Source organism: Myotis yumanensis, unplaced genomic scaffold (genome assembly GCF_028538775.1).
Source record: "Myotis yumanensis isolate MYYU_CA2020_CCGP unplaced genomic scaffold, mMyoYum1.0.hap1 SCAF_3, whole genome shotgun sequence".
Taxonomy (NCBI): Eukaryota; Metazoa; Chordata; class Mammalia; order Chiroptera; family Vespertilionidae; genus Myotis; species Myotis yumanensis.
Genome location: NW_027223754.1, coordinates 211,439,483 through 211,559,395, shown reverse-complemented (window position 1 = coordinate 211,559,395; position 119,913 = coordinate 211,439,483). Strand labels below are relative to the sequence as shown.

At 48.3% G+C, this 119,913-nt stretch overlaps 1 protein-coding gene and 2 pseudogenes across 6 annotated transcripts; 2 read left to right on the top strand and 1 right to left on the bottom strand.

The window, feature by feature from the left end:
* Positions 1-4,914: 4,914 nt before the first annotated feature.
* On the top strand, positions 4,915-119,562 carry PACSIN2 (protein kinase C and casein kinase substrate in neurons 2). 6 transcript variants are annotated; one of them, XM_070411253.1, is made up of 13 exons: positions 4,915-5,022; positions 56,720-56,826; positions 95,532-95,586; positions 96,929-97,048; positions 103,740-103,896; positions 105,868-106,103; positions 107,658-107,813; positions 108,945-109,120; positions 111,016-111,136; positions 113,471-113,592; positions 115,741-115,863; positions 116,298-116,494; positions 117,862-119,562. In XM_070411253.1, the coding sequence occupies exons 4-13, from the start codon at positions 96,989-96,991 to the stop codon at positions 117,972-117,974; spliced, it is 1,461 nt and encodes a 486-aa protein (XP_070267354.1). In that variant the 5' UTR covers positions 4,915-5,022; positions 56,720-56,826; positions 95,532-95,586; positions 96,929-96,988; the 3' UTR covers positions 117,975-119,562. The 6 variants fall into 6 exon arrangements, with proteins under 6 accessions (XP_070267354.1, XP_070267350.1, XP_070267355.1 ...); XM_070411249.1 differs by lacking the exon at positions 95,532-95,586; XM_070411250.1 differs by lacking the exons at positions 4,915-5,022; positions 95,532-95,586 and adding an exon at positions 53,904-54,009.
* LOC139005804 (palmitoyltransferase ZDHHC4 pseudogene) lies at positions 59,161-60,401 on the top strand (annotated as a pseudogene).
* LOC139006544 (keratin, type I cytoskeletal 18 pseudogene) lies at positions 72,331-78,058 on the bottom strand (annotated as a pseudogene).
* Positions 119,563-119,913: the final 351 nt, after the last annotated feature.

Here is a 119,913-nt window from a genome sequence, read left to right as displayed (position 1 = left end):
CTGTTGTCCATGTCCATTGGTTTGGCTTATATACATGTATACAAGTCCTTCGGTTGATCTCTTCCCCTTACCCCCGCCCTCCCCTACTTTCCTTCTGGGGATTGATAGCCTGATCGCTGTTTCTCAGTCTTTGGATCTGTCCCTTCTCATCAGTCTATGTTGTTCTCTATATTCCACAAATGAGTGAGATCATGTGGTATTTATCTTTCTCTGACTGGCTTATTTCACTTAGCATAATGCTCTCCAGTTCCATCCATGCTGTTGCAAAAGGCAAGAGTTCCTTTTTTTTTTTTTTTACCGCAGCATAGTATTCCATTGTGTAGATGTACCACAGTTTTCTAATCCACTCATCTGCTGATGGGCACTTAACAAAAGGTGAAACTGGGTCTGTGTTGCTCGGCCTCTCCTCCTTTCTCCTGACACCAGGACGTGACCGGGACCCAATTCGCTATTTCACCACAGAGGCGGGTGTCCCTGGGGGCCCGACCTCCACGCTGCAGCTTCCACTCCTGCTGTGATGGGGACAATGGCTACACAAAACCCTGGGCTCTGGGTGAGGAGAGGGCCGCGGCCATCTCACCTGGAAGCCCCCCAGCCCCCAGGGAGGCATGGACGCCCCTCCCCCACCCAGGCAGCCCTTGTCCAGGGTTTCCCAGATGGTGACTTACGTCAGTCACAGACACTCACAAGGACAAGGTCCCTCCTGGTCAGCAGGACCTTGGGAAACAGCTGGTCTGGGGTCCAAGTGCAGCCCTTGATGGCTTCCCGCAGCCTTCAATCGTGGTTTCAAAACCTCTTTATCTTTCAGCTGCGGGACACTTTCCATGACATCTTCCACGCAACCAATAGCAGCGTTTTACTGGTGTGTGTTCATGTCATAATGTAAGTATTGGTGCACAACTTCTTTTTTACAAGTTCAAGCTCATTAACATTCCTTTGTTATAAACTGAACAGTAAGAGCAATGTCACTTTTTTGATGACTGTTACAGGCGTTTTTAAAAAAATTAGTTTCAGGCCTGGCCGGTTTGGCTCAGTGGATGGAGCGTCGGCCTACCGACTGAAGGGTCCCAGGTTCGATTCCGGTCAAGGGCATGTACCTTGGTTACGGGCACATCCCCAGTGGGGGGTGTGCAGGAGGCAGCTGATCAATGTTTCTCTCTCATCGATGTTTCTAATTCTCTATCCCTCTCCCTTCCTCTGTGTAAAAAAATCAATAAAATATATTTTTAATAAATAAATAAAGTTAGTTTCAGCATCTATTATTTTGTATCAAGGAAGTCTGGATTCCCAGGACTAGTGGCATATGATAACACATATCTCGTTTTAGGATCACAGGATGACCTTCAATTTATAGGAGCCGAGCCGGGAGCCGATAAAGAGTGAGATGAGACTTAGCATCAGAATGGAGTCGCTGGTGGTGGCTCCCAGGACCTCCTCCTGACTCCAGGGCACAAGGAAAAGGTTCCTAAGGAAGTCTCTATCTTCACAGGGTAGAAAATACTTCACAATGTATCGCATAAAGGCTGGGCATTGGCAGTCTTCATTCAAAGTTTCAAACACTCACTTTAATGTATCACTTGTTCCACTTTGGGACCAATGGCAACACTGTAACACTCACCGGGCTTTCCCGCTTGGTGAAGGTGAGCCGGAGCATCTGTCAGGAGCAGTGCTTGCAGAATGCCCCAGGCGCGAGGGCCCAGGGAGGAACTTGTGGAAGACGGGGTGCTCCCCACGTGGGGTGTCTTGGAGGAGCCCAGTTTGGGAAACGACATGACCGTATGCCCCTGACGTTGGGTGGGAGCAGGCTCCAGGCACACGTGTCCGGCCCAGCGGCCCTGGGTGGGATGAGGCCTGGCTGGCGTGGCACAGTGTGGGGTCGTGTGTGCTGGCTGGTTTTCTGTGAGCGACCTGCGCAGGCCAGAGTGGAGCGAAACAGAACAAAGCGAGAGAGGCCAGGGCAACTGCTTCCGAATCGATGACACATTTGCAAGGAATTCAGGGGAAAGGTTCATTCCGGGTGAATCTAGAGATGTGTGCCTTTGGCCTCCACGGTTAACACTTCGGTGTCTGTGAAGTATCAACGGTGCGCAGCACTTGTTCTTTGGTCTTTGTTCATTTTTAATCACAATTTTTAAAAAATTTACAAAATGTGTATGAGCCCTCGGACGCACGCAACAACCACAGGCTGGGCCTGTGATCTCAAGAATCCGCGTACTTTCCCTAAGCACTAGATTCTGCGATGATTCCCATTTTCCCGTTGAGAGAATTGAGGCCTGAGGGTGAAGCAACTCGCCAGCATTGCACAGCTGCTTGCTGCTCAGCTGCCTCCCCCACCATGTTCCCCCCAACTGCCCCTCAGGTCTGCAGCACTCAGGCCAAGCAGAAGCCTCCCCTCTCCTCGGAGTGTGATTTCTTTCTTGCCTCTGGGCCTTCGCTCTCATGACTTCTATCCACCTGGCGAGGTTAGATTAGATTTCACGGCCTTCAATGTTGTTGCCCTCCTACTGGAGGGTTTCTCCTCCTCTGGGATCCCGCCCTGCCTCGGAGGGTCTTCCCAGGAGCACAAGCAGGACCCGGGTTCATCCCTCCCTGAACCCTCGCCGCCAGCCCCTGCCTTGCACATTGGAATTTATCGAGTGGATGTCTGGAACAAACTTAGATCTTTCCTTCCTTCCTTTCTTTCTCCTTAAAAAAATATTTTTATTGATTTCAGAGAGAAAGGGAGAGGGAAGAATAGATAGAAGTATTAACGATGAGAGAGAATCATTGATCGGCTGCCTCCTGCACACTCCCTACTGGGGATGTGCCCGCAACCAAGGTACATGCCCTTGACCGGAATCGAACCCGGGACCCTTCAGTTCGCAGGGTGACGCTCTATCCACTGTGCCACACCAGCTAGGGCAGATCTTTGTGTTCTTGAAAGGAGCATGCGTAGTACTGTACAAGGATACAGTATTTTACCAGCAGTACAACTATGTCTGCATGTCTTTATTCTTTTGAGGATGTTTTGTTCTCTGTGAAAGTATGCTTTAAGCTGGGCTGCTTGTCCTGGCTGGTGAGTGGGAAATGGCTAATAAAAGACTAACCTGGGCAGCCTGGGTTCCAGACCCAGGTAATGGACACGTTTCCTGGGAAAGAGGGAGCAGGATGACAAAGGGTGGCCTCAGGTTAACTGCCCAGATAATGAGCACTCGCCTGCTGGGCCTGCACTCCCAGAGTGGCCCTCCCCGCTTCCACCTATTGTGCCCCACGGGCTCCTCACCCCAACCCTGTGAGGAGGGCTGTGCCATTATCCCTGTGTCACCGATGGACACAGAGGTGCATCGACTGGGTAGTGACCTCTTGGGCCAGGAGGTCAAGGGCTCCGGAGGTGCCTTGTGATGCTGGGCAGTGCCGGGCTCTGTAGGGACTGCTGGGAGCCTGGCAGTTCCAGGCGTGGGGCGGGGGGGTGGGGGGGGGTGTGTTTGCGTGAGGTGTGGCACATGGAGAAGGTGACGATGCTGAGGAGCCGTGCGTGTGCGGCGAAGAGCAGGAGAACTGAGGCAGGGGTGACGGACATTGTTCAGAAACCTCAGGCAGGACTGGGATCTTCACCAGGCGTGGGGTAGGGGCACGCGGGCCTTGCCCAGATCCCTGGGGGCTGGGAGACTAGTGATGACTGGGCTCGACACTCATGCCCGGAGGTGTTTTGGGTGGCGGCCGGTCCCTGTGGGCTGAGTCCTGGAGAATGGACTTTTTGTCATTGGCTTGCCCTGGCACAGCATGGTGGTACCCGCCCCCCCACTTTCTTTCTCAATTATTATCATAAGCACAATGCAACAGGACAGTTTAGAAAGGGAACGACCACTGTTTCTTGTGGCCTCTCGTCCAGTCCCTGTCCGTAGGCACAGGAGTAGCAGTTTTAGAGTTCCTACCATTCTGTATTTTGTACCCGGCTTTTTCTTTTAACGTTTTTGTTTAGCATTTCCCCATATTTTGCTACACTGTCCTCGTGATTATTTTCAAGGTGGTGATGTGGAACCAGTGCTGCCTGGTATCGCCTGACCTGGGGTTCTAATCCTGGCTCTGTCATTTACTCTCTTCAGTTGGGGCCACTCCCCCCAAAGTTACCTGGTGTCAGGATCCGAAACCCTCCCTTGGGCTTTGTATACCACCTTCTCCCCTCCAGCCACCGCCCCCCCTGCCGCCCCAAGGCTCTACTAAGCTGGTTGAAGTGAGAGTCTGAGGGAGCCCTGGTGACATTGACTTTCTTTTTTTTTTAAGGGGTTCCTTTTAAAAAAATATATATTTCTTTATTGATTTCAGAGAGGAAGGGATAGAAACATCAACGATGAGAGAGAATCATTGATGGGCTGCCTCCTGCACGTCCCCTACTGGGGATCGAAACCACAACCCAGGCATGTGCCCTTGGCCAGAATCGAACCTGGGACCCTTCAGTCCGCAGGCTGACGCTCTATCCACTGAGCCAAACCGGCTAGGACATTGACTTTCAGAAAGACTTCCCTGAACTCCCAGTCAGACGCGGTGTTGCCCTGCTTCGCCCCCCACCCGTGGTGGCCCCCCAAACCCGTAAAACTCGGGCTCCCCCAGCGAGCTGTGCGGACCGCATCCTCGGAGTCCCTGGGCTAGAATGACCCTGGCAACCTTCTCAGCCGCTTAAGTAGCCTGCTCCTTTGATTGACAGGGGAAGCCGCCAAAGGCGCCCAGGGGAGGTCCCTTTTGCGCGCGAGGGGGCGTGCCTTCTCGGCTTGCACCTGGACCAATCATATGCGCCTAAGGGGCTGTGGGGCGGGGCCCGGCGCCCAGCAGCCAATGGGACGAGCACAGCGGGCGCGGAGAAGGCGGTGCGCTCGGCGCTGGCGGCAGAAGTGGCGGCGGCGGGTCGGGGCTGGGCCGGGCAGCGCAGCGGGGCCGAGGGCGGGATCCTGGTCGCAGCCGCAGCCGCAGCCGGAGTCGGAGCCGGAGACGCCGTCGCTGCCGGAGCGGGGTGCGCGGCCGGTCGGGAGGCGAGCGGCGGCCGAGGTGAGGGGCGCGCGCCGGCGGTTGGGGAGGCGCGGGCGGACGCGGGCGCTGGTCGGCGGCCGGGCCCTCGTGCTGTCAGGCCCCGCGCCGCGCGCCGAGGGCAGCCTCTGGGGTCGCTGCCCGCAGCTCCCGGGCCCGCGCCGTCCGCGCGGGAACTTCCTGTCGCGGAGGGAGGGGTGTGTTCAGTGCCGAGCGGGCGCGGACGGGGCGCGGAGAAGACGTCTGTCCGGGGGCCCGAGGAGGGTGGGTGGGCCTGAGGGAGCGGGAGCCGGCGGGGCGCGGGCTGGGGCTGCCGGGAGAGGAGCGCGGGAGCCGAGCCCGCTGCGGCGGGGAGGCTGAGGGCGGAGGGGCCACGCTGTGAGGGAAGCCGGGTCCGGGGGAGGCGCCGCCGGCGGGCGTGGCCGGGAAACGCCTGGCAGGGGCTCGGCTGGTCCGAGGGTGGCCGGCGGGCGGGGCGGAGAGGGCCGGCGGGACACATACGCGGATGCGCGGACTCGGGCGCTGGAGGACCGTCCTCGTTTCCTGCCTCTCACCCCGCCCTCCCTGCCCCTCTCCTGCTCCCGGTGGGGCGGGGGCCGAGCCCTGCCTGGTTCCGGGTCCGAGGGCTGCGCGGGGGGCCGGAGAGCCGGAGCGGGTAGCCGTCCGCGCAGACTGGCACCGCCTCCCGGGCACGCGAGCGCCCTCCCTCCCTCCTCGGGGCTCCGGAGCCCGCCTGGCCCGGGAGGGTCCGGGGCGGGAGAATTTGGGGTTTCTGCCGCTTCCTTCCAGCGGCTCCTGGGGTTCCCGCGCCGCCGATGGTCTTGTACGACGCGGTTGGTCCGGGCGGCGAGCGGCGCGGGCTCCGTGGGACCCACAGGGCCGCGGCGTGGAGGGTGGAGGGAGGGGGGCCTGCAGGTGCGCGCGCCGCCCCTGGCTCCTCTCCTCTCCCCGAGCTGCCCCGCGTTTCTGTGGGGAAGAGGGGGGAGAGGGGGGCTGCTGAGCGTCTCCAGGGCTCCTCGTTACACTGTTTCCCAAGCCCTCCCGGCTGTGCTGAGCGCACCGGGGCCGGCGCGCACCTTCCTCCCCTCCGCCCCGGCTCCTCCTCTGCAGGCAGCGCGACCTGCTGACGTTCCGCTCCAATCCTCCGGGCGGAGGGCTGGGGCCCGGGGCAAGGCGGGCGCCTCGGGGGGCAGCCCCCCCCCCCCCGTTCTTGCCCCAAACGCTCGTGTTCCCCTTGACCACGCGCCTGCCTGCAGCCTCCCTGCAGAGGCACCGACGCGGGTGGCGGCGGGCATGGCAACTTGGGTTTCTCCGCACTCGCGCGGGAAACGCTCCTCCGGGTGCCGTTCACGGGAAGGTTGGCGTTCGGCAGGCTCCTGGGCGAGGCTGTGCTAGCCGAGCTGGGAGGCCGCTGCGGCAGAAACGCACTTTCCCGCGGTGTGTTTTTCTCTGGGCAGTGGTCTGGAAGCTTTAAGAAACTGGCCATTAGGCCGGTGATATTTATTACTCGGGAAAGTAACAGAGTTGATTAGATCTGCACGCTATTCACTTTTTCCGAGAGGAATAAACGCTCATTTGAATGGAAATGGCATTCTCCGCTCATGCTGGTTGGGAACTGGAACTTCATTACTTTTAGTCTCAAATGTATAAGAGGTCATAATATTGAGATAATCTAAGCGTATGCATTTGTAAACAATATCTGGGTTTTGAACACATTCTCCTGCTGGGAAATAAAGTTGGCTTTCCCTAGTCCTGGATGCCAAGTCCAGATGATCTCTGATGGCCCGGCCAGTTTTTGGGTGGGATCTGAGGTTCCTTTGTCCTTAATCTTTTTGTTTCTTTTCTATTCACTTCAAATTCCATCCAGACTGAGTTAAGAAGCAAGATGTTTAGGCTTCCTGCTTCTCATGGGGTCATCTGTAGTTGCAGGATGTTATGGAATATCAACAAGATTGCATAGATTCCTTAATGATAATAGTAATGGCACCTGGTGTTTGGAGATCCTGCTAGCATTCACCAAATGCTCCCTGGCCACCCTCACATGAACTCCCAGCTCACTGGGGCCTGCCTTATCTGCCATCAGATAGTGAGGGTGGCTTTGTGGAGGCTGCCCTGTCGATTATGGGGGTAATGACCACCTTCACATGAGTGATAGTGCTGGTTCAGTTTTTTTCCAATTAGATTGTTTGGAACTGCAGCTGCATACCTGAAGGCAGCAATGCCTTAGCTATGACGTCAGTTTACATTCCACAGGTAGCTACCTTTCTTTCTGGCCTTGGCAGTGATCCTTCACACACCTGAAAGCACCATCAGTGCCCGAAACCTGTCTCCAGATGGGCCCCCGTGGTGGTCCCTGGGATGGCTTTGTAGGAATTTCTTTAGTATTTATTACTGGTACTAAGGAATTCCTTCAGATAATGAGGCTCTGGTGATTGGAGAGAGACTAAAAAGAAGTCGTCTCAAAGTATTCTGTGCAGTGCAGCATTCTTGGCATATGTGTAGTTCCAAAGGTAACTATTTGAAGAGCAGTTGCCATTTGGGAGCATAAGTTTTTTGGTATTTTGATAAAAAACACTTAAGAACAAAAATCTCCTTTAATTATGTAATGACTTGTATTTATTCGCATAATTGCACATTTATGTTTGCTTAATAAAACAGAGAGCACCATGTAGTCTTTTTATTTTGTTTCCTAGAATAAAATCTTTATTTTTTAAAATTGAAAAGTAGCCCAGTCAGTGTGGCTCAGTGGTTGCACACCAGGAGGTCCCAGTTCGATTCCTGGTCAGGGCTCATGTCCAGGTTGTGGTCTCGATCCCCAGGAGGGGGGGTGCAGGAGGTAACTGATCAATGTTCATGTTTCATCAATGTTGCTATCTTTCCCTTTCCCTTCCTCTCTCTAAAATCAATAAAAACATATATATTTTTAAAGAAATTGAGCCCCACTTGGTTTGGCTCAGTGGATAGAGCATTGGCCTGAGGACTGAAGGGTCGCGGGTTTGATTCTGGTCTAAGGCGCACGTATCTCATTTGAGGGCTGGATCCCCAGCCCCAATTGGGGCGCTCACGGGAAGCAAGCAATTGATGTATCTCTCTCACATCGAATGTTTCTTTCTCTCTTCCTCCCTTCCACTCTCTGTAAAAATCAATGGGAAAAATATCCTTGGGTGAGGATTAACAAAAAAATATAATAATTGAAAAGTATTTGACATGCAACATTGTATAAACTTAATGTGTTAAAATTTTCAATATTAAAAATTCATCTGAGTGTTTGTCTCCAGGCACTGAACTAGACAGAATGAGAATATGGAAATGAATAAAGTACAGACTCGACTAGCAAAAACCTCAGAAAGAATCCTTAAGAAGGAAAATGATAGAAACTGTTACAACCTGAAGCTAATATAAAATACTCACTTTGATTGATTGATTGATTAACTAATTATTTATTTTAGAGAGGAAAGGAAGGGAATCGGGGTGGGGAGAAAAACATAAATTTGTAGTTCCACTTATTCTTGTATGTGCCCTGACCAGAGACCAGTGTATTGGGATGATGCTCTAACCAACTGAGCTACCCGGCCCCGATAATCCTATGTAATAAAAGCCTAATATGCTAAGTGTCCAGTCATCCATTCAACCAATCAAAGGGTAATATGCTAATGATATGCTAAGGCTGCGCAACCGCTTGCTATGACATGCGCTGACCACCAGGGGGCAGATGCTCTGACCAGTAGGTTAGCTTGCTGCTGGGGTCTGGTCAGTCGGGACTGGAGATGGGCCGGACATACCATGGAGTCCTTCCATGGTCCCTCCCAGGCTGGCCAACATCCTGTGCCCCTCCCTGGCCCCGATCGTGCACTGGTGGGGTCCCTTGGCCTGGCCTGCACCCTCTCACAATCCAGGACCCTCAGGGGATGTTGGGGAGCCGAGTTTGGCCCGATTCCGCAGGCCAGGCAGAGGGACCCCACTGGTGCAGGAATTTCGTGCACCGGGCCTCTAGTATAAAATAATATTGAATGTCAACCGTAATTGAAAAATAAAATAAACTTTATTATATTTTTAGGTAGAAAGCATGTTTCAACATTATATAATAATATATATTATTGTTATGATGCTTAGAAAGAGCCAGGCCGGTGTCCATCAGTGGTTGAGCTTTGGCCTCTGAACCAGGAGGTCAGGGTTTGATTTCTGGTCAGGGCACATGCCCTGATTGCCACTTGATCCCCAGTAGGGGGAGTGCAGGAGGCAGCCGATAGATGATTTTCTCTCATGATTGATGTTTCTATCTCCCTCTCCCTCTCTGAAATCAATAAAAATATATTGAAAAAATAATGCTTAGAAAGAAAACCAGTGGAAAGATGAATAAAATTATTGTAATTATTTTATTAATCTACATAGGCTTGGGTACTTCTGTATTCTGAAAATTTTCTGTTATAAGATTATTATTTTTTAATGGAAGGAAGAGTAGTATACTCTTTCAATAAATCTAGTAGAACTTCAAAAAAAGAAACTTTGCAGTAACTTTAGAAAGCACCTGTTCAGTGGTTTGTGTAACACTCTGTGGCTACATGAGGTTTATGTGACCGTTTTCCTTCCTAGACCTGTGGAATGGGAGAGTGGGAGGGGCATGGAGGGAGACTGGAAGCCCTGGGCTGGTCCAGCCTTTCCCCCACTAACCCTGAGGCCTAGGAAAGTCACATTCTCTTGGGTCTCAGTTTTCATTTGTAAAATCAGGGGCTTACAGGTTCTTAACTTTTTGACAAACTGATAACAACTATGGACTTTTTCCCAGAAAACACACAGGGGTACAGCTTCAGAGGCCTGGACCCAGAGTAAGAACTGGATCATCTCACCTCTGAGCTCCCCCTCGCCTCTGCTATTCTGTAATCCTGTTGTCCGGGTCGTCTTTGCGCTAATAATAATGCTGACTTGTGTTTATGGAGGACACATTCCAAAGCCTTTTCACCTCTCGTTTTTTTGTCCTTAAAACATTTCTGAGTGGTGTGGGCAGTGAGGGGTATTTCTTTTCGTGATGAAGAAAGGGTACCAGACCTGGCCATCCTTTTGGTAGGGTCACACAGCCATAAGACTGTCGTGGGGGTCAGATCCGGGCTTCTGGTTGCCAGCTTGGGTTTTTTCCATTAGTTTAGTTCCCAGGTAGTTGTCTTTACGAGTTATGTTTGGCAGTGCAAGTATCCCAGAATGTGTCACTTGCAGAGGAAACTATTTGTTCATCTGCTGAAAGACCTGTTTTCTTGTCTGACTTTGGATCACTAAACACCTTTCTGCCTGACCTTCAAGAGGTTACTTATTTTGTTATTTTTTCTTGTCATATTTTCCATAGGGGCACATTTGTAGGACTTGGGTGTTTTGAGCAGACTTGTTTAACCGTTTGAGTCCCAAGCAGCGCAATTGCGCTGCTTGGTATTTCTCGACATAAAATAAAACAAGCGCTGTCACGTTGTTTGGGTCTTTTCGTACTCATTTAGAGAAAGCGCGGTTGCGCTGTTTGGGATTCTTCGACAGTGTTTTTTCAATACCCCCTGGGACTCAAACGAATCGTATGTTTTCTTGACATAAAATCTTAGCAGCGTGATTGCGCTGCTTGGGACTCAAACAGTTAATGTTTGTTTTTATTGTTTAATGTTTATTGATTAAAGAGTACATCAAAATGATTACCTCTCAGTATTGCTTAGCACTTGAGAAACTTGTGAAATAAATGTTAAGTGAAAATTCCAAATATTTGACTTGTTTCATCCAAGTATGTTCTCTCAGAAGAGAGATGTTCCTTGTAGCCTGGAGACCCCTCCTTGGGCTGAGAGCTGCTGGGTGGGCTGAGAGCTGGGTGTGGGTTGTGCCAGTGACCATGATTGTCCAATAGTGGTTTCTTGTGGCCTCTGGCCGATTCTGAATATTTTAAGGACTGATTTTTTTTTAAAGTTTATTGACAGTATAGAGTCTCAGCTACATAAAGAGCTCATGTATACAAAAAAACACTAAACTTTAAAGCCTCACAGATGTTAGATGGTTTATTATTAATGAAAAGAATTATCCATCATAAAGAGGTTTTGAATACTCAGACCTGGAGGTGATAGGATGGTATACAGTAGGTGTCACTCAGATGTTGTGTGTGTGTGTGTCCGTCCTCCTGTCTTGTCAGTTATGTCTGCTACCTGTAAGGAGATGGGCTGACATCATTCACTGTCCAGGCATGGAAAAGGGTCTTTGTTCATTTCTGGTGCATTCCTTAGGCTACCGGAGAGGAGGAGGCAGACATACACAGCCTCACTGACACTGCGCATAAAGCTTGGTGTCATGTGTCAGCTTCCCTAAGCGACTTGCTCACTAGGGAGAGGGATTAGTGGAGGTGTAAGGCAGACAGTGAATCCTGAACATTAAGCCGTAGAAAATCACCAAAAGTAGAAGCCTGATCAGGAAATGAGGCTGTCAGTGAGCAAGGCCCATGGTGAAGTGTAAGCTCCAGGCTGCTGCCGCTGTGCCGGGATCGTGTCCAGGTAACATGCTGTAGCGCCTCCTTCGGTAGCTCTGCTAGTGGTTATGAGCGTTTACTCTTACCAGGAAACTTGCATCCTGTAGGTCAACCAGTTCTCTTCCAGCGGCCTCTGGTCTGTGATTTAAATATTGATAGAGTGGCAGGGTTGTTGGTTGTGAGCTCTGAACGCCTTTAGCGAGGCTGCTTTGTTGAAGTAAGTGCTTTTTTTTTTTCTTTTAAATATATATTTTTATTAATTTTTTACAGAGAGGAAGGGAGAGGGATAGAGAGTTAGAAACATCGATGAGAGAGAAACATCAATCAGCTGCCTCCTGCACACCCCCCACTGGGGATGTGCCCGCAGCCAAGGTACATGCCCTTGACCGGAATCGAACCTGGGACCCTGGAGTCCGCAGGCCAACGCTCTATCCACTGAGCCAAACCGATTAGGGCGAAGTAAATGCTTTTTATTTTAATGTCCCTCTGAGCTGAGAGTGTTTGGAGGGAGTGTATGTGGGTGTAGGGAAGTAGGCGTGTCGGGTCGAAGGGACTATCCTGGTCACTGAGTGTTCAGTGCCCCGGGCATTGGCTGGGATTCTGAGATTAAGGTGACTTTTGCACTCTGCAGAGGCAGCTCAGCCAGGAAGCGGGCCTAGGAGCACTCACATTCATTGGGACAGTGGCAAATAGTAAGTACAAAGTGGAGGGGATTGAAGAAGGCAGTTCTGACTGCCCTCAGACACTGCAGAGAGCTGACTTTGAGGGAGGTGACTGTGGGGTGGTTTTGCCAGTCCACAGGTGCTTTCTTTTGTGTTTTTTTAAAATTTATTTTTAAAATATATTTTTTATTGATTTCAGAGAGGGAGAGAGAGAGAGAGAGAGAGAGAGACAGAGACATCAATGATGCGAGAGAATTATTGATTGGCTCCCTCCTGCACGCTCCCCACTGGGGATCGAGCTCAGGACCGGGGCAACATGCCCTGACCAGGAATCAAACCGTGAGCTCCTGGTTTCATAGGTTGATTCTCATCAGTTGAGCCACACCCTCTGGGCAGTATACAATTTTTAAAGCCCCAACATTGATGTTACGTTATCCAGTTCTACTCAAAGTTCTTCTAAAATGTGTTACTCTCTTCCGCAGCCAAGGCATATTTAGTATATTTGGGCCTTTCCTTGGTGACTCAGGCTCCCAGGGATGCCGGTAGGGTTGTTGGTGTGGGCGAGGCCTGTAGCCCTGCATGGAGTATCCTCCCATCCCAGCACTTACAAGGCCTGCTTCCTCTCTTCTTACCGCCTCAGCGTGCCCGGGATTCAGAGCTGGCTCTGGAAGAGCAGTGATCTTCCAGTTGGTGATTCCTCTTGGTTGGGATGAGGGCCTGAGGGTGGTCCTATTCTCTTTGGGTTTTGAGGGCAGCCTGGCCACATAAAGGCCTTGCTCCCTCTGGGTTGAATGTTACAGGTTATAGGAAGCCTGACCCTGTGATGACGGGATGCTGTGTGACTAGACTTAGTGACTCAGAATTGGAAGGGAGTGTGTGTGATGGTGATGATAACTCATACTTAGGTGATAAAAAATATAGAGTTGAAAAAGCAAATTGTAAAGCTATATGCACACTGATCAGATGTGTAAAATATTAAAATAATATGCAGCAATGAGGTTAAGGTTGTAGAAGTCTAGAAAGTTTCTTATTTTCCAAACTGTACCATTGCCCTTTTACTTTTAGAATGAATATTTAAGTAACAACTTGGCTTTATAATTAAAAAATATATATAAGCAGCTTGGCTGTGTAGGTATTTGCCGTTTACCAAGAACTTTCCATAGCCCTCATTTTGTTTTGAGAGCAGCCCTGTAGCTTTGCTCCCTCTTCATTGTTCAGAGGAGAAAAAGAGGGAGGACTGGAGGATTGGTGGTGGTTTTGCCTGAGGCCGTGGGCCAAGACCCCACACAGGCCTCACCCCAAGTCCAGAGCTCCCAGGGAGCCTGGTTAGGGGGCTTTGCTGGGGCCTGCAGGAGGTCTTCAACATATAGAATAAACTCTGGCTAGTGTTTGAAGTTTCCTGTTCCATTGAATGAAATTTTATTATTATCAAGTGCTGCCCAAACCATTGTTAGTGAACATTTTCATGTTTTAAACTACATTTGTGTTCCATTGTACCCAATTACAATGTCGCCAGCCGAGTGCGCCAAGTCTGTGAGTTGTGGTCTTCAGAGAAACCACAGAGCAGGCTCTGCTCCCCTCTCGGACTTGCAAGCCTGCTATTAGTGGGTTTGGGAGCTGCCTGGCTGCCTTTTAGCATGGGTATGACAATGTTTTAATTAAGGAAGCCATTGTGACCTCTGCACCAGCGAAAGTTTTATTGGCTAAGGAGTCTGGGCAGGTGCCAATGAGGGGGTTGGGCGAGGGTAGGGCAGATCACGGGTGGGGGTCACCATCTGAGACAGCCCTCCGGATTCAGAGGTTTCTGAGGGACCATACAAGAAGCTTTACATTCTGATCATTTAATTCTTGCTCAAGGTAGCATTTCTCCACTGTTCTTATGAGTAAACGGAAGCTCTGAGGGATGGCATGACCTTCACAGGATCACTATCATTTCACTTATCTTGCTGCCTTGAATGGGTGAATTCTGACTGACTCACCTGCAAATATGAACGTAATCTTTAAAAGTTAATCTTTTCCCCACTTCTCAGAAACAGAAACAAGACAAGTTATGTGGTCTTTTGTTTTGTTTAAGATGGGATCTATCCCTGTAACTAACTTGCTTAAGATAATCTGAAAGTTTGCAGTAATTTACACAGTTGGGAGATAAAGGGAAGAAAGGGAGAGGCTTCTAAACAGCCTAGCTGCTGGGCGTGAGTCCAGGTAGTCTCTGCTTGTCCGCCTGTTTACCTGTCCACCCGCTGTGCTGTCCGCCTCCCGACTGGTGAGTGGAAGCAGCGTGCCCGGGATTCAGAGCTGGCTCAGGAGTACTGCTGTCTCACCTCCGCTAGCTGCCTTTGGAAAGGTGTCACATGCTACCAAAATTAATCAAGAGAGTAGACATTACATTTCTGTAGAGCATTGAGTTTGCATTGCACTTTGTAAAATTGTGCAAGGTCTTCACATTTTACTGACATTGTGATATCAAATTAAGATCATTTGTGCAGGTAAATTAGAGCAAATGTTTGTTTTTGTGCTTGTGATAATCTTCATTTTTGTGTCACAGGAATTCCCTTCCTTTCTTATCTTTTAGGTCTCTTAAATGTTGAAGATACAACATAGAAAATAGAGTTTTCTGAATAAAGAGCTCCCTTTGTATTTTTTTTTTTTTATATATTTTATTGATTTTTTACAGAGAGGAAGGGAGAGAGATAGAGAGTCAGAAACATCGATGAGAGAGAAACATCGGTCAGCCGCCTTCTGCACATCTCCTACTGGGGATGTGCCCGCAACCCAGGTACATGCCCTTGACCGGAATCGAACCTGGGACCTTTCGGTCTGCAGGCCGACGCTCTATCCACTGAGCCAAACCGGTTTCAGCCCCTTTGTATTTTATCTTTCACACAGGGAAGCAATAGCTGTCCCATATATTGTTTACTTTGTTCCAGGCTTCAGAAGAGGCAAGACAAGTGCAATGCCTCTGGTGACCTCCAAGGTTACTAGTTTGAACATGCGGGTGCTGCAGGTCGTGAAATCTATGCTTAGTCCAAGGTCATCCAGGTTGGGAACAGGAGAGAGACTTTGAAGCCCGATCTGACCCCATGTGCTCGTCTCTTTTTCACTGATCAATATTGTTACAATTGTGTTACTCAGATTTGCTTAAATATTTTTCATGTTTTTTAAGAAAACATTTTTATTGATTTCAGAGAGGAAGGAAGAGAGAGAAATAGAAACACCAATGATGAGAGAGAATCATGGATTGGCTGCCTCCTGTACTCCCCACACTGAGGATTGAGTCCGCCACCCAGGCATGTGCCCTGACTAGGAATCGAACCGTGACCTCCTGGTTCATAGGTCAACACTCAACCACTGAGCCAACCCAGTCGGGCTATTTTTCATGTTTTTACCATTATATGGTGTGGGGGTGGATGGGTGGGGAGAGATTAACCGGGGAATTTATAGGCATATATGCATAACCCATGGACACAGAGAGTAGTGTGGTGAAGGCCTGGGAGGGGCTGATGTTGGGTGGAGGGGGTCAATGGGATAAAAGGGGGGATATCTATAATACTTTCAACAATAAAGATAAATAAAAAAAAGACTTAATGGTTGCATAATCCTGTTGATGTCATGAGATTAATATATTCCCCTACTGCTGGACATTTTAGGGTGTTTCCACTTTTTTTTGCTATAATAGATGAATTTTCATTTTATAATTTCATTTTTTCATCTGTGTAATAAGTTCCTGGGAATTTTGGGGATAAATTCCCAGAAATAGAAGTGCTGGTTTAAAGGATCTGCACATCTTAGAGGGTTTTAAAAGCCTCCTCTGTTGTTTGCGGGTTTATTTTTCTGGTTGAGGAATTCTTTCCCTTTAAAATACCTTGGACTTTAGAACTTCCAAGTATCTGTGAGATAAGAAACTTTTGTGAGAGTTTCTTACATGAGTCACATCTTCTTCCCAAGTTTCTGCATATCATCTTACTTGAATTGGATGCTTTACTTTTTAAGTAAGAAAGTTTTTCGAAAAGTCTTCCTACTTTATTTATTTATTATGTTTTTATTGATTTCAGAGGTGAAGGGAGAGAGAGAGAGAAACATCAGTGATGATCGAATCGTTGATGGGCTACTTCCTACACCCCCCTTCTGGGGATCGAGCCCGCAACCTGGGCATGTGCCCTGATGGGGAATCAAACTGTGACCTCTTGGTTCATAGGATGACACTCATCCACTGAGCCACACCCAGCTGGGCCTACTTTATTTTTTAAAAAATATTTTATTGATTTTTTACAGAGAGGAAGGGAAAGGGATAGAGAGTTAGAAACACTGATGAGAGAGAAACATCGATCCGCTGCCTCCTACACACCCCCTACTGGGGATATGCCCACAACCAGGGTACATGCCCTTGACTGGAATTGAACCTGGGACCTTTCAGTCCGCAGGCTGATGCTCTATCCACTGAGCCAAACCGGTTAGGGCCCTACTTTATTTTTTAATCACCTGAGCTATGATTCTCCATTCTCAGGATGTAAATGTTTGTGGCTGCCTGCCACCAACAGCTCAGTCACCATATAGTGTGAACCTCAATATCTCTTCTTCACTCCCAGTCTGCGTATTAGGAAAGACTGTGCAGTTTGGTTTCTCCCGTGTCATTCATCAGTTGGGATGGCTGAGGGAGAATCTTGGCATTCTTCTGATTTTGCCTGACTACCATGTAGATACTGCTCTCACGGATGTTCCTAGCTGGGTTCACACAACTAAAGAACATTGGGAGGTTTATAGTGTTGTTTTGTTTGTTTTTTGTTCTGAAGTCACTGTGTCCTTCACCTTGTTCTTTCACTATAGGTTGGCTTACTTATTCACCTTCTACTGTCACTTAGGTATTCACCTTCAGACTGAGTGGAGTCCTGTTTTCCTGGAGGCTCATTTTCCAGGATCTGCAACGGAAAATGTGCTTAGCAGGGACAAGGAAGGGCTCAGGTCAGGAGCAGTGCCCAGGCCTCAGCTCTCACCCTTGGATTCTGTTTCTCTATCAAGCCCCCCCATCCCTTGTTTCCCTTGGGGGCTACTTCCCTTTTAGTTCTCTGGCCTCACCATCACAAAAACTCTCTTTTTTGGTTCCTCTTATACTAACTAGCTAAAAAGGGCTGACTTCACAACAAAACATTAAAGACAGTTTTACAGAAGGTAGAAATAAGAGGAAATAATCACGAACAACACAGAAGCATAATAAGAGTTTTGTTTCCCAGGCACAAGTAGGTTTTTGGTGCCAGCGCCGTAGGGCTAGCCTAACTGCATTGGCTCAGCTGGGTGTTGCCTAGCTTCCTGCTTTTCCTCTCTAGCTGTATTTATTCTGTCAATAAATCCAAATTTTAGAGTAATGCTATGCTCTGTGCTTGGCAGTCTGTTTTTATCACAAGTATGGAAAGTGTACTTTGCCCTGGTTTCCACAGATGCTTCTAAACATGTCTAGGTTGGCTGTTGCCTAGGCAACTGGTAGAGCTGTTGGTTGTGTGTGTGGTGAAGCTTGGACACGGGTTGGACGGAGGCCCCAAGTCGTCCACAGGGCTTCTCAACCAGGCTGGGTGGTAACTACCAACCCCAGAGGCACAGGCTCTTAGCTTCCCTTTGCCCTTTCCACTCCAAGTCCTGGAAAAACTTGAAGTGATTGGATCATTGGAGTGCTACACTATGTCTCCTTTCATGAAAACTGAGTGAAATAGTTGATAGAGAAAATTCCAGGCTATCTTTTGTTAGCTTATCTTTAATGCTGCTTTTATTTTCTTTTTGATTTCTTTCCTTTTTGCTCTCGCAGGTATGGGTCTGAAGTCGGTGATCATCTTCAGAATTGCTATTTTGGACCCATGCTTTTTGGTCTACAAATTCTACCAGAAACTTGCAGGTTCATGAAATTTAGAAATAGTTGAAAATAGCATGCTCTCTTGCTAATAAGTAAAGAGACAGGAAAAAAAAAAACCCCTTCAAATCCGTGCCTTACAAAAATGTAATGTTAGCAGCATGACTGGAGAGGCGGAGCCCCATTCTTAGACTCTGTCTGCCCACTTAGACTCGTGGTGGGCAGGAGGTGGCAAATTGCCGGTATCCACAAGGGCTATGAAGCCCGCTCCCTAGTTCCTTGGTTTGTCCAGGGGACTGGCTTTTGGGGCCCTGAGCTGAGGTCCAGGTTGCTTTCACCTTAGGAGGGCCCTTTTTGGAGCAATGGGACAAGGACAAGGACAAGGACAAGCCTCTGCTGCATTCCTGTACCCTGCACTGCAGGTGTATGCAGCCAGCCAGCTATACGAATAATAGACAAATATGTAAATTGGCCATCCCTCCATGACACCCACAGCCAATCAGGAGTAAGTATGCAAATTATCCCAAAAAAGATGGTGGGCCTGTGGGCAGTGTGCACGCACGCTAGCATTGAGTGGCCGGGGTCCTGGGGACGCCACTGGAGTGGCTGGTCCTGTCAGCCCAGTCTGGGGGTGGCTAAAGTTCCCAGTCCTTTTGGTTTCTGCTGCCCCTGGACGGGAAGTGGAAACCAAGAGCGCGGGGTGCACCAGGAATGCTGGGAATTATAGTTCTGGTGGCAGATGCGTTGCACAATCTCCTATACACTAGAGCAGTGATCAGCAAACTGCGGCTTGGCAAACCACGGCTTGCGAGCCACATGCGGCTCTTTGGCCCATTGAGTGCGGCTCTTCCACAAAATATCGACTTCTCCGCATGGGCCATGAGGTTTCAATCGCACTGTATGTGCATGCCTGTACGTGGTATTTTGTGGAAGAGCCACACTTTTTTGCCGACCACGGCACTAGAGCAAAGTGATCCTGGAGCAAGTTACTGTTACTGGTGGGGGATGGAGGGAAAGCAAAGGTGAGAGACGTAGGTAAAGTCACAGTGTCGAGGAAAAATTAAAAGGAACATAGCCTGCAACTTCTAGGAAATCTCTACCAATGGAGCAAAGAAAAAAAGAGACCTCTATTATTTTGTGAGCACCAAACCAAACTGGGTTGGGGTCTCAGACAATTTGCTCACCTCCTAAGGTGAAAGCAACCTCAGTCCATTTGCAAAGACAGACAGAAACTCCGGGATTGGAGAGGGTGCAGGTCGGGCTGAGGGACCCCCCACCCCCGTGCATGGATTTTGTGCACCGGGCCCCTAGTTATTATATATGGAGCTTGCAGGCAGATTGCCTGGGCTTGAATCCCATCCAGCTCTGGGCAAGTTATTGCATTTCTCTGCACCTAAGTTTCTGTGCCTCTAAGTGGTGATAAGTAGCTGGTTTGGCTCAGTGGATAGAGCATCGGCCTGTGGACCAAAGGGTCCTGGTTTTGATTCCTAGTCAAGGGCACACACCTTGGTCGAAGGCTCCTCCCTGGCCCAGGCCCTGGTGGGGCACATACAGGAGGCTACCAATCGATGTGTTTCTCCCATATTAATATTTCTGTCTTCCCATCTCTCTCCCACTCTCCCTAAAAATCAATGGAAAAATATCCTTGGGTGAGGATTAAAATCGGGATAAAGATAGGATTGTTGTGAGGACTGGTTGAGTGACTGTGTACCCCACACTTGGGGATTGCACCCAGAGAGCCTTATTTAGTGCCGTAGGTGTGCCTCTGAGCCCCCAGCATCCTGCCACATGCCTCTTTGATTCCCACTTTACAGTTGAGAAAAAAGGCTCGCAGAAGCTTAACAGCTCCTCAGTCCCAAAGCTGCCTTCACACTCCCCCTTCAGTGCGTTGGTGGTCTGCCATGGGGACCCTGGCTCTCCAGGACGCTAGGCTGTGATTGCACAGGAGCTGCTCATGCAGGGCTGTGCCATCAGGAGTAGTTTGTAGATCGATATTTTTACTGCCCCTGTACATATGCACATGCATGCCATTTATTTATATGTGGAGGTTTATTGCTGCCCTTTTAACCTTGTCTGGTATTTTGGTGTATGTCCTGCTGTCCAACATCTGCATGCCTCATGGATTAGGGGCATGTTGGGGAGATGGAGTCCCCAGTGTGGCTGGGCTGAGTTGTGAACTGGAAGCAGGTTGGGAGTTCAGAGTCCATGCCAGTTCAAGAAGCAGGAGTGTCTGAAGTGCCCGTGGGAGCAAAGAAGGTGATTACGCCCGAGGGGCCTGGAAGGAGTTCTGCTGGGTGCTTGGTTCTCTGGAAGCATTGGTTCTGGCTCACCTGTCTTCCCTTCATGGTGCAGCGTGATTTTGTTTTGTTTTAATTCGACAAATCCAGTTCCCCCCTTAACCTGGTGCTCTAATTGCAGAGTATATTCCTGAATCCAAACCACAGACCTAAAGGCTGGGCCTGCCTATGGAGAAGTTGGTGATTCCATGGAGGCCAGTCCAAGAAGCTTCTTTTCTGGGAAAGCTCTCCTCTTTGTTAGATTTGGTTCCGTAATTTTTCTGCTTATTCTCCTAACCTTGGTCATTGGTGCTCTGAGACACATGGGTGGAACCCAGCCATGCTTCTTGACCTCTATTTGGGTCTCAGATCTCCTTCAAAATTTCATGAAAATAGATTCTCTTCCTTCCATACTGGACACAATTTTTTTCATGCAATCATTTATTCGACAAACATTTGAATGTTATATGCCAAGCATGTTTCTGGGTAGTGGGATTGTAGCAGGAACACAGTGGACCAAGCCCTAGTGGGAGAGGGAGGTTGTGAACAGAGCATGGTTAGCCAATCCCTATCCCAGCGTGCAGAGAAGGCCAGCCTCGCTGGGCTGGAATGGCCAGCCCTCATCCGCCTGCTTGGGGCTAGGCTCATTGCCAACCTCCCAGTTCCCTTTCAGCTTTTACCTTCTTGAACTGGTTTGTGACTTCATCATTATCATAATGATTTTAAAAAATTTAATATTTACTGAGGCTTATATTGTGCAGCTGCCCTGCTTTTCCTTGCATGATTACACTTACGACAACTTTGTTTTGCAGGTGGAATGCTGGGCATAGAGAGGTTCAGTGACAGGCCTCATAGCTAGGAAGGGTGGTGTGCGCTTTGGGTCGGCATGCCGCCTGGTGTTGAATTCAGCAAGACAGGCCTGAAGACGTCATCAGAAATGCCAACAAAAATGAAGTTGACCATTTTGTCCTGGACCATCTCTGTCCTCAGACTGGTTCCTTTAGCAGTCAGAGATTTAATCTTTACATGACAGTCACACCAAATTGCCTTGCCAAGGATGGAAGCCTGAGTGGAACATGCTTTCAGGCCTGGGTGTGGCAGACATTATAGATACTCTGTGTATTTACTGTTAGCAGAATTGCATAATCCCATCCTCAGTCCAACTAATTGCCTTGTGAATGACATTTGAAATGCACATTATTTAGTACTTGGCTGAGGAGATTTATGTGCACACTGGTTTTCCCACACCAGACAGTTGTTTTCTTGTTCTAATTTTTCAGGCGCTGCCCAGTGGACAGAGTAACTTCCTGAAAAGTTGCTTTTGAAAACTTTGTATCCTCTGTAGAGGGTGGAATGAAATAGCATTTGTGATCTTGACTCAGTCTCTGACAACAGAATCGTTATTCTGACTGGAAGTTTGCAAGCTACCATTCTCCTGGCATCCACTGCTTGTTCCTTCAATATTTATTTACATTTAATAACTGAATAGCTCTGCTTCCAGAATTCTAAGGCTTGCCACAGCTTCCCGAGAAGCACAAACTACACTGTTGGAGTTACTTTGAAACATGACTAAATGCTAGCTCGCATCATGGACATATGGTTGGACTGTGTTCAGCTCAGGGTTAATAAAGATGTTGAGTGCCCAGTCATTCTTCCTGGGACCTTGGTTCTGGAGAAGCCCCAAGGCTGGGAAGGGGAAGTGCTTTTATTATGTGACCAAGAGATGGTTGTTGGAGGTCAGGTCCTGAGACAGGGCGAGGGAGGTATTCTAAATGCAGTTTTCAGTCTGAAGGGGTGAGGCAGGGTTGGGGAAGTCCAGGTTTAAAGTCCAATAAGATGGAGATTGGGAATGGGAGGATGGGGTGGCTGACAAGAGAGAGCCTGTAGGTTTTCTGAGTGTGTGTATGAATGGGGAGCTCTAGTGGCTTCTTTGCCTGTGGCACTATGGCCGGATGGGCCGCATGGGGCTCCTGCCCTGGGCCCTCTTTTAATGCGACTCTCCCCGTGGGGTGAGGATCTGAGAGGCCAAGAGTTGTGCCTATCTGAAGCCTGTGCCTCCACCTCTAGACCCTGCACAGGGACAGGGACCCTGGCATTCCCTGTCCCAGTAACCCCTGGGCCACGTACAAGACCTATGAGCCTCTCTTCCCTGTGGTCCACCTGGGGTTGGACTGAGCCACCTGTGCACACGCCTCAGACTGAGAGGTGGCCAGATGGTGGCTGTGTGCAGGCTATGTGTGTAGCTGGAGCTTGGGTGTGCAGGCTGGGTGTCCCCATGAGTGCACGTGGGGTGCAGGGTACAGCTCTGGAGTCATTGTGTATTTGCTTTCTTGAAATAGCAAAGTCTGTGCTTATTTATTGAGTGTGTTTCTCCCACGCCCTCCCTGCTGCTCATGGTACCCTGACTGCGCCCGATGTCCTTTTCTGTCTGACAGCTGGCCTGTCCCTGCTCAGCTGTTCTCACCACCCACCCAGCCGCTCGGGAGGAGGACCACTGGCATTGAGCCTTTTCCCCGGAGTCTCCGCTTGGGCTTGGCTGCTTGAGGTCTTGGATTTTGTTAGCATCTGGCACCATATCAGAAGGATTCCAGTCTACATCGTGGGCTTTTTAGAGCTCATATTTTATTTCCGCTTTATTCCATGGACTTTAGCCTGGAAGGTTCCCAGTAAACAGTTTTAACGTTGACACATGAAACTTTGCAGCAAAGCACAGGTACCCTGGCTCTGAGGTGAACAGCTCTTCTAGAAACTGGTCAGGTCACTTCTTCAACAGCAAAGCAGCGCTCCAGGCACATTCTTGTGACTGCTTGTCCTTCAGGGGGGAGGGTGTGTGTCTTGGGTCACTGCCACAGTCACAGGGTCCCACAGTACACATGAGCTTCCGGGTGCTGCTGGGGCTGTGGTGCCACCCCTCAGGGGGAACTGCCAGGTCGGAGATGGAGGCTGCAGGGCAACTGAGGACCGGGAGCCTTCAGCGGTGTCCCCAGCCCAGAGGGTCACAAAAGCTGGTCTGAAATGGTATTCTCACCAATGTGAGAAAAATAAGGACAGTGCAATCTTTTATGTGTTAAGGTTAGAAACTGCCTTTTCTTGGGAAGAGTTTTTTTAGTGTAAAACTGTGATCTTTTAGTTTAAAGTGTCCTTATTTTTTAGTATTGGTGATAAGAGCTGGTCTGGTAGTTTTTGTTTTTTTTTTTCCTTCTCCTAATCCTCACCCAAGGACACACCCTTTCGACTTTTCAGAGAGAGAGGGAGAGAGTAAAGTTCATTGCCCCTACCCCTCATTCCCCCATGCCCTGACTGGGGATTGAACCCGCCCCCTTCCCCAGTTCCCAGGTGCCTAGGACCATGCTTCAGTTAATGGAGCCACCCGGCCCAGGGCAAGAGCTGGTAGTTTTTTAAGAGTATTTCTTTCTTGACAAAATAAAAAGTTAGTGGTCATACTTTTCCACCAAAATTTTAAACTTTATTGAGTATAATTAACAATTAGTTGCACGTATTTAAAGTGTACAATTTGATAAGCTTGGTCATATGAATACGCCCGTTAAACCATCACCACAATCAAGATAATGAACATACCCATTATGCCCAAAAGTTTCACCGATTGACTTGAATAGTTCCTTCTGCCTGCTCCTCCTCACTCCAGTCAGCTGCTCTGCTTTTTGTAGATTAATTTATCTTTTCTAGAGTTTTACATAAATTGAATCATACAGTATATGCTATTTTTAGCCTGGCTTTTTCATTCAGCAATATTTTTAGATTCATACATGTTGTAGCATATCCCAGTATTTCATTCTTTTAAATCCAGTGTATGGATATGCCACACTCACATACACACACAGTTTGTTCACTCGTTTGCCTGTTGCTGGATAGTGGGCTGTTTGTAGTTTGGGGCTATTACAAATGAAGCTGTTATGAACATTTGTGTATAGGTTTTTGTACAGACTTATGCTTTCATTTCTCATGGGTAGATACAAGAGTGGAAGGGCTGGATGATATGGTTTTGTTTGTTGAACTAAAGTGCTGTACCCTATTGCATCCCCACCAGCAGGGTGTGAGAGTTCCAGTTCCTCCAGATCCTCACCAATGTTTGGTATAGTCAGTCTTTTTCTTTTTTGCTATTCTGGTAGGTCTGTAGTGGTGTCTCATTATGGTTTTAATTTACATTTCCCTAATGACTAATGATATCGAATGTTTTTTCATGTACTTACTTGTTGTCTGTATATCTTCCTTGATGAACTATCTATTCAAGTCATTTGCCTGTTTAAAAAAATTGCATTGTTTATTTTATCATAGATGCTCCCTGACTTATGATGGGGTTATGTCCCAATAAACCCATTATAAGTCGAAATTATCCCAAGTCAAAAATGCATTTAATACACCTAATCTACTGAACATCGCAGCTTAGCTCAGCCCTCCTTAACCTGCTCAGGACACTCACATTAGCCTCCAGTTGGGCTGATCCTCTAACACAGCAACGTGTTGATCCTTTACCCTCGCGATTTCGTGGCTGCTGGAAGCTGCGCCACTGCCCAGCCTCGCTGGAGAGCATCACTAGCTGCAGAAAAGAGCAAAATGCAAAATTCAAAGTATGATTTCTACTGAATGTCTGTCACCTTCACACCATTGTAAAGTCGAGAAATTGTATGTTGGGGACTGTCTGTACTTAGTTTCGAGATTTCTATATTCTGGATGTAAGTCCTTTATCAAATATGTGATTTGCAAATATTTTCTCGCAGGATATAGCTTGTCTTTTCATTCTGTTAACACTGCTCTTTGAAATGTAAAAAATTTGCTGATCAGTGTGTTCTTCTGTGGTTTGTGCTTTTTTGGTTGGTGTCATAGCTAAAATCTTTGCATAATCCAGTTTAAGGTTTTACATTGAGGTCTGTGATCAATTTTGAATTATTTTTTGTGCATGGTGTAAGGTGTTGATTGAAGTTTATCCCCCCACCCTCTTACCCCCATGTATATACAATTTTTCAGTACTATTTGTTGAAAAGTTCCCCAAATTTTGGGAGACATTTTTGGTTAGTGAAATCCAAAGATCTGGGAATTATGGTTCTAGGCACACATCTCTTCTGCTTCATGACTGTTTACTGTTCTTATCAGCTTAACATAGTCTGACCTTTCTTTATTTCACACTAGAGGCCCGGTGCACGGATTCGTGCACTGGTGGGGTCCCTCAGCCAGGCCTCCACCCTCTTGCAATCTGGGACCCTTCGGGGGATGTTGGACTGCTGGTTTCGGCCCAATTCCCACACCGACTCCCCCAGGGATGTAGTAGTGCGTGAAGCAGCAGGTGGCCAGGGAGGATCCCAATCCCGGGTTGGGCACTGCACCATTCCCGCGTTCATCCTGGCCCCGGTGTGCCTGCTGCTGCCGGCCGCCACTGCAGCTGAGCTCACCAGACAGTGAGCCTGGCTTCTGGCGCCCTTCAGTCAGCTGAGTGGCACTCCCACTGTGGGAGCGCACTGACCACCAGGGGGCAGCTCCTGGTGGTCAGTGCATGTCATAGCGACTGGTCACACGGTTGACCGGTTGGACAGTCGACCAGTTGCTTAGGGTTTTATATATGTAGATGTGTCCCAGTAACCCCTGGGCTACTTACTTGAGCTCCACGGCACAGACCCTTTTCTCAGTAAGCCTCTTGATGGCAGAGGTGCTGTGCTGTCCCTGGCAGCTAATGGCAAAGGGGCTGGGATTTCATGTGGTCTTTCCCTCTTCTCTGGGCCATTAAGGCCTTTCTGCTGGGTGGGTTTGGGCAGTCTCTCATTTCCAGAGGTGACTGAGGAGGCCTGCCAGGTACATAGAGGTGAGGGGACAGTAAGCTTTCTGTGCCTGTGTGGGTGGGGTGTGGCCCAGGCTGGGGACATGGCTGCAGCTAAGGAAGGTGGGAGGGGCTCTTCCCATCTGTGTGGGCTGGCAGCGTGTGACCTGCCCTAGGACTGAGGGAAGGTGGCTCCACTCTGGCCTCCTGGCCCTCTCAGCATAGCTTTGTGGCTATGTGTTTGGGGGATGGGTGTTGTGGGAGCAGCTCTGCCTTTGTACCACTGTGCAGCAGCTTCACAGCAGATGTAAAGTCTCCGTCTGCTTGTGGACTGTGGGCAGTTGGTCTTGACTCATGTGCTGCTGGTACTAGCACCTAAAACAGCGGGGCGATTTCTCTGCTTCAAGCCCTTCACTTGTATAAGCCCTTCAGGCCTCCAGTAACCCTAGAGGGTGGCTGCAGCCCATTTCACAAATGAGGAAACTGAGGCACAGAGAAGGCCAGATGTAAGAAGCCTTTGTTTGGGCCATGCTTTCTATTTTTGAATGTTAGAGGAGGGGTTTGGTTTAACATTTTTTATTAACTTTTATGAACCAAAATAGGAGGAGTGGTTTAGGCAGCTCTCTTCTGAGTCTTCATTTTCTATCAACAGTGAGAGCAGTTGGGCTATTTGACCAGATAAAAATTCTTTAGTGGTCCTCTTGCCATCACAATAAAATCCAGACTTGTGACCTGATCCTAACCAGCCCATATGACAACAGTAGTGATCCATGCTCCAGCACCTACCATGTGGCAGGTACTTCACATACATGCTATCCAACTCCCACTGTAGTGCTGCGAGCTAGCACTGTCATCACCTTTTCACACATAAAACAGACTCAGAGAGGTATTTGTTCAGAGTCAGGGCAGAGCCAGGATTTGAAGTTGAGTCTGTCTTGGTCTTTCCCCTATCCCGTGGACCTGGTAGGTATACCACACCCTTGAGCTCCTTGGCACAGACCCTTTTCTCAGTATCCACTGGGTCTGTGCCAGGCTGAGCCCTGGGCCTCTGCTCACACACAGCTCTGCATTGAGGTGTCGGCGGTGATGTCTAGCCTATGTTCATCTGAATGCTGTGATGTGCACAGCTCCCTTGGTCTGTATGTGGGGTGGAGATGTTGCAAGAAATGTCTTCTCTCATTAACCAAGTATCGAGGGGGAGGTGGACTCCACAGCTGTCAGAGTGGTGTGAGGGGAGAGGGCTGTGGGTACAGCTGGGGATTGGTAGTCTGGGAAGGCTTCATGGAGGAAGTGGAGATGTGTGTATCTCTGGGTGTACAGAATTTACATACAATAACATTCACTTAAGAAGTTTGGTACTCAGGGACTTTATTAGATAGGCATTGGGAATTAACAAAGGTTTTTAAGCAGAAGAGTAAAGTGAGATCAGATCTGGGGTTCAGATAGCTTTTCTGGCATGGGTAGGAAAGGATAGAGGTTAGTTTGTAGAGAGGCAAATGTTTGATGCAATAGCAAATGCCCTTCTTAGGGTCTTTGCATATATGGTTCCCATTTCCTGTACTGTCCTGTGCCTGGCTGGCTACTTCTTATCGTTCGAGTCATAGCACCAACCCTAGCACTCAGTCTGATATTGCTCCCTGCCCCTTGGTGTCCGTTGAATGTCTGAAGTCGTCGAGCTTCCACACGGATCTCAGTGTGTTATCTCCATCCCTCCATTAGACTGTCATCATCATGTAAGTAGGGGTCTGTCTCTCTCCTGTCCTCTCAGAACAGTGTTGGGTCCTGCAAGGCCCTGATGCCCATGTGGTGTGAAAGCACAGCTGAGGTTCAAGGTCCAAGATGCTAAGGGATCGGGCTGGTCTGGTGGTAGCACAGCTGGAAAGGGGAGAAGACTGCCAGGGCCATTCTTTTTAATTTCATTTAATCGGATGAATGCTGCCCTTGATGGATACTTGTGAAGTTTCAGTTGGGTGGCCACTGCTCTTTCCTAAACAGCTGGGGTGTTTGCCAGACTTGCTGACCATTCTGGCTGGGCTGTGGCTTACGAAGGCGGCATAATTTTGCTTAGTTTGGATCCCCTTTGCTTTTCTGATGGGAAAATTCTCTTTTGCTAGCTATCATTTCCTTCTTTCAAGTCTCCCAGTATAGCTCTTGGTATTCCTTTTCATGTCTCTCCCTTGTTTAATGCTTGCTTTTTCTGTATTAATTTTGGAAAAAGAGAAATCAACTTGGAATTGCTTAACCAAGACTATAGAGCAGGGGAGTTGTCAATGTGGAAATTAAAACTTGAGCTGCCTGACTCTGGACATTGGCTTTGGGCCAGACCGCGAGGTCAGGCAAGATGACCTTGATGTGTCCTTTGCACTGGTAGTGTTGGGGGAGAGGACAGGTGGCCAGATCTCTCTCTGGACCCATATGGACGTCAGTCCCGTAGTCAGTGACGGGAGAGCACTGTGAGGATGGGGGTGGGTGGAATCGCCTCAAATGGCAGTAGGGCTGTGGAGTCTGGGGTGAGGATGTGCATTTGCTAAGTGATTTCTGGATGAGGGGGCCCTTATCACATTTCAGGGTCTTTTTAAAACTTGACCTCTAGAATATGCTGCAGAAGCAGAGAAGCAGACACAGGTTGAAGCTAGCTGAAGCTGGATGACAAGGTTTTCTCTTTACCAGGCAGACCCTTCTGAGGGGTTGGCTGATGGCTGGTAGATGGTGTGGAGGGTTGGGGGTACTGGTTAGTAAAAGGTAACCCTGCTGAGCCCTAGAACTGGGTCTGGATGTGGAGGGAAGTGAAGCCAGGGGTATCTGGAGGCTGGGACCACCATGGGGCCTCCTAGTGCTCCCGTCTGCTGGTCCTAGAGCGGGGAGTGTGGAGCCCATCAGGAGAAGCCGGGCAGCGAGCCAGCACCTGGGCGTGAGCACCCCGTCCAGCTGACAGGAGAGGGCCAGCCGACCTTTGGTCACCACACAGAACAAACAAACCGATATATTCACCTCTACGTTTAATTTAGAATAATAATGAAGCATCAGCCCCACTTTTGTTTTTCAGCCACCTCCCTCCCTTGCTTTTTTTGGGCAAGCAGTTGCCTCTTTTGAAGTAGTCACCACTATTTGGCTTGACAACCTGTTCGTTATTAAATTTATGGCATTGTTGGTGTGCCAAGGGGAAGGGACCTGTGACTGTACTGGGGAGGTGCTCAGCCCGGCCCCGGGTTAAGTTAGTCTTGTGACAGTCAGATCGGCCTCGCAGCCTTTGGGTACAGGTGGGGAGGAGTTTAATTTCCGTTTCCTCTGGTTTACTTGGCTCCTTCCCAGATGCTCTGAAGCACCAGGTAAAGGGAGTGATTTTTCCACTGGGAGCCATCTTTGCATCCGGTATAGCTAACCAGCTGTCCTGGGCCAGGCACCGATGGTCACAGTTACCATGCTTTTGTCCCTAGCTGGTGAGTTTTCACCTTAGCTCCAGATTCAGTTTGGAGAGAGGGGAGGTGGGAGCAGAGTTGTGTTAGTTAGGTTCACTTATCAACATCAGCGTACTTTCAGGGATGCCTGGGGCTTTTAGATTACAAATTAAGAATTCTGAATTGGGCACTTTTCTTTCTTTAAATACTAGAGGCCCGGTGCATGAAATTTGTGCACAGGTAGGGTCCCTAGGCCTGGCCGGTGATCAGGGCCGAGTGGGGCCTTCTGGCTGCCAGCCGGGGCCTTCCTTCCCTGGCTGTGGGCAGTGGGCTGCTGGCGGGGGCCTTCCTTCGTTCTGTGCCGCTCCCTGGTGGTCATTGCACGTCATAGCGAGTGATTGAACTCCTGGTCTCTCGGTCAAACTCCTGAGGGGACACTTTGCATATTAGCCATATATATATATATATATATATATTTTTTCATTTATTTAAAAATATTTTTATTGATATTTTTATAGGAAGGGAGGAAGGGAGAGGGAGAGACAGAAACATCAATGATGAGAAAGAATCATTGATCAGCTGCCTCCTACACACCCCACAATGGGATCAAGCCCTCAGTCCAGGCATATGCCCTTGATTGGAATCGAACCTGGGACCCTTCAGTCTGCAGGCTGACACTCTATCCACTGAGCCAAACCAGCTAGGGCCCAGTGATCTCTTGGTTCCTCGGTCCCCACTCAACTACTGAGCCACACCAGCCGAGCATAGATACTATTCTATTTTTGTTTTGTTAATCCTCACCCGAGGATATTTTTCCATTGATTTTTAGGGAGAGTGGAAGAGAGAGGGAAAGACAGAGAGAAATATCGATGTGAGAGAAACACATCGATTGGTTGCCTCCAGCAGGAGCCCTGATCAGGGCCGGGGCCAGGGAGGAGCCTGCAACCAAAGTACGTGCCCTTGACTAGAATCGAACCCGGGACCCTTCCTTCTGCAGGCCGACGCTCTATCCACTGAGCCAAACTGGTCAGGGCAGTACTTTTCTTAATTTGTCCTGGTCTTTATGTAAATTATATAGCTGTTCTGTTTTCATTGATGGCAGGGAAGACTGTTCTAATGCCCCTCTAAGTGCTGAGCCCCATAGCTGTGCATAGCTCACTCAGCTGCGTTTTACCCTAGTTTATTTCCCATGAGGCTGTGCTGTCCCCAGGACTTGACATGACACCTGACCAGTGGTCACTCAGCATTTGTCTCATGGGACTGGGACTGGCCAGCAGTCCGTTAACTAAAGAAGTTGGATAGAGCAAGAATAATTAAAAAATAATACATAGTTTAGGCATTTTATTTTTAACTTAAAAAAATCAATGTATCTCATATGCCAATCTTTTGTTGACCTTTCTTTTTAAACTTTAAATCTGCTTATCAGAATTGTCAGTTGTCTTCTTGCATAAACCACACCTATCATTCATTTATTGTGTCCGATATTTGGTTTTTGCTTGAAGAGGATTGAGAAGTTAGATGCATGAAGCAACCTGAGTTGCTAAATCCTAGATTTTTACACATTTTCACCTTGTCCTTTACACTTGTCTTACCTGTCTTACCCACAGCTATAGTTTAGTTAGGGCTTTTAAAAAATTTAAAAATTTTAGCAAGTTGTAGTTTTTATAGAAACAACTGTGCACTTATTCCACAGGTTTTTATAGTTAAGTATGTGTATGTGTGTATGTATATATCTACATACATGTCTATATATAATTTATAAGTACATACATGTTTATATGTACAATTGGCATAAGCAGGTTTAGGGACAAATACTTAGTACACTGGGATGTGTAGGTCTGCTTGCCACGTGTGCTCACTATGCCAAGGGGCTGGGTCCTTTAGTGAGTCACATAGTGATTCTGCTCTCAGGAAGCGTCCAGCCTGGTGGGGCAGTGTCTGTGTTTCAGTAACTAGAACACAAGTGAAAAAGTGGCAGATGCCTTCAGAGAGAGCATGGACTCCCAGCAGGAGGGGACCAGAGGATTCATGGAGGAGCAGGCATTTGACCTGGGCCATTCATTTCTTTCTGTGTGTAGCGAATATGTTTCTGTAAGTAGAGCTGTAAACAGATGTAAATAACCCTGAGAGCCTTGGGCAGTGGTAAGAACATCTGGCGTGTGTGTGAAGCTTCTGTGTCAGCCTTTCGTAGAGGCACATGCTGTTTCTCCTGACAGCTTGGAATGTCCCTGTTTGTGCTCTGCTGCGGGGGTTAGTCAGAAGGGATGGTGTTCCTTTCAGTCAGGAAACAGTGGGGCAGTCACGGTTCTGTGGTCCTAAGCTAACCTGGGCAGAAAAGCACTTCCTTGGGATAGTGAGTGGGGTGGCTTCACAGACTCGGAGGGAACCTGAATAGGAGCCAGGGGAGGGACAAATGTTGCAAAGGGGTGGGGTGGGGAGGATTCCCCAAAGCCCAGTTGGAATGCTGTTACAAGGAGGAGGAGGAAGAGGGGGAGGAGAGATGGGTACTGGGCAAGGAGCAGCCCTTTCCGATATGCTTCGTAGAGCTCCCCATGAAATGGGGTGATGCATTAACCAGGAGCCAGGATACATCCAGGAGCAAATAGACTTTGTCTCTCCAATGAGTCCACCTGAACTTTAGAAGCTAAACGCAGAGCACATCTTCCATAGGAAATCAGGAAGTACTAGGGTTCATAGGAATTCAAGAAATGTTGCCAAACTGCCTCCTGAAACTTACTGTCCATATGAGCATAGAAGCCTTCCTGTGTTCTGCCCTGTGTGGGTGTGTGAACTCAAGTGAGGGGAAATGGTATCTGAGAGCAAAGAGCCCAGTTTTGCAGTCACTCTGCGGGATAGAGGGTAGACTCTTGGCTCTGCCACCAATTTGATGTGGACCTTGTGTTCTTCTTTTGTTGTGTGTAAACCAAAACTGTTTTAATATTCTTTATTAGATTCTCAAAGTGACAGGTTATTGCATTTGTTACTATATGCTCATGCCAAGTGAAACAAAAAGATGTATACACAGCAAAGTGATAATAAACCTCCCACCCAACAGTCTGAGCTGGTGTAGGTGAGCCTTCCACGACTTTCTCCCGGCTCTCACAAACACCAGCGCATATATATATATTTTTAAATATATTTTATTGATTTTTTACAGAGAGAAAGGGAGAGGGATAGAGAGTTAGAAACATCGATGAGAGAGAAACATCGATCAGCTGCCTCCTGCACACCCCCCACTGGGGATGTGCCCGCAACCAAGGTACATGCCCTTGACCGGAATCGAACCTGGGACCCTTCAGTCCGCAGGCGTCACGACGCTCTATCCACTGAGCCAAACCGGTTAGGGCGCCAGCGCATATTTTAACAGAGGGAAGAACATCCTGTAGGCATCACTTAGCAACTTGCTGTTTTCACTTCCCTTTGGCTTACAATCTCCTGATTTGAAGCACTCTGAGAATAAAGATTTAACAGAGTGCGCTGCCTGTTGTAGGTGTTTACTGTTGAATAAAAGAATGAAAAAAATGAATGAATGCTGTATTGTAGATAGCTCTCCAGGCTAGTAGTTTTGGTTAGTTACCCCAAATCGAATTGCTTAAGTCCTTTTGCGAGTCATGCTTAGATCAGCAGTGTATGAGTACTCCCTTTTCTGGGCATTTCCACCAACACCAGATGTTGTTTCTTTGTTAATGTGTTGGGTAAAATACTATTTCATTGTTATTTTAATTTATATTTTCCTGAGTACCTGTGAGGTTGAGCATCATTTCACATGTTTGCTGGCCATTTGTATTTCTTTTTCTTTGAATTCTATATTCATATTCATTGCCCACCCCCCTTTTTATTGTCCTATTGGGTTGTTTTTCTTTTCATTTTAGGATCTTTTTGTATATTGGGCTATTGCAAATATGCTCTTACCCCCAGTTTTGTTTCTATACTTTGTTTTTTGCTTTGTTTAGGTGTCTTTCTATTAAGTTTAAAGATTTTTATGGAGTCAAAGGTGTCTATCATTTCTTTATAGTGTCTAGGTTTCCGTTTCATCCATGATCTAGAGAAGTCTATACACCAATTTCCTATGTACATGTGTATATGCAGATATGTTTATATAAATACACATAGGGTGTGGCAAAAGTAGGTTTATAATACGAGTACATGAAACAGTTTATTCTTCATTATTATTTATTAATCATTGTATTGTATTATTTTCCATATGAACAACTATAAGCCTACTTTTGCCCCACCCTATATGTGTGTATTTGCAACATTTCTAAATAAGTAATAATTTGAATGGAGTAGTGTATTAAAAGATTAATTCTCAATGACCAGGTGAGGTTTATTCCAGAAGCACAAGGATTGCTTAAGGTAAGGAGTTGGGTTGCCCGGAGGAACCTCTGGCTCAGGGCTTCAAGCACGATGTGTCACAGTCCTGCCATCTGCTAACTCTCTGACTTTGGGCAAATCATTTAATGTCCCTGAGCTTTAATCTCTTCATCTGTAAAGCGAGCAGGGCAAGCATAGCATCATTGTAAAGGGTCCACGTAAGGTTAGAGCAGGACTTGGCTCATAGTAAGTGTTCAATTAGTGTCATGCTAAACCATTCACTCCATGACATTAAAAGAAAACCTGTGCTGATATATATTAATAGATGTTTGAAAGGCATATAATAGAATTCTACAGCGAATCCTAATAAAATTCTCAGTAAAATGGCCACAGTAGTAATTTACATAAATACAGACGTGTTGTCCAGAACCCAGCAACAAGCACATGAAATGGCCATTTCATTAGGCTCCAGGCATGACAGGGAGGCCTGCGCGGAGCACTGTCCCCCCACATCTATGAATCCCCAGATGGTCCAATGGACAGGCTCGTGGGAAAGGAGGCAGAGAAGTAGCTGTGACATTGTCTGTCCAGCCTGAGCTGGCTCTGTTTCTCTTTCGCTGTTGGGAGCATGTGACCACTTTGTTCCTGAGGCCTGCACTTCCATTGGCCTTTCCCTACGTGGGTGAACGGCCTCCTGGCCTCACCCTGCAGAAACCAGGAATGAATTCCTGGGGTTGGGTGGGGAAGAGGATTGTGAAAGTAACCAGCCACCTCAGACTGGCCAGGGGAGCAGTTTCATGGGAGTAGGAGGTGGCCTGGGAACCAAGAGTGACATGAGTGCTGAGGGTCAGCAGCAGGTGGGTTAGCCTGGCAGGTGCCTGGGCTCTGAACATTCTCTGAGAAGAGTTAGCACAGTCATAATTTCTAACCCCCTTTCCTCTTCCACGTGTAGAATACAGGTACCAGCGCTCTCAAGGTGAGAGAGGGAGGGGAGGCCGGAACACTCCCAAACCCGGAGGGCTTCCGGTCAGTTTAGACCTTCGGACTGGCCTGGAAAGCCTTTCTTGGGGGATGGGGGGCCTTGGCATTGGCCTGCTTTTGGCCTGGCATTTGATGAACAAACGTTGCTCTCCTTGTGTCTTTCTTATGGCACTTTTCTTGCCTGCCTCTAGCTTAGAAATGTTTTATGATACCGTAAAATTCATGTTATCAGTGGGTGATGGGTATGTAAGTTTTGAAGCATAATTATACAAGCCTCGAAGCCAGCCTCCTAGCTGGACACCATCGTGTACCACAGGGTAACTCCTGGTGGGCACTTCCTGCCAGGGGTGAGGGGTTCTAGGAAATTTTATTGTTCCCTATTCCCTTGTTTTTTTACAGAATACTTAGTTATGTGTATCTATAACTAATACATTCAGGTCTTGTTTATGAACTTTATAAAAAGAGAATCAGGAAATCTGCAAATTGGGGTTTGCCTCCATTTTCACTGCTGAATAATGTTTCTCTATGTGTATTATATTAGTCAGGGTTCTCCAGGAGGACGGATGTGCGTATATAGAAAGCAGTTTATTTTAAGGAATTGGCTTACGTGACCATGGAGACCAGTAAGCCCTAATCTGCAGCCCGGGAGAGCCAAGGCTGGCAGCTGAGGGATGTGGGAGAGTTGATGGTGCATGTCCGAAGGCTGGTTGGGATTTTTTTCATTGCTGTGCTGTTCAGGGGTTCACTGATTAGATCAGGCCCACCCACATTATGGAGGGCAATCTACTTAACTAATTAAAAAGTTAATCTTATCTGAAAACACCCTCACAGAAACACCCAGAACAATGTTTGACTTAATATCTGGGCATTTGGGGCCCAGTCAAGTTGACACATAAAATTAACCATCCTCTGCATAGGCCAAGATTTATCATGCTCCTGTGGGCAGGTACTGGTTTGCTTCTGTGTGTTGACCATTGGGAGGACTGCAACTCTCAGCCTTCTTTATACCCGTCTCCTGGTGTACTCGTTCCTCTAAGGTTTACACTGGGAGCAGACCTGCTGGCTCCTGGGGTCTTGTGTGGGCACCTGCACAGATGCCACGCCCAAGTGACCATGCCAGTTTGCTCCATCTGCCATGTATGCAGGTTCCTACTCCCCTCCCACACTGGCTGTTGTTATATTTCTTAATTGTACCCATGTACTGGATGTCAGATGTCCCATGCTGCCCTTAATTCATCCATCCTGGTTACAGAGGAGATGAGCATTGTTTCACACGGGTATTAGCAATTCATGGGTTCTCGTTGGCAACATGCCTGATCAGGTCTTTCCGAATTTTTCTCTTGGGTTGTCTGTATTTTTCTTATTGGATTGTATTACTGTTTTTTTAAAAAAATACATTCTGTATACCAGTCAATTTCTTGGTTGTATGAGGTCCAGATACTGTCTCTAAGTTTGTGCATATCTTTTCATTTTCATTATGTTGTCTTTTGCTAAAAACTTTTAAATTTCTTTTTTTTAAATATATTTTTATTGATTTTTTACAGAGAGGAAGGGAGAGAGATAGAGAGTTAGAAACATCGATGAGAGAGAAACATCGATCAGCTGCCTCCTGCACACCTCCTACTGGGGATGTGCCCGCAACCCAGGTACATGCCCTTGACCAGAATCGAACCTGGCAACACTTTTAAATTTCAATGTAGTATAGTTGACTATATTAATGTAGTATAGTTGACTATATTAATCTTTTCTCTTATGATAAGTATTTTTAATGCTTTGTAAAGGAAATCCTCCCCTACCTTCAGGTCATCCTATACAGTAAAAGCCTAATATGCAAATTGTGCCCTAGACTGGGATTTTGACAGGGAGTTCGACCAGGGGGCGGGGCTAGATAGCCAACCGCCCACGGCCCCTCCCCCAGGCTGGCTCCACCCTGGCCGGTGGTGGTGGCAGGCGGCCAGGGGAAGGGAGGCCCCGGCCGGCCAGCCGGCTGCTGGCTGTACATGAATTTCGTGATAGGTGTGGTCTGTTTCTTTTTTTCTAAATCAAAATTTATTTTTTATTGCATGTAAAATATACATATCATAAAATTTATCATTTTAGCCATTTTTAAGTGTATAATTCCGTGGCATTAAATATATTGACATTGTTGTACAGCCACCACCACCATCCATCTCCAGAGCTTTTTCATCTTCCCAACTGCATCTCTGTACCCAGCAAGCAGCAACTCTCTGTTCCTCTTCCTTCCAGCCCTGAGGGTCTGGTTCTGGGTTGCCGATGGTCCACATACCACCAGCAGAGGCAACCCTCCCTTCCTCCGTTCTACCTTTTAATAGCGGTATTTTAGTTTTATGTTCCTTCTGAGTAAATCACAAGAATGAGGACTTTGTCTTAATGGATCTCTGTGTCTCTTAAAAGCACTTCACTTTGTGTGAGTATATGGTGGGAGCTTCATAAATGTTAATAGTTGAGCATTGGCATTGGGTTTGAGAGAGGTAACAAGTTAAACTCAGTTCAGACCTGTGCGTGAGTGATCGGAGAGTCAGCGTATGACGGAAACACCACCTAATAACAGGCACGGTGGGGGCAGTGTATCTCATACAGGCCGCTGGCCAAGTGGACGTGCACCGTTTGGCTCTGGCACAACCTCGGCTGAGTCTCCAGAGCACATATTCTTGCTCTTGATGACTGCCTGGCATTGGTTTGGGTAGAGAAGGAAAGAAAAGAGGTGGGAGGTGCTGGTCGTCTTTATATAGTCCAGGAAACCGAGGCTGGAGGGAAATCAAATTGTGATTCCACAGCTGGTAGGCTGCGAGTTGAAGCTACACTTTTATTCCTGAGACTTGACATTGACACCTGAGCCTTGTGTGTTCAGGGGTGAGGCTGCCATTTCTCTCATGGGTTTTTTCCTTTCTTTTTTCAGCATATGTTTGGCCCCTAGGTGCTAAGCCCTGTCATGGTGCTTTCCAAGGACACAAGTGCAGTGAGGCATGATGGGGCAGCAACTGGAGTCAGGCACAGACCTGCTTCTGTGGCAGCTCAAAGAGGGGAGCAGCCCACTCCGCTGGGTGACTGGGGAAGGGGGCTGTGCCTGACACCGTTGTGGGCTTGCCAAACCTGCTGGAGCACAGGCACGTGGCCCGAGAGCTTGCCCATGAACTTCTCAACTATCAGGTGTGTAAAGTCCAAGGAACGTGACTAGTGTAATAAAACATTTAAAAAATGAATGGAAAAAGCATACGTAGCTTTTCTCAATGTGAAAGTAAAGGATGAAGCCTTAGTGGAGGGCTGCTGGGCAGTGACAGTACTGTACAGATTCCTAGTCAAGTGATTGGGAATGCTGGGGAAGTTTTTTTTTTTTTAAATTAAATCTTTATTGTTCAGATTATTACAGTTGTTCCTCTTTTTTCCCCCCATAGCTCTCCTCCACCCAGTTCCCACCCACCCTCTGCCCTTACCCCTCCCACTGTCCTCATCCATAGGTGTACGATTTTTGTCCATCTCTTCTGCACCCCCACACCCCTTTCCCCCCAAGAATAGTCAGTCCACTCCCTTTCTATGCCCCTGGTTCTATTATATTCACCAGTTTACTCTGTTCATCAGATTTTTTATTCACTTGATTTTTAGATTCACTTGTTGATAGATATGTATTTGCTGTTCATAATTTTTATCTTTACCTTTTTCTTCTTCCTCTTCTTAAAGAATACCTTTCAGCATTTCATATAATACTGGTTTGGTGGTGATGAACTCCTTTAGCTTTTTCTTATCTGTGAAGCTCTTTATCTGACCTTCAATTCTGAATGATAGCTTTGCTGGATAAAGTAATCTTGGTTGTAGGTTCTTGCTATTCATCACTTTGAATATTTCTTGCCACTCCCTTCTGGCCTGCATAGTTTCTGTTGAGAAATCAGCTGATAGTCGTATGGGTACTCCCTTGTAGGTAACCAACTGTCTTTCTCTTGCTGCTTTTAAGGTTTTCTCTTTGTCTTTTGCCCTTGGCATTTTAATTATGATGTGTCTTGGTGTGGTCCTCTTTGGATTCCTTTTGTTTGGGGTTCTCTGTGCATCCTGGACTTGGAAGTCTATTTCTTTCACCAGGTAGGGGAAGTTTTCTGTCATTATTTCTTCAAATAGGTTTTCAATATCTTGCTCTCTCTCTTCTTCTGGAACCCCTATTATTCGGATGTTGGTGCTCTTGAAGTTGTCTCAGAGGCTCCTTACACTATCTTCGTATTTTTGGATTCTTTTTACTTTTTTCTTTTCTGGTTGGGTATTTTTTGCTTCTTCGTATTTCAAATCTTTGACTTGATTCTTGGGATCCTCTTGTCTGCTGTTGGATCTCTGTATATTATTCTTTATTTCAGTCAGTGTATGCTTAATTTCTAGTTGGTCTTTTTTTATATTCTCCAGGGTCTCACTAAATTTATCAGTGGTTTCTAGAAAATTCTTGAAAAACCTTTTAACTGTGGTTTTGAACTCTATATCCAGTCGTTTGCTTTCATCCATTTCTGTCATTTGTGATCTGTTTCTTTGTCTCCGAATTTTTTATGCTTCCCTGTGTTGGTAGAGTGGCTTTGTGTGCTAGGTGTCCTATAGGGCCCAGTGGCTCAGCCTCCCCAGTTACCTGAGGTGGACACTCTTGGTGCACCCCCTTGTGGGCTTTGTGCACAGTCTTGTTGTAGTTAAGCCTTGATTGTTGTAGGTATCACTGGGAGGAATTGACCTCCAGGCCAATTGACTGTGAGAATCAGCTGTGTCTGCAGTGGGAGAACTTCTGTGCTGAAGACACCCTTCTGGGGCAAGACTTGCTTCAGTGGGGCTTTGGTGCTCACTGAGTCTGCCCCCTGAGTGTGTCCCTTATGGATCTGAGGAGTTGTAATCTGGATAGTCCTACTCTGACCACTGGGTACACTGGCTCTTGGATCTAAGGAGGTGCTAATTTAGCCTCTGCCTGAGGCTACCCAGCAGGAGCTACGAAGAGATCTGCAGATTCCCCTTCCTTTTTTGGGGTTTGGAGGTGCCCAGATGAGGCCCAGCTGTGAAGCAATGCAAGTTGCTGTGGGGCCTTGGGCCTTCTCTTGGAAGTTCTGGGTCTGTCTGGCCCAGCTGCAGTTTGTTAGGTAATTTTCAGATTGCAAAGGGCCAGGCCTTTCATATGCAAAAGCCTCTGCCACAGCTTGGGTGGGGCGGGGTCTCAGGGAATCAGCAGGGCGGAGTAAGCAGCTATGGCTGATCCTCAGCTCTGCCCTAAGAGGCCCCGTGTCTCAGTGTCCCGGCAATCGCTGCAAGCACCTCTGAGAGAAAGCCGCCCTCAAGTTCCGAGTTCCACCTGCTGCCAGACAGTCCAGTTTCTCCCCGTATGAGTCTGGGTCCCCAGAGACTTCCCGGAACTGGAGTTCAGAGCAGTCGGGAGTTTGTGACTTCCTCCCGATTCAAAAAGACAGCCGAGTCCTCAGTTGCCAGCCCTTTGGGCGTGCACCTCCGGACCTCTGCACTTTACTTCCGCACCTCCTCTGAATCTCAGTGCTTTTCTCTTTCCTTCTAGTTGTAGAATTTCCACTCAGCCAGTCTTCCTGTAGTTCTGGATGATGTCCGTTTTGTCTTTTAGTTGTATTTTTGAAGTTGTTGCGGGAGGCAGCAATTTCCGGTGTTTACCTATGCTGCCATCTTGGTTTCTCTCGCTGGGGAAGTTTTGAGCTGCATTTTGCAGGACACTCCAATGACTGGCTAAGTAGAAATGAAGAAGCTGCTCAGGAGGGATTGCCTCTTTGATGAGAAGCAAGCATGGCAGATTCTGTCATTTTCAGATTGTTATTCTGGAGAAAAGTGTGATCTTTTTTAGAATGTCTTCTGGCCCTAGACGGTGTACTCTGGATAGAGTGTCGGCCTGCAGACCAAAGGGTCCCGGGTTCGATTCTGGTCAAGGGCCCGTACCTCAGTTGCAGGCTCCTCTTCGGTCCAGACCCTGGTCAGGGCTGGTGCGGGAGGCAACAGTTGATGTGTTTCTCTCACATTGATGTTTCTCTGTGTCTTTCCCTCTGTCTTCCACTCTCTCTAAAAATCAATGGAAAAATATCCTCGGATGAGGATAAGAAAAAAAACAGAATGTCTCCTGTCTTTTAAAAAAGAGATTATTTTTAAAAACATCACTGCTGTGTTTCTCTGTTTGTGTTTCAGTAATTTGTTGCAGGGCATTTTGGGGAATATTTTACACAAAGTCCCCTGTGACTGACATTTAAGTGTAAGATGTGTTTGCTGCGCGCGTAGGCAGATGTCTGGCTGCTCCATGAAGCTGCTTGCTTATGCGTTAACCTCAGCCACAGAGGGCTTCTTGGAGGTGGTTCAGAATGAATGTAATCCCACATGCTGTTCATAATTTGAAAATCCAGGTGTGTACTTTTATTTCTAGAACTGTGTTCTATTTAAAGTGCAGGGGGTACAGCCGGAGAGAAGCACCTTCAAAGCCATTTAAAAGCACGAGTGACTTCTGAGTCACTGTGCGGCCGTAGGCTCTGCAGCTCCGAGCATGGTCCCCAGATCAGAATTCTGTTTCTGCTCCTTCCAGCCTCTCCCTCCCTGCCGAGTGGCCGCAAGGGTGGACTGGGGGAGAGGGCTGCAGAGATGGGGTGCAGGGAGGGTGGGCAGCGGGAGAGCAGCTGGCGCCTGCACACTGTGGTGCGTGCGGAGACCAGGCAGGGACGGCCTCGTGGTTTGGAAGTCGGTTCTCGCTGTCAGCACAGTTCATTCCCACAGTCAGATGCTCTGTGTCCAGTGGTAGCTGCCGTCCACTGCCTGTGTGGGTGTCCTTTACCTTCCAGACAGGTCCACCTTCATTTCAGGTGCTTGCTTTGAGATTTTAAAAATCAAATTATTTCCTTAATCTTTATCTTTCCTGGCTTAATTTTTAAATGAAAACCACATTGTCACTGACTCCTTCTTGTGAAGGATGTCATGAATCCTCAGTAGCCAGTTAAAATTTTTATATTATTATTTCTGTAATAAAGTTTTCTTTTGGGAAAATTTTAGATATGCAGATATATAGAAAAGTTGCAAGGAGTTCCCATATGCCTTTCACCCAGTTTCCTAACGTTAACACCTTGCATAACCACAGCCCATTTGTCAGAATTAAGAAATTAACATTGGTACATTGTTATTAACTAAACTACAGACTTGACTCAGATGTCAGTTGTTCCACTGTTCCAGGATCCAGTCCAGGAGATCACATTGCGTTTAGTCTCACGTCTCCTTAGTCTCCTCAATCTGTGATTGTTTCTCTGTCCTTATTTTTCATGACCTTGACAGTTTTGAAGCATGCTTATTAGTTGGATAATTTGTAGAATGGCCCTCGATTTGTGTTTGCCTGATCCCCCTCCCCCTCCCATATTATTAGACTGGGCTTATGAGTTTTGGGGAAGAATACTGCAGAACTGAAGTGCCCTCCTTATCACATCACATCAGGGAGGACAGTGGCATCAGCATGACTTATCCTGGCTGCTTTAACCTTGCAGTGTTTCCATTCTTTGGCTTTATACATGTTTAAGTGGCTCTGGTCCCCCATAAATCAGCTCGTCCCTTCAAGACATGACCCCTGTTCTGCCTGCTTTGTGCCTGTTCCCACTATGAGGACTTGTGCTGTGGATGTCAGGGTCAAGGTGGACCCACCAGGTCATGGAAAGACATTTTGGTCACGTGATTCTGTGAGCATTTAAGTTTTCACAATCACAGATGGAGCAAGATTGGCCATGTGCTGCTAATTGTTGAAACTTGAGATTATTCTAGTCTCTCTACTTTTTATATGTTTGACATTCCCCATAAAAAATAAAGAGAAAAAACATTTCCAATATACAGATGACTGAATCCCAGATTGTTTTGATTGTGAAGGTGTTATGATGTTGGTTGTTGCCAGGGTTGTTTAGGCTGAATTTGTTTTTTTCCCCTCAAGGCCTCCTTGGGGAAAGAAAACTTACTTCTAAACCAATGTTAAGTGGTATTGCTAGTAACTGTGGAACAATAATATTCCTTAATATCTTTTTTAAAAAAATTCTCACCTGAGGATATGTTTATTGTTTTTGGAGAGAGGAAGGGAGAGGGAGAAAGAGAGAAACATTGATGTGAGAGAAACATTGATCAGTTGCCTCCTGTATGCTCTCCAACTGGGGATCAAACCTGCAACGTAGGTGTGTGCCCTGACCAGGAATCAAACCCATAACCTTTTGGTGTACGCGATGATGCTCTAACCAAGTGAGCCATCCAGCGAGGGCCCTAAACATCTTTCACGGAAAAAATTGTTGGTGTACCATCAATAAAGAATTTCAATTAAAATTAGATTACAAATTAATTGGGATACATTTATAGAATAGGAAGAAAATCTTTACCACTTATTGTCACCCTAATTTGTTGTAAAGAACATCTGAATCTAATGAGTGTGACATGGCCTATTTCTAATCTCGATTTTAACATTACAAACTGTGATTCTGGTCTTTCAGCAAATGTAGCAGAGAAATACTGATATCACGTAAAGATCCTAGTCTACCCTCCTAAGCCCAAGACACGTTCTAAGAGGTGGGGAGTGTAAATTGACTGTAAGTGAGTGTATAGGGGGAATGAGCACAGAGGGACCAAGGGGCCGGTCAACTTGCTTATCTTTGTGTTCCCTCATTAACCTGCAGGCACACTGTCGCGGCGTTATGAGCTGCAAGTGTGTGCCCTGTCATGAAATATAATGAGTGCACTGGGTGGTGTCACATTTTAAGAAGATCTTGTCCCTGGAGGTCAGATGAACTCTCAGGAGTTTATAAATGTCCCCAGCCCTACTCCATGTGTGCAGGTCTGGCTCTTCTTCCCTGTCGCAGGCCTTTGTAACAGCTTTGTGGGTGCATGTTAATTTATGGGTTTGGTGGTCACCGAGTTCTGTGGGTCCTGTGGGCTGTCAGGGGCACTGGGATCTTTGTGTCCTCTCTGGGATGGGGCTGTCTGGCTGTTGACTCCCCTTGCTCAGGGTGGTCACTACAAGGGGCCTGGTTGTGAGCCTGAGGAGTCTCTTCCCTGCCTGGGTGTGGATGGCGCTGGGGTTGGGGCCCCTCATTTGGTTTTGCTCATCAGAGAACTAGGACTTGTGTACTCACCCGAATATCTCCCTCAAACGTGCCTCTGCTGGGATTAACTCCTGTGAGGTGGAGGTTTAAGGAACCTGCTCACTGGAGGAGGTTGCTGGTCTAAGGCCGGCCAGCACCTGCTGCTTTGGGATGTAGCTGGAGGTCTTGACTCTTCCTGGGATTTGTTTCTTTACAGAAATGGTGCATAAAATCTCAGCCTTTAGGGACTAAGTTGTGTGGAGCACCCAGGAATCACGTCCCTTCTCTTTCCCACGCGAATGTTGTATAATTGGTAAAGCCAGCGGCAGGGGTGGAGGAGGAGGAGGCATTGGAAAGGCAGGTCTTGGTTGATAGCCACTTGTTCTAGGGTTTGTCCAGAATGGGGTTTTTACCAAAGCTCTGCAGGCGGTTTTGTGCCCGTGACCTCCCTGTGTGTGGTGGTTTACAGAGGACTTGCGAGTGTTGTGGGCCCCCCTCTGTTGAGCAACGAGCTCTCGGCAGCCCTTCCCCACTGCCTCGGTGTTGTCCGTCCAGGTTTCAGGACTCATTAAGGAATTCCGTTTATTCCTTCAGGGTAAAATTAACTCATGCACTTTGTAAAATACAAATATTCTAAAGGAGAAAATCACTGTCCACACCTTGATGTGCAGTTTTTCAGAGTGTTGTATTGACACACACACAATCGTGATTTTAAAAAACAAATGGGATCATACCGTTTAGACTGCTTTGTACCCTGTCCATCTTTAGCTGGTTTCACATGTGAGAGATACATACCCTTCGTCTGTACAGCACCCTAAGCCGAGTCACCTGTCCTGTTACAAATGCAGTGACCACTGCCGGGCTGAGCGCCTTGCTTGCTCCCTGTGACTCCTGCCAGGTTGCTCATGGCATGTCCACAACAGCACCCTGACCTTCCAAGCAGGAGCCCGAGAGTCGTTCTGGACTTGGCACTCCCTGGTGCTCGGCCCAGTCGGCCTCTGGGCAAGGTCCCCTCACCCTGTTTCCCTTCACAAGGCCTCTGAGCCAGCCCCGTCCTTACCCATAGTTTACTTGTGTGATCATTGTGCGTTCTGACAGTCACTTCCGTTTGGATTGCTGTGGCATTGCTTCACTGATTTTCCAATGTTCATTGATTGCCTGCTGTCTGAGTTTCCTGGGGTTAACCTTACGCTGCTGCCACCTAAATATGTGCCCTCCTGTGTTTCACACCTGCCCTTAGAGAGGCCCCTTGGGCCCTTCTGTGGCTTGAGTTGTGATCAACGTCATTGGGAGCTTCCACTTCTGTCATCAGATGGTCACATGGCTACCATTAAAAACGCACTGTGTGTATATGTTATTTCGCTTAATCTCCACAAGTCCTGAGGTGGCTACTGAGGCTGTCTTCATGTTACGGGATTGCATGTCTTCATGTAGAGCAGTGGTTCTCAACCTTCTGGCCCTGTAAATACAGTTCCTCATGTTGTGACCCACCCATAAAATTATTTTCGTTGCTACTTCATAACTGTAATGTTGCTACTGTGATGAATCGTAATGTAAATATCTGATATGCAGGATGGTCTTAGGCGACCCCTGTGAAAGGGTCGTTTGACCGCCAAAGGGGTCACGACCCACAGGTTGAGAACCGCTGATGTAGAGGAACCGATGCTTAGAAATTTGCTACTGGCCTGCATCTGCTCACTGCTGTCTTGCTCCGCTCCGCCCCACTCAGCTCTGCTTTTCCAGGCAGATGTCTGTGGAAGGTCCGGTAGGGGACCAGGCTGTAGCCGTTACCTGGCTCATGTCCTCACACAGCAGGTTCTCACCCCATGCTGAAGTATGACTGGGATCATTGTATTAAAATATTGCTTAAGTACAGTAGACTTTCATTTAAATGGTAAAGGTAGAAAAAAAGCAAAACATTTGCAAAATGAGATATATAGTTAAGTTTGTAGCTGGTATCCTGTTTTTAATCAACTCCATATGTTGGACCTAGAATGGTTAGAGACCATGTCTTCTAAATTGAATTTATATAACACACAACAGTGTTACAGGATTTAGATTCATTCATTTATTAAACACCTAATGCATTCTTATTACATGGCACATTGAGTATGATATTGACACTTCTGAATATGGGTTCAAATGTTTTTTATTTCTTGACACATAAAGCGTACTTGATTCTTGTTCATCTTCCCATCTCATTTTTCTGGCACTGGCCCAAAATAGAGGAGGAAGGGGAAGATAATGGGGGCATTCTGGAATGCTTGGGATCGCCATTTCATTTATTTCCAAAGTTATACCTCTCCTGGTTTCACAGGGGATTGAAGTTGGTTGCTTGGGACTACAAAGAAAAGCCAGTGGTGGCAGAACTGAGTTTTTCCTTTGCCATCCCCAAAGCAACACCAATAAAGTGCATGTTTAGTTCTGATGAGGCCCTCAGAGATCACCTGAGCCCTCCCATGGCATCACGGTGTGTCTTCTGTCTGAGCGAAGCGCTGTGTGACATGGGCACGCCGCTTCCCCCGAGGTGTAGTCTTTTCATCTGAAAAATATGGGCATACTCTCACCTTGCAGGGTTTTCGTTCTATGTAAAGGCCCTGGCACCTGTGTATAAAATAGTATCTAATTTTATTATCTATTTACAGGGTTTCTAAACACCAGTTCATGATGGTATTTTTACTGTCATACAGCCATACTATCAACAGTAGTTACTCTTTTATAAAGCTAAAGATATTAGTTTGAGACTTTTCATTTATTCTCAGGTTGTATGACTTGTTTTCTGTTGTTAAAATGCCTTCGAAATGAAATAATGGGAGATGGTAGTTGTTTTTTTTTTAATGTCCTTCGTGGGCAAAATAAAGTTGATGGCCTTGTGTTGGGTGCTTCTCCTGCCCTTAATAAAGACACTGGCCAGGAAAGTAGAGAGCTTGCTCTGGTACCCTGCTTGCCCTTCAGGAGGAGGAAGCCACAGCCGGAGAAGGGAGGTGACAGCCAGAAGTACAGAGTGACACCACCTTCTCTGCCTGGTTGAGCCGAGAGCCTAGCTTTCCTGGGAGTTTTCCCACGTCTCTGCTCAGCCCCTCCTTCTACACCCCCTTCAGCGCTCCCTGCCTAGTTCTATTATGTGGCACTTGTCACACTGTGGTCCTGTAGTAGTCTGCCCTGCTAGACTCGAAGCTCCTTAAGGACAAGTGTGGTGAGTTATTTAGCTTGTAACTTCCAGAGCCTAGCACGGTACGTATAAATCAACGAGGGAAAAAATTACTCTAAGTAACCTCCAATAAAACGTTAACATAGCATACATATCTCTACCCTCACCACAAACCTTGTTGAACAATCCTTTTAAAAAACATTTTAAAGAAAATTGATATCAGAGAGGAGGGGAGAGAAAGATAGAAATATCAATGATGAGAGAATCATTGATCGGCCATCTCCCGCACACCTCCCACTCTGAACCCGCAACCCAGGCACGTGCCCCAACTGGGAATGGAACCATGACCTCCTGGTTCATAGGTTGATGCTCAGCCACTGAGCCACACCAGCTGGGCTAACACTCCGTTTTGAATTCAGACCTTCCTTCTGGAATCACTTTTCGTCTTCAGTGTGTGGTCCAAAGAAAGCCCAGGTGTTCCCAGGACTGTGGGGCTGTGTGACGTCTTCACCACCAAGGTATTGTGTCAGAAGTTCAGGTGTTACTTCTCATGATGGGTTTTTATAAAATGCATAAGAAAAATTAACATGTTTTCTATCACATTGGTGCTTTGAAGTTTTTCCCAATTGGTCTTTCTGCTTTAATTAGTCTGGCTTTTTCTTCTTTTTTTTGTTTTCAGCTTTGGGCAAGTGCCAGAGAAGCAAAGAAGCTTATATAAAGGGCTTTACTTTTTTTTACTTTGCCAAAGATAGAACTGGTACTTAGCTCAGCTTGTCCTGGCACCTTCTTTGATAGAGAATGTTAGAAATTTGGCTTGGTTTATTCCTTTTTATGTATATATGTGGGAAGAGTCAAAGCAGGATGGCTCTATTTTTGTCTTGGTTTATGAAAAATATGAAAGGTAACAAATAGGATTTAAACATAGCCACTCCGCTTCCCTCCAAAAAAAAAACTTGACCTCTCATATCAGAATGTTTTTCTATAATCTGTTTATGAATACGGTAGGTTTCTAGAATGTAAGATTTACTTAAGATAAAGAAAAGCTAATATTTATAATTATCATACTAGATTTTACATGTTTACAGACTGTCAGCCGTTGAAACTTATCACTGAAAGCTGCCATTTCTAAGTCGCTGGTGGGTATTATCACACTTTTTTACTTAATAGTAGAGAGAACTGAGTTAATCTGGTTTGCACCTCCTGTGGTCGGCAAACTGCGGCTCCCGAGCCACATTCGGCTCTTTGGCCCCTTGAGTGTGGTTCTTCCTAAGCCTTAGGAGCACCCTAATTAAGTTAATAACAATGTACCTACCTATATAGTTTAAGTTTAAAAAATTTGACTCTCGCCAGAACCGGTTTGGCTCAGTGGATAGATCGTTGGCCTGCGGACTGAAAGGTCCCAGGTTCGATTCCGGTCAAGGGCATGTACCTGGGTTGCGGGCACATCCCCAGTAGGAGGTAGCTGATCGATGTTTCTCTCTCATCGATGTTTCTAACTCTCTATCTCTCTCCCTTCCTCTCTGTAAAAAATCAATAAAATATATTTTAAAAAAATTTGGCTCTCAAAAGAAATTTCAATCGTTGTACTGTTGATATTTGGCTCTGTTGACTAATGAGTTTGCCGACCACTGACCTACACCATTCTGGTTTCTCAGAATCATTTGTGTATGTTGGAGGATCAGGTATTTCAAGAATTGAGACCCAATGAAATGCACTCAGTGCTAACATTACACAGAACTTATTTTAGTGTTTGAAAATAAACTAAAACCCTTTTTAAAGAGGGTTTTTCTCTCTTTCCTCCTCTTTTTCTTTCTTCCTTTCTTTTCTCCTGTCTTCTTCCCCTCCTCTCCCTGTCTCCTCCCTCCCTTTACTCTCCCTTTTCTCTTTATTGAGATAATCATTTACATACAATTGAATGCACCCATTTAGGGGCATTGACAAGCGGACAGGCCTGAGTAGACCTGTCCCAATCAAGGTACAGACCATTTCCATCACTTGAGAAGTTCCTTGTGTCCCTGTGTGGTCAGTCCCCCACCTCACCCAGTTCCTGGCGCCAGGCAAACACGACTCTGTCACTATGGATGAGTGTTGCCTGGTTTAGAATTTCAAATAAACAGAGGTATGCAGTGTGTACTGTTGCTCATCATGGTGTTTCTGTGATTTACCCAGTGGCTTCGATCAGTGCTGAGTAGTTTCCATGTGTGGGAAGCCGTGTGCAGGCGGTTTTTGATGTCCTGTATAGAGAAATGTGGCAGAGAAATCGGGGCTCTGCAGGAGTGTATGCATGGTCTGTTTGTAGTTCTCGCTTCCCCCAGCATCTGAGGGCTGAGAGAGCACATAAACAACCTTTTCCTCAATGCCAGGAGTCCTGCTCCTGCTGGTCCTTGAATAGTTTGGCTTCTCAGAACAACTACATTCTGGTCACCCCATACCATCTTGGTCTTTGTCTTTCTGGCGATGGGCAGGTCAGGTGGAACATTCCAAATGGTGGGAGGCTTTGTGACCAGAGGAGCTCTGCCTGGGAGTTCACATGACTTGTGCCTTCCCTCCGATGGTAAACCACCTGGCTCTCTTTTCAGGGCTTGTGAAGATCAGGGGCATTTGGACCATTGAGCCCATCTAGCATGGGGTGCTGCCAGGTACCCCCACCTCTCACCCCAGCACCTGCCCCCGAGTTGCCTGCTTTTCCCTCGCCTTGGCCCAGCTCAGCTGTTAGCTTTAGCCCTGCAGGGAGGACTGAAGCCCACAGCTGCAATTTGCACTGTTTTATTTACATCCTGGTCAATTACGGTGTGCCCATACCCTCTGTAAGAATCACCCTGTTAGAGGCAGTGGTTACTCAGCTCGGGGGGAAAGGATGGGAGGAGAGAGCAGTGATAGCTAGAGTGTGGGTTTCTCTCTAGGTAGTGAAAATGTCCTAAGATTGGCTGGGGTGATGGTTGCACGTATCTGTGAATATACTAAAAACCATTGCGTTGTACACATTAAATGGCTGAGTTGTGTGGTATGTGAATTATATGTCAGTAAAGCAAGGACAGACCAGTAGAGGAATGGGGGAAAAATCACATCATAGAAATTTTATTTTTCCCCATATGACTTGACCTGTTGCCAGATAGACTAATGTTTCTCACAAGTGTAGTTCCATGGGAGGCATAAGAGTGTGGTAGAAAAAGGATGAGCTTTGAAAGCATCAGGTGGACCTAAGTTAGAATCCCATTCTGCTATGCTGGGTGACTGTGGGCAGGTTCTTAACTTCTCTGTGGTGGTTTCCCTTCTGTAAAACAGGGCTGATAGTACTTATTTTATGGAGTTTTTTTTAAAGAGTTCAGTAGCTTGGCCAGTGTGGCTAAGTGGTTGAGCATCGACCCATGAACCAGGAGGTCACAGTTTGATTTCAGGTCAGGGCATATGCTTGGGTTATGGGCTTGATCCCTGGTAGGGGGTGTGCAGGAGGCAGCCGATCGATGATCTCTTTCATCATTAATGTTTCTATCTCTTTCTCCCTCTCCCTTCCTCTCTCTGAAATCAATCTATAATAATAAAAGCATAATATGCTAATTAGACTGGATGTCCTTCCAGACGAAGCCGGTGGGGGGGCTGAGGCAGAGGCAGCCGAGACAGAGGCGGGGGCCGAGCCCCTTGCACAAATTTTGTGCATCGGGCCTCTAGTAAAAACATACTAAAAAAAAAAAAAAGAGCTCAGTAAAGGCAGCCATTTTTAGCGTGTGACAGTCGTGTAACAGAGGTATCAGAAAGCAAGAGGCTGCCTGGCCAGATGCTGTCCTGATGTTTGTGAGCTATGCCAGGGAAAGACTTCATTTGACCCCCCCACCCCCACCCCCGCTGCTGTGTGCCGTGGCCGAGGTAATGGATGGCACTGGTAGTCTTCAACTAACTTGCTGGACTCTTTCTGAAATGTTTTTGGCCTTAATCCACATGCTTTGAGTATGTCAGTGATAAGCTCTCAGAGAACCAACTGTGTCCCCTCCTTCGTGAAGCCTTCTCTGACCCTGCTTCCCACACGGGGTCACTGCTCCTTCACAGCGTTCCCTCAGCACCTGGCTCTAGCATTGATCAGCTCATGCCAGTTTTACTTATTTACTCCTGTGCCTGCCATGCACTGTGAGCAGCCCAGGGTAGGGACCCTGAGGCCCGAACACTGTGCTTGGCACTAATGTTTGTTGAATGAATGCCCAGCGGTTCCAAGTCTGGTGACAGAAACCAGATTGGAACTGGAAATACCAGTTTAGTCCCTGCACCCTAGAGGTTAGCAGATGGGTTTCCCTAGAGCAGTGTTTCTGTCCCAGCACCTGAGGGAGAGCTGCCCGAGCCTCTGCCACTGTGAGGTGTGGCTGCAGGTACTGGCCACTCTGGAAAGCTGGTCTCATCACTTCATAGCCCCACTGCTATCTGCAGTCTTAATTTAGTTCAAATAAAAATGTTACTAAGACCTGGTTGTGATCCTTCAGGGAAGCCAGGATGGAGAGACAGTGTGCTGTGGTGGTTAGCAGCCGGACTCTGGAGGCTGATTGCTTGGGTTCAAATCCTGGCTCCTCGCCATACTAGCTCTGGGGTACTGGGCAGGTAAAATCACCTCTCCGTACTTCCGTTATCTCGCCTGGAAAATGGAGGAGGTGGCAGTACTTACGCTCATGGGTCATGATTAACCCTAAATAAAGGCAGCATTGTATATATGTTTATTAAGCAGCCTGTGTTTGTTGGATTAAAAAAATGAGAATGAGGGTGTTAGACAAACAGAACGAATACATCTACCTTGCATGGTTGCTATGACCAAGAACCCTAAGTGAGACTCGGGCAAGAAGAGTCTTCTGCCTTGCTGGCTGATAAAAGGAGAGGTGGACAACCAGTTTGCTTTGCCAGAACTCACACGCTTGTTTTTCTTAGTGGAAGAAAATATCATTTTTTTTTTTGGTGCTGCTTAAATTTAGTTAAAGTACTGTGAAATATAACCACTAGATCATTCGTTTTAGAAAGACTGCCCATGTGCTGTGCTCAGGTACACTGAAGTAGTCTCTAGAAACATTGTTTGATCTGAAGCTCAGCCTTTTCCAGCCTTAGTGTCTGTCACAGGACAAAATGACTCTTAGGGCCATTAGACCCCCAGCTCCTGATCCTGTCTGTCCCACAGCAGACCCTCGGGAGATGTGCTGGCCTCTGCAGACCAGAGGGTGCTGCTGGAGTATGGCTGGCCGCCTACTCCTAGGTGCGCCCTCTGTAAGGGAGTCATTGATTTAGCTACAGTGGAATCTGCCTTGGGTCAAATTCTTCGTTGTTTTTTTGGGGAGAGAGAAGGTGAATTATATTCTCATATGTCAGGTAATCAAGCCTTGTATTGATATGGTCTTTGCTTTATTGGTGTTTTTCCATTAAAAATTTTCTAAACACAGATTATAGGAAGATTTTTTTTTTTAAATATATATTTTTTTTTATTGATTTTTTACAGAGAGGAAGGGAGAGGGATAGAGAGTTAGAAACATCGATGAGAGAGAAACATCGACCAGCTGCCTCCTGCACACCTCCTACTGGGGATGTGCCGGCAACCAAGGTACATGCCCTTGACCGGAATCGAACCTGGGACCCTTCAATCCGCAGGCCGATGCTCTATCCACCGAGCCAAACCGGTTTTGGCTATAGGAAGATTTTTAACTGTTCTGTTTAGTGTTATAAGGTCAGACTAGATGGCTGTTTTTTAAATTTTTGAATAAATTTGGGTAGCAAGTATATCCACTTAGCAAAATTTCCCCTTTCCTCTTGCAATATATTCTTTTGTCAATTACATATTTTCTCTTGGTCACAGACTTCTCCTTAGGCCCATGTTGCAAGGAGGGAATGGTCTGATCCTGTTCTGGCCGCCACCATCCCAGGGTGCCACGGGGTGGGGGTGAACATGTATCTTCTAGGAGCGCACTTTGGAGAAATTGAGCCCTTGGAATACTTGTTTCTTGTCTGTTTTTGCAGATGAGTTTCAATATTTGCTCTTTTGAGTAGTGTTTATATTTTTTATATTGTTGCATAATATATATCCATAAAAGTGCACATATTATAAATACCAATACATTTTTACAAACACAGCACACCTATAATAGCTGAAGAGATAGGACACTGCTCTAAAAGTGCCCCCTCTGACCTCTTCCTACCCTATGCTCTCCCACTTTGTCCGATCCTGGCTTCAAGCAGCATAGATTGTGCCTCCTCTTTACTTTTGCTAGAGGGAAGTAAGTATACAGTAGTCTTCTGGGCACATCCATTTGAAAATGAGGAGATATAGGATCTCTTCTTCCTCGCCTAACATTATATTATTATTATTTTATTTTCCCCCCTCTACTTTCAATTCTTTGTAAAACTCTAGGAGGTAAGGAGTTTTTGTGTTTGGCGTTTACTTCTAGGTGATCACGTTTGTGTATTTGAGGGCCCCGGTTCTTGGGAGTCAGTTGTGCGAGCTCCGGGGAGACGGGGTCGGTCCCCTGCCTTTCTGCAGCAGCAAGCCTGCATTTCCCACTAACAAGCTGCTTTGCTTTGGTGTGTGGAGTCAGAGAGGAGTAGGGACAATATAAGATTACCTCATGCAAGTAAGTCCCTGTCACGTTAACTCCTGTGCCGCCTGGCTCCTTAGATACAGAGCAAGTCTTTTTCTCCTCAGTAGAAGAATTCTGAGACTATCACATATGGTATAAGTTAACGTATACACTCCAACTTGATTTGGGGGGGGTAATAGGACTTTTGTTCTCAAACCTCGTGTCTCTCTGATTGTCCATGGAAGACCAATATTCCTATTTGGTCACTGTTTGAAAAGAAAGCTCTTTTGTGATGGTCCCAGAAGGCCCTGGGCTGCAGTCTGAGAAGCTGGTGCTGGAGGACGAATGCAGCAGTGCAGGGACTGGCCTTATCTCAGCTGCAAGGAGTCGGCAGCCAACAGGAAATGATGAAATGGGCTGGGATTCCGCCGGGAGCCGAGGTCAGACATACCAGCAGGGTTGCAAGGAGGCAGGTACCGAAGCTGAGCTGCAAAGTTAGGCAGTGGAAGCCAGCATTTGACAGAGAAACGTGAGTGTGCTATTTAAGGTGGACATTTCCTTTAAGGTAGACCTTTTTGAAAGTAAATTTTCTTTCATTATTTTTTTTCCTGAGTGATTGTTTTCACAGAAATCTTACCTTTTTAGCTCACCTAGTTTTACAGCTTCTAAAGAAATGTTTAGGATGTTAAATATTAACTACGCAGTGTGGAATGTTTTCTGCAGAATGCTTTGAGAAAACGTCAGTGTTTGATTTTCTCGGTGTATAGATTTTGGCCTAAACAAATGAAGGATTGTGCTTTATAATTTTTACTCTGGTTTTAGAACATATGTGCATGCTTCATTTCAATATAGGGGGGATAAATTCGAAACTTTGGCATGTTTTTTAGGCTAGCTTCCATGTTTCTAGCTGTGTTTTTTTCTTACTGGGTAGCTAAATGAGTTACTTGAGGTAACTGTTACCCCCCTACTTTCAGCATTATGGTCATTACATGCTGCCATTTTCTCTCTTAACAGCCTCATCTAATCTACAGCATGTAAGTGGAACTTGTGAGAGAAAACGGATAAATTAGCTTTTCCCGTTGTCTGAAATTGCTGTTTTATGCCAGTCTACTCCCGACTGGACTCCCAGCCAGAATTAGCGTGCGCTGCTGCAGTCCCCTCCGCCTTCCTCCTCAGCCAGCGCTTTCTCAGCAGGACCCTGTGCCCTCGTCCCATCCGACAGCTGTCACTAGACACTTTGCTCTTATTTTTATTAGATAGCAACATGCAAAAGTTCTATTGCTTCAGTAACTGAGCAGCTTTACATACATATCTGTTTCTTATCTTGGAAGTCTTATTCTAGAATTGAAAAATGATGGCTCCCTTCCCTTCCCCTGTATTTATGCAGTACTGTCATTGCAGTAGGGGGGGGGGGGGGGACGGGTCTCTAATCCTGATAACGTGAGTGACCCGTTGCTGAGTGAATGTGTTTATTGGATTACCTATTGCTGTGAACAGTGGAGAGGCAGTCTCCTCTTTCTGTTCTCCAGAAAGTGCCATGCGGTACAGTCTGTGCCCCACAGAGAAGCATATTTTCTTGTGATTTGCATATGTCTAACACTGTTAGAGCCGCATACTTTGTTTTCTAGAACTCCCCCAAATGTATACTATTTCCCTCAGACTTTAATCATGTCCATCAGTTTTGCCCTTGCTCTTGTAATTCTGAACATTTCCTTCAATCCTTTCTTACTTAATTCGATATCTTACTGAATTCTAGATGAACTTTAACTGCTGCATTTATGAAAATAATAAAGAAGTAGTAGAACTTCGAACCAAAGCATGCCTTGCAGGTCCGAGATTTAAGCCAGTAGTAAATATTAGCCTCCCCCCTTTCTTTTTATACATCGGTAGTGTTTTGTTTTCCCAGCCACATACTTCTATTATTTATTTGGTGGCATAATTAAAAAGGTGGGGACATGGTATTTAAAGTTGTGATGGCTCTTGGAGTCGATATATTCAGTCCTTTATTTATTTTTAAACAAAAGAATTAAGACCAAGAGTCAAAATGCCATGTTGACTTGTCCAAGGTCACACAGCTTGGTAGCTGAGATAGTCTAGAACCCAGGTCTCCTGACGCCTGAGTCATTGGCCTTTCCTTTATCTTCTTTATCCACATTATCTCAAGATTAATAGGACTAGGTTAAAAATGGCTCTTTTCTTCTGATGAGTCCATTTTTATTTGTTTCATTTTCAAATACTCAGCTTTTATTTAATAACTAGAAGCCCAATGCACGAAATTTGTGCAAGAGTAGGCCTTCCTTCCCCGGCTCCCGGCACTGGTTTCCCTCTGGCACCCGGGACACGGGCTTCCCTTGCAGCCCCGCTTCATCCAGAAGGTCGTCTGGTCTAATTAGTATATTACGCTTTTATTATTATAGATTTTCTTAAGTGGCATAGGTGTACTTGAATTACCTCAAGCCACAAAGAGCATTGAAATTTCTTCCTCTGAGAGAGATTATGAAATAGTGTTTTTCTTACTTCTCCCCTAGTAAAGTAGGTCTTAACTGGTATTGTTATAAATGAACCTTGCTATATGATTAACTGCTAGATGAGAAATCCAAACTTAATAAAATCACAACTAATAAAAGAAACAGACAAAGGAATTCGATTTTTCTTTGAAAGAGATTTCTCAGGATGTGAAAGGAAAAGCCTGAACTCTGGGAGCATTTCAGCCCCGGTTAGGGAATTCTGGCCACTCTAAGTCTACTCTGGCCACTCTAAGTCTACACCGACCCAGGTTTTCAGACTATAAAACAGTACATTATGATAAAAATAAAGGAGGAGATGATTTAAATTGATAAAAAACGGATCTACCCACCACTTTCCAGAATCAGTTAAAAATAGTCTCTCCTAAAAATCAAATTTGAATCTTTCTGAAAGTCAAGTATGGGAATTAGATGCAAATAGAGGCGTACTGAGAACAGTGGGTGACTGTTCTTAGACCTCAGTGTGGCTCCTTCTGTCTAGTCACCTTAAAATGCCTTGGGGGAGGTTCATGGAAAGCACTTATTCGTATTTTCTGAAGTGTATAGAGTATACATGCCTTGAAGAATTTCTGAAACAAATGTACTGTAGGAAAACAGGCATTTTCTTAAATATTTTAATTATACTTGAAGTTGTGGTCAATAACTTTATACCTATTCGAATGTATAAAACCTGAGACTGAAGGAGGAAACATGAGCACTGTTTTTACGCAATAGGTTGGAGCTGTGTCTTCCCTCCTGGTGTTCTGGTCGTCTGTGCTGTCATTATCCTCGGAGAAGCCGCTTGCATTTGGTGAACCAGAGGACCCATCCGGCTAAGGAAGGTGAGGAGCCCGCTTCAGGGATGGAGAAAGTTCACTGCTCCCCTAATCTAGTCACCTTTGTTCCCCAATCATTCTTATATACAGGGTGTTCCAAAAAATATACACACTTTAAATGATTATAAAGTCAGTGGTTATTAGCATACAGTTCTTTTTCAAAACTTAAAAGAAGCTACAGAAATGAATAATTTTTTTTGTCAATGCCTGTTTTCAAACTTATGACCGTTTTGGTCCAGCCATTGCTGATAACATGAAACAGCGGAATCGCAAACATCAAGAATCATTTCGTTCGGTATTTGTGTGCCCTCAGTTTGTTGATTGTTGCTGGGTTTGTACCTTAAACTTTATCTTTTATGTGTCCCCATTAAAAAAAATGTCTAGTGTCACTTTAGGATAAATTTTATTTGTTCAAAGCTTTAGTCTGGCTTCACCCATTATTTCAAATCAGTTAAACCTGAAAAGGAGTGAAACTTAAATGAATTAACAGCTGTTAAAGTGTGTATACCTTTTTTTGGGGGGGACACCCTATATTTTCAGTACATGTTAAGTATAGAATATTTTAACTGACTTCCTTTACTTAATATATAATTTGCCTTCTTAACATATATGCATAAATATGTATATATAAATATGTCATTAATATATAACTGTCCCAGTCAGTAAGTAGTATTTGATATTCCTCCTTGCCCCTCGCTTCTGCCCACATTAGTGTATACTCTGGTATGCCTGTGAAATTTAAAGATCTGCGGGGTGATGCGGTGCTGACTTGGCTGCAGGACGGGTTGCTGTTGGACCAGAGTTTGTGCTGGTGGTGTCATCGGGGTCTTCCTCACGTCCACTCTGCTCAGGCCTTCTCTCCAGGCCTGTAGGGTGCCGTTAGAACCTCCTCTAGGTTGAAGAAACGCCTCCCAGTATCCCAGGTAGATCCTAGGCCCTAGAGCGGGGTAAAGAGGTCTGAGTGAATTAGTGAGTGAGTTGCATGGTGTCTATCTGTAGAGATTGCTTTTGAAGGCACTACAGTCATGTGTCCCCAGGCTGGTCTAAATGCATTTGCATCTCACAGTTCTGCCTCGATACCAAATGACAGAGTAGCTGTCTATTTAACGTTTCCTTCAGCCCTGGGAATCTGGCCTAAATTTTTTTTCTCATTAGACTGTCATTTGTGAATTATAAGACATGAATCTTGATGTGGTCTCACAAAGCATATTGTTCTATTTCTGGATGACTTAAAGAATCTAACAGGACGTATTCTGAATTTGAAATGTTTGCCAGTGGCCATCACAATAGTACAGGATTTAAAATTTCTTTTTGTTAACGTGAAGACTAAATTTTATATTCAGTCTTGCTTCCCATTGGGATTTGTTCTGCAGCAGAGTCCTTGAGGGAGATCAGGGGAGAATGATTTTGCTGAAAAATGCTTACTTGACATGATGTTGTTGATGTAGTTGACAGGCTAAATGTTGCACTTCCCAGTTTGGAATTGTCTTTGATTCTCAAGTTTCTGACACATATTGCTACTGCTAGTTTAGCAAAATAAATGAAGCACAGGGCAATTTAGGAACAATGAATTGCTCTCGTTATGGTTCTTTTCCATAAAGAAAAGACACATAAAGAAAAAAATAGCACAGGGCACAGTGAACTAATGACGAAATACCTATTGACTTTGTTAATTTACCTCTGAGAATGTTATGTATGAGACCATGAGGCCATGCAGGCAAGCAGCAGGATCACTTTGGGAGGAGAAATCTTTGTGTATTTAATGTTGAACTGTAAGGCATTTCATTTATTCTTTGGTGCATCCAGTAAACTGCTGACGTTGAAGAGTTTGATTTGGGATGGTAGAAGCTGTCATCTTGATGAAAAATCATCGTGTGAGGTTTCTATGAGCTGTCATCATCCCACCACCTGACTGCTCTCACTGATGGACACGCAGGGACACGCAGGCACCTGAGCGAGCTCTGGGCTCGTTTCCATTAGGTCACAGCCTGGAGGGGCAGTCCGCCTGGATGCCGGCTGGCTGGATCCATTGTTCCTTTCTGCATGGGTGCATTCATTCTTTTCATTTAATTTCTAAGCTAAGTGAGTACCATTTGGCATAGGTGTATAATGAGCTACCTCAAGCACGAAGGGCTTTGGAGAGAGATTTTTCTTAAAAATAAAGAGTTCAAGGGTATGCCGTGGAGGCACCAGCATGGCGCAGCTGGTCGCTCCTGGAGCCAGACTCAGCCTCCTGGAGCAGTGAGGACTGCTGCAGCTTTGGGTGTCACCTGTGTGCCAGGCGCATGCCACTGCACAGGAGACATTGTTTGAATTCTCCATAACTGTTGGGAGGGGGAATGCCAGGGCTGTTGCTGAAAATTATCTAAACAAGAGAAAATCCCCAGGATGGATCTGGTTCTCTTGTTCTGCTGGGCTTTGGTGCTGATGGGTGGTGTTATGCTCTACATCTGCTCGAAAACCCATTACCTGAAAGGCCCAATCAGGGAAGACACAGATATTTCCCTATATAATTCCAGAATGCCTTCGGAGAGCCATGCTAAGATTGCTTCATTTCCTCTTTCATACCCGAAACCACACCTTCATTATCCTGCACCTCATCTTGCAAGGAATGGTTTATACTGAATACACGGAAAATATTTGGCTACTGTCAAGAGCTGGACTTCTCTTTGTATTACCTTCTTCTACCCTATCTGCTGCTGATTGTAAACCTGTTTTTTTTCACCCTAAGTTGTGTAACCGACCCTGGTACCATAACAAAAGCAAACAAATGATTGTTTCTTCATGGTTATGAATTCCATGAAGTGATGTTCCCAGAGAACACGAGGTGCTCTGCTTGTGATCTGAGGAGACCAGCGCAATCCAGGCCCTGCAGTGTGCGGCCCAGTGTGTGCACCGTTCTTCCCATCGCTGTGCATCGGGGCCTGGAATGCCAGGTCCTTCCTCATCTGCCTCTTGACGGTGAATGCCTCAGCTGCCACCACGCTCGTTGTGTGCACTGTGTTTCTAGTCTAGTTGGTGGTGGTGTCAGACTTGTACCTGGAGACTTAATCTTGATGATGTTGGATACTTCCAAGTTACCGACACCATCTTTGTCAGTACCTTTCCTGACCTTCCCAAGGATTGTCTTCATTCTGGGTTTTGTTGTTGTACCGAGCTTCCTCCTGGGTGGTTTCCTGTGCTTTGCTCTATACCTGGCCATCACCAACCAGACCGTGAATGAGTGGTACAGAGGTGACCGGGCCTGGTGCTAGCATTGCTCCCATGTGGCCCGGCCCCCATCAGCAGAGCCCCAGGTCTACCAGAACATTCGCTCCTCTGGGCTTTGGGGCAACCTTGGAGAGATCTTTCTACCTGCTGCTGCACATTATGAGAGAAAGAAGAAATGAGAATGGGAAGTCTTACTACCTCTTAAATACAATATACATTTATTTATACAGATGGATACTTACTTTCTAAAAAAAGAAAAAGAAAAAAAAGGAGTTCTGTTTCGTCAGTCTGTGTCAGGCACTGTGCTCGGCCCTGAGATCCATGATTGTCGAGTTCTAGCCTCGGAGAAGCTCACAGTCCAGTGGGGTAGATCGGGGGGGGGGGGGGGGGGGCGCGGGCGGGGGGTGATGAGTCATCTAGAGTTATAGGGACCTCATTCTGCCGTGAAGAATGGGGGAGGCTAGGAAAACATCACAGTTTGGCAGTGTGTTTTGGAGACAAGGTTTTCAGTCACACGAGAGATGGAAGAAACAGTATATGCAGAGGCAAGGAGGTCAGGAAGAATATGGCATATTTGAGCCTGTTGGCTCTCTGAGCAGCACCATGGCGGTCTGCAAGAACCAGTGCCTTATTCTCTTGGTTCCTGGGTCGATGATCAACCGCTTGAGCCACACCGGCAGGGCAGTGTCTTACTCTCAGCACCAATCTCCCCACCCTCCCCATCCTCTAATCCCTACTATTTGCTGGCCATTCTTGGCTCTGAGAAAGAAAATGTTTTTGAGCCCAAGTTATGTCTGTGAAGACTCTGGGGTCTTGAAAAGAAGTCTCAAGAGAGCATTGCTTAAGGTGCTTCATTTCCTAACCCCCTTTTGATTTGTTTCCAAAATAAAAGATTATCCTCCCCCCCCCCCCCCCCCCAAGGAGAACAAGTGCCTTACAGAAGGCAGCAAAAGGGGAGCCAAAAAGGAAGTAGTCCATTCATTTTCCAAGGAAGATTGGTGTGACATGACATGAAAACAACTTCTGTGTTCAGTATAAGAAATGTTGGAAAAACACTGGTCACAGAACTCAAGGAGCCAAAATCACATCTGATGATCTCAAGGATTGTGTTTTTTAAAAAATATGTTTTATTGATTTTAGAGAGAGGAAAGGAGAGGGACAGGATAGAGAGATAGAAACATCCATCAGCTGCCTTCTGTATGCTCCCTACTGGGGATGGAGCCCGCAGCCTGGGCATGGGCCCCGACAGGAATCGAACCAGTGACCTCTTGGTTCATGGGTCCATGCTTAGTCACTGAGCTACACTTTGCAGGCTCAAGAGTCATGTTGTGTGTGTGTGTTTTTAAATATATGTTTATTGATTTCAGAGAGGAAGGGAGAGAGCAAAAGATAGGAATATCAATGATGAGAGAGAATCATTGATTGGCTGCCTCCTAAATGCCCCAACTGGGGATTGAGTTGCAACCCAGCCATATGCTTCCACCCGGAATTGAACTGTGACCTCCTGGTTCAATGCTCAATCACTGAGCCACCCCAGCTGGAGAAGAGTCGTGTTTTTGAAGTGAGCCTAACTGATCTGCAGAACTATGAAGTTGGATTTAGAAAAGTCAAGACAATTACTGAGGCTGTTCAGGGCAACCACTACCTAATTTTCATCGCATGGATGTTACTTGTGACAGAATGTGCTCCATGGTCAAAAAATGGCAAACCAAGCTCATTGATGTCAAGACTACTGGTGGTTAGTTCCTTCATCTACTCTGTGTTGGTTATATTGAAAAAAGCAATGATCAGATTTGGAAGACTTCTTTGCTCAGCATCAGCAGGTCCACCAAACCCAGAAGAAGATGATGGACATCATGAGCCGAGAGGTGCAAATGATTTGAAACCAGTGGTCAATAAATGGATTCCAGCTGGCATTGGGAAAGACATGGAAAAGCTTTGCCAAACTATTTATCTGGTCCATGATGTCTTTGTTAGAAAAGTCAAAATGCTGAAGAAACCCATTCCCTGCAAGCTTCAGATCTTGCCTCAGGCTCTCTTCCCTGGCTTCCTTCAGGTCAGTATCTCCTCCTTGTACTCCACTGCGCTTGTAATCACAGTCATCCTTGCGTCTGGGAGAGTGTAGGTGGTATCCTCATCATTTGTCTCTCACTCTGTGGCAGGCATAGTGGTTAAGCTTTGGGGACAGAGAGATTTAATTTCAAAAGTAGTTATTTATTTGCCAGAGGGCTTTGGGCAAGATATTCCACCTGTCTGAGTCTCAGTTTCTTTATCTGTCAAGTGAGGATTACAATGGTATTTCCCTCATGGTAAATGAGACCCACTGCACAGAGCCCCCAGCACTGTAGCTCTGAAATCCCAGCAGTCCATCAAGCTTGTGAAAACCCTATCAGCTACAAATAATGATGTTTTCTTTCTTTTCTAATTCTTACATCTTTTACTATTTTCTTTATTGCATCGGCTAATACCTCTAGTACAATATAAATAGGAATGGTATTACATAGATGCAGCCTTTTCTTGTTCTGGTGCCTTCTAGTTGCTATAGTTTTTCTGGTGAGTTAAAAAAATTCTTTTAGATTATTTTTATTTATTTTTTATTACAGTTGACATACAATATTATATTAGATTCAGGCGTACAACATAGTGGTTAGATATTTATGTAACTTAAGAAGTGTTTTTTGCCTTCTTTTGTTTTGAATCCTGTTGTTACTCCTCACCCCCTTCGTTGCATTTCTTTTTTCTTAAGTTAGAAATTAAATTCTGTCTAGTCCTTTAGTAGCTATCCTAGATATTTTAACGCATTTAACAAAATTTAAAGTAATGTCTTTACTTTTCCCTTGACTAATGAAAGGATTTAAATCCTTTTAACTCCACACTTCCTTCCACCTTGTCCAGTATTTCTTTCCTGAATTGTTTAATTCTGAAAATTAGATGTTGTGTTTCATGCAGTCAATGCTGTTTAGATTTATCCATATATTTACCAGTATATTCACTTACCATCTTTCTTGTGCTTCAAGCTTTTCACCTCAGATTATTTCATTTTGCCTAAAGTATATTCTTTAAAATTTCCTTTTCTGTGAAGATTTTTTGGTGTGGTATATATTTTATCTGTCTTAAAATGCCTAATTCTTTGTTCTTAAAAACTAGTTTTGCTGGGAATGGAATTCTTAGTTGGCAGTCATTGTTACTCAGCATATAATATACATGATTCCATTGTCTTCTGACTTGCACTTTTGCTCTTAGTTCAGGTGCCATTCTTTGTGACCTTTCTGCTGACTGCTTTTATGATTTGTTCCATAACTTTGAGGTTTTACAGTTTCGCTTTAATTGTGGTATGGATCTCTCTCTCTTAAAATCTTGCTTGAGTTCATTGGGCTTCCTTGATTTGTGGTTTAGTCTGAAAAATTATCTTTAGATATTGCTTCTTCCCCATTCTTGATGTTATCTTTTTTTGGAACTTCATTAGATATAAGTTATATTTCACTTTTTCTCCACGTCTATTAATTTTTCTTTTATCTTTTCTTCCTTTGTTATTTCAGAAAGAAACCTGATTTATCTACTTTTATTCTGTGGTCGCTTCTTTAAATTTGTGTTTTTAGTGTCTCTATCTCTCTTTATTTTATGCCAACTCAGTGATGTAAATATATTTTGTTCAGCTTTTTTAATTTTGCAGCAGGAGAGTCATTAAGATACCTGCTTTTCCTTGCTGCTGAAAACAGAAGTCTGTTCTGTCACACTGTGTGTTTACTCCAGAGCCTAGCACATTCCTTGACTCATTAATTCCAGACATGTTTATTGTACGCCTGTTATACATCAATGCTAAGGATACAAGTTGAACAAGGACTTGGTTTTTCAGGAGCTTGCATTCTGGTGAGTGGAAAGAGACAATATGTAAGTTGGCCTGTGGGGTAAGTGTTAGGGCAGAGTGTCAGAGGAATGGGGATGGATTAGGGGAGGCTTTCTTCAGAAGAAGGTGATGTGTAAGCAGATGTCTGGTGATGTAAGGCAGGCAGCACAGCCTGCAGATGTTGGAGGAAGGGTGTTCCTGGCACAGGGGTAGCCAATGCAAAGTTGGGGCTAAGCCTGGTGCATTTGGTGACCCACAGGAAGGTCACGGTGGCTGGAGGAGTCAGGAGCCAGGATTGGAAGGAGCTGAGACTGAAGTTGGAAGCTGGGGCCAGATAGCATGGGGTCTTGTAGGTCAGAGAGGGAAGGGTAGGAAAGTATGATGGAGAGCTCTTGGCAAGTTTTGAGTTTGGTGGCTTGAACCAGGTAGCTGAACAGAGGTAGTGTGAGGTGGCCACATTCTGGCCCTGTTTCAAGGTGGAGCTGATGGCATGTCGGGTGTGAGGGAAGGAGAGGAGTCAGGGATGACGCCCGGGCAGAGTCCTGGGCAGCTGCGAAGATGATGGAGCTGTTTACTGAAGGAGAAAGATTAGGGTAGGAGCCCATGAGTGGGTGGGTGGGGGAGCAGAAAGTAAATGTTGGGCAGTGCGTCTGAGACGTCTCTCAACTGCCCAGGAGAGGGTCCTGAGCCAGTGGCTGGGTTATGTGGGAGTTGGAGCTCCAGGGAGAGGTCTGTACTGGAGAAGTAAAGTCAGGGAAGAAGGGGGTTGCCTAGGAAACGGGTGTGCATATCTCGGAGCCCTGGGCCCTACTGGTTCTCACACAGCCATGAAGGTGTTGCCTGGGGACTTTGTAGGACAGACTGAAAGGCATGTGGGCACTGGGATTGGGTGAGTGTAAGTGATACCCAAGCCAGTTATCTGTAACTTGAAGATAAGGAACTTGAGTTCCTTTACCGGAAAGGCTTGAATTTCATGCTTTGGAAATTGTGGAAGGTGCCTAGTGGTGCCTTATTTTCCTTTTAGATTTTCAAAAGTAACTCAACTAGGCCTGGCTGGCGTGGCTCAGTGCTTGAGTATCGACCTATGAACCAGGAGGTCACAGTTCAGTTACCAGTCAGGGCACATGCCTGGGTTTCGGGCTCGAAATCCAGTGTGGGGTGTGCAGGAGGCAGCCGATCGATGATTCTCTCTCATCATTGATGTTTCTTTGTCTCTCTCCCTCTCCCTTCCTCTCTGAAATCAATAAAAATATCTTTTAAAAAAACTTCACTAGTATATTCTTAGGGTAGAAAAATTAAGAAATACAGGTACGCAAAAAGAAAACCCCCAAACTCACATATTCCACCATCCAGAGAAGGGAGAAAAGTTAACATTTGTTCAAGTATTTGCTCAGATGTCCCCTCCTCAGGAAAATCTTCCTGACCACTGTGTGCCCCAACCCTCACCCCACCTGCCACTACATTCCGTACTGGTCTGTCTTCAGGTGTTCTGGGCCTGACCGTCAGCAGGGCCTTTCCCACTCTCCTTCACCCCTGTACCCCTTGTGCCTGGCACATCACACGCCTTCATTACATTTTGTTGAGTGTAAGAATTCACACACTTTGGCTATGCCTTCCAGACTTCTTTTCTGGGCAGGCACCACTCTTAAACATGCATTTTTAATTAAGCTAAAGTGTTTGGTGTTTTAGCTACTACAGAGTATCTGTGCACTCAGTCTGTCTTTCCAGCTGGAGCACCTCAAACTCACACTCACTGGGCTGCAGGCAGCAGGCTTCTCCTTCCTCCTCCCTCCCTCGCTCCCTGCTCCCTCCCTCCCAGCCTAGTCAGATGTGACCTTGACTTATCTTTCCTGCTGCTATACTGTGCGCTCATGGACTGCAGAGCCCTGTCTTATGATGGATTTATTTCACTCCCTTCCCCCAGCTCTTAGCAAGGTTTCTGGGACTCAGAAAGTAAATGTTTTTAGAATATTGGGGAAAATATGCATAAAATAATAAACACTGTTTTGACTTAGCATTTTCCCATTTTTTCAGAATAAATTATATATTTTATTGGAAATGTTTAAAAATTTGGGACATAGGCTATTTCTTAATTAAGACAGCCAAATTGACAACTGTTTTATTAAGGAAAGGCTGTGTGTGTGTGTGTGTGTGTGTGTGAGAGAGAGAGAGAGCAAGAAAAAAAGGGTGTTTATGAGGAGAGAAGGAGAGAGAGAGGGTGGGGGAGGCATGGTGGGTGTCTGTGCATGTACTTGTATGTGATATGTATGTTTATGTCGGTGTTTGGTATTATAATTGAAGTTAAGAGAGTAACCAAGCCATTTTCAGGGTTTCTTAGATAATATTTATGCTAGTTGGGCATCTATATATATAAAACCCTAATATGCAAATAGACCTAATGACAGAACAACTGAACAACCGGTTGCTATGACATGCACTGACCACCAGGGGGTGCATGCGGAACATGGCGGGCATCGGCCGTAGCAGGATGGTGGAGCAGGTGAGCGGGGACACCAGACCAAGGCGGGGTGCCGGTCGCTGTCATTGGGGCGAGCCTTTGGTGGTTACTGAAAATTCTTTGCTCCCATGCACCACAGTCCTGTCTGGTGTTTGTGCATGCTGCTGGTGCCAGCCCCATTTGCACCCGCTGCTGGCACCAGAGCCACCACTCGCACCCGCTACTGGCACCTGGCGCCGGCCCTGATTGCTTGTTGCTGTCAGTGGGTGCAAGCCGCGGCTGCAGGCCCTGATCACCCCTCAGGGCTTCTCTACCTCCCCCTCCCCCTGAGGGACAATCAAGGCTGGCAGCCGCCTCTCGCACCTGCTGCCGGTGACGGCTTTGCTCACACCCACAGCCAGCACCGGAGCTGCCGCTTCCGGCGCCTGGTGCCGGTCCCGATCACTCTGCGCTGTCAGTGGGTGCGAGCGGCAGCTGCTGGTCCTGATCGCCCCTGAGGGCTTCTCCACCTCCCCCTGCTCCTGAAGGGCGATCAGGGCAGCAGCCGCCACTCACATCACTCTTTAATTCCTTTACTGTCAGCGGGTGTGAGTGGGGCCAGTGCTGTCAGCGCGTGGGAGCAGTGGCAGGGCGAATGGGGCTGCCAGCAGACAGGGGACCACGGCAGGAGGGGTCGGGCGGGTCATGGAGGATGGGCCGAGACCCATCCCTGTGCCCACCACAATCTTGCGGCCCACAGTTCCTTTCAAGGTGCATGAATTCGTGCACTGGGCCCCTAGTTGTATCATAAATAGAAATAGCATAAATTTTTCTTCTTTGTAACCTGGTAACTGGAAATGTATATTAGGCAGGTAGCATCATGAAAAAAAATATAGGAAGCTTAATATTGCAGGCGTTTGTTTTGTATTCCTGGAGTTTTCAGTGCACAAGTGAGAAATGAGCATGTAAGTCTTGTTTGCTGAAGTGACATGTGCCCTATGGGATGCGTCATGGCCAGAGAGACTGAGAGGAGTGTAGTGGGGACAAGCAGGTATAGATGGGCATTTGCTGAGTGCCTCGTGTGTTTAGACATTTACGTATAATGTGCCATTTAGATTACTTACAACTTCCCCGAGCAGTAAGTCAGCCATGGTTATCCCCATTTTATCAATGAGAAGAATGAGGCTTACAAGTTAAAACTGGTAGCTGTCACAGCTAGTTCAAACCATGGGCTCTCTCTGTTCTCCTTGTTTAAGGGAAACTTTTGCTATATTATGCTTGGTTTTAGCTCATCAGTTTTAGATCGTTGCTTGATAAGTAGATGCCCTGTTTATTTTTTCAAATTATTGGATAGGCCTTCATGTTATATGAACTTTTTAAAAATAAAATCACTGTCAGGTTAGAACTAGTCGTCAGTTTGTCACACCAGGTCCAAACTGGCCCTATGTCCTTCGCTAAAACAGAAGACGTTGGCTCCAGCTTGTACACTTGAATGAAACGGAATAGTTTCTTGAGGAAGTAGCACCATAGTTGAGTGCATAAACACCTACTTAAAAACCAAATCCTTTTGTGGTTTGTGTGACTTATTTTAACTTCAAAGGCACATATTCATAGCACTGCTTGAGAAGTATTTGAGCCGTTCACTTCCTGACAGAGCTCTGATGGGCGTGAGTTCTCGTCAGTGGTTTCCTAGCCTTCTTGTGGTGGGTGGCAGGTCGGCACGTGCTGGTAGGTAGACGGAGCAGAGGTCTCTCTTCTTGCAGTGTAATGAGCGACTCAGGCTGGCACCCAGCGATGTGCCCATGGGCACCCTGCCCTTTGTAAATTCTCTCTCCCCTTTGCTTAGAAGCCAGAGCCATTTCCTAGGACCTGCCTCAAGGCCCTGTGTGACCCTGCACTGAACTGGTGTGTATCCTTCTCTTTGTCATACAGGGTCCTCTACCTGAGGTGCCTGTCCCTCCAGCTCATGAGTTCCCGCGGAAATGTCAGTCCGTGCACCCTTTCTGGACCCCCCTGTCTGTTCCTATAGCATTTTGTGCAGAATTCTCTTTGAATACTTGCACTCTCTGTGTTAGAGGAGGTTGTGTCCGTGTCTGTCAACCCCGTGGGAAGGGGAATGCTCAGTGCTTGTGCCTGGCCTGTTTGACGGAGTCTGGCCCGTAGTCACCACCACCAGCCTGGCACTGTGACCGATTGTTGAAGGCCCCGCACTGGCACTGTGCCAGGTCTCAGACAGATGCCATTGGATCCTCAGAACCTCGAAGACAGATTGGATTCCATTTTACAGATAAGCAGCATCAATCACAGACCTCTTAGGTAGTTTGCGGAGGTGACTGGGCCATTCAGCAGGCACACCAGCATGTCTTGTTAGAGAATCGCAGATGCACATTTCAGAGACCTAGATTTACCCGGGAGCGCCGTGTTCTTTGGTATTACTCTCTCGCTGCCTCTAGCTTTCAGGTGGGGGACGCCGGCCTGCAGTCCTTTCTCAAGGATTCAGCAGGGAGGTGCGCTCAGAAGGACTGAGGGAGGGAAGAACCTCGGAAGTGCCTCGCTCTGCAGGAAAAGAGGCAGCGGGGAACTGCCCACAGAGGCCCTTTGTGTGACAGGAAGTCCTGCATCTGGAAGGACTGCCTCAAAGTGGAGGGGTTGAAAGAGCTGAAGTGGTTGACCCGAGGCCACTCTGACTCATGCAGTTGTTAATATGCCCTTTGTGAATCTTGGGAACCTGCTTCAGCAGACCTCGGAGGTGGCCTCCTGACCGCCAGCTCTCGGGGGTCAGCATTTCTCCTGTCGTCTGCCCCTGTGAATGCCCCCATTTTCTTGCCTGAACAAAGGACAGCCTCCCGATCCAGTCTATAGTTTCCCTTCTGCTTTTGCCAGAGAACCTTTCTGTCTCATCTGGGCCTCCGTGACTTTTCTTTTTTTAGGCTTTAAGTGTGTGTCTTAAGTTGGAAAACTTGCAGCTCAAGGAAGAAGTATCCCACTGGGCAAGTGCTTCTGACCGAGAGAAGGAATCCTCGGGAAGGGTTTGATGTAGCTTAATAGCTGGCGGTGGTGGAGCTGCACCAAGAGCTCAGGGAGTGAAGATAAAATGAAGGTGCCCGATTCGACAGCCCAGTTCCCCGCAGCTTCATCAGACATGCTGTCGTATCTGTGGCCATCTATGTCACTTGTTTTAGGCACTGTGGGTAGGATGCAGGACACCCTGAAGGGAATGGGGTAGGTAGTGGTGGTGATGAGCTGACACGTCCTCATGTCCTCTCCAACCCTGACCACCAACTCCGAGAGAGAGAGAGAGAGAGAGAGAGAGAGAGAGAGAGAGAGAGAGAGAGTGTAATGCTGCTGTGTGAAGGGATTCTAAAATTATGTTGGAATGACGCCGCTCTGTCCTTGGCAGGCAGCTTTACTTTACGTGTTGGGACTCCTCCTGGGTTGACTTGGTGGCAAATCAATGTACACTTGTTCTTTAGAGCCATAAAGTGAGTCTTTGTCGAATGTGACTGCCTGGCCATCAGCGTAGAAGGCTTGCGTATGTGGGGCAGAAGAAGCCAGAGCTGTTGAATGTGTTTAATTGTGGCTCATACGTACTCTTTAGGTTTTGGTGACTAGAGGTCATATCCTTTTCCATATTTAGGGTGGTGGAGATCAGAACTGCAAAGACCCTTTTCATCTAGCCCACCCTCACATTGTGGAGAAGGGGAAGTGAGTATCCGGAGGGTGCGGGTGGGAATCAATGTGAGAAGGACTCCAGCCCGCTCCCCATTCATGTGATGAAACCTGGGATGAGTTACTCAAGGGTGGCTTAGCCCTGGCTGGTTTGGCTCAGTGGACAGGGCATCAGCCTGTGGACTGAAGGGTTCGATTCCGGTCAAGGGCACATGCCTGGGTTTGGGGCTCGGTCCCCAGTGGGGGATGTGTGGGAGGCAGCCGATTAGTGATTCTCTCATCATTGATGTTTCTGTCTCTCCCTTCCTCTCTGAAATCAATAAAAACATATTTTTTTAAAAAGCTGGCTTAGTGTCTGGTGAAAGACAACTTAGTATGACTGCTCTTTAAATTTCTGGTAAATTTTCCCCATTAATGCAACTACTAGTCCAAAGGAAGACACATGGTGTTTATAGTTATGGAAGGAGGTTCTATGATTACAAATATTAGTCAATTGAGAAAGTGTCCAGGTGTCTGAATGATGAGTCTTCTTTGTGTGTCCACCACTCTTCTGGCACTTTGGCACGACCTCGTGGGGGCCTGATCCCACTTCTGTCTCTGCCTAACACTGGCAGGTGGCCTGCCAGCCTCTCCTTGAACTTCAGAGGCAACACTGCTGAGGACTCCTTCCTAGTGTTGGAGAGCTGGGAGTTTAGTGAGTTTTCCTTTGTGTAAAGTCATGCATGACCCATTCTCTTGAACATGAATCCAGCTTTGTTATGTGTGAGTATGATTTCCCTTTCCCTCGTGCAAATATGTATGCGTCTTAAAATGGACCACTGAAGCCACTTTACACAAATGAGGCTAAGGAGACTTCCTGCGTCACCACGGTCTTCTCCATCCCTTGTACACCTCCCTCCCCCACTCTCACACAGTTGGTCATTTGTTGGTTCAGACATTCAGTCACTTAGCAAATATTTGAGCGTCTACCTCACTTGGCTACAAAAATGAAAATACTGAGAGAAGGAAGTCCTTGCCTGTAAAGTTTGTGAAATGAATGTCTATGTACTGCTATACTCTGCTTTTCTTTGCTTATACCCAGTTTCGCATATAAAACGGCTCACCTGCTTGTCCTTTATAATGGCCGTGTGGCGTCCATTCTGTCAACTCACCATGTTTTCTCAGTTCACGAGCATTTGACTTGTCTCCAGTCTTTGCTGTTATAAATATTACTGAGATGAACATTTTGTTCAAGCTATTTTTCTTTGAGTTTATTTGCTTGAGGCATATTCCCCAAAGTGGGACTGCTGGGTTAGAGGTCGGTAACTATTATCAGCCTTGTTCTGTATTTCCAGATTTTTCCATGAAGGCTATTAGCAGTGTTAGAATACATTCCTATTTTCCTATAGCCCCACTAAAACTGGCATTGTCATTTTAATTTTTCTTATTTTTATAAGTTACTGCCCTTTTTTGTTGTTTTTAATCCTTACCTGAGGCTATTTTTCCATTGATTTTTAGGGAGAGTGGAAGAGAGAGGGAAAGACAGAGAGAAACATCGATGTGAGAGAAACACATTGATTGGTTGCCTCCTGCATGAGCCCCGACCAGGGCCCGGGCTAGGGAGGAGCCTGCAACCAGGTATGTGCCCTTGACAGGAATCAAACCCGGGACCCTTTGGTCCGTAGGCTGACACTCTATCCACTGAGCCAAATTGTCTAGGGCAAGTTATTTCCATTTTTAAAGGGAGTTAAGCTATTTTTCTCACACGGTAATTTGCTCTGTTAGACTTGGCTAGGTTACGTTGCAGTAATAAGCGAGCCCCAAATCTCAGAGGCTTAAGATAACAAAAATATCTTTCTTACTGTGCCTGTCACTGGGGGGTAGTTCCACACAGTCGCTCTAGGGCCAGGCTGGTTAAGGTGCCCTCTGTCCTGTAGCTGCAGTGGGATGCTTCTCGGTGGGTGACAGGCAGAAAGGAGAGGGCCAGGACTGTGCGAGGCTCTCCACTGGTTACGGGCCTGGCTTAGCGGGCGGAACTTCAGGGAGCCTTCCTGTCGGTGCCCCAGCTGTCTTTCCTCCAGTCTGCTCACCTGCAGCTTCTTTGGACCCTCAGTCTTCATATCAGCCCTGAACATAGTTTAGGTAATAAGATTTTGTCAGTTGTGTTGAATCCATTTTTCTTTATTTGCTTTCCACATGACATTTTATTATGCAGAGGTTTAAATAATTACATAAGTTTTGGGGACATCCATCTTTTTCTCTGGTATTTCTTTTCTTTTCTTTTTCTTTTTTTTTTTTTTTACCCCCAATGATCTCTGAACTTTTTATTGGCCTCCTGCCCCCCAAGGGCTCCACTTCTGCTGCCTCCTTAACACCTCAGAACTTTGGTGTCACTGACCTCAGACACCACTTTGCCAGACATCCTGTGGTGGTGGTCTTTAGGATGGAGTGTATGGAGTTGCTGTTGTCCAGGGCATCACCAAAACCGAAGTTCTCCCCTGCTTCCAGCCGGCAGCGGTAAGTGGTGATCTCAGCCTCCAGCTTGACCTTGATGTTCAGCAGGGCCTTGTACTCCTGGGCCTGGTGCTGCCTCTCTGCCCAGGTCTGGGGCAGCTCTGCTTCCAGGTAGAGCAGAATCCCGCCTGCTGTTCCATCTGCCTGGCATAGTGTGTCTCCACCGCCCGCAGGCTGTTCTCCAAGCTGGTCTTCAGAGGTCTCATCAAGTTCAAGTCGATCTCCAAGGACTGAACCATTTGTCTTAGCTCCAGGGGTGTCATCTCAGCAGCGCCTATCTTAGCGGTCTGCGAGGCCACTGTGGTGCTCTCCTCAATCTGGTGGGACCAGTGCTTGTCTAGCTTCTCTCGGTTCTTCTGAGCCAGCTCGTCATACTAGGCCTGCTCTCTGCTCGATCTTGCTGAGGTCCTGGGGTTTGGGAGCATCCAACTCCACAGTCAACCCAGAGTTGGCAATCTGGTTTTGTAGACCATTTGCTTCCTCCTCGTGGTTCTTCAGGAAGAGCAGCTCCTCCTTGAGAGCTTTGATCTCTGTCTCCAGCTGCAGCCAAGTGACACTGTCAGAGCCAGTGATGTCACTCTCCAGTCGGTGCATGGCCGACTCTATCTCATACTTGACCCTGAAGTCATCAGCAGCAAGACATGCATTGTCCATCTGCAGAATGATGCTGGCATTGTCCACAGAACTTGCAAAGATCTGAGCCCTCTGGTCTTCCATGGTCTTGAAATAATGCCCCCAGTCTCTGACCTGGGGTCCCTTCTTCTCCACGTGTTCCTGGATTATGCTCTCCAGTCTCCCAAGTGTCAGCCTTCAGGCTCCTCACCCTCTCCAAGTAGGAGGCCAGGTGGTCACTCAGGCATTGCTTAGTCTGCTTCTTACTCCGGATGCCCCCATTTGCTGCCAGACCCCCAGCCATCCTCACAGTCAGGACCCCGGACCCCAGCCACCTGGACGCTGGTGGAGTGGGATATGGAGATCCACGAGCCTGAGCCCCCAGCATCTGTGTAGACACTGGCTGTGCTACTGGCAGGTTGGGCTCAGTGGCTGGGAGACTGCACGGAGCCCAGGGTTTGGTAGTTTGTGAAGAAAGAAGCCAGAGCGGGTGCTGAAGTGCATGTTGTTCAGGGAGAAAGGTGAGAGGCCAAGATTCAGGTTCCAGCAGTTTCTTTTGTTTCTTTAGTATCACAATTTATCTTTTCCTTGGAGCCAGAGAATAAGCTATTTTCTTTGACTTGCTTAAAATAGATTTTTATTTGGCTCCATCTGACGCTTCAAACTAATCCAAATATATAATGTAATGTCAAGGGGTTTTAATCTAAGTTAACTTAGGTTTCTGGTGATATGTCTGTTCTATAACATGAAAAACCTGAGCACATCCCTCAGTGCAACTCCCTGCACGATGAAAACACTCCTCAAGGTAGGAACGCCCTCGACCTGATAGAGGGCGTGATGACAACCCACAGAGCGGGGTGAAGAGGATGAGGGCAGGGTGTCTGCTCTCACCACTGCTACTCACAGCTAGCCAGGGCGGTGAGGCACGAACGGTAAATGAAAGGCATACAGATCAGAAAGCAAAACGTAAAACTATCTCAGTTCACAGATGATGTGATCTTACATGTAACAATCCTAAGGAATCTAATAAAAAACTATTAGAACTAATATATACGAGTTCAACAAGTTTCAGAATACAAGATCAATATATAAACGATATGATATTTCTGTAGACTAACAATGGATAATCCAAAAATAAAATTTAGAAAACAATTCTGTATAATAGCATGAAAAATAATAAAATATTTAGGAGTAAATTTGAAATACAAGACTTGTACACTGAAAACTACAAAACATTGTTGAAAGAAATTAAAGGTAAACTCAAGTAAATGGAAAGATATCCCACATCCATGCATTGGAAGACTTAACATTGGTAAGTTGGCAGTATTCCCTAAATTGATATACAGATTCAGTGCAACCCCTATCAAAAGCCCAGCGACTTCTTTTGTAGAAATCAACAAGTGATCCTAAAATTCATATGGAAATGCAAAGCATCCAGAATAGTCAAAACAGTTTGGAAAAAGCAGAACTCACACTTCCCAATTTCAAAACGTGTACAAGTGTTCAAGGCTGGTATTGGCATGAGGATAGAACCAAGAGAACAGAATGAATCCCTAACATTTATGGTCAATTGATTTTAGACAAGAGTGTCAAGCTAAAGAATAATGAATAGTGTTTTGAACAATTAGTGCTGGGACCACCTGATATCTACATGTAAAAGAATGAATATGGACCTTTGCCCTACACCACATATAAAACTGAGCTCTAAATGAATCAGAGACTAAGTGTAAGAGGTAAATCTATAAAATTCTTAGAGGAAAACAGGCGTAACTGTTCAGCATCTTGGATTAGGCAATGGTTTCTTAGCTGTGACACCAAAACAAACAACAAAAGGAAAAAAGAAACTCGGCCGAGTGGCTCAGTTGGTTGAGGCTATGTCCTGTGTGCTGAAAGATTGCCAGTGGATTCCCGGTCAGGGCACATACTGGGGTTTCGAGTTTGAGCCTGATCAGGGCATGAACGGAAGGCAACTGATCGATGTTTCTCACATCAGTGTTTCTCTTCCCTTCAGCATGTCTCAGGTGAGGATTAACATAAATAGATAGATAGATAGATAGATAGATAGATAGATAAGTTGGACTGTATAAAAATTAATACTTTTCTACTTCAAAGGATAATATCAAGAAAGTAGAAAGACAGCTACCGAATGGGAAGTTGGAGGAAGCGTAGGCAGTGGAGGGCTGCCAGCTTGAAGGGAAGGAACTGAGAATTGGGAAGTCCAGGGACTGGCAGGTGCCCATCTCCAGGTCATGCTAGTCTCCCTGTCCCCAGTGCAGGGGCGCCACTTCCTAACTCGCTGACCTCGGTGACTGGTTCTTTTCTCCTCCCCTCCCACATCTGTAAAAGGGGGAGTGGATATTAAAGAGGAGTGTGGAAGGCTCCTGCGCATGGCAGGCCTCTGGGTATAGCTGTGACAGCCAGCAGTAGCCGATGTTATTCAGTCGGCAAACCAGTGCTCTTCTCTGTGCTGCTGCCTGTGAGCAGCTCCGAGGTTCCGAGATGAAGAGGATGTGAGCTTGCGCTTGAGCAGTGTGCAGTCTCATAACTTACTTTGCAACGCGTATCTTTCCTCTCATTGCATAGAATATACAAATCTATTTTTGGAATAAAATGCTGTCCTAATTACTAAGTAAAGAAGGAAATTGAGTTTTTATGCCAGTGCTATTTCTTTCCATTTTGTTTCAATTTTCATTCTTTAATGGCTGACTATGTAATAATAATAATAATAACAGGTGACATTTGTTAGACTGGTCACAGCACCGTCCTACTTGAGTGTCACCATCACCACCTTCCCTGCAGCAGGCTGCACTAATGAATTGGGCCAGGAAAGAGTCCAGCTTGAGAAATCTGGTCATTGTGTCTGGTGCTAGGGAGAGCGTTCCCGCATTCAGCAGCTTATGGAAGGCCGGATGTGTGCAGACCCCTAAAATGCCGGTTCTGAGAAGTCGGCACTTGATCTGTTCACTGTGGTCTTCCACACCTGCACCGGAGCAGGTGTTCAGGTACATGAATTAGTGAATAAGTGAATGACTAGAGGGACTGACGGCGAGATGTAGTGATACCGTCTGTACAGCGATTTAGGGGAATGTCTCTCTCAGTGGGTGAGGAGGCCGAGGCAGGTGGGGAGTTGCTTGTGCAGGTCAAGGCCAGAGGCAGCATAGAATCCACGTCTCCTGGCTCCACCGTCCCACCCCACCTTGAAAACAAATGTGGCCATATTTCTCGTAAAAATACTGTCCTGTGGAGCATGTTCCATTCCCACTGTGGGGTTGCCGCCTCTTAAGGGTTTTGGGGACAGGGAATAACTAGAGTTTTTAGGCTACTTGTTTTCTGGCTTGGCTAGGCCTACTCTCAATTTTTCTTTCAAATCTTGGAACCCTTCCTATACATTTTCTTGCATTGTTGTTTGCATTCTCACATTAACATCAGTTTGGAAAGTGTGTCATTTTTGTCCTTTTTAAAGTAACTTTTTCTATTTTTAAACCATTGGAGCACCAAGTCAATATTTAGCTCAGGGAATTCTTCAGCCAAGTCCCCACGTTCCCAGGGTGCTTGCCAACCAGAGGTCTAAAAAAGTATCGCTGTAAAAATCAGTCCAAGACATGGACCTGTCAGCTGACACGTTTCTGTTATGTAAGAAATATGAGTTTGGGGACATGTGTAAACACTGTTCGCTCCGGCTCCTGGGTGAAACCTGTGGGTAAGTAGCTGACTAGCTGGACTGAGACCTGGTGACATGGGTCTTGTCCTTCCTCTGCTGCCGAGACAATTACTGCCCAGAACATGGGAAGCCACCTGAAGGTGACCGGGGGCCAGCCATGACTTGTTTTCTGTGAGCTATTCAGATGTAAAAGACACTAGGGCAAACCTAGTCATTTCAGGGTTACTCCATGACTCCAGATCTGGCTTTTTTTTTTTAATGCTAATTTCTCCCATGGAAAGTGTCACTTTCTCTAACCTTCAGGATCCAGCTGAGACAGCTCCCCATCTCCCTCCTGCTCTCCCCTTTGCCTTGTGGTTCTGTCTCATTCCTTGAGCACCTGCTTTGGGTTACCTGTAGATTAAAGGGCAGAGACCTTCCCCATGGAGTTCAGGTGGAGTAGGAGAAGGCCCTCTGTGAGCCCGCATGGACGGCCCGGGGCGGGAGTGCTGAGTCGCCAGGCTGTCCTAAAGGACACCGAGGAATTAATGGCCAGGGGGCAAGTTCGTGCACCCTCTGCTCTGTGGTCCTTGAGCCAGTGCGTACCCAGTGAGCCTTTCTAGAGGGGACTTCCCTCGGTGCTTCTGAAGGCTGCTGTGCAGTCCGGCAGCTCATGGTGAAGTTTATTTCCCCACGATGGTTGGGAGGGAAAGCTCCAACCTTTCCCGCCTCCTGCATGTTCCAAAGGTGGAGGTTTCCTGGAGCGTTTTCTGCATCTGCGGCTTTCCTTTCTTCCTCGGGCCAATTTTCAGAATAAAGTAAACTGACCCAGCTTTCTCTAGGTCTTCAGAACCATTTCATTTTCATTCTCAGGCCAAAGGAATTCACTGCTGAGCATTCACTGTTCATACACAGTTATGAAGTATGAACTAATCAGTTACTTTCCAATTGGAAATGAAACCCCTGGTGCAGATGGAGAGGGAGTGATTCTTAAAGGACCCGCCCCAGACTTATCTGAAGTGCCTGCTAGCTTGTTTCAAACACATTTTCTCTTCTGCTCTTTGTAAATGGCATTAGCTCTTGGGGCTGTCAGCTCACACCCAGCATTTAGCAGAATGGGTCTGTCTGACTCTGTGCAAGTGTGGAAAGGGGTAGAAATGGGTGAGCTGGGAAGTCTGCCAGCAGGAGTAGGCGGACCTCTCACCTGATCGCCTCGCTCTGAAGCTACGGAGTGGAAGACTGAGCCTCTGGAGATGGGGGTCCCAGACCACTTGATGAGGGAGGAAGACTTTCGGGCTCCATATCTGCGCAGCCGGTCCCCAGGCAGCATGGTTCCCCTAGGATGTTGGACATTTCTGCTTCTTGGAGCCACATGGGCTCAGTGGGAAGGGCTCATGCTCTCCATCCCTGCTCCTTACCCACAGTGGGCCGTGGGCAAGTCTAGGTCTGGGAGAGCTGAGTTCAGGGGGAAATGCAGGGCTTCAGATAGGCGAGGGGGTGCAGCCTCAGAGTGGGGTGGCGGGGGTGGAGAGTAACAGCATTGGATGTGTTGGTTTACGTGCCTTGGACGGAACGCTTCTTTGAGGACAGGCGCCGCACATCCACACTTAGGACGCGGGTGGGCTCTGAGCACATGCTTGTTAAATGGTGGAGCCAGGAAACCGAGTCAGAGTCAGGGATGGACAACGTGGTGGGATAGAGGTTGAGAGAATGAGTCATTGTGCGTTATCCTCAGCGTTTTCCAAAGCGCACACATCTTCATTTCTACTCCTGTCTGCCTGGCCTCACGTCATCTCTCCTGGGAAGCACTGCAGTCTGTCGGCCCTGCTCTCCTTTTGTGGGGCACCTTTCCCCGGAGGCCCTCCTGGCTCACTCCTTCCCTCTCCTTCAGCTGTCACCTATCACCTTCTGTGCGGCCTTCTGCAGCCCCTCTATTTACACGTGCAGTCTCCTTTCTGCCTCCATCCTCATCCCTTTTCCTTGCTTTATTTCTCTGCAGAGCAACCACTGTGTGATTTCGTTTCTTTGTCAGTCACCTGCACTGGAGCACAGACTCCAGGAGGCAGGGTTTTTGTCTGTTCTATACCGTTAGATTCTCCAGCACGAGAACATCGTGTGACCCAGTGGTCCCCAGTACATAGGTGTTGAAGGAATGTAAAACAAGCAGTAGACTGGGTGGGTGATCATGGCCTCCTAATGGACAGAGGCCAGATTAATTAAAAAGAAAACTCTCTTTCGATTGTTGTCTTGATTTATTTATGAAACCATGTTTTTTGTTTTGACACAAAACATACAATGCACATGTTCACTGAAAACTTTGAACTGGGGATTGGCACAGCCAGCCCTGTCCATCCTTTGTCCACACGCCCAGTCTCTCGTTAGCATGTTGGCGTCTAAGTAGAGCTTAAGGATCACTTCCTTTTATGAACAAGCTCACCGAAGGCCAGGGAGTCTCGTGCTCAGCCCCAGGTCTTTCTGCTCCATCTTATAAGATGCATCCCAGAGCCGGGAGGGCAACTAGCATGTCATGTTCCCTAAACGAGGCAGGCTTCCTGCATTAGCTAAGCCAGTCCTTAAGCAGTCTTCAGGGTGGGCGTCATCTTCCTGTTTTATGAGTGGGAACCCAGAGGCACAGAGCAGTAATGGGGTTTGCTTGGGGCACATGGCTTGTAACACCCAAGTGCTGAGTCAGTCCCATGGGGTTCCATTCCTTGCAGTGCTCTCGGGAACACTGTGCAGCCCCTCACAGATACATGGGAATCTCCTCCTCCACATGGAGGTGTGTCTGCAGCAGGCTTCCAGATCTTGTGTTTTTAAACTATTTTTTATTGATTTCAAAAAGGAGGGAACGGGGGGGGAGAGAGAGAGAGAAACATCGATGATGAGAGAGAATCATTGCCTCCTGCATGCCCCACACAGGGGGTGGAGCCCGCAACCTGGGCATGTGCCCAGACCGGGAATGGAACTGTGACCTCCTGGTTCATAGATCAGTGCTCAGCCACTGAGCCATGCCGCCTGGCTCTGTGTTTTTGGGAGATGCGGCTGGTCAGGCTCCCCATGTTCGAGTTGTCCTGCCGTGAGTCCCTTCTTGGGTTGACATTTGTCTGCATGGGCAGCGCTTTCCCCTGCCCAACATCACTGTGTACTTGAGTGATTCTCCTGGGCTTTGGGTAACAAACCAATGGAAATCTCAGTGATTTACGGGATTGAATAATTTATGTTGCAAAAGGTTAAAAAGTTAGGCCTCACAGAGTAAATTTTAAGGGGTCGTTTAAGTACCATCACTTTGTCGAAACTGTTCAACTGCCAGCAAAGCTTTTTCGCAAACAAGTTTTCCTGATGCCCTGACTCCAGACAGACTTGTAGGTGAGGATGTAGAACGTCCAAAACAAGTCTCTGGCATGAGGAAGAGTGGCCGTTTGCACAGGAGAATAATTATTTCATGGGAAGAGGAGAGAAGAGATACAGTGAGGAGGGCAGGGGAAGGGGAATAGGGAGGAGGCCCGTCCTAATCTGATGAGTATGCCCCGGGACTTGGAGGTTTCCTGAGAAATTCATTCCCTGGCTCCATTTCTTCTTTCAGCAGCTGTCACTGCACAGCTGCAGGTACTGTGATAGGCACCAGGGTTTCCCAGGAGCTAACAGCTTCATTGGGGAAATATGGTACCATAGAAGAACTATAAGGAGACAGTGGTGGGCAGAGGGTCACTAGCATGGTGGGGGGTAGGGGAGGCTCCTCAGAGGAGGTGACACTTAAACTAGGCCTTGCAGGATGGGTCTTGCAAGATGGGCCTTGCAGGATGGGTAGGAGTTGACAAGGAAGGGCAGTCTCTGGTAGTAGCATGCAGCATGTGTGGCTGTTCAGGGCCTGGCAGGAGGCTGAGGCTGGCCAGGCAGGTAGGGTAGGCCAGAGTGGAGCCCCATGGCTGAAACCTGTGGATTAAGGGTCTTCTGTAAGTATAGTTAGAGGACATGCAGTGGAGACAAGGTTCCAGGGAGGGCGGTGGGGCGTACTCAAGTGAACGAAGGGAGAAGATGGTCACGTTCCTACAAAATGCCTTAAAAGGTTGTATGTTAATGATAGAAATGATTCTGTGGTTCTTTCCCACACTGAGAGCACAGTCAGTGTAGGGCGCTCTGGGGCCCAGTTATACTTTCTGAATTCAGTTTGGCTTTTATGAAAAGTCTCAAAACAGTTCTTGTTGCATGAGTGTATGTTTCCGTACTCCCATCAAACTCTACAACGTACAAGGTCTTATTCATATCAGGTTGATGGTAAAATTAGAGAAAATTTTCAAAGCTTCTTTTCCTTCTTCTTACTTTCTTTGTCTCACGTTTCTCCGATAGGAAGAAAGCCTGGAAGACTGTCAAAGAACTTGCTGTTCTCATAAGTATTTGAGGAGAACAGTGTGAGTCATTGTAGCTTTTTGCTGGTATTTTAGTATCCGGTTTATTTTTAAGCAGTTCTGTGCAACTGGAGTTTCTTCCATAGTTTCTGTTACCATGGCTCCATAATATTTTCTTAAATCTGCTTATTCATACTTTCACACACTCCAGCATCAAATTTACAATTCCTTAAAGTCAGAGTATCTTATTCATGATATCCAAGAATGCTTTTCCAGCTGCAATAGCTTTTTCTCCAAAATGCATTTTCTCCAAAAGTTAGTTGCTTTTCCCACTGTAGATGCTGGGAAGAGAGCGTTTGGTGCTGTGACGGACGTGTGCAGTGAGCGGGTGGCGGGGCTATTCGGGGGCTTCCCTCCGAGGTCTGAGAGGAGACTAGAGTCATCTGTGTGGAGCCGCTTCCCCTTTAGAGGCCACAGTGAAGCCACAGGATGGGCGGCTGCCACATGTGCTTGGGCAGTGTTGGCATTAGGTGTTTTGGTCCAGACACCCACAGACCCTGGGTTCTTGGTTGTCTCAAGTGTGCCCATGTTTTTGTTCTCTCACTCTTATTTATTTATTCATTTATTTTTGGGCTTGACTGAGACTTCCACTTTGGGACGGTCTCTTGTTTCAAGAATCTGCAGTGAAAAGCAAAGCAATCCCAATCCTGGCAGGCACGGGCGATGCTGCCGGCACTCTCTCCTGGCATTCGGACTTTCAAGGAGAGATGTTTCAGCCTTTCCTTGCTTTGAGAAATGTGTGTGTGTTAAAGGATTGTTCGGGACTTAGAGAAAGTCCCAGAGATAGTTTGTTTCCCATCTCTTATATTGACCTCTCCCATTTTCACGGGTAACCGGGTTCTCCTCTGACACATAAATGTAATATCAGACTAGAGTCTGGGTGTGTGCTTGGGGCTTACCACAGGGGACTCATCTTGGCCAAACATTTTCAGATTCCACTATAAATATAAATGCTGACTGAGCAATGATAGAGCACTTCCTACTACTTGAGAATTTAGAGTATGGTGTAACTGACCGGACCTTTTGTCTGCTAACAGTTGCTGCTACTAACAGGACCCCCTTTTGATCAACAAAAACAAAATGAAACGTGGCTCTGGGTGCTCTGGAGCTGCCCAGGAGGCTCCAGGTGGGAATGTCTTCCGACAGTGACCGCAGAAGCTGACCATTGTAGGAGACTTGACTTTTTAAGAATCACTGAAAAATTATTTCTACTCTCGCCTGAGTAGTCTTTTTTCTTTCCTGGGTAATCCAGGAGATGTCAGTATGCGGCTTCATAAGTGCAGTTGCTAACAAAACATTACTGTAAAGTCATTGCTTTTCTTTGCCATCATTTCATTTATAAAGATCCCAGCATGTATTTGTCACTTTCAGCAAGTTAAAGGGACCTGTTGTGGGTGAGATACCCCAGTGAATTTGCTTTCTAGAGGGAGGGGCAGACTACTTGGGTAAAAAAATCCAGGTAGCCATCTATGTTTTAAAGAAATATACAAAGAGAATAGAAATTAGCAGGGTAGAGGTAGCGGGGGAGGTGAGGAGGGGGAGCTGGATGCAAGAGGATGGTCAGAAAGGCTGGGCCAAATACCATCAGGGGCTGACCATGCACTTACCCCAGAGAAGAGCTTTCCAGGGAGCGGGAACAGCATGCGCAAAAATTCCGAGGCAGAAACGAGTTTAGTGTGTTCCAGAAACAGTGCGGGGGCCATTGTGGCTGGAGCAGATCAGGGCCAGCCAGTGAGGAAGATTGGAAGGGGGCAGCCGGGGGCCAGTCGTGGTGGGACTTACAGCAAAAGGCAGGAGTTAGGGTTTGGCTCTGAGTGCCAGGGGTTGGAGCAGGTAAGTGACACAATGTAAGTATTGAAAAAGGTTGCCCTATGGAGGCCAGAAATTGGAAGTGAGGGTGGATTTTCTGTTCTGCCTAACATTGGGATCTTTTTTTTAAAGCAAACTTATTGACATTTTAGCTTTGAAGTTTTAGAGTTATTAATACCACCTGCATCCCTGGGGATTTGGGATTCTGTGAAGTTTTCTGGGCTCTTTTGGAAGAGAGGTATTGTATGTGTAAATAAATACACTGGTTATTAATAACAATATAACAAAATGATCTCTGTGTGGTCCCGTCAGTTAAAAATATACCTAATCATAGTGTGTACCATAGATCTCAGCCTAGCCAGCAGCTGAAGATGACAAGCTGTGAGAAATTCATCAAGTTTAAACCACATGGGGATTTCTGTGCAGAAATGGGGCACCAGTTCCTCCTTTCTTCATCACTGTTCCTGTTTTAGAGTGGACACCCAGCCCTGCTGTGTAGCCCTCTGAATCCTGCGTGGTCCCACTGACACTGGCCTGTGTCCCTCTCTGACCCCACTTTCACCCCACCCCCCACTCTTCCCTAAAGGTTCTTCTTTCTGGGGTGCCCTGCACCCCTCTACACCTGCCTGATTCCCATCGGTTCCTCAGGAGTCAGCCTGGTGTCCTGGCTGGGAAGCTGCCTGTGCTGGGTGTCCCTCCAGGCTTGCTCAGCACCCTGGTGGGCAAACTACCCCTGAGAAAGAACTTGGAGGGATCATTTGTGGGGTTCAGAGGTAATCTGCCCACTCTTTGGAGGCAGGACTCAGCCATTTGCAGGTGCACTGCTCTCACCTGATACGTCACAGCTCACTGCACCGCACTGTTGTCACCATGCCTACCTACCCTCCCAGCAGCCATTAAGAGGGGGTCTTCAGCCCTCTCCGGTTTTGTTTAGTTGGTAGAGTATCGGCCCTTGGACTGAAAGGCTGCGGGTTTGATTCTGATCAAGGGCACATACCTTGATTGTGGGCTCAATTCCTTGTGCCAGTTGGAGCGTGTGTGGGAGGCAACCAATCGATGTGTCTCTCACATCAATGTTTCTCTCCCTCTGCCTCTCCCCCTCCCTTTCACTCTAAAAATCAATGGAAAAAATATCCTCGGGTGAGGATTAACAAAAAAAGGGGGGGGGGCGTGTCCTTCAGTGAGAAGCCCTGGGACCCAGGGTCAGAGTGCATGAGGCTGTGGTTACTGACAGTCACGCTTCTTTTTACTCCTTTATAAAATGCACATGTTAATTGTTGTCGACTGGGATTTGTATGTGCAGGACTTGTTACCAACACTGGATGTAATTTCTGGGGTGTGGGTGTGCTCAGAAGCAGGGGCTGGCTTCACCGTGGGCCTCTGGGAGTGAGGTCAAGCTTGGACTTCGGGGTCCTGGCGAGGACATCCTTGCAGGGTGGCTGTGAGGCTCCGGTCGGATAGAGGAGGAAAGCACTTTGCAGCCGTGAAGGTCACTGCCAGTGCCCAACGCTTGTAATGACTTGGCTGTAATCGCTCAATTCTCCCAGAAGCTCTTGCCAGTAGGAGGCTTTTTAAAAACATTTTAAGCTCAGAAATCTAAGAGTTTGTTTAATCTCACACTCTGATTTTCCAGTAAAGATAGCAAGGTGCTGAAATGATGCCAAGGTTCCATAGCTCTTTAATGGCAAATTTGGGACCAGCTTCCAAATTTTGGCCCTGAGAGCCCCTTGTAAGAGTAAAAATTGACTTCTGAACCATCGAAAATTGAAGTTTGTTCCATGTAGCTTTACTGATTGTGTTTTTCTGTTTGTTTGTGTTGTGTGAATGTCTGTTTTTGTTGTTGTTGTTTTAATTGTATTCCCAGCAGGGTATACCCAGTGGTTCCCTAAGCCAGACTGATTAACTACCACCATTCTTGTCTCTTGGGGGGAATTAATTGTCTTTAGACAATCACACCATCCCAGGAAGTTTGAAGGACATTTGTCCACCAGGATGTCCATGTGTGGATAGCTTGTGTCAAGGTAGGATTGAATGGATTGAGTCTGAATCCTCTGAAAACTTACACATTAAAGGAATTCTGTATTTAAAAAATTATAAATGTTTATTCACTTGAAGTTTCTTAAAAACAAACAAACAAAACAGCCCACCTGATTTCTGTACCTTCCAAGGGAGAAATTGGAAGCTAGGCTCACTGTCTCCACTCCAGCTCCAGTCTCCTTTTCATGGAACCTCGTTCCTTGCTTTTCCCTTTTCTGCCCATTTCTTGTTCATGTGTAATCTTGCACGTGCTATTGCACCTCCTGAAATATTCTGATTCATCATGTTAAACAAACAGGACCCCCAAAGGCAGCAACATGTTTCTGCCTACGTGTTTTTGGGGTCATTTTTTCTCCCGCACCTCTTAGGTATATTCCCATACTTTCTCATGGGTATGTAATCTGCCTCTTAAATGCAGATCGAGAATGTCAGTTCAAAATCCTGCTTTTTAAACTGTCTGAGAGATTCACGAACTGTCTTTAGAATGCATGCGCCTAGAGCCTCCAGCGAAGTAGCAGGACAGAAATTGGGACGCTGTGTGAACCGTGGCGTGACTGTGACTGGGAAAGACAAGTCTTGATGTTTTACAGCCACTCGAAGTGACAGGAAGACGGGGACAAAGGGGAACTGCTTATGCAATTGGAAAAAGCAGACCCCAGATGGCTTGTTTGCTGTAAGGACAGACTGGAGATGGCAGGGGAAGAAAGGGCGGGCAATGAGGACGCAGGTTGGTGGAACAGAACCCTGGTTGGTTTTGACAGCCCTTGCGTCCCAAAGGTGTAGACATTTGGACTTGACCTGTCAGGGGTTGAAGGAGGAAGCTGAGGAAGCCAGGTGTTACCCGAGGGGGAACGTGCCTGCTTCAGAGCTGGTGCTGTGCTGAGCCCCAGTGCCGCCGGGTTTGATGCTGGGGAGTAGCTTCTCTGGGTTGGTCTGTTTAGAAGAATTTGTTTTTCTTTAACCTTCCCCAACACAATTGTTTTTCCTGCAGGAGGAAGAGGGTTGCTCTGTACTATTGACTAATAAAATCAGATATCCTTTCCCCACTCTTTTTCTTTCCTTTCTGTTCTAAAGCCTGAGCCATGTCTGTTCTCATTGAAATGGTTGTGTCCTAATAGAGTTCCTAAATTCTCCTCTCACCAGCTCCTCCTTCAGTTTGCAGCGGGAAGTTCTGTGCCACCAAGCTCTTGGAATCACTGAAACTGGTAGTTTCAGGAGATGGTTTCCATGGCAACCCCAAGCTCTTTCTGCCCAGAGGTGCTGACTGTTTTTCAATCTCTGGAAGCACTTGAGTGTGCCCACTGCCCATCCTGATGGGTGCTGCTAGAGGACCTTCCCAGGCCTCCGAGGGCTTCCCTGAGGAGGCAGCCTTTAAAACCCAGCACCGAATTCTATGCACCGAAAGGTTGCGGGTTCGATTCCTGGTCAGGGCGCATACAGACTGATTCCACAGATGAAAAAAAAATAGGTTGCCAGTTTGATCTGCAGTTGGGGCATGTATGGGAGGCAACTGATCGATGTGTGTGTTTTTTTCTTGTTTTTGTTTTTTTTCTCTTTCTTTCTCCCCCCCCTCCTTCTCCCTCTCCCTCCCCCTCTCCCTCCTTCCCTCCCTTCCCTCTCTCTAAAATCAATGAGCACATCCCCGGGCAAGGATTTAAAAACAACTGAGCACTGAGCACCTGAAACTAATACTAAATAATATTTATTGGAAACTGTAATTGAAAGTAAAACAATGAAGAATCACTCATCAGGAAAAACAAAACAAAACAAAAAATCAAGCACTTTGCAGTGAACAATCTGTTTGCTGTTGTTGAAGTCAATGCACTACACGATTTTCCAGAGATACAAGTCACTTGATTTGCTGATCTCTATCTCTTCCTTTGAGGAATGTTCACTTTTCCAGATGAAATCACTGGAAACAGAATAGGCTGTGCCAGACATTCGAGCGAGTAGAAAAAGTGTTCCTGTTTTGCTAATGGTGCAAAGCAGTGTATTACCTCAGGCCTTACTCCCTTGAGCACCCAGCATGGGGGAGGTGGCTCGAGCTGGGGAGAAGCAGGGGCCCATCCTTTCTCTTGGGTGCTGATGGGCTGCCAGGCCGAGGCTGGAGGCAGAGCGGACCCAGGACCTGGGGCCCCATGGGGCTGAGCGGCAGAGGGGCTCCCTGTGTGGCTGGTGACAGACAGCTGGGGACTGAGCCACATATCCCCACTATGGTTGCTGAACCCATTTGTGGTTTCGTTTAACGTGTGCAGTAGTGTTTATAAAAGGATTCTAACCGCTAGAGCTGAACCATCTTCACATAAATGCTCCAATTATTTTTGATCTGCGGAACCGTCTCTATAAATAAAAATGACCCAGACTCTTCAGTTCAGCTTCTCCCATCCAGGTCTTTCCCGAGTGACTGCCACAGGTCAGACACGGGATGGGGACTAGAGCAGTGAACACAACAGACAAAACCCCTGCCCTCCCAGAGCTTGTGTTCAGTGGGGGGGCAGTCAGTGAGCAGCACAGTTAAGTAAACAATGTAGCTGTTGGAAGGAAGCTGTGCTTCGGAGAGAAAGCAAAAAGAGAAGGGGCCTGGGTGTGCCCAGGGCGGGATGGGTTGGAGAAGACCTGCCTGAGCTGGGGCTGATACCCGCCTGAGGGGCGAGGGGTGAGGGGCAGCCTGTCTCCTGCTGTGGGCTCCCTGGAGGAAGACCTGGAGCAGAAGAGCAAGTGTGGCTGTGCCTGGCAGTGCCACCAGCAGCAGAGGTCTTAGGCTGGAGCTGGCTGGGGCAGTGGGGAGAGTGGCATGGGAATGAGGGCTGAGAGGAGGTCACTGGTGGGGGTGAGCAGGCGGCTGCACTCTGAGGAGCACTCAGGGTGGCTTTGGCTCTGCTTAAGAGGGGAGACGTGGTCTGACATGTTTTCAGAGGGTCACTATGTTGAGAATAGACGGAAGGGACGAGGAAGCTGGGACAGCTGATCGGAACTGACTGCAGTCGCCCAGAGGAGAGGCAAGGGTGGATCACACACCTCTGGCAGGATCACACTAATTGTTTTGTAATACCGGTGGGATCAGACTGTGTCTGCTGTGCTACCACCCTCTGAGCAGGTGAGGTTCCTGACCGTCAGTCCTTGAAATGTGTGTGGGCAGATGTCCTTTCTCGAAGCTGTGGTGTGGTCATGGGTGCAGAGTGACCCCCCTTCACTTCAGTGCAGGCCATTAATGAAACAAAGTGGAGTCTTTTTGTTAACTAGTTTTTGTATTCTAAAAATATTATTTGCCTATAGTCACAATTTTCAAATAGATGAGAAAGTTACGAGGTGAAATGCTAAAGTCCCCTTCCCACCCCCACAGGACTCCCCAGAGCGAGTCTGAGACCCACTGTGCTACTGGATGAAAAATTCAAGCCTCAAGCGCATATAAGATGTGCTGTTGAAAACCAACCACATGTGCGCACCCTCATTTCATACTTCCTTTACGAGTTGTTGTGATCGGCAGGCTGCTGTGGGTGCCTAATTGTTTTGTAATACCGGTGGGATCAGACTGTGTCTGCTGTGCTACAACCCACTGTTTTCATCTGATGTGTGGGAACATCTCATGTCTGTGCACAGTCCTGCCCACCCCTCCTCTGCTGCTGCGCTCCTCTCCACAGGTGGACTGGCAGTTTTCATTTTTATTTTGTTGATCCTCATCTGTTGATTTTTAGAGAGGGTGGAAGGGAAGAGAGAGGAGGGGGTAGAGAGAGAGAAACATAGATGTGGGAGAGACACATCGATTGACCAGGGCTGGGGATCAAACCTGCAACCCAGGTACATGCCCTTGACCGGGAATCGAACATGAGACCCTTTGGTGTGCAGGTTGGCTCTAACCACTGAGCACGCCAGCCAGGGCCAGTTTTCATTCTTGATGGACAGGGAAGTGGTTTTCAGTGTGTATATTTTGTTGCCTCCATGAATACCTACATTTAACTCTTGGGTGAGTTTGTCTGTGGCATAAAGTTTTAGAAGAAATAGTTGGGTCAAAGGCTATAGGTATTTTCTTTGTTAAATCTGTCACACATTGAGAAGCCTGTAACAGCACGTAAGGGCAAGCATGAAATGAGGGTGCATCCATGTGCTTGGTTTTCAGCAGCATATCTTTTTTTTTAATCCTCAGCCGAGGATACATTTATTGATGAGAGAGAGAGAAGCATTGATATGAGAGAGAAACATTGATCAGTTGCCTCCTGTATATGCCAACAAACCCGTGACTGAGGTATGTGCCCTGACCAGGAATGGAACCGGCATCTTTTTGGTGTATGGGATGACATTCCAACCAACTGAGCCACCTGGCCAGGGCCAACAGCATATCTTATAAGCACTTGAGGCTTGAATTTTGCACCTGGTAGCACAGATAACAGAATCTGAGTTACCATGCAGCTTACCAATAAGCTGCAGAGTCTTCAGGGCCACCTCAGGACAGGCCCAGCACTCCTCTGGGACGTTGGCTGTTGCCCCTCTGCCCACTTGCTATCCACCTGGGATCCACAAGCCCCTCCCTTCTGTTTTCCCTCCATTTCGTGTCAGTCTGCCTGAGGATGTCAGCCCCGGGTGGGCAGGGACCTTGTCTGTCATGTTAGTGACTTAGAGAAGTACCCAGCACATAGTAGGTACTCAAACATGTGTTTGTAGAATGAATGGGTAAATATGTCCTTACTTAAGGAATGATCCTCCCCTAACTCTGGGCCAAACAGTGACTTAGAAGGAATTATAGTCATTTCCCAATTAATGACGAATTTTCCACCCTAATATAGTCAATAATATTATAATAATTATATGATGCCGGGTGGGTACTAGACTTATCAGGGATTACTTTGTAAGTTATATAAATGTCTAACCATTGTGCTGTACACCTGAAATTAATATGAAATTGAATGTCAACTGTAACTGAAAGAAAAAAGCCTTTCAACTTGTTAAGAATTAAATAAAAGAATTTCCCACCCTGGATAATGAATTTGAAGAAACAAACCAGCTCCGAGTCCTGCAGGGCAGCACAGAGCCTGGCAGCGTTGTGTGTGGGGCAGCTTCGAGGACACCTTCCTGACGCGCTGCCTCTGCGGTGACAGAGGACTAGAGCGGGCTTTCTCCGGAGGCTGACTGAGGGCGCGAGCAACGGCTCCTTCGCTAGGAATGTCCTTGCTTTGTAGTAATAGCCTCTTGGCCCAACAGCCTGTTCTGTTGTTTTTCTTTTTTGGAACAAATTAAGGGCATTCAGAAGGAGCTAGATGTACTTATGTAACTTGTACCTTTTGTTTACTGGATACCTGTTATCAGGCTCAGCGGGGAGGAAGGAGGTTGTGCTGCTCCCAGCCTGGGCCAAGGGCACCCTCGGCCACCCCCATTAGCCTCTGAGACTCAGCGAGTCATTTTAGGAGTGGCTCTGACTCACCAGTGTTTAGATACGTCAGTGGCAGAAGTCAGTGGAATCAGAGAGCTGGACCCTGTCTCCTCTTAGAACATGTATTCAGCAGACATTGATGGAGGGCCTGCCATGTGCCAGGATCACGTGGAGGAGCGCCGGTGTGTTTTCAGGAGTGGCAGGCGAGGTGATGATTTGTACATCTTTGTACTTTGATTGTCTTGCTGTCAAGCTTGCTGCTTCTACAGCCTCTGATGGGCAGACAAGGTTCAGACGGAAGCACATAGTCCCTGTCCCACGAGCAACTGAATTTAAGGTCTCCAAGGGTCTAAGCATGCGCAGGAGTCTCCCACAGGAGCACTTATGTGTAGCATTTGTTCAGAGTTCATAGAGCTCACTCAGCATTATATTTGAGTATTGGGTTTCAGTTTCTCTAGGAAGAAACAACCAGCCCTAACCGGTTTGGCTCAGTGGATAGAGCATCAGCCTGCGGACTGAAGGGTCCCAGGTTCGATTCCTGTCAAGGGCATGTACCTTGGTTGCGGGCACATCCCCAGTAGGAAGTGTGCAGGAGGCAGCTGATCGATGTTTCTCTCTCATCAATGTTTCTAACTATCCCTCTCCCGTCCTCTCTGTAAAAAGTCAATAAAATATATTTTAAAAAAGAAAAAGAGAAGCAACCAGTCACTTACTAGGTAGTGGACAGGCTGAAATACACTGAAGTGGCAGTCTGTCCTGTCCTCGGAAAGAGCAGTTCTGGCTCACCTGTCCCTTATCATCCCGGAGCCATTCCTAGTTCAGGAGGGAGGGAGCGCCGGTGATGACCTTGCCTTTCAGAGGACAGGCTCTCAGGATGGCTGACTGAGTCCACAGGGGTGGAGCCCAGATGCCACACTGTCTTCCCAGGAACGTCACCGCCCGTGGAGAAGTACCTAGTTAATTATTAAATGCACATTTATGGGTTTGGCTTTGATAAGTACATCTCAGGAACACTCAGTACCATTTGGCAGTACAGACCAGAGTTTCACAGCATGGGCACAGCCTTGGTGAGGGGCAGGTTTGGCTCAGACCCTAGCAGAGCGGGGGAAGCAGGACCAAGAAGTTTACCCGGTCAGATCTCCTTTTGAAGGAATGGGCCTGAAGGTTCTCTCTTGTTGCCCTCAGAAGCCTTGGTTTCCCCAACTTTATCAGTGGGTGCTAAAGCCAGATTCACATTTCTGCAAGAAAAAAATTCGAGTAATATTCCCTGACAGGCCCAGGGCCTTTGGGGATATTTGGGCAGCGATATTACCTTCCCTGAGGGAGCAGCCTCCCAGCCAAGCAGGGTTCCCAGGTCTGGGAGTGACGGGGCTGGTCATGCAGTGTCCTGCTGGAGTCGGCATCATGAAGCCAGACGCCTGGGTGGAATCCCAGCTTAGCATTTACTAGAGGCCCGATGCACGAAATCTGTGCAAGAGTAGGCCTTCCTTCCCCTGGCTGCTGGCACCGGCTTCCCTCTGGCACCTGGGACCTGGGCTTCCCTCGCAGCCCTGGCTTTGTCCAGAAGGTCATTCGGAAGGACATTTAGTCTAATTAGCATATTATGCTTTTATTTTAATAGATAGATGAGCTGCAAGCTCTTAATTTGAATCATTGCACTCAGTTGCCTCCCTGTAAAATGAGGACAATAATACATTTTTACAGGGGTTTTAAGGAGCAAAAATGATATATTTAAAGCTCACCTAGACCACCTATTGATGATAAGAGATGCTTGGTACCTAGGGGCTGCTTTGATGTTGCTTTATTCCCACCCTGAGCTCCCAGGTGGAACAGCAGAACCATGCGTGGTTGAAGCAGGCATTCTTGATTTGACACAAACATGGACAACTTTGGCCAAGAACCTTCTTGGTTTCCCTGTAGGGTTGAGCATGGCTCCTGGGTGTGGCCTGGTCTGCAGCTGGTTCCCACTCGGTTACCGCACTCAAGTGAGTGCCCGTATATGAGAACAGAGTGCCAGTGTTTGGACTTCAGGGGCTTTGTCCAAGAAGTTCATTTGCTCTTTGTAGGCTGTGTCCTATGCCCTCTCCTCTTACCTGAGAGTTATTTTTCTGCAGCTCTAGGCCCCCCAGGTCACACGTGTCCACCTCACCCCGCCCTCTACTTTAAGGAGGGAATAGGTGATGTCTGAAAACAGCTGTGAGGAAGGAAAATACATTGTGTTGTCTTCCCGTGATAGGACCATGGATAATCCATCCTTCTTCCTGTCCTTCCTTTCTCTGCCAAACTCTCTTTGAGTTCTCTATGGAAAAATAGATTTTTTTAGATTACAATTTTCTAGGTTACAAATACAGAAGAAAAAAAAAAAGAATGCCCAATTTAGTACATTAAGACCCCTTAACATTGGATATTGCCATTTTTCTTGCCTTATGTAGAGCAGGCATTCTGAGGTCTTATTTTGATTGTCATCAAGCATTTTCACATCAATCAATTTCATTTTATGTACGTTATTAAAAGGGCAAAGAATATTTTTTCTGTTTGTATTTGACAAAGTTAACATTTGGGACTTCCTGATTCCCACTAATCTAGTCCAGTTTCATTGTTTTCCAGTTTTATTTAAAAAGAATTTGAGGTCTAGCCCGTGGTCTATCTGTATTCCCAGCACGATCTCAGTTTTTGAAACTTAGATCTTGAATGAGTGAGGCTCACCAAGTGCAGCTGATAATGGCAGGTCTTCCTCTCTTTCCAATTTTTGTCGCATGATGTTTTATGGGTTCTTTCCCTTCCAGTCCCTTCCTGAACCCAACTGTGGCTGGTGTGACTCAGGTCTTATGGGCCCAGTAATAGTGGTTGATCATTGTGCCATATTGAGTCAGTGGTATCAGTCAAATCCTGGCCATAAATGAACAGATCTAACTATACATTGTGGAGGACATTTTTTGTTTGAGCCCTAAAGGCTGACAGCTGATTCTCTTACTTTTGTAAAATCACCAACCATGGATTTCCAGGGGCAGATGAGATTCCTTGGCTTCCCTTTGACCCATCTTGATCCCCTCCTCCCCTTACAGATAGGAGGCCCCTCTCTTGTGTACTTAAACAGAGCCCATCTCCCTGTAAGTCTCACTCCAGCTTTTCCCATGCCCCGTTCATGAAAGGATTCATTCTTGCTCCCTTGATATTTTCACAGCATTTTATTCATTATACCTATGAACTTATTTAATTACTAGAGGCTTGGTGCACGAATTCATGCACAGGTGTTGTCCGGCTGGCTTGCCCCAATGAGGGCCCATCGGGCCAGGCCAGCAGGGGGTGGGCAGTTGGCCCTGCCCCCAATCAGGGTGTTGGGGGCCAATCAGGGGCCAGGCCAGCTGGGCCGATCAGGGCCCGGATCATGCTGGTTGGCTGCCGCAGGGCACACCATAGCCACTGGTCGTTCGGTTGTTCCGCCATTCCAGTTGCTGGGCTTTTATATATATAGATCTGCAATGTAGTATAATAGGAAAAACTTGAACTTTAGAATCACAGAACCTGGTTTTGATTCTTGATCTCACCATTTATAATCTTAAGCAAGTTACTTGATCTTTAGTTTCTCATCTGTGGAAAGGAAATAAAAATACCTACCTCATGGGACTGTTAATGAAAAATAAATGAGGTTGTTGAATATAGGTAACATTGTGCTTCAAAGGATGCTTAACACGTTAAGTGCCATGTGAGTCGCTGGTGACTGACACTATACTTTCCGTCCGGACCTCGTCAGTCACTGGTGACTGACAGTATACTTTTCGTTCAGGCCACTGTTGACTGATGATATACAATTTTAAAAATTATGTTCTTCTATTAATTAATAAATCTTGTGCAGAACTGATCTTCCATTAGTATCTAAACCGTGGCTGAACCCAGGCAGAAAGGAATTCCTCTGAGCTTTTCTCCATCCAGAGCAGGTGCCCTTCCTCCCTGTAACTGCTCCCTGGAGCTGGCCCGACAGCCAGCCAGCCGCTTGATTGGACCACTTTGAGACTTGCCTGAGCCAAACGCCCAGATATTCCCTGAGGAGCCTGGAGCAGAGACCAGGTGTGCTGGGTAGACGACTTTCTGCTGCTGCAAATGCAGGCTGGGTGCTTCAAGGAGGGCTCTGACTCAGAGCACAGGATTCTATGGAAAAGGGGATGCTATGAAACAAGGTGGTACGATGGCCCAGGCAGGTGGCCTGTCAGGCCTTTGTGGTAGCCCTGTGGTTGATGCCACACTGCCCCTGTGATGACAGAGCAGAGATTCAGTCAGCGTGCTGTCAGTACGAGTGTGTGGGTGGCAACGATATGACTGCCTAGTTATACTTGCGTGCATTATAGCTGTGGCTTTGAAGTACCATAATCTGTCTTTGAATTCATTGGGCACAGAGTGCTGTGTTTACCTTTGGAAGCTCCACCAGATTAAACCCTCTTAACTAGCAAGTAGATCTGAGGTTATAGATCTTCTTTAAATCGGAGACATGATGTTACCTTAGCAAACAGGCAGAGTTGGTGTCAAATGCTGGTCTCTATCATTCATTACTTGGGCGAACCTTGGGCAAGTTACTTCTCCAAGCATCAGTTTTTTCAACTGTAAAGTATAGACCAGTGATGGTGGACCTTTTGAGCTCGGCGTGTCAGCATTTTGAAAAACCCTAACTTAACTCTGGTGCCATGTCACATGTAGAAATTTTTTGATATTTGCAACCATAGTAAAACAAAGATTTATATTTTTGATATTTATTGTATATATTTAAATGCCATTTAACAAAGAAAAATCAACCAAAAAAATGAGTTCACGTGTCACCTCTGACACGCGTGGCATAGGTTCGCCATCACTGGTATAGACCAAAGTAATGCTAGTAATACTAATAACAGTTACTATCCTATATAATAAAAGGCCAATATGCAAATTGTCCCCTTGACCAGAAGTTTGACCAGGGGGCGGGGTCGGCCGGCTAGCTAACCCCCCCCCCCCCCCCCCCCCCGCCGCCCCCACTGGCCGGACCCCACCTGTGTACAAATTCATGCACCAGGCCTCTAGTTGAATAATAATCACATTATTATTTACTATGTCCATAGTACTTACTATGGGCCATGTATTGTTTCTAAGCCCTTGTATGTGTTGCCTCATCTGACCCTCTCAGCAGTTCTGATTTACTTATTGTCTGTCTTTTGCAGATAAAGCCGTTGAGGCGTAGAGAGGTCGGGTAACTTGCCCTCTGCTGCCCAGACAGTGAGTAATGGATTTAGGATTGGAGCCCAGGAAGCCTGACTCTAGAGCCTGTATTCCTTACTGTGGCTCTAGACCAGCGCTTCTCAACCTTCCTGATGCCGCGGCCCTTTAATACAGTTCCTCATGTTGTGGTGACCCCCCAACCACAAAATAATTGTTGTTGCTACTTCATAACTAATTTTGCTACTGTTATGAATCGTAATGTAAATATCTGATATGCAGGATGTATTTTCACTGTTACAAATTGAATATAATTAAAGCATAGTGATTAATCACAAAAACAATATGTAATTATATATGTGTTTTCCGATGGTCTTAGGCGACCCCTGTGAAAGGGTCGTTCGACCCCCAAAGGGGTTGTGACCCACAGGTTGAGAACCGCTGCTCTAGACTATCTCACAGAGAATCATGAGGATTAGATGTGATAACATAAGTAAAGGACCTAGAACAAACCAAGCCTTGCGCCTGCAGGTGTAGCAGTGTAGGGCATTCTGCCTGCCCACCCCACCTGCTCCCTGCTGTCACGAAGCTGAGGCTTTGAATCCTGACTCTGTGGTTAGAGTTTTGGATCTGGCTGTGTGATCTGAACACAGGGTGATGGAAAGGAAGGTGGTGTCTCATCCCTGGGGACAGGTCATTCCATCGCAGTGGTCTGTGCTTCCGAGTGTGCTTCAGCTTCTTCCCTCCAGCAGGGGAGCAACTGCCCCTTGACCCTTGCTGGGTTGAGAACACTGCATCTGCACTCAGGCACGGTCACTTTCGCTTGTTCGTCTTTACTCTGTGTAGCTGACCCTCACACAGATGGTGTCCAAAGAAATTGGTCTGAATTTGGGGTTTCAGTGGCTGAGATGAGTCAGCCCTGGGTGGGGGAGGACAGTGCCTGGCACAGTCAGAATGTGCTGGAACCCTGTGCAGAGTGGAGAGTCATGTCAAAGGTGGGATTATTTCCACTCACACTTTACCCATCCTCTCCGCTGGATGGCTAGGGCAGGCTGGGACAGAGTGAGCCCAGAGATGCAAGGGCTCCGCCCTCATTTGCTGCTCTCCTCATGTGTTCTGTGTCTCGTTCTCCAAGGGATGAGCAAGAGTGTTTAGTGAAGGCATCAATCTGTTGATCTCAGAACACAAACTGTTCTGAAAGCTCTTCTAGCTCTCCAGCAGGATGTTGAGGAGGTTTACTTGTTAATGTGAAATACACATGAGTTTATGGACCTTCTCCCAACTAAAGGAAACATTTTAGACTGTTTTGTATGCAGGCAATGCTGGAAATGGAAATCTTCAATGGGGATGGCTTGCTTTTACCTTGGGAGTTCAAAATCACAATGATATGTTTTTCTTGTAGGTTTGTCTTCCGATTTGGAGTGTCTGCAGTTGACCTGCTGCTCCCTCACCCTTCAGAGAGATGTCTGTCACTTATGATGATTCCGTTGGAGTAGAAGTGTCCAGCGACAGCTTCTGGGAGGTAATGCCCAGGCTTTCCCCCCATGGTACAGAAATCAGGCTGATGCCTGCCTGCCAGGACTGTGTGTAGGGGGTGGGGTGGGGGTAGGGGGGTAAACATACCCCCAAACCAGCCAGGCATTTGTGGTCAGATTTGGATGGCAACAGGATGGCTAAGCTGTCAGTGAAGCTGCCTTGCTGGAAAAGTCAGGTGCTTTAGAGGTCTTGTCAGTTTGTCCATTCTCTGATCTTCCTTTTCATGTTCAACCATGTATGACTTAGAGTGAGATATACAAATCACTGGGCTTAGCCTGAAAGGCAGTTTTGCGTAGAAAAACAGACGGCGGTGATGTGATATGCTGGCCAGTGCAGGCAAATGGCCAGAGGGCTAAACACACTGCCCTGAAGCTGGTTGGAGCATCTTCCTGTCTGTCTGAGCCTATGAGGAACTCCCTTCCTGATTAGATTATTTTGTGGTTTTGGTAGTCATACTTTTCCTGCCTGCTGTTTGAAGGAAAGTCCTTTTTTGATCAAATTTTATTCTCATGGTAAAACCCCTGTAACTTTCCCTGTAGCCATGGGTTTCATGGAAAGAGCACTGGCTTTGCAGTTGAAAAGATCTAGGTTCTGCCCTAGCTGGTTTGGCTCAGTGGATAGAGCGTCGGCCTGTGGACTGAAGGGTCCCAGTTTCGATCCCTGTCAAGGGCACATGCCTGGGTTGCGGGCTCGATCCCCAGTTAGGGGATATGCAGGAGGCAGCCCATCAATGATTCTCTCTCATCATTGATGTTTCTATCTCTCTCCCTCTCCCTTCCTTTCTGAAGTCAATAAAAATATATTTAAAATATATATATTTTTTAAAAAATGAAAATATCTAGGTTTGATCCTAGCTGTGCCCTTACTAGCTGTGTGACCTTGGGCAAGTTGCTTGACACTATGAGCCTCAGGCTTTTCATCTGTAAAGAGGGGATGATACTGGCCTTTGAGGGAGGCAGCCAGGATGAAGTGAGAATGCAGACATTGGCTGCCACGTGGGTGCTTTTCTGACCCTGGAGGCTCTAGTGGTGCAGAAGGTGAGGATGATGGCCTGGGTCTCACTGGGCATGAGCACAAAGGAGTTGTATAAACTTAGAATAATTAAGTGTATAATTTTGTCTGACATCAAATACCATCTGATATTATAGACTAATAGATAAGTGATCACAGGTGGCCAAGTTTAGAAAAGATGGGCCAGGAGCTCAAACTTTTATCCACACTTTTCTTTCCTATGTATTGGGGAAAAGCTCAATATTAACTTTTAGCTGAATACTTCATTTTATTAAAAGTATGTGTTTATTGATCACCTACTGTGTGGTAGGCCCAACAAGGAATGTGGCAGTCTGAGTCCCTACCCTCAAGGAGGGTAGCTGGCTTTCGTGGGATCAGAGTAAATGAAATAGCACAGGGGTGCCAGTGCCCTCTGTCCCTGCCCCGTAGGTGATAGCACCTTCCTGGAGGGTATCTGGGCCAGAGCTCAAATTTCAGTAGCCAGAGAGGCACATATTCTGAGGGAACATTTCTTAGAAGGCAGAACATTTCTGACAGGGGCGACGACAGAGTCACGGGTGTGTCCCGGCCTGTGGGCAGCAGCGGCTTCCTGGCATTGTCAGGTGCACTCCCACTGCCTAGGGGACGTTGATGGTGAAACTGGATGGAGCTGTGTTAGAACTGGAGGTCACAGGATGCAGTTGGTGGTGCCTGTGGAACAGTGCTGGAATTCAGGCTGCCCCTCTGCCCCCTGTTCGCAGACAGGCCGGCCCCGCGTGCTGGCCCCAGGAAGGCTGTGCAGCTTAGAAGGACACTGAGGAGCCAGTGGTGGCTGTGCAGACTTCCTGGGAGCTCCTGGTGGGCTGGCCTTTAGAAATGCAAGTCCACGTGATTCTTACCACTGAGCCAAACGATAGACAGAATCCTTTCGAGCAATGGTTCTCAACCTTCTGGCCCTTTAAATACAGTTCCTCATGTTGTGACCCAACCATAAAATTATTTTCGTTGCTACTTCATAACTGTAATGTTGCTACTGTTATGAATCGTAATGTAAATATCTGATATGCAGGATGGTCTTAGGCGACCCCTGTGAAAGGGTCGTTTGACCACCAAAGGGGTCGAGACCCACAGGTTGAGAACCGCTGCTTTAGAGTCTTGGGGAAAATTTTTTTCCTAATGGAATGACATTGCTTCTGGTATTAATCAGTACCTGCCTTGAGCTAGGTGGCGATGCGGAGGGGATGGAGCACACACAAGGCCTTCAAGAGAGACCGACACAGGCAGCGGGGCAGGTTGACACACGTGCTCTGAAGCCAGGTGACCTGGGTTTGACTCCCAGTCTTGTCACTTCACATGTATGTGGCTTTGGGCAAGTTGCTAATTTGTCTTTGCCTCAATTTCCCAATCTGTAGAGTGGGAGTGATGCTGATACCCACATCCTAGCATATGTGAGGGTTAAGGGAATGGGAACATGTAAAGTGGTGTCAGATGTCGGGACAGGTTCTGGCTGGGAGCCCTGGCCTCTGCTGTGGCGATGCGGTCTCAGCACACGGCATGCCTGTTCCTGCAGCCGCGTTTGGCAGCATCACTGTAATGACCCAGTTGATGACAGAAAGCGCCTGGGAAAATGAAGTAACTAAATGCAGTGCTATTACAGAAGCCTGCAGCTGCTTGGTTAAAAAAAAAAGAAAGAAAGGTGAAAGTTGCCAGAATATGTTATCAGCATATATTAAATCCAGTAGTTTTAACAAGCCATTGATTTAAGCTCTTAGGCTCCCATCTAATTCTTAGCTGTCATACTGTCGGTAGACAAGAACATCTGCTTTTGCCTGAAGAAAGCAAAGACAAATGGGTTTATTGTCTCAGCAGGCTCTGTCCACTCCACTCGGCACAGCTGGCTTGCCCTTGAACGTGCCTCCAGGTGTGGAGGGAGCAGTGTGCTTAGGCCTCAGGGTTGCAGGTTATAGGGCATGAGTGTTCTGAGGGTAAAATAAAGGTCATCTTGAGCAAGCAGTTTTAGTAGTTTTCAGGTTTGGGGTTCCTGATAGCCTCACCAGCACATGGCGGGATCAGGGACAGGGCCTGCATGCTACCTGACAGTCCTGACCTCTGTGGTCTTCCCTGAATCTGTTGGAAGCACACACGTGACCTGATACCAACCATTAAATCTTGGCTCTATGCCTTCTCTGCTCTCGGCCTGCGAAAGGCTCTGTAAGGTGGGCTCTGCCTCCTGGCTGCATGATCATGGGTGACTTCACTTCTTCAAACCAGTTTCCTTTTCTGTAAAATGGAAACATAAGCAGCACCCGCTGCCTAGGATTGTGACAGATTCGATGATGTGGCTCCTGTGGCGCTGTCAGCACCCCGCCCGGCTCGGTGTGGACAGGCCCTATTATGATGCTGCTGCTGGGGAGAGACCGTGCGGCACCTGCTGCCAGGAGGCCTGCAGCCCAGCACGGCAGGGAGCTAACATGCACGATCGTTACCTGTGCGGGACCAGCTGCGACTGCGGGCCATGGGGGCAGTGTTCGGAAGGGCCCTCGTGGCCCCCGGGTGGACCAGCCAGCAGGAGTCCGGGCCGGGGAGTTGGTCTCGCCTGCGTGCAAGTGCAGGCGATGCAGGTGCTCTGCACTGGTGGTCCGGCTGGGACAGCAGGCAGCAGGGAAGCTGCCCTGGGGAAGCTGAGCTGAGCCTTGCAGAGCTGAAACTGGGGCAGGTAGGATGGGACACTCCATCAACAGCCGTCTGCTCCCCTTTCCTCCCCCTGCCTTTGGCACTCAGTCCCCGCCCCTTTCTAACGTTATCCTTGTGTTAGCTCTCCTCTCACAGCTGCGCCCCAGTCTCAGGAGGCACTCTCACACCTTCCTCCAGGAGCTGCACCCTCCCGAAGCCCACCAGGCCTGAGCACAGCACCCTTCAGGGTGAAGGCCCGCCCTGGAGATTTCTCACTGTCTGACCCCACCTCCCACCGCACCCGCTGCACTTGACCCCTGGCCAAGTCTCTGCTCATTGCCCTGCGTTCTGTGTTCCGTGTTCCATTCCTGGTGGACGTCTCACAGTGCCCCAGGTCTCCATGCTGTCACAGCTTGTCACAAATGAAACGCTTTGTTCACTTTGCCAGCACTGTTCTCTGCCTGGAATCCTTTCCCTCGCCTCTCCATCAATGTGGCCAGCCTCCTACTTGCCCATTAATGTGCCAGCCTCCTTGAAAGTCCTTGAAAGTTCAGCTCGGATGTTGCCTTCAGTATACCGCCCCGCCCCGCCCCGCCCTCAGCCAGGCAGTACTGAAGCAAGAGGACGAGCATTGTGGTCCTGTGCCCAGGCACACGCGTGTTGAGCATCTGTCTTTAGTGTCTTGATATCTGAGGGGTGAGCCTGAATGTAGATGGACTTAGGGACATAGATGGCTTTGCAGTGCCTGTCACCTTGAGCACTCCTTTCTCCCCGTGGCCCAGCAGTGGTCACAGTGCCGGCACTTAAACATACAACACGTGCTTCTGGAAACATCCTTCCTGAACTCCTTGCTGCTTTTCAGATTTCAAGAGTAGTTATTTAAATACAGGGTGGGGCAAAAGTAGGTTTACAGTTTGAATGGAAAATAGTACAATAATTAATAAATAATAATACAAGGATAAGAATAAGCTGTATTTCACATACTTACAACTGTCAACCTACTTTCCTCACCTTGTATGTGCTGATGGGTTGTACCAACATGGACCTTGTTAAGAAACATCCTTTTCTTTTCTGTAAATCTTTCTACAAGGGTTTTGAAAGTCAGAGATGGGCAGGTTTCTGGAGAGCCGACATGTTTTGATGTTGGTGACCAGTTTGAATATTGTTGGTGACGGGATGAAAGCCAGCTCTCGTGGTGGCTGCCTGGGGACTGTCAGGTACGCACGGGCCGTGATGCTCTCAGCTCTCCTGGCCACCAGCTCAGCGACACTGACTTGGGTTTTGTTGGTGATTTTTTTCACCTTGCTGTAAATTTCAAAATGACAACAAGGCCCTCTTTCAATGGGAAGTGAACATGTGATGTCACTTCCAACTGGTTGTGAAATGCTCGCTTTCGCCTTCCTAAAAAGGGGCTGCTGAAGGGTAGGTCTGAAAGCTCGGGTTCAGCCTGTGTGTGTTGGCGAGCTGCTCACCTGCTTCCCTGACTGAGGGCTGACAGCCAGGCAGGCCTGGGCTGGGGGACTGTGGGGGGAAATAATACAATAATTAATAAACAATAACACAAGTGCCTGGTGTAAATCTCAGTGGCCTCTGGGGAAGGCTGCCAGGCCACCTGACTTCCAGGGCTTCTGGCCCCATGGGAGCGCGACATCTCAGTCCCTCCCCTCATTGCCCATCTCCATGCAGGCCTGCGTTCTGTGCCTTCCCAGGCTCCTCCCGCCACGCCTCAGAACCCCTTCTTCACCCGGTTAGCCAGGCTCGGGGTAGGAGAGGCGCTGGTAGCCGCACTGTGCATAAATCAGAAGTGAACAGCAGTGCCGCTGGTCTCTGCAGCCTGAGGACCGTACCCTTTTCTGCAGGAGTGGGACCCTGTTCTCCAGGAGCTTCCAGATTCACTCTCAGCAGGGGTGAAGTACGAGCATGATCAGCCAGACAGAGACTTAGAAATGCTATAACTGGCAGAAGGTTGGCTGGGGTTTTTGAAGACAGGGAGAAAGGGGTTGAAAATACAATACATGGTTTTTCTGCCCCATTTTCTCCAGGAACCAGGTATTTCTGGTGTCCAGGATGAGCTACGCAGTGCCCTTTCAAGCCAGCAGCTCAAAGAATGAAACATTGAACACCTGATTATCCCTCCAAATTAGCCACTAGAATTTTCTCAATTATCCGTTTATTATTTACAATTTAGATGAGCTAGTCTCTCCTTTAACATATGAGAAAAAGTGACCAAAGCTCACCTTAGTCCTTGTCCAAGCAGAGAAGGGTCTGCAACTGTGGGATCTTGGCAAACGATGCGACTTCTCTAAGCCTTGGTCTCTTCATCTTAAAGCGGGGACAGTTATTCCTGCTTGTTACGGTGGTGGCAGTATTTGGAGGTGTAGTACACCTATTGTGGTGTTTGGCACATAGTAGGTGCTCAGTAAGTGGGAAATAGTGTTGATTGCTATGATGGGAGGCAATAATAATCCGGCAAGTGATGACAACAAGGCAGAAGACACCTGTTTATACCCATGATGATCAAAGGCCTTTAGCCAAAAATCTGTAATGTAAGATCATTTTACTATGAGTTACTAAAACATTATTATTATTTTAAATCTCTCCAGTTAGTCATCACCTACTCTGGAAAGCTCTCCCTGGCCCCTCAGTCTACATAAGATGCCCCCCCCCCCAGGTGCCTTAAGCCCCTCACTTCCCTCCATCATAGCCATCCCTGAGCTGGTCTGTCTCCCTCCCTGACCCATAGGCCAGAGCAGGGACACTGGCCACGTGGACATTGAGAAGCTTCGAATGGCTGTTTTGTATGTTCCTGCTGGTTAAGTGAAAGCGGGAGCTTGTCATCTAATGATGTGGGGATGCCTTTCAAATGGGAGCGGGATGGGCCTTGGGGAGCCTGGTCGGCATGGAGGCTGCTGGAACAGCAGTGAGGGCCAGGCTATCCTACTCCCAGAGGCTCTGGCAGGTGGGCTGCTGCCCAGAACCCCAAGCCTCCCAGCGTGCTTGCTTCTGTCTCCTAGGTCGGCAACTACAAGCGGACCGTGAAGCGCATCGACGATGGCCACCGCCTGTGCAGCGACCTCATGAACTGCCTGCATGAGCGGGCGCGCATCGAGAAGGCGTATGCGCAGCAGCTCACCGAGTGGGCCCGGCGCTGGAGGCAGCTCGTGGAGAAGGGTAGGGAGGCCCCTGCCCAGGACAGCTCTGGGCAAATCGGTGACCTCTCTGCGCCGGTTTCCTCTTATAAGAAAGTGGGCAGGAGTGCGTCTTGCAGTTCTGGGGCTGTGATTCCTTTGGGAGAGCAGCAGGGTGCTGTCCCCCAGCAGCAGAGGCTGCCTGAGATTTCCTCTCCTCACGGCAGGACTGCTCTGGGGAGAGCATCTGAGTCTCCCACGGATGCTGCACTTGCCAGTTTAACGCAGAACAGCTCCCAGGGGCCCACACTTGAGAAAACTCCCTTCCGAGCAGAAGCCTGGCCACTCAGCACCGAGCTTCTGGCCCTGAGAGCTGTTGAGGTGTGAGCCCGGCCATGGAGTGAGTCAGGCGGGGCTGGATAGTGACATCCAGCAGGGCTTCAGTTTTGAATTTTATTTATTTATTTATTTTTAAATATGTATTTCTTTATTGATTTCAGAGAGGAAGGGAGAGGGAGAGAGAGATAGAAACATCAATGATGAGAGAGAATCATTGATTGGCCGCCTCCTGCACGCCCCCTACTGGGGACCGAGCCCACAACCCAGACATGTGCCTTTGGCCGGAATCGAACCCGGGACCCTTCAGTCCACAGGCCGATGCTCTGTCCGCTGAGCCAAACCGGCTAGGGCCAGTTTTGAATTTTAATGGAATAACAGGTTTTGCCTCTCTCCCTCCCTAGCCAAACAGAAGATTCTGGAGCTTAGTGACAGAAGGCTGCTGTGGACATGGATTGTGCTCAGCACACTTCCCAGCAGTAGAGGGCACTTGACTGGTCCAGGGTTTCCTAGGACAGAGCGGGGGGGGGTAGGAGCTTCTCAGGGTGTGTTTCTCAGGTTCTTCTACCATGACCGCTGTCCTCGAAGGTGCCAACCAGGGCACCTGGGTCAGGGGTCCTGGAGGGTCGGGGTTCAGGAGGGCAGGGCTCCCAGGGTCTGGACCAGTGGAGTGGCTGTTCATGGAGGAGGCGTAGCCAGGGATGGGCCCAATCCCTCAGTAAATGTAGCTGTTGTCATTTGTTTCTGCCTCTCAGGATCCAGCTGTCGGCACAATCCCTCGGTCCCTCGGAGCTCGAGGGTCACAGAGCACTTGCCCCTCACCTTGTGGATCCTGCCCGGCGTTGCGGATCTAGGCAGGACAGGGAGCTGCAGTTTTCATAGACGCCAGGGATTAGAGGTTCCCCCTGCCCCACCAGTGCCTCTGTCATCACCCAGCTCACACAGTCATTGTCCCCTGGGAGTGCCTTGAGGACAGGACCTGGGGCGTCCATGTTCATCCCCAGCTCTGCCTTTCTCCCTCCCTCACCTCATGCCACCCCACATCCTCAAAATGACAGGCCGCTTGTCATTTCCTTCCTGACTCAGGCACCCCACCCCACTATCTAGAGATTTCCATCTGACCGGAGCAGGTTCCTGCCTCCGACTCTTTCCTCCCCCAAGACAGAGCTTCTGCTCTGCTGAGGGCACAGGCCGGCTCTTCCTGGGAGTGATTGACAGGTCCTGCCTCATCCCTGGGAGGGAGAGCGTGTGGCCCAGGAGAAGGGGCCACAGTGCTGAGGAGCCCCCCAGAGGGAAGTGTCCTGGGAGAGAGGTCAGTTCTGCCCAAGGCCCCTCCCCCAACAGCCAGCCTTACATAAATTAAAACAGCAGAAATTTGAGTTTCTGAAGAGCCCAGTGACTTCAAAAAGGAAATATATTTTATCTCTCAAGTTCCCTAGCAAAAGAATGGCCGAGCTGATTCAGCTTCAGTTCCTTATTCTTTTCATCATCCCAGGAACTGAAAAAGGAACAGCCGCTGAGAGGACAGTATCTGAAACAACCACAAGGAAGCCTCCTGGCCAGACAGCCAGGCTGCTGGCCCCAACTCCCTGGCAGCGGGGAGAGACTGACAGGAAGTCCCCTGGAGGGCCTGTCCGCCCCACGGGGACAAGTGACCACCAGCTTCTCTCCTGTGCAGGGCCTCAGTACGGGACGGTGGAGAAGGCCTGGATGGCCGTCATGTCCGAGGCGGAGAAGGTGAGCGAGCTGCACCTGGAGGTGAAGGCCTCCCTGATGAACGAGGACTTCGAGAAGATCAAGAACTGGCAGAAGGAGGCCTTTCACAAGCAGATGATGGGGGGCTTTAAGGAGACCAAAGAAGCCGAGGACGGCTTTCGGAAAGCACAGAAGCCCTGGGCCAAGAAGCTGAAAGAGGTGCACCCTCCCACAGGTCCCTTCCCTCCCGCAGGTCCCTTCCCTCCTGCAGCTCCCTTCCCTCCCGCAGGTCCCTTCCCCGCCCCCTGCAGACCTGTGCTCCTGGCTGGGACCTGTGGCCCTAGTCCTCCCTACCAGCAGTGCTCCCCCCACACTCAGGAATTCCTGCGTTTGTTAGCATCAGAAATAAAGGTCCACCCCTCAGGCCATAAGCCCTTAGTGGCTAATATTTACCCAAGTTCCAGACTTCAATTTAATCCTTATCAACCCATTTTACAGTCAGGACACTGAGGATCAGATACTGCTGATAAAGCTCAAAACCCAAACTCTTATCCACTAGCAGTACTTGCCCCAGCCTGGGAATTGTCTGCTAGAGAGATTTGGGCTAGTAGAAAGGATTGGTTTAAAACTTTTTTTTCTCTTATATGTGTTTTTCTCTCAAATTTGAAAATGATACTGAGTTTGTTTTTCTGAAAGGAGCAACCGAAGCCACTTAGTCTTTAGTCTTGTTCAGCCTTGGCTCGCTGGAGGCTTTCAGACATACACACGCCCCTCCCCGCCCTCAGCACTTGCAGGCCCCCCCCTCCCCCCCCCCCCCCCCCCCCCGCCCCACACACACACCCTGGCCAACCCCTTCCTCTGGGGTATAGGTGCCACTTCCTCCCCCTCCCACTCCCCTGGCTCTTCTCAGGAGTTGCGCCCTCCTCCTCAGAATCACTCCCTCACCTGCGTATCCTGGTGGGAACTACAGTCTTCCTTTCTTTTCTCTGTGTCTTGGCTTTTGTCGCTTCCTCTCTGTCCCTGGCCTCATTTGTAATGGCACTATCCCCCTCATGTGGCCGTGGTTGCAAGCTCATCTCTAAAATGAAATCCATGACTGGCTCAAGTAAGGAAGCTTCCGTTAAATGAGTTATACATATGTCGTCAGCACCTATGTGCGTGTGTGTGTGTGTGTGTGTGTGTGTGTGTGGCTAAACAATGGCCAGTGGGAAGTGTGGCCCGTGACCCCGCCTTCCAATGTTACCTCCTCTCTTGTGTTAGGTTTCTCTTGTGAAGCTTTCTCTGCGTTTGCTGTTCTCGCTGCTGGGCATGCTCTTCCCTCAGGTGGCCAACCCCCCACCCCCCTTAATTCTTGCTCCATGTCATCTGGGTGGCTTTCTCCATGCCCAGCTCCACTACTGGCTTCCCATCTCTCTTCCTTGCTTTCTTCTCCTCCTTGGCACTTATCACCTACTAATTTACCCTGAACTTGAACTATTTCTTATAGTTGCCTCCCCAGCTAGACCGTAAGCCCCATGAATGCCCAGGTCCTTTGTTGGTGCCATACCTCATTCTGGTGCCTAGGACAGCGCCTGGCTCCAAGCAGGCACCGGTCAATGTCTGTTGAATGGGGCCCTCTGTCATAACGGCGTGTAGTGATACTGAACACACAGCTCTGTCCCTGCGCTTCCCTCGCTTCTTGAGAGCACAAGCACTTCCCAGGGTCTCTGTAGCCTCGGGTGAGGATTTTGACCTTTCAGAATCCCGAGGTTCAGGAACTCCTTCTCCCTGCAGGTAGAAGCAGCAAAGAAAGCCTACCATGCAGCATGCAAAGAGGAGAAGTTAGCGATATCACGAGAGAGCAATAGCAAAGTGGACCCATCCCTGAACCCTGAACAGCTTAAGAAGTTGCAAGACAAAGTAGAAAAGTGCAAACAAGATGTCCTTAAGGTAAATCATGCACATCTCTTCCCGTGGTGAGGGCACCGCCTCTCCCGCTTGTGTATCTGGCACACGGGAGCCTCTGCTGCTGCTTGGCTGCCTGGGTGGAGAGAAGGATACACAGTCACACGCATTCCTGTCCTCAGAGGGCCTCTCCAGAGCTCGGGGGTAGGGTGCTGGGCAGCTGGGGTGGCTGTGGGCAGAGAGCGGGAAAGAACGCTTGTGCAGGACAGGGAGGTGTGAATGGCCCAGTGGGAGCTGATGTATGAGCTGATACGGAGGGTTTTGAGGACCAAATTGCCAATGGCCTTGAGAATCAGGCAAAGTAAGGAGCTTGAGATGCTGCTGACGGAACCACTGCAAGAAGGGGGGGCAGAGGTGTGGCGGACCAGGACCAGGCCGTTTAGAGTGATTGCTCTGGTGTGGAAGCGAGTCCATGGAGGGTGGAGGCTGGTGCGCTGGGCCGCAGGGAGCTCAGGGCCTGGAGCAGGAGGGTTTTTCTGGCAGCCTCAGCAGTGAGGGCCCCAAAGAGGTGTGGGCAGCGGCTGCAGGAGCTTGGGTGGTGGGGCAGGTGCTCTCAGCCAAGAAGAGACTGTGAACAGGTAGTGTGGCTTCTGGGTGCCATCGTGTCTTCCATTGTGAAGGGGGCCCTCCCCCCGTCCCCCTGCAGTGGATTAGGGAGAAGATCAAACAGGATGTTGATGAAGGGCTCCTCAGGTACAGGTGGGCTTCTGCCTGGAAGGTCTGGGTCCCAAGACTTAAACACGAGCCAGCAGCTTGTGACTGAGTAGTTCCCGGGAAGTGGGCTGGGCCTGTGCCTGGCCTCCAGCTTCCAGCCTCTCCGTCTGCTTTGCTCTGGGGGAGAGAGAGGCTGCTACTGTCAAGGGACTTGAGGGGTGCAAAGGAAATAGATCGGGGTGCTTCTTAGATGCAGGTCACAGCTCCTCACCGTGCTTATTCCTTATAAAAGTCACCCACAGCGGCTGGTGTAATATTGCCACTTGATGAGTAAGTCCAGCTGCTGCTGAATTCAGAAGTGGTGGGGAGGGACTCAGGCCGTGAGGACCCGCGTGGCACAGAGCCTGGCTCGCCTCCTCTTGGTGGTGACCCTCCCTCTGTGGGGTCTGCGTTTTCTTGTAGACCAAAGAGAAGTACGAGAAGTCCCTGAAGGAGCTGGACCAGAGCACCCCCCAGTACATGGAGAACATGGAGCAGGTGTTCGAGCAGTGCCAGCAGTTTGAAGAGAAGCGCCTGCGCTTCTTCCGGGAAGTTCTGCTCGAGGTTCAGAAGCACCTAGACCTGTCCAATGTGTCCAGGTGGGTCCTGTTAGCCACAGAGCACGTCACAGTGAAGTCAGCGGAAGGTTGCTTTCGAGCAAAGCTCAGTCACTGGTCTCCAGATATGGGGTGGCAGTGGTTGGTCAGGTGAAGTTCCCCTGCCCAGGGCGAGCCCCTCTGCTGAGCCTGTCGCCGCTGCTCGCAGCAGCTGGTCACTGGCCTGAGCCCCCCGGCCCCGTTCCGCACAATGAGGGGCTGCTCTACCAGCTCTGTGTGCAGCACTGGGTCTACGCACGGGGAGGGCTGCGGCTCGGACTGGCTATAGGTGGTGGATTTGAAGTCAGCCCGGTGCAAGTGCAGCATTTCCGGGCTGGCGTGCCCTGCCCCCATGACGGTCTGACCTTGAGGCCCCTTATAAGTCCTCTCTGTCCAGACTAGCTGGCTGCCAGCTCGGTCCTAGACTTCTCAGTGGTCCTAGGCCCGGACAGCACAGCCCCTCGGAGACTCAGATCTGAATTGTGCTGGGAGACTGGGAAGCTTTTTCTGCACTTCCCTGTCTCTGGTCCCATGATGCCTTTGTTCAGGCAGAGGTCTGGGCAACCCTGGACATAGACTTCTGCCATCCACAGAGCAGGGCTTGTTACCAGGAAATTATGTTCCCTGTGTCTCCTTCTGTATAAAACAACAAAAGCAAAAATTATTGCACAGCTACCCTGCCACCATTTAATTCATCTTTATGACAGTCTATAAAGTAGGTGGCATTGTCTTATTGCCGAGGCGGCTGAGGCTGGGTGAGGTTAAGTGACTTGCCTGAGGCCACACAGCTGGCTGGGGCAGGGCTGGGCTCCTCTCTGTGTAGAATAACTCCCACACGTGAGTGCTTGTGTGAGTGCTTGTCCTAGGTTGGCATGCTGGCCTTGCTCAGCCCTCCAAGCCACTCTGGCCAGTAGATGGTGTCGTAGTGTCTTGGGCTGCTGTAACAAAATACACAAACTGGTGTTTCCCTCATCACGAGTCTGTTCTCTCTCCTGGAGCTGGAAGTCTACAGCCCAGGTGTCGCAGGGCAGGCTCCCCCAGCAGGTCTAGCTGGGGTCTTCCTGCCGATTCCAGCTTGTGTCTGCTGTCAGCCCTCAGCCTTCCTAGGCTGTAGACCATCACCTCAGTCACATGGCCGTCTTCTCTCAAGGTGGCCTCTCACAGTCTTCCCTCTCCGTGGCTGTGCCCAAATCCCCCCTTTTTTATAAAACGATGTCCATAGATTAGGGCCCACCCTAATGACCTAATTTTAACTTGATTTCCTCTGTAAAGACGCTGTGTCCAAAGAGGTGCTGGGGGTTAGTTAGGACTTCAACATCTTTTGGATTCAACCCATAATAGATGGTATTGTGCCCACTCCACGGAGGAGGAAACTGAGGTCTAGGGAGCGTAAATGACTTCCAGCCATAAAGGTTAGGAGTGAAAAATACGACCCATAGTGACACATACTCCTGCTCAACGTGGTCAGCTTCTTAGGAAAGTGAGCTGCTGTGAGCTGTCCAGCAGGAGGCGTCCCCACTTCTGAAGGGATGAAGAGGAACTTTCCCGACACTGGATTCTGGAGCTGGTTAAGTGGGACCACCCGGATTAGTGGCCTGTGTGGCCCAGATGCCAGTGTTTTCTGTATTACCCGGTACAGAACAAAGCCACCTTGCCCCCTGGTGATTGAAACTGGCTTGTTAGAAGCCAGAGCTGTGGCTTCCACGCCATTGTTGGTGGTGGTCATCTGTGCATGTTGAGGCGGGATGACCACCCAGCCGAGCCAGGGCAGGGAGTCCTGGTCCAGTGTGAAGTCAGCTGTGGAGGCTGCAGACCTCGGTGCCTGTTGTGGCAGGCACTGGGCTGGGATGAGTGTGGCCGTCCCTGCCTTCCAAGAGTCACGCTTCTTTCTGATTTAGCTACAAAAACATTTACCGTGAACTGGAGCAGAGCCTCAAAGCTGCCGACGCGGTGGAGGACCTGAGGTGGTTCAGAGCCAACCACGGGCCGGGCATGTCCATGAACTGGCCGCAGTTTGAGGTAGGAGGAGGCTGCACCCGGGACCCCCTTGGCCCGGCCGGGGCTGTGCCCACGGGTCGAGTCATGCACTTTCTCGTTCCAACTCCGCGTTGGCCTTTGCCCTGCTCATGAGGCAGCTGTTACCCAGCTGCGCTCGAAGGCAAGCTGATGTCTGATTTTGTGGGGCTTCCAGCGTTGCTGAAGGGCCTGAATCTTGAGGGAAGGTGCAATTATGTCCTTTCTCAATAAGAACTTTGGTCACCTGTTGACATTGTTTCCTCAGGGCGAGTCCCAGGAGCTGCAGGACATGCAGGCCCCCCCACCCCTGTCCCACCTGGGATGTCCCGGAGGGAGCGGCCACAGTGCACACCAGCCTGCGGGCCACGGCACCAGCTCAGCTGCCTCTGGTCCAGGCCTGAAGGAGAGCGTGGGCTCAGTGTGTAGCTCTTCTTCCCCTTCACACTTTCCTTATTTCAGACAGTAAATTTGGGTTCAGGGTTAACTGTCCTGTTTTCCCATTTTCATGGGTCTGAGCCTTCCAATGTCTACATGCAAAATGCCTGGGGATCTCAGACTCTTCCGGCCCGAGGATTGGGTCGCCAGGCTCCCGCCCCGCCTGCCCCTCCTGGATGGTAGCAGAGGCGGCCGTGGCACTGGTCCTGCTCCCTGTTCTCCGAGGGCGGGGATTCTCCCCTCGCGGTGGAGCAGGGCCTCTCCCGGGAGGATGTTGGAAGTGACTCTGCCTTGGACTCGGCCGAGTGGCTTCCCCCGACTCAGTGCAGCGAGAGCCCAGGTGCGGCGAGGTCCCACCTCACCACTTACCAGCTGTGGGGTGATGAGCAAGTCATTTGCCCCTTTTGTGACTTAGTTTCCCCAAGTCTAAAATGTGGTGTGGACAATAGCTGTCTCCTCGGGTGCCGGCTTGGCCCCATCTTAGCCTGCAGTTGCTGAGTCCTCACACGTGTGCCTGTGTTTTCTGGAGCTTCTCAAGGAAGCTTCTGCAGACGTCAGAAGGGCCCCTGCAGCTGAGCACCCCGCCCCCGCACCAGTTTTAGGACATTTCCCAACAGGAAGCCAAGAGCAGGCTGTGCCCCTTCCTCAGGCCCTGGGACAGAACAGGCCTGGGGCCCTTCTGAGTGCAAGGGACCTGGAGGAGAAAGGAGAAGGCGCCCAGCCTCCCCACACCCCCACAGTGACTCAGTGGGAAGAAGCGGGTTGAAGACGTGTCTTGTGCACACAGCACCCACCCCATTCCTCCCCCCTCTCCTTAGGGTCGCCTGTCAGTGTCAGCACCCAAACAGCAGAATGGCCTGGGAGGTAGACTTGACAGGCTGTCTCCTGGGGTGGGTGTCTGGGTGAGCCCCTGGGTGGCCCTTCTCTGCGGATCCGGGACCAGCGCCCACATGGGCGGATTGTGCTTATCTTTCTCTAATGAAATGATTTGTTTTGTTTTCCATGCCACAAGGATGAAGTAAGTTACTATTTATGGCTAACTTATTGAATCCCAAACCTCCTGCGGCGTGTGCAGCCCCGGGGTCTGTGTGTGCCCACAGCCTGGTTCTGGAAGCGTGTGCTGGCCCTGCCTGCCAGTCAGGCTGGGCTTGAGCACATCGGCCGCAGGCCACCAGGCAGGACAGATTTACATCCAAAGGTCACTGAGGGGACTCAGGTTCCAGCCGAGTTCTCAGCCATCTTATTTCAATTGAGCAGTAATAGGCAAGTGGGTGCCTGAGCTCCCACTAACTCTGTGGGAAAGTAACTGTTTCTTTCTGGGTCTCGGTTTCCTCCTCTGAGCAATTGTTAGACTTGGGATTTCTAAGATGGCATCGAACCTTAAGATCCTGTAACTGCACGTGAACAAAGCAGGGGACGCGGTGGCGCCAAGCGCTGGTTCAGTTAACGCTGTTTGATAATGGGTGCTGTCGGGGGGGGGGGACCGCATCAGCCATGTGTGCACGTGCGTTTCTGGAAAGTCCTGCTACAGCCCCTTCCTCCCCTTCCCCCTCCCCTGCTCTGTGTTTTCCAGGGCATTTGATAAAATGGTTCATTTACTGGGAAAGAGCGGACCTCTGGGAGATAGGTGCATGGAATAGGAATAGCAAAGCGCGCCAGGGGAGGGGGCCGCTCCTGGGAGACCTGAGTGGTCAGTTAGCTTATCTGCTCCTTTGGTGATGCAGGGCCCCCCAGCCCCCGGTGTTATTTGCACCCCAAGGTTTTGTTTCCTCATTGCAGACGTGCTCAGGTCCAGTGTAGGGCACAGTCAGCTCCGAGGGCCAGGCCCCTGCCCATGTCTTAGACTGATGTGGCCTCACACAAATGAACTTCTGGGTTCTCTCCTTCGGTGCCTGTGCACAGGAGTGGTCTGCAGACATGAATCGGACCCTCAGCCGGAGAGAGAAGAAGAAGCCCGCTGACGGCGTCACCCTGACAGGCATCAACCAGACGGGCGACCAGGCTCTGCAGAACAAGCCCAGCAGGTGGGTGTGGGCAGCCTCCATCCCTGGGCCCTCTGCATGGGCCAGGACACCCGCCCGCAGCTTGGGCACCTGGGCGTGTCCCCAGTGGGGCTTCACAGGGTCCCCCTTGGGCCTCTGTCCAGATGCTCCCTGGGCATCTGAGTTCGGTGAGTTCTGTGGGCGCGGCCTCAGGGCACCTCTGGGGAGGGTCATCTGTCCAACGGTGCTGGAGCTGCAGAAGGATCAGAGCGGGAGCCTTGGCCACAACATGCTTTGGGCCCCAAGTGAAGGGAGAAGCTGATCGGTGCTGGTCATGTGTGTCCCAGTGGTGCCCACAGGCAGGTGGAGGTCACATCATCTCTTTCGGCTGCTTCAGGCATCTGGCCAGGTTTGCACTTCCCCCAGGCTGTATCCGGGTACCTGGGGAGGGGGGGCACGTTGTCAGGTGTCCCCTTTCTGGAATCACCTCTTTGCTCTCAGCCTTGGTTATTTCTCATTGTTCGGGTAGAAGAGGTGGCCCTGAGGCCATGAGGCCTCCTGGATAGTGTATGCTAGACAAGGCCTGTCCTCACCACAGAGTTCCCATCGGATAAGCACTGTCCCTCTGCAGAGCTGTGGCTGCAGGCGGCCCTCCCTGGGAGCCGTGCCCGGCCGGCCGAGGCCTCCATCACACCTAGGGATGATGCATCGCGTGGTGATGATGCATCACATGATCGTGGCTTCCGAGGAAGGGTCAGCACAGGTTCCGGGGCCTTTCTGTAGCCCCAGACACCGAAGCCCCTGCCCGAACCCCCCTCCTCCCCGGGCAGACATGGCCTGTCATCTTTCAGCTGCTTTGTCACCATCTGGGCAGATGGGCTTGGTTAAGTGAGTAGAGCAGTAAGCACCATCCCCAGGATCATGCCAGCACCTGTGTGATAGGGTAGGGGTGGGGAGGATGAGTTACCACCCCAGGGAGTGCCTGGGTCAAGACTGCCTTGGCTGCCGTACAAATTCAGCTGCCCAGGACCAATCCCCTCTCAGGAAGTCAGAGAAAGGTGCCAAGGAGGGAGGAGGGCCTGGTGGTCTCAGACACGTGGCCCAGGTGTAGGCAGCGGGCAGGCTGGGGTCCAGTGCCCTTCACCAGGCCTGAAGTCGGTGAGGTCATGGGTCACTCCGGTGGCATTTGAAGCATTTCTTCCCCTCCCCTCTCCATCTCTGAGCTGTCCACCCAGAACTTTGAGTGTCTGCTCCACGCAGCCTGGACTTGGAGAGAGGTGGTGCTGGCCGCCGGAGCCTGTCCTGGGACTTGGTGTCTGGCCCATCAGCTCAGAGTTACACGGGGTGCCGGACTCTCGGGGCCTATCTTCTCTACCATCTGCCCTGTGCTCAGCACCTGCAGTCCCTGCACCCCGTCGCCCCTGCCTGTCAGCCTCAGCCCAGGCTTGGGTCTAGTTTCTCTCTGGTCCTCCCAGGCCTGGCACACAGCAGGCAGTGGACATAGTTGTAAGATGGGTTTTCTCTCTCCGCAGCACAAAAGGGGTTCTTCCTTCCTAGACAGGGCTGTTGAGCAGCTCCCATCCTGCGTTTGGAAGCGCTGTGCTGTGGGGTTCGCAGAGCTCTGGGAGCCTCCCTCTCATCAGCAGGTTCTGAGCCCCACAGGCTGAGCCCCATGGCTGTCTGGCCGACCAGCTCCCAGGATGGGGAGGACTGGACAGAACCCCCATGTTCTCCCCCCAGGGCGCTGATGCACGGATGGAAATGCAAGTCTGTCCTCTTCGACCAGCGGTTCCCAACCTGTGGGTCGCGACCCCTTTGGCGGTCAAACGACCCTTTCACAGGGGTCGCCTAAGACCATCCTGCATATCAGATATTTACATGACGATTCATAACAGTAGCAACATGACAGTTATGAAGTAGCAACGAAAATAATTTTATGGTTGGGTCACAACATGAGGAACTGTATTTAAAGGGCCAGAAGGTTGAGAACCACTATCTTAGACACTTTGTGTGTTTACAACCAAAGTATCGCCAAGTATTTTGCTGAAACTACTTTCTGCTCATACAACATATTCCTCCCATCTGACTTGTGCCTTTAGCCCCTGGCCCTGTGACCCTGCAACTGGGAGCACCCGGGACCTCAGGGGCTGCCACGCTGGGGTCCCCTGAAAGCTCTCTCTCTCCCCATAGCGACCTTAGTGTCCCGAGCGTCCCCACACGGTCAGCGCAGTCACTGTCCAGCTACAACCCCTTCGAGGATGAGGACGACACGGGGAGCACCGTCAGTGAGAAGGAGGACATTAAGGCCAAAAAGTTGGTGAACAGACGTTTCCCTCTGGTTTTCACCTCGCTCGCTCTGTCTTTCTCCTTCTCTCTGTCCAGGGTCTCGGCCCCTTGGCACTGAAAGCAATGCATGAGGCCCGCAGGCGGTGGCCCAGCTGCCAGCTGTGGAGAGTCTCTGGCTTTTCAATTTCGCAGGGAGGGGGGCACCAGTTAACCTGTGGTTGCTTTTCTCTGTCCTCCATTAACCGTAGTCAAGGCCTCTGCACAGGAAGACAGGTCGCGGGGTGGCGCTGCTGGAGCCGCCGGCCCTGCCTCTGCCAGGAGCTGGTGCGGGTCCGGCAGGGAGCCTGCCGCGCTGTGATGCTGAGGGGCCGTGCTCCTGCGGAAGGAGTCCCCAGCCCAGCCAGGGCCTCCTGCCTCTGGCAGCCCCATGCTCAGGGCCCCGGCTCCCCCCTTTCTTGCAGCGTGAGCAGCTACGAGAAGACACAGAGCTACCCCACTGACTGGTCCGACGACGAGTCTAACAACCCGTTCTCCTCCACGGATGCCAATGGGGACTCCAATCCATTTGATGAGGATGCCACCTCGGGGACGGAAGTGCGGGTCCGGGCCCTTTACGACTATGAGGGGCAGGAGCATGACGAGCTGAGCTTCAAGGCTGGTAGGTGGCTCCCCGTTGGCATCTGGAAGAATGCTGCCAACCAAGGCTGCTAAATCCCTGCTGGTTTCAAGTGTTGGGTCCCCACTTCAAGAGTAGCAGATGTGCCGAAACCGGTTTGGCTCAGTGGATAGAGCATCGGCCTGCGGACTGAAAGGTCCCGGGTTCGATTCCGGTCAAGGGCATGTACCTGGGTTGTGAGCACATCCCCAGTGGGAGATGTGCAGGAGGCAGCTGATCGATGTTTCTCTCTCATCGATGTTTCTAACTCTCTATCTCTCTCCCTTCCTCTCTGTAGAAAATCAATAAAAATATATTTTTAAAAAGAGAGTAGCAGATGCTTGCCCAGCTGATGTGGCTCAGTGGTTGAGCATTGATCTGTGAACTCAGGAGGTCACAGTTTGATTCCTGGTCAGATGCTCAGGTTGTGGGTTCGATTCCCAGTAGGGGGCGTGCAGGAGGCAGCCGATCAATGGTTCTCTCTCATCATTGATATTTCTATCTCTCCCTCTCCCTTCCTCTCTGAAATCAGTAAAAAAAAATATTTTTTTTTAAATGTAGCAAATGCTCAAGGCCAGAGCTTAGCAGGTAGTGAGGTGCCTGTGCCTTTGCTAAGATGGGGCCTCCAGCGGGCAAGGCCTGGGCACCACAGGCACTGGAGCAGGAGATGCTGGTTGCCAGGACCACCCAGCCCCCTAAACATCTCAAGCACCGGCCTGCAGTCCCCTAGGAAAAAGCCTTTCTCCACGGGCCCCCTGGCGGTGCCGCCTTGCTCAGACCCGAGTGGCATTGGTGTGCCCTGGGCAGCAGAGGTTTGCCTTACGGGCGCACCTCTCACACTCTCCCTGTAGCCATGCTGTGTTCCCCGTTACCACCAACACAGCTCTGTTGCCAGGAGCTGAAACCTCGGTTTTACAGCACAGGCTGCATCCTGACCTCAGGGCCCTGCGTGCATTTTCTAGCCTGTGTCTTTTTTATTCTCTCTTTATTATTTTTTTAAATCTTTATTGTTGAAAGTATTACATATGTTCCCTTTCTCCCCCTATCGACTCCCTCCAGCCCCCACTCCCCTCCCACCCCAAGCCCTCACCACCCCACTGTCTGAGTCCATGGGTTATGCATGTATGTATACAAGGGCTTTGGTTAATTGCCTCCCACCCACCCACCCTCCCCCACATTCCCTCCGAGATTCCGCACTCTGCTCCATGCTTCCATGTCTCTGGGTCCACTCCGTTCATCAGTTTATTTTGTTAATTAGATTCTACTTATGAGTTGGGCCCAGAGTGGGGGCTAAGATATGAGGGAGACTGACCCGGGGGTCAGTGTGTCACGTGCCCGCTCACCAAGACCCCTCCGTCTTTGTCTTGCAGGGGATGAGCTGACCAAAATAGAGGACGAGGATGAGCAGGGCTGGTGCAAGGGACGCTTGGACAATGGACAGGTTGGCCTGTACCCAGCAAATTACGTCGAAGCGATCCAGTGACAGCCCAGTGGGCGGGCTGGCGGAGGGGTGCGGTCCCAGGAACTCCGTTAGCCATCGGCCTGGGCAGCACTCCGGCAGCTCCAGCCGGCCGTGGCGTCCACTCCTTTTCCTGCAGAAGATGATGGTTCCATTGCTCTTGGCTTCATGGTGTCTCTTGAAGACAGACGAGCCGGTCATGTCACCTGGGACTTGGCAGCCTTTCCACAGTGCGGTTGGAGGGATCTGAGCACCGGAAGACGCCGTACACGACACCCCGCCCTTGCCCGCACCCGCTCCCCGCTCAGTGTGCATGTGGCTTATCATGGATCTGAATACTCCTGGCCTGTCTTTCCGCCTCTCCTCCGAGTCTGGGGGGTTACCCTGATTCTTGTTCCACCAACTTCTTTCTCTGATGCGCTTCTCACCCGTAACTTAAATGAACAAAATGCCATTTTCTGAGGTCTTTAATTTAAGGCTGTGTACAGTGGTACTTTGTTGTACCTGTTCATCCATTCACTTAGGCTTAAGTTATGGCACAGATTGCCATGTACCAGGCATGAGAGGTGGTACCTCTGCTTCCGTGTTGAGCGGTTACTTGCCCACCACTGCCTGGGGCCGCCTGGCCCATTCAGATAGGGCGTGTGAGGCGGGAGATCACAGTAGAGAATGGGAGCACATATGGCTGGGTTTCTACTGTGAGTGTGGGTGTCAGAAATAACCTGTAGTACTCCCTGAAGTCTCCATATTTAAAAACTATTTCCACTCTCTTCGTGCTTACAACTTTACTCTTGCAAATGAATAATTCTGTCAGTGATGTGGAAGGCTAAACTGAAAAGACTAGCTTTTCAGGCACAAGCACCTGTAGATCAAGACACTTTATGTGGGACTGTCATGTCCTAGTGTATCTTATATATTATTTGATATTCAGAGAATCTAAAGAGCTTGTCTACTGTTTTCATGAGATTTTAAAGGCTCTTGACAGTGGATTTAATTTGTAAACTGCTTGAAGACCGTGGCCTTGGGGCCCAGGCCTGGCTGGTGGGCTGGGTGGGCCTTCTCCAGGCTTGGACGTGGGCCAGGGCCATCAGGCCCTGGAAGTGGACACTGCCGGAGGGAAGTTCGTGCCACGGGCCAGCTGCAGGTCCACTGCTCACTCGCCTTCGTCCCTCCGTAGCAGAGCACTGTGCGCTCCGGGCCTCTCAGCAGCTGCGGATTCCCGTCATCGTGTCCCTCCTGAGCCAACAGAAGCTGGGCCTCACCCACAGCACCAGGGTCTCTTCGGAGCGTCCTGGTCATCAGGGAGCAGACGTGCCGCGGCAGGAAGCTACACTGTAATCAGGTGGGGAGGGGGGGAAAGCTTTTATTTTGTGTATCAGACGTTGGAGAAATGGCTGCCGCCATATAAGCTATGCATTTACTCATGTTCCAGTGAGCGCGATGTCTTGCTTGGAAGTGGTTGTGTGTATGTGTTTATCTTGAAGACTTACCAGCAGAAATCCTCATTCCTTTGCTACAGATTACCAAAAATTGTCAAGTCTTTTCAGTTCAGGAGTTTCTTTAAATGTATAGTATTTTAGGGAAAAGAATCAATAAACTATTGATCTTGTGAGTGTGATGGTCTCTGTGCCATGCGTGTACCTCATGCTCACATCAGCACGTCGGCGTGTCTGTCGCACTTACCAGCTTTGGGGCCGGGTGAGATCCCAGGCAGGCTGCTGCCCAAGGGCCGTGTCCCCGTCCCACTGCCCCTGCTGCATCAGAGGTGGTAGAATTTGAGGCACCTGAGCCCCTCGGGGTTTCTCTTTCCCCAAAACCTGCTGCCGTGTGGCCTGGGCTTCCCCAGTGTGGGGGCTTCCCTGAGCCCATTTCCTGAGCACCTGCTGCACGCTGGGCCCTGTCTGCTCTTCCACCACCTGCACAGAGCGTGCCCCTCTCCCAACACCTGGGAGTGGGTGAGTCT

Coding starts and splice junctions, on each gene's coding strand:
- PACSIN2 (XM_070411254.1), top strand. CDS start 96,989: ATGTCTGTCACTTATGATGATTCCGTTGGAGTAGAAGTGTCCAGCGAC. Junction 103,897..105,867: donor GAGGCAGCTCGTGGAGAAGG/GTAGGGAGGCCC, acceptor TCTCCTGTGCAG/GGCCTCAGTACGGGACGGTG. Junction 113,593..115,740: donor CTGCAGAACAAGCCCAGCAG/GTGGGTGTGGGC, acceptor CTCTCCCCATAG/CGACCTTAGTGTCCCGAGCG.